Source organism: Pristiophorus japonicus, chromosome 8, assembly GCF_044704955.1.
Source record: "Pristiophorus japonicus isolate sPriJap1 chromosome 8, sPriJap1.hap1, whole genome shotgun sequence".
Classification (NCBI taxonomy): domain Eukaryota; kingdom Metazoa; phylum Chordata; class Chondrichthyes; family Pristiophoridae; genus Pristiophorus; species Pristiophorus japonicus.
In genome coordinates, this window is record NC_091984.1 from 77,040,526 (window position 1) to 77,184,704 (window position 144,179).

Below are 144,179 nucleotides of genomic sequence, written 5' to 3' on the forward strand. Positions count from 1 at the left end.
TGGCTTTGTGGTGCACTGGCCTGGCGTCTGGGGTGATGCGTATAACTACTTTTGTGCCCTTGAACATTCTGACACCGGGTTGAAACAGTGACCCGAATTTTTGTAGTACCTGTGAGCATGAGCTTCGCTCCACAGATGAAATGGCGTGCACATCCCCCCATTTCCAGTTTATCTTGGCTAGCCAGCTCCTTCCCAAAAGCGCAGGGCCATTTCCCTAACAATCCAAAGTGGCAGCCGGTTCTGTGACCCATTGTGTGTTACCACCACGTTTGCACTGCCTAGCACTGGAATTATCTCTTGGGTGTACATCCGTAGCTGTGTATTAATTCGTTCCAGTTTGGGCCTGCTAGCTCTGTGTGGCCATAGTTTCTCAAATTGTTGTGCACTCATGAGTGACTGGCTAGCTCCCGTGTCCAGCTCCATGTGCACTGGGATGCCATTCAATAAAACTTTCATCATCTTGGGTGGCGTTTTGGTGTATGAGCTGTGGACGTCAGCCACATGAACCCGCTGAACTTCAGCATCCATGGCTTTACCCCAGGTATTGTCCTGCACTGCAAGCCCCTCGCCTGATTCCTCTGTCTCATAGATTAGCCTCGCTACCGGCTGTTTGCAAACCCTAGCCAAATGTTCTCTGGCATTACAATTCCTACAGATGAGCTGCTGAAATTTGCAGCTTTTCGCAAAATGTCTGCCCCCGCATCTCCAGCATTGGCTGAGATCGTTGTTCACAAAAGGACTGTTAGCAGGTATTCCTCTCTGATTGTTCCCTTGGTTGTTTCTAAATACTCTGATGGTGGGTGTTAATGGTCCCCTTGAGGGCGTGAATTGCCGCTCCCCTTTCCATTGTCCCTGTCGGGGGCCCACCTTAGAGTCCGTTTCAGCTTGGGCAGTTACAAAATGCTTTTGTCTGACTGCTGCAGTTTCAAAATGCCTTGGCCTGACTGCGAGATCTTGAGCCGCGTTCATCACGTTAATTCCTTAGTCCATTGCCACGTTGGACCCAGGACTACTCGTGTAAATTAGCTTGGTCTCTGCTTCCCCTGCTATGAAAGTTTGAGCTATCAATGCTGCCCCTTCTAGAGTTAAGTCCTTGGTCTCTATGAGCTTCCTGAAGATCCCGGCATGGCTAATGCCCTCAATGAAAAAATCCCTTAACATCTCCCCCCTGCAGGCGTCTGAGAACTTACAGAGGCTGGCCAAGCGCCGCAAGTCTGCCACGAAGTCCGAGATGTTTTGTCCTTTCCGACGTCTGTGTGTGTAGAACCAGTGGCAGGCCATGTGTATGCTGCTCGCCGGTTTTAAGTGTTCGCTGATCAGCTGGCTGAGCGCTTCAAAAGACTTGTCGACCGGTTTGTGGGGTATGAGCAGGTCCTTCATCAGCGCATACGTTTTTGTCCCACAGCTTGTTAGTAGGTGCGCCCTCCGCTTGTCAGCCGCATCCTCTCCCAGCCAGTCCTTCGTGACAAAGGTCTGCTGGAGTCTCTCCACAAAATCTTCCCAGTCTTCACCCACACAGTAACGTTCCTCTGAGCTACCGGTGGCCATCTTCTGGGCTCAGTGATTCCTGTTTCCCGTCGGCAGGCGTTGAGTCCTTAACTCTTAAATATAATCACACGAGGCATGTACTGCAGACACAGTCACTCTGTGACCTTCACCTTTATTGCCTGGACCAAGGAGTGCTGGCCCTGCGAGGGACCTCCCCTTATATACCTGAATCTCCAGGTAAGGAGTGTCTCCCACAAGTACACCCCTTGTGGTCAAGGTGTGCATTTCTAGTAAGTATGTGCAGTATGTAGTGGTTACATGAGGGTTACAATTGTATAAGGGTTACAGTAGTATGCTGGTTATATACATGACAGATAGGGTCTCTTAGCACAGTTTGCTCTTTCAGGCTTGTGGCAATTGGTGCCCTCAGGTACCTGAGAGGTGGAGCCGATCAGGGACAGGGTATCGATACCGTTGCCGTTGCCCCCTTGAGATCGCTTGTTCTACAGCTCGTGTGTATTGGCTGCTTGTGGCCACACTCCATGGTGCACAACTCTTGTCCCAGTGATGCAGGCTACTACATTGGATAACTCGCTGGACCTGTGTGCCCCCGATGGGTGTCTGCCTGCTGCATTTACTGAATGCAGTTGAAATCCTACATCGCACAACGTTTCATTACTCATAGTAAATAAACTGTAGCTCCAATCATGAGACTTCTCTTTGCTTATTGCATATACACAACTCTGATCATCAATTGCACATTTTACATCTAACTCACAGTTGCTCTTACATTGACTGAAAATGTGGAACTGTCCCTTTAAGTGTGGTGGGTTGCAGGCCTCCTTTAAGAAAGCCTAGCCATCTTTACCCCAATCCTCTTCTCTGTTTGGTGCCTCATGTGCTCCATCAGCGCTGCACCTTGTGGTCTGGCCGCCGCCATCTTTTTCTTCAGCGCATCACCTCGCGTTTGGGCGCCATCTTTCCTCCATCCACGATGTCGACTGCTGTGATCCTCTTCTCCCCGGATTCTGCCACCGAAGCTGGGAAGTCGCCTTTGGATCTGATTTTCTTCCTCCGGAGTCCTGCCACTGGAGCCCGGAAGGTGTGTTTGGATCGTCTCCACACAGTCGTGCTGAGCAGTCTGTATCTCGGGTGCTGTGCTGGTCTGCTCTCTGGTGCCGGATCCACCCTCAGATAAAGGCTTGCTTTGTCTCTGAGCGCGGAGGACGTCGATCGCTGGAGGGGTGAAGTCTTCCCAACTCCAATGGATTTTCTCCATCCACCTTCTTCCGAGGAGTAGCGTTGGTCCATCACCTGCAACAATCCACAGGGATAACTTGTGCACCGCGCCATCATGGACTACCTTTACATCCGCACTACCAACGACTGGGATAAGTTCATCGGTGTAGGTGAGCAGCTTTGCCTGAACCGGGACAACTTGGATCGTTTGGCCTGATTGTCCCATCGCCTCTCAAAGGCTTCTTGATTCATTACTGACTGGCTCGCCCCCGTGTCCACTTCCATTAAGACTGGAACACCATTTACCATTTATCTTGACTTCCATCCTCAACGGGGAACACTTGGTGGTGCAGGCAAACATGCTGTATACCTCATCGTGGGGCTGAGCTGCCTCTCTGCCTGTTATTTCATAATTCACACTGGATTCATGGCCCTCTGCAGACTCTTCATCAACACAGTGAGTCATATTTCTTTTACACATTCTCTGGAGGTGGCCCTTTGTGCTGCAGCCTTTGCATACATAGTCTTTAAAGCGGCACTGGTGAGCCCTGTGATTCCCTCCGCAACGCCAGTATGGAGCTACTCGATTAGCCCCCCTCGGCGGACTCTGAGTTAAGGGACTCGGGGACCTGTTCTCTCTTCCCTGAGAAGATTCACATTCTACAGTCCAGCCCCTAACAGGCGCCACTCTGTGCACAGTACTTTCCAGGTTTGAGTCCTGAGGATGAGTCATCTGCCTAGAACTGCAGGTTGAGGTCATGAATGTTTGGCTCACGGAGATGGCCTTCTGCAGTGTGACTGTGGTATCTGCAGACAGTAGCTTATGAAGAAGGCCCTCATGGCCGATTCCAATGACAAAGATGTCCCGCAGCGCTTTGGTGAGGTAGTTGCCGAAATCACACGGTGCCGCCAGCCTCCTGAGGTCTGCAGCATATATTCGCGATTTCCTGGCCTTCGGGCCGTAGGTGTGTGTAGAACCAGTGTCTGGCTGTGAGGGTGCTCTCTTTGGGCTTGAGTTGCTCTTGGATTAGCATTACAAGCTCCTCGTACATCTTGGTTGTTGTCTTCGCTGGTGCCAGCAAGTCCCTGACGAGGCCATAGACAGTGGGCCCACAACTGGTTAGCAGGATAGCTCTGTGCTTATCAGCCAGTGTGGCCGGATTGTTGCCTGCCAGGTCGTTTGCTGTGAAGAAATGTTTTAGCCTCTCCACAAAGATGTCCCAATCATCACCATTGGCGAACTGCTGCAATGTACCAAGGGTAGCCATTTTCGCGTGAGAGTCCGTAATCTCATTGCCAATTGTTATGTCTTTAGATGCTCTGATAATGCCTCCATGAGGCAATGTGTTGTACTTGAACTGTAGTGACCTTAGTCCTTTATTGATAACTCCAGAGTGAGGGTCACACATGGTGGCCTGCCTTTTATACTAGGCCAGGCACACCTGTACAGGTAACCTGCAAGTCTCCCACTGCGGTGTCCTCTGGTGGCACATCTTGTGATAGTACAAGCAGTAACCATGTAGGATACATGACAGAGACGCTGCAGAATAAAATACAGAAAGCAGGACAATTGATTAAAGATGCCATAAGGCTGTCAGATGTATGGCAGGAACCCTTACAAGCCACTAGCCTGCGGGGATGGCTGTCAGACAAAATGACATGGCAATGGGCAAATAAAACTAGCTGGAAACAGCAACAGGTATCGGCCAATCTAACATGAGAAGCCAAAAAGACTCACTGCCTTATAATGGGCCTGATTGAGGAAGGACAACGGGCTGAATTAGAAAGGATAGCATTCTCTGGGAATGCCCCACGATGGGCGAAACTGTTTCAGTTTGACGAACGAAACCTAACACTCAGGCCAGATATGAAGCATACGCGATGTGATGAAGAGGGATGTAATAAGACCATGTTGTTGGCTAATGTTACTAACAGTCAGATATGGTGTGAGTTTGTGATCCTACCATAGCTATTCGGTAAAAACTTATGGAAGCTACAGTTTTACGGAAAATGGATAGACCCAAAGAATAAAACGCACGAAGGGATGGACTGTGTAAAGTGGCCATTCGGGCAAGTATGCCCGCTACATACACCAGTGGTGGAACCATGCAGCATGGAAGGCACAGCAGGGGCTTGTGAATGGCAGCTGCAACCCTTAACTGATACCATAATACATGAAATCGGACAAAACTACATATATATAACCAATACCCACACAGTATACTTGAATGCTGATCGATTGGAAACTCCAGTAAATGAGTGTCGGAAGGAAATATATGTCATCTTCAATGATAAAACGACCAAGTCCTACCAAATAGGACAATGGAAAAATATGACACAACACAGAAGCACCAGAGGACTATCCATACTACCCCCAGTAGTGGACTTGGGAAAGTTAAGGGCCTTTTTGAAAAAACACATTCAGGTGACCAAGTACCTAGAACTGATCTGAGTGACGGAGGGACTAAGTGACCTCATGGTTCATCACTGGCAGGACATTTTTAAGGGTTGGTCACCCAAGGCCTATGCGGTCCTCAAATTGATGTGGCACCCAATTGTGTTAATAATGGTAGTGGTGGGGATATGTATTGTAATCCAACTATATCTGATGTGTAAGATGCAAGGGATATACAACCGCATGGTTCTAGCCGAACAGCAAACAGCCTTGTTAATTATGTAACGTACGTGTAATAGGGAGGTGAATGACTTTGTAATGCGTTTGAGAAGCAACTAAGACCCCCGAGCTTATGCTCTGTATGTACAAAAACAAATATAAGTAGCTTGCCAATAATCCCAGGGAAATGGTCAGGGGTAGTATGTAAAGACTCCGTTAAAAGACAAAGAGATAACATAGAAACTGAAACCATAACAAAATAAGCATAGAATATAAATGGACACTAAAAGCAACTGTCCGGATTTACCATGTACTAATCAATCATCATGTATCAATCATCATGTATTAACTGTAACCTGTGCAATTACATAATAATTCATCTGAAATTGTATAAAGGAAGATGTCTCCGCCCACTTTTTGAGCATTCGTTTACGGAATAGCTCCACTGTCGACTCGTATTAAACTGCATTTACTTTAAGGCTAATCGGACTCCGAGCGGTGGTTTGAAGTTAACCTAATTATTGTGTTCCGAACACAGATGAGACTGCACACAGGGAGGTTAAAGTAACAGTGACCTCAGTCTTTGTTAAGACACTTCAGAGTGAGGAACAGGCCTTAGGAGCCGGCTTACATAAAGTGCTCCCAAGGGATGCTGGGATCCCTTGGGACTTCAGGGGATGCGCTCCCTGGTGGCGGAACATGGGAGTACATGCTTTATAGATACACAACATCACTCCCCTGCAAAGCCAAAGTGAAATCTATTTACAAGGTGAGGCGGTCGGGAGCATCTCTTTCCCTGGTGGACCGCCTCGGTACAAATGTCTGTTCTGGTGTGTTGGCTGTGCCCTCGCTGGGCTGGCGTGTTGTTGGCCCTGCAGGGCTGCTGGGTGAGCCTGGCCTTGCTGGGCTGTTGGACGTGATGGGTTCAATTTCCTGGTCCGGCGTGGTGTCGTTGATCCTTTGGCTGTGTGTTGTGGGCTCGAAAAAGGTGGTGTCTGCTGTGGGTTGTTCAGGGCAGTCTGTGAACCGCAGCCTCGTTTGGTCCAGGTGCTTTCTGCAAATTTGTCCATTGTCTAGTTTGACTACAAACACCCTACTCCCTTCTTTAGCTATTACCGTGCCCACGATCCACTTGGGACCATGTCCATAGTTTAGCACATACACAGGGTCATTCAGATCACTTTCCCGTGACAGTGACGCGACCATCATTTAAATTTTGTTGCTGCCGCCTGCTCTCCACCTGATCATGCAGGTTGGGGTGAACCAGCGAGAGTCTGGTTTTAAGTGTCCTTTTCAAGAGTAGCTCAGCCGGGGGCACCCCTGTGAGTGAGTGGGGTCTTGTGCGGTAGCTGAGCAGTACTCGGGACAGGCGGGTTTGGAGTGAGCCTTCTGTGAATCGTTTAAGGCTCTTTTTGATTGTTTGTACTGCCTGCCCATTGGAGGCTGGTTTAAACGGGGCCGAGGTGACATGTTTGATTCCATTGCGGGTCATGAATTCTTTAAATTCGGCACTGGTGAAACATGGCCCGTTGTCTCTGGCCAGTATGTCAGGCAGGTCGTGGGTGGAAAACATGGCCCTCAGGCTTTCAATGGTGGCGGTGGCAGTGCTTCCCGACATTATTTCACATTCAATCCAAGTTGAAAAAGCATCCACCACCACCAGGAACATTTTACCGAGAAACGGGCCCGCATAGTCGACATGGATCCTCGACCATGGTCTGGAGGGCCAGGACCACAAACTTAGTGGTGCCACTCTGGGCGCGTTGCTCAACTGAGCACACATGCGGCATTGCCGTACACAGGACTCTACGTCAGAGTCAATACTGGGCCACCACACGTGCGATCTGGCTATCGCTTTCATTATTACTATACCCGGGTGTGTGCTGTGATGATCCGAGATGAACGTCTCCCTGCCCTTTTTGGGTAGTACTAGGTGGTTACCCCACACAACAGGCAGTCTGCCTGAATGGACAGCTCGTTCTTTCGCCGCTGGAACGGCTTAATTAGCTCTTGCATTTCAACGGGGATGCTGGTCCAGCTCCCATGCAGTACACAGTTTTTTACTAGGGACAGCAGAGGATCTTGGCTGGTCCAAGTCCTAATCTGGCGGGCCGTGACAGGTGATTTATCATTTTCAAATGCTTCCATGACCATCAACAAGTCTGCGGGCTGCGCCACCATCAACAAGTTTGCAGGCTGCGCCATTTCCACCCCCGTGGTGGGCAATGGTAGCCGACTGAGAGCATCCGCACAGTTCTCAGTGCTTGGCCTATGGCGGATGGTATAGTTATATGCTGATAGCGTGAGTGCCCACCTTTGTATGTGGGCTGAGGCGTTAGTATTTATCCCCTTGTTTTCAACGAACAGGGATATGAGGGGCTTGTGATCGGTTTCCAGTTCAAATTTGAGGCCAAACAGGTACTGATGCATTTTCTTTACCCTGAACACACACGTTAATGCCTCTTCCTCAATCATCCTGTAGGTTCTCTCGGCTTCAAACAAGCTCCTGGAGGTCTAGGCGACAGGTTGCAACTTCCCCGCAACGTTAGCTTGTTGTAATACACACCCGACTCCGTACGACGACGCATCACATGCTCGCACAAGTCTTTTACAAGGGTTATACAATACAAGCAGCTTGTTGGAGCATAAAATGTTTCTGGCTTTCTCAAAAGCAATTACTTGGTTTTTTCCCCCATACTCAGTTCTCACCTTTTATGCATTAACACATGTAGGGACTCTAAGAGGGTGCTTAACCCCGGTAGGAAGTTACCAAAATAGTTGAGGAGTCCAAGGAATGACCGCAGCTCCGTGACGTTCTGTGGCCTCGACACGTTCCTGATAGCCTCTGTCTTGGCGTCTGTGGGCCAAATGCCGCTCACTTCAATCTTTCTCCCCAAAAACTCCACTTCTGTTGCCATGAAGACACATTTCGACCTCTTCAGCCCAAGCCCTACGTGATCCAATCGCTGGAGGACCTCCTCCAGGTTTTGTAGGTACTCGACGATGTCCCGACCTGTGACCAATATGTCATCCTGAAAAACCACCGTGCGTGGTACCGATTTGAGTAGGCTCTCGATGTTTCTCTGGAAGAGCGCTGTAGCCGAGCGAATTCAAAATGGGCATCTGTTGTAGATGAACAGTCCCTTGTGCGTGTTGATGCAGGTGAGGCCCTTCGAAGACTCCTCCAGCTCCTGCGTCATGTAGGCCGAAGTCAGGTCGAGCTTGGTGAATGTCTTGCCTCCTGTCAGCGTTGCAAATAGGTCGTCTGCCTTAGTAGCGGGTATTGGTCCTGTAGCGAGAAACGATTAATAGTTACTTTATAATCGTCGCAAATCCTGACCGTGCCATCACTTTTGAGTACTGGAACAATCGGGTTGGCCCACTCGCTGAATTCCACTGGGGAGATGATGCCCTCGCATTGCAGCCTGTCCAGCTCAATTTCCACACTCTCCCTCATCATGTGAGGTACCGCTCGCACCTTGTGGTGAATGGGTCGTGCCTCTGGTACCAAGTGGATCCGCACCTTCGCCCCGGAAAAGTTTCCAATGCCTGGCTCAAAAAAGGAAGGAAATTTGTGAAGAACCTGGGTACATGAGGCCTCATCGACATGTGATAGCGCTCGGATATCATCCCAGTTCCAGCGGATTTTGCCCAGCCAGCTCCTTCCAAGCAGTGTAGGGCCATCGCCCGGGACAATCCAGAGTGGCAGTTTGTGCAGCGTGCCCTCGTAGGTGACGTTGACCATGGCGCTGCCCAGGACAAAGATGAGCTCTTTGGTGTACGTTCTCAGTTTCGTGTGGATGGGGCTCAGGGCTGGTCTGAGTGCCTTGTTGCACCACAGTCTCTCAAACATCTTTTTACTCATGATGGATTGGCTAGCGCCAGTGTCCAGTTCCATGGCTACGGGTAAGCCATTCAATTTTACGTTTAGCATTATAGGTGGACATTTCATCGAAAATGTGTGCACCCAGTGTACTTCAGCATCTGCCTCCACTCTCTCAGGCTCGAAATTGCTTTGTTCCACCATGGACTGATCTTTCTCTGCTACGTGGTGGTTAGCAGGTTTTGCAGAGCTTGCAGCTTGTCTGCAAACTCATTGGAGGTGCCCCATTGTTCCACAGCTCTTGCAAACATATCCTTTAAAGCGACATGAATAGGCTGAATGGAAGCCTCCACAACGCCAACAAGGTGTGAATTGCCTTGCATTCATCCTTTGTTGCGGACTCTGAGTTATCTGGGTCACCTGAGGCTTGCTGGCAATTGCAGACTCATGGGTTCTGCCCTGTACATTTCTGCTCGCAAACACAGTTCCAGTTAATATATGAACATTGCTAGCACTTGTCTGCTGAGAGATTTGTTTGGTGTTATCACTGGTGGACATAAACGCCTGTGCTTTCGCAATGGCCTTACTGAGGGTCAGTGTCTCTACAGTCAAAAGTTTTTGTAGGATGGTCTTGTGGCCAATTTCCAGCACAAAAAAGTCTCTGTGCATCTGCTCCAGGTAGCCATCAAACTCACATTGTCCTGCAAGTCGCCTTAGCTCGGCGACGTAGCTCGCCACTTCCTGACCTTCAGATCGCTGACACGTGTAGAACCGATGCCTCGCCATCAGCACGCTCTCCCTTGGGTTAAGATGCTCCCAAACCAGTGTACACAGCTCCTCATATGACTTATCTGTGGGTTTCACCGGAGCCAGAAGATTCTTTATGAGTCTGTAGGTCGGTGCCCCGCAGACCATGAGGAGGACCGCTCTCCTTTTTGCAGCGCTTCCTTCTCCGCCCAGCTCGTTGGCTACAAAGTACTGGTCTAGCCATTTGACATAGGCTTCCGAGTCCTCACCCTCCGAGAACTTCTCCAGGATGCCCACAGTTTGCTGCATCTTTGCGTTGGATTCGTATACTCATTGCCAGTTATTGTGTTTCTAACACCGATGAGACTGCACACAGGGAGATTAAAGTAACAGTGACCTCAGTCTTTATTAAGACATTCTAGAGTGAGGAACAGGCCTTAGGGGCCGGCTTATATACATTGCTCCCAAGGGATACTGGTATCCCTTGGGACTTCAGGGGATGCGCTTCAGGGGTGGCGGAACATGGGACTGCATGCTTTACAGATACATGCGGATGACACTAAGTTGGGTTGCAGTGTGAGCTGCGAGGAGGATACTATGAGGCTGCAGAGTGACTTGGATAGGTTAGGTGAGTGGGCAAATGCATGGCAGATGAAGTATAATGTGGATAAATGTGAGGTTATCCACTTTGGTGGTAAAAACAGAGAGACAGACTATTATCTGAATGGTGACAGATTAGGAAAAGGGAAGGTGCAACGAGACCTGGGTGTCATGGTACATCAGTCATTGAAGATTGGCATGCAGGTACAGCAGGCAGTTAAGAAAGCAAATGGCATGTTGGCCTTCATAGCAAGGGGATTTGAGTACAGGGGCAGGGAGGTGTTACTACAGTTGTACAGGGCCTTGGTGAGGCCACACCTGGAGTATTGTGTACAGTTTTGGTCTCCTAACTTGAGGAAGGACATTCTTGCTATTGAGGGAGTGCAGCGAAGGTTCACCAGACTGATTCCCGGGATGGCGGGACCGACATATCAAGAAAGACTGGATCAACTGGGCTTATATTCACTGGAGTTCAGAAGAATGAGAGGGGATCTCATAGAAACGTTTAAATTTCTGACGGGTTTAGACAGGTTAGATGCAGGAAGAATGTTCCCAATGTTGGGGAAGTCCAGAAACAGGGGTCACGGTCTAAGGATAAGGGGTAAGCCATTTAGGACCAAGATGAGGAGAAACTTCTTCACCCAGAGAGTGGTGAACCTGTGGAATTCTCTACCACAGAAAGTTGTTGAGGCCGATTCACTAAATATATTCAAAAAGGAGTTAGATGTAGTCCTTACTACAAGGGGGATCAAGGAGTATGGCGAGAAAGCAGGAATGGGGTACTGAAGTTGCATGTTCAGCCATGAACTCATTGAATGGCGGTGCAGGCTCGAAGGGCCAATGGCCTACTCCTGCACCTATTTTCTGTTTCTATGTTTCTACATGACACTAATAGTCTCCATTTTTGAAATTGGGCGTTACCGCGAGTGATATGAAATGGGCAGTAGCGTTAAATCTCTCTGACCTTCTGTCGTAAAGTGTCGCCATCCTTAGCAACGGCATGGCAAAGCCCGATTCCTGCGATTCAGGAGGTCAAAGGTCATCATGACTCGCGCAGAAGAGGAGACAGATAGAGAGGGAGCTGAGAGGGAGTGAAGGCGTGTGTGGATGTGGTGTGGCTGCTTTGGGAGGAAGGAGGGAGAATTTCGAGCTTTAAGCAAATTGGGCAAAAAATATTAGCTGTTACCAGCCAGATATTTGCTCGAATTTGGTGCCTACAATGGAGGGAGAGGAGGAGGCATCTCAGCATGCTGTGGAGACTGACGCTGGCAAGAGCAGTGAGCTGGGAGAGGAGCACATTGGAGGGTGCAAAAGAGCGAGGAGGTTCTTGGATGAGGCAAATGCCTTCCTCCTGCAGGAGGTCAAGTTACACTGGGGTGATTTGACCCAGGGAGTATGTGGGAAGCCCAACCCAGAGGCCTACCAGAAGATATGGGCCGAGATAGCAGAGGTGGTCTCGTCGGCGGCCAATGAGGTGCTTGAGGGCAACCAATGCCGCAAACGATGGAATGACCTTGTCGGATCTGCAAGAGTAAGTATTACATTTATTTACATGTACTTATGTATTTCTATAATTTGATTTGTAAGAGTCATGAGTGACTATCAGCAGATGTGAGGTCTTTCACTTTTACCGGGAATGTTGTAGTCAAAGCCTGTGGTCACGATGTACGTCTTAATTAAAGAATGATAATTATTATAATAAACATGATTATATCTGTCAGTTATGTGTTGTATCAGTCTCTGTGACAGTACCTAGCAATGATATCATGCAATGATCTCATGCCATGTCGTCCTGTTATCTTTTACAGAAGAAGATGTCGACAATGTGGTCTGTGCAGAGGCGAACGGGTGGGGGGCCATCAGTTTCCAGTGACATCACAGTGATGGAGGAGCGGGTGCTCACACTCGTGGGGAAGCACCCCTGGATGGCCACGCAAGTATCTGCAGACCCTGAAGTGATGCGACGTGAATAAAGTATACACCATTGCATGATGTAAAGTCAATAAATTCCACACCCACTGATATCCGAACAATCATATATGATAGATGATTTCTAAAATTGTCCTATAAATAATGCTGACCTAATGAAAATCATTGCAATGCAGAATGTGTTGATGGTCATGAAATGTGATGTCTGTGATGATTTTGATAGTGGTGGTGCTTTTGCTGTGTGTAGCGCTGGACTCACCTTGTGACCCTAGCACCCCCTTCTCCTCTAATAACCTCATTTGTGTTTTGCAGCTCAGCCAACAGCACAGCCCCAGGCAAGACCACAGAGGCCAGAAGGTGGGGGCGCGGGGCCTGACTCTCCGGACGATCCCACATCTGGTGCTGAGGAGCTCCGATTCTCGCCCGTCAATCCGCTGGGTCTGTTCTCTATGGATGAGAGTGCGGACTTTGAGGAACCTGCATCGCCACGCTCCAGAAGCTATTCCACCTCAAGACCATTGAGTGTTCCTCCAGTCATTCCTGTCTCCAACCTGGAGGTACCGACCCCTAGCACCTCTCCACAGAGCACCCCATTTGTCCCCCGGACGGCGGCGACCCTGCGGAGGTTTTGTGGACGCGGCAGATCTGGTCCACGAGCGCCACATGAGAGCGGAGAGATGGTACAGTTGTCCAGGAGAATAACTGTAGACATTGGTGACCAGATCCTCGATGCATTGCGGGGCATATCCCGACAGCTGGCCATCATGACTGAGTATGTTCCGTGGATGGCGGAGGCCCTGGAGATGATAGCCAGGAACACTGCTGGCACAGGCCTCCCAGTGGTCCCGGAGCGTGGCAGTCCACCCCTAGGTTCTGCACCACCACTGCGAACAACAGATGCGAGGCAGGACAAAGATCCTGCTTCTGGATCCGAGAATGTTCTCCCCTCAACACCCTGCCCCTGCTCCCATATCTGTGCAACCACCGCCTCTGCCTTCATTGTTGAGTCCTTAACTCTTAAACATAATCACACAAGGCACGTACTGCAGACACAGTCATTCTGTGACCTTCACCTTTATTATCTGGCCCAAGGAGTGCTGGCCCTGTGAGGGACCTCCCCCTATATAGTTGAATCTCCAGGTAAGGAGTGTCTCCCACAAGTACACCCCCTGTGGTCAAGGTGTGCATTTCTCGTAAGTATGTACAGTATGTGGTGGTTACATGAGGGTTACAATTGTATAAGTGTTACAGTAGTATGCTGGTTACATATATGACATTCATCATCTCCAATGAGGCATTGCCTGAGAAGCTCTTCGGGCAGGCGGCATGGAGCGAGGAGGGGAAGGGGTAGAGGTGGGGAGAATGGGAGGGGGGAAGGAAAGTGAGGTGCATGTCCGCAGGTGATGGCTGTGTTATATCTCCATCTGGGTGTATGCAATTTGTTGTAATGTATGGGAGAAGGGGGCCACCCTTTGTATTCTGTGTTGCTGAACATGTTGACCATTTGATTGATGTCAATGGTCGGAAAAGTGGGGTATGGGCGGGGGTGGGGTGTTTTTGCCCGTGATACTTATGATTTCAGACCAATGATCGTATAAAATTTTTAAAATTTAACATAACCTTGTTGCGCATTGTCTCAGATAGCTGGACCGTTACACACTGGCGATTCCTTAACATGAAAAGGTTAAATAAAACTTTAACTTCAATCAACTTAAACTTTAACTGGCACCAAGGTGATGCCCATTATTGATGTCTGAGCTGCACACACACAGCAGTGTGTCAGCATTGTCACTCACAGCAACGTTCTTTAAAGTAAATTGTTCAGTTATGAGCTCCTGACATAAGAGTCTTGCAGCTATGTAGCCACCACGGGCCCTTTCCTGCGGTCTGGAGGGGGGCGTGGGCATGGTTGCACAGCCAGCCTGATTGTCTGGCCCTTGGTCAGCTTCCAGCCCCTCGTCCTCCTCTTCCTCTCTGTCCTGAGGTGGACTGTCAGTCCCTTCTGGCAATTCTTGTCCCCTCCTGATAGCCAGGTTGTGCAGCATGGAGCATACGACCACGAATTTAGCTACTTGCTCAGGGTTGAATTGTAGCTCCTCTCCTGAGTGCTGCAGGCATCTAAAGCGCTGCTTAAGCACAGTTATTGTTTTCTGGACCACATTGCGTGTGTTTCTGTGGCTCTGGTTGTATCGCTTCTCGGCCTCGGTTTGGGTGTCACACAAGTGGGTCATCAGCCAGGTGGCTAGGCCATATCGGTTGTCATCAAGCATCCAGCATCGTCCTTGTGGCTGACTCTTAAACATGTCAGAGACAGCGCTCTCACACAGGATGTGAGCCTCATCGAACTGCCATTATGATCTGGTTGTGGTCGACAACTAGTTGGACCTTCGGTGAATGAAATCCTTTTCTGTTATGAAAAAGCTCTGGGTCCTGAGAAGGTGGCCGCATGGCGATGTGAGTGCACTGTATTGCTCCCTGCACCCTGGGGAACCTAGCAATGTGGTAGAATGCTCCAGCCCTGTCAGTCTGAGCCTCCGTGGTCATGGGGAAGCTGATAAAGTCCATCCTTTGCGCGTACAGGGCCTCCGTGACCTGTCTAATGCAACGATGTGTGGCATGGTGAGACACAGGGGAAATCTCGACCGTGGAGGCCCGAAAGGAACCGGATGCCTAGAAAGACCGTGCCTCGGTGACCTTGACCTCGACCAGCACTGATGTCGTGATGGCAGGCTGCATATGTGGCCTGATGAGCTCGCATATTTCAGTGATCACCACCTTGTGGAAGCGCAGTCTCCGAAGGCAGGTGTGCTCGGACACGTCGAGGTAAGACCTCTTCTCCCTGTAAGTGCGGGGTGTGCATGGTCTGGACCTCCTACTCATACATCTTAAATTGGGCACATAATGATGTTCATTAGACATTGAGCCATTTGCAATCTGCAGCATCTGCGTATTAATCGATGCAGGCTGAGAAATGGCTAGCCACATTGCAATGAAAGTGTAATAACGATTGATCAGATGCAATAATTTCCTCACTAAAATACACCTACAGTAAACCCCAAAAGTCCAGAGTCTTAAAAGATGTCTGTTGAGATGGTCACTGTCATGTATCTTACATTATTATATATAACTGTATCCCAACATGCTATACATGACTGTAATAAGATATGACCTGTAACCACCAGCATACCTTACCACCAGGGATACACTTGCAAGAGACAGGTCTCAGGCAAGTGCAGCATTCCAGAGCTGTGAAATAAAGGTGCAGGTCCAGAGTGACCTTGACTTCACTACATGCCTCATGTGAATCTGTACTGAGGGGACAGGACTTTACAGTGGCGACGAGTTACGGGATTACAGAATCCACAGAATGGCGAACAACGGATCAGATGAAAAGTACAATGCTGGAGACAATTGGGAGGACTTTATAGAAAGGCTCCAGCAAAGCTTTGTAACCAAAGACTGGTTAGGAGACGACAAAGCAGACAAGAGAAGAGCCCATCTCTTGACCAGCTGTGGCTCGAAAACATACGTTTTAATGAAGGATCTGCTGGCACCCGAGAAACCAGCAAGCAAGTCGTTTGAAGAATTGAGCACACTGGTAAGAGACCACCTGAAGCCAGCGAGCAGCCTACACATGGCCAGACACAGGTTCTACAACTAGAGACGCTGTGTGGGCCAGAGCATACCCGACTTCGTGGCGGAACTTCGGAGGTTGGCTAGTTTATGTGAGTTCTCTGATGAACTGAGGAGAGAAATGCTGAGAGACTTTTTCACTGAAGGAATAGGCCATGCAGGCATATTCCGAAAGCTCATAGAGACCAAGAACCTGACCTTAGAGGCAGCAGCATTGGTTGCACAGACATTCTTGGCAGGGGAAGAAGAAACGAGGTTGATTTACAATGCAGGTATGACAACTAACGAAATATCGGAACAAGGAGTTCACAGCGTGAAACAAACTGCTACCCCCACACACAGACAAAACCGGGAGAACAGGCTCTCGACAGCAGGCAGTGGCGCCAGAAGCCATCAAGGGCCACAGGAACGGCCGGTCACACCTCATCAACCCATAATGCGAGCAATCAACTACAAACTGAGAGAAGCTCAAGAGAGATCAGCCAGACGCAGCTCATTCTTTGGAAACAATGGAAGCGGTCTGTGCTGGAGGTGTGGGGGTGGGCACTCGTGAAGAGGATGTCAATTTCAGCAGGCTGTTTGCAGGAACTGTGAATATACAGGGCATCTGGCCTGCATGTGCAAAAAAACAGCAGTTCGGCTGGTATATGAATTGGGTGGGTCGGAAAGTGGACCAGAAGACGGTGGGGACAGTACTCGGGACACCGATGTAGAGCGGGTCAACACGATCAATGGCCGCTGCTCCTACAACAAGGCGCCTCCTGTAATGATGAGGGTCCTACTCAACGGGATACTTGTCAAAATGGAGCTGGATACGGGAGCGAGTCAATCTCTCATGGGCGCTCAACAATTTGAACAACTGTGGCCGCATAAAAGAGACAGACCAAAACTCACAAGGGTCGACACCAAACTAAGGACCTATACCAAAGAAATCGTACCAGTCCTCGGCAGCGCAATGCTCTCTGTCACACACAAAGGGACAGTGAACCGACTTCCCCTGTGGATTGTTCCCGGAGATCCCCAGCACTGCCGGGGAGAAGCTGACTGGCAAAACTAAACTGGAAATGGGATGATGTTCATGCCGTGTCATTAGAGGAACGGACCTCCTGCTCAACAGTTATAAAGCAATTTGAACATCTCTTTCAGCCAGCTGTGGGCACTTTCAAAGGGGCCAAAGTCAAAATCTACATCACACAGGATGCTAGACTGATCCATCACAAGGCCAGAGCTGTACCCTATGTGATGAGGGAAAAGATTGAACACGAACTAGACAGGCTTCTGCGGGAAGGCATTATATCACCTGTGGAATTTAGCGACTGGGCAAGTCCCATCGTCTCAGTTATGAAGCCTGATGGATCCGTACGAATCTGTGGGGACTATAAATCTACCATAAACAGAGTCTCCCTACAGGACCAGTACCCGCTGCCCAGAGCGGAGGACTTATTTGCCACATTGGCTTCTCAAAACTAGACCTCTGCGTATATGACGCAAGAATTGACCGAGGAATCCAAGCTACTCACCACCATCAACACAGATCGAGGCCTTTTCTTGTACAATCGATGCCCATTCGGCATCAGGTCGGCAGCTGCCATATTCCAGCGCAACATGGAGAGTCTGCTCAAGTCCATCCCGGGGACGGTTGTATGTCAAGACGACAAACTTATCACTGGCAGGGACACCGACTCCCATCTCCGTAATTTGGAGGAAGTACTAAGGCGGTTGGATCGGGTAGGCCTACGAGTCAAGAAATCCAAGTGCCTGTTTCTCGCACCCGAGGTTTAATTTTTGGGCAGAAGGATTGCCACTGATGGAATCCGCCCAACAGAGTCCAAACCAGAAGCAATTCGCCTGGCACCCAGGCCCCGGAATGTCTCAGAACTGCGCGCCATTCTTGGGCTACTCAATTACTTTGGGAACTTTATGTAGAACTTAAGCATGCTGCTGGAGCCTCTCCACGTGCTACTCAGGAAGGGGTGCGATTGGTTTTGGGGGGTCGCCCAGGAACGTGCCTTCAATAAGGCACGCAACCTTCTGTGTTCCAACAGTGTTTTGACTTTCTTTGATCCAGGTAAAAAGCTAGTTCTCACATGCGATGCGTCAGCGTATGGGGTGGGGTGCGTTTTACAACATGTCAATAGTGCGGGCAAATTACAACCCATAGCTTATGCCTCCAGGTCACTTTTGCGGGCGGAGCGCGGATACAGAATGGTAGAGAAGGAGGCGCTCGCGTGCGTGTACGGTGTCAAAAAGATGCACCAATACCTTTTCGGGGCCAAGTTCACGTTAGAAACCGACCACAAGCCCCTCACGTCCCTCCTATCCGAGAGCAAGGCAATAAACGCCAACGCCTCGGCGCGAATTCAACGGTGGGCACTCATGCTGGCGTCCTATGACTATACCATAAGGCACAGACCAGGCACAGACAACTGTGCCGACGCACTCAGCAGGCTACCCCTGGCGACCACGGAAGGGTCTGATGAACAGGACTGTGAGATAGTCATGGCAATCAATGCCTTTGAGTCCACAGGTTCGCCCATGATGGCTCGCCAAATCAGAGCCTGGTCGGCCAACGATCCCACGTTATCCTTAGTAAAAAGATGTGTCCTAACCGGTGACTGGGCAGAGGCTTGCGATGCCTGCCCCGAGGAATTCAAACCCTTTCACAGGCGCATGCATGAGCTATCACTACAAGCGGACTGCCTGGTGTGGGGCAGCCGAGTAGTTATGCCTCTGCGAGGCAGAGAGGCATTTGCCCGGGAGCTCCACCGCGAGCACCCGGGGATCGTTCTCATGAAGGCCATAGCCAGATCCCACGGCTGATGGCCTGGTATTGACGTGGTCTTGGAGCTCTGTGTCCGACGGTGCACCATTTGTGCCCAACTCAACAATGCCCCCAGGGAGGCTCCCCTGAGCCCCTGGCCATGGCCTACCAAACCGTGGTCGCGGTGCACGTAGACTATGCGGGCCCATTCATGGGCAAAATGTTCCTCGTAGTTGTAGATGCATTTTCAAAGTGGATCGAATGCACCATTTTAAACTCGAGCACAACCTCCACCACTGTGGAGAGCCTCGCAACCATGTTTGCAATGCACGGAATTCCTGACATATTGGTCAGTGACAATGGTCCGTGCTTCACCACCGCAGAATTCCAAGATTTTATAATTGACCACGGCATAAATCACGTCAAGACGGCACCGTTCAAGCCGGCCTCCAACGGCCAGGCGGAGAGAGCAGTGCAAATCATTAAACAAGGCATGCTTAAAATCCAAGGTACCACGCTGCAGGGTCGCCTGTCACGACTGCTGCTGGCATACAGATCTCGTGCGCATTCATTGATCAGGATTCCCCCCGCTGTTGATGAAAAGGACTTTAAAAACAAGGCTCTCATTAATCCTCCCAGACATGCACAAAATCGTTGAGGCAAAGCGCCGTAAGCTGACTGAGTACCATGACAGAAATTCGAGGGGGAGATGGAATGAGATAGGGGACAAAGTGTTTGTATTAAACTATGGCAGGGGTCCCAAATGGCTTGCAGGGACAGTAACGGGCAAGGAAGGAAACAGGCTACTGGTAGTACAAATGGACAATGGCAAAACCTGCCGGAGGCATGTAGACCAAGTCAAAAGCAGATTTACCAACAACACTGCGGAACCAGAGGCAGACTACAATGTGGAACTCGCACCACACCTGGTGGACAGACAGAGGGAACAACCTGAGGAAAGGGCAATCCCAACAGACAGCCCAGGCGAGATACCAGCAACCACACCCAAAGAAAAACAGGCACCAAGGCAACAACTGAACCACAACTCAGACGCCCCACGCGAGAGCGTAGACCACCTGAGAGACTGAACCTATAAAGACAATAAGACCTTGGGGAGGGTGATGTCATGTATCTTACATTATTATATATAACTGTATCCTAACATGCTATCCATGACCTGTAATAAAATATGACCTGTAAGCACCAGCATACCTTACCACCAGGGATGCACTTGCAAAAGACAGGTATATAAGGACAGGTCTCAGGCAAGTGCAGCATTCCAGAGCTGTGAAATAAAGGTGCAGGTCCAGAGTGACCTTGACTTCACTACATGCCTCATGTGAATCTGTACTGAGGAGACAGGACTTTACAGTCACTTCACCTGAGAAGAACTCCAGAGTCAATCCAAACTCCCCCATAAATTGAAAGCAGCCTTTTAAATGAAGCGACCTGCAATTTTAAAAATGGCACCCACACCGCTGTAGAATAGTTCTACTTTTTCTGAGCGGTGTTTTGGGTGAGCGATATTGTGGGCGAGATGTGTGCGTGATGGTGAAAGTGACACTGGCCGATCTCCTGGGCGTTAGTTTCGGCAAATGTGCTCTTTACGACAAAAAAAAGTGGGTGATTGGCATTATTGAATCTCGGCGTTAATTACGTGCGGAAAGTAATGCTGGGCGATATTATGGGCATTGGTTTAGCCCATTCTGATGATTCCGCTCAAAATAAGTGGGTGGGCGGGATTATTTTCTCCCATCGTTACATGGGGAATATAACGCTCGGCAATAAGTGGCCGAAAAATGGCTATCAGTTTCCATTTTGTGGCTGAAAGGGCGATATCTGGACGTTACACCTCATTTCAGCAGTAAAATAGACATTAATTGGGCGTTATGCATGCAAAAAAACTGTAAAATCTAGCCCTTGGTCTTTATTGCAAAGGGGATGAAGTATAAAAGCAACGCAATCTTGCTACAGTTCGACAGGGTATTGGTGAGGCCACACCTAGAATACTGCGTACAGTTTTGGTTTCTGTTTTATATGCAGACGATAGATATACTCTCTGTGTAGTCACTGCATAGTTGCATTAGATGGAGACTTGTTACCTGATGTACTGTCAATAAGGTTTACACTGTGTATATACTATGCTGGCACCACTAAAGGGTGCAAGAGGTGGAGACCATGTTTTCCTGCCCCTGTGGCAGAGGCTGTCCACCAGAGGACACTGCAGTGGGAGACCTGAGGGTCACCTGCATAGGTGTGCAGGGCCCAGTATAAAAGGCTGCCCACCATGCTTATGCCTCACTCTGGAGTTACGAATAAAGGACCAAGATCACTACAGTTTGAGTACAACACTTGCCTCGTGAAGTCATTCATAAATGCATTACAGGCATAACAGTTTCCATGTTTAAGAAAGGATATAATTGCTTTGGAGGCAGTTCAGAGAAGGTTCACTAGGTTGATTCCGGAGATGAGGGGATTGACTTATGTGGAAAGGTTGAGAAGGTTGGGCCTCTACTCATTGGAATTCAGAAGAATGAGAGGTGATCTTATCAAACATATATTATGAGGGGCTTGACAATGTAGATGCAGAGAGCATGTTTCCACTGATGGGGAGACTAGAACTAAGGGGCATAATCTTAGAATAAGGCACCGCCCATTTAAAACTGAGATGAGGAGGAATTTCTTCTCTCAGAGGGTTGTAAATCTGTGGAATTCGCTGCCTCAGAGAGCTGTGGAAGCTGGGTCATTGAATAATTTAAGACAGAGATAGACAGTTTCTTAACTGATAAAGGAATAAGGGGTTATGGAGAGCAAGCAGGGAAGTGGACCTGAGTCCATGATCGGATCAGTCATGATCGTATTAAATGGCGGGGCAGGCTCGAGAGGCCATATGGCCTACTCCTGCTCCTATTTCTTACGTACTTATGTAGGATGTCCTGAAGTCATGAAAGGCGCTATGTAAATGCAAGTACTTTCTTTAATACATAATGTGGGTCAGGGAACAAAATAATCTGAAAGGGAAAAGAAAGAAAGAATGGTTGTCATCAGACTTTTCATCCATTTTCTTTCTGAAAAAGACATTCGTTCTTAAAATAAATTTAGGGCAAAACATGTTGTTCCTTTGGTCGTAGGGGACCTTCAGGGTATTTTTTTTAATGGAGTGATTATTCCCACAGTGTTCTGAGTCCCTCTGCGTATGCATCCCCATTTGGTAGTGCACGTGTGAATCATAGAATCATAGAAATTTACAGCACTGAAGGAGGTCATTTCGGCCCATCGTATCCATGCCGACCAACCAAGTGCTATCCAGCCTACTTTCCAGCTCTTGGTTCGTCGCCCTGTAGGTTATGGCACTTCAAGTGCATATCCAAGTACTTTTTAAATGTGGTGAGGGTTTCTGCCTCTACCATCCTTTCAGGCAGGACTCCCACCACTCTTTGGGTGAAAACATTTCCCCTCAAACCTCCTACCAATTACTTTAAATCTATGCCCCTTGGTTGTTCCCCCTGCTAAGGGAAATGAGTCCTTCCTATCCACTCTATCTAGGCCCCTCATAATTTTATATAACTCAATATGTGCACTCAATCCAGGTCTAAAGGGGGGAAGGGGTGGAGGGGGGTTGAGAGCAAGAACGTGATTCAGATGGGAAGATGGATCACGTTCTCTGGATCATGTTCTTTCACTCCTACCCAATGTTCCTCCTAATTTCTGTTTGGGTGCGTGGTCCCTTTAACAGGGTGCACGGCCCATTCAAACTTTTGCACATGCGCAAAAACTCCCATTTGAAAAGCTGGTCCCGGGCTGCGTGGGGCATGCAGACTACGGCGTGGTCACGCAGCTTAGCGGGGAAATTGCGCCACCCCCTTTACGCCTTCACCGCGTTCTCCCTCTCCTCCCCCACCCAAATCGCAGCGGTTCAAGAAGGCAGCTCACGGCCACCCTCAAGGTCAACTAGGGATGGGCAAAATTGAGTGTTGTTCCTACCAACATGCACGACATTACATTTATGTGTTATTTGCTGGACTCAACTATTTCATTTTCCACCCTCAATGAACATGAGCTCATTCAAAACCCTGCTGCATGTATCCTGACACACAGCAAGTCCCATTTACCCATCACCCCTGTGTTCGTTGACCTACATTTGCTCATGGTCCACCTACACGTAATTTTAAAATGCTCATCCCCACGTTGAAAGCTCTCCATAGCCTCACCCCTTCCTATCTGAACTCGACAGTGTGAGCGCTCTGAGTTCTCCTAAGCTGGGAGGGTGAGCCCTGTCTGTTCTCTGAAAGCAGCAGTGTTAGCACTGTGAGCTTGGGAGACTGGCTATCACAATGATTTGATCAAATTATACATTGCATAGATCTTGATTACTCTCCAGCAGGCAGAATCAAATGACACATTCCAGACAAACTGTTGTATGTGTCTTGTCCTCCAAGCTGATCAGAAATCTGGTGTTACAAATAGACACAATTTTTTAATTGTAGAAAATAGCAACTATATTTTGAGATATGAAGAACTATGCCTCATTCCTGTAAGAATTGCTAAGGGATACAATAAAGCATTGCCTTTTTGAGAATTACAAATATAAAAAAAAAATAAACAATGAGTAAAAGCTTGTGAACATTTTTGAGGTGATCATGCCTTTGTTATTCGGTCTGCTATTGTCACTCCACCACACATTTCGGTTTAAAATGCACTTTATTTTGATACATGTCACCAATACAAAAAGCAATTGCAGCTCCATATGGTTGCCTTGCAGCCTTTGCTGATCATTAATGTTGCTCCCAATATTTACTCAATGCTAACAGCTCTGTTGTACCTTCACAACAAAATCTTTTGCAAACTAATTTTTCATGGAAGACGCAAATCATTGAATGATGCAGCAAAGAAGGAGGCCATTTGCTCCATCGTGCCTATACCGGCCCTTTGAAAGAACTATCCAATTCGTGCCCTGCCCTTTCCCCATAGCCCTGCCCAAAAAATTCCGCAAAGAGAAACAAAAATTGCAAACAAGAGCTATGGATAAAATGTAAAGCACGAAATAAATTGCTAGCAGACTTTAGTCAAGAGCAGTGGAACTATTTTAAATAAAACTATAAATCAAATGCCCCCCCCTAAAAGGGGCACTAGAACCGACAAATTATTAAACTTTGGTTTCAAGAGCAGCACAGCTGGAGCCTGACTGGTGCCCTGGGCCAGTTGGTGCTGGGAATGCAGGTGGCCGGGACACAGTTAGTGAGACACCGAGGGCCCGGGACATAATTAGTGAGACACCGAGGGCCCGGGCCAGCACTGGCTGACTGACAGCCCGAGGAGCCGGAGCCGGGACAGCCAGGGACTCGCCCACCACACGGAAGGCTCCGGCTGATCTCGCTGCCGGAGAGGGTTGACACGGGCCGCCTCCCGCTCAGCCCCGGGGACCGAGGGAAAGGCCAGAGCCGCGGGCCCGGTCCGGTCCAGCCCAGCTTCCTGCTCTCGCTTTATCGGTAATATTCCTGTCGCACCGTAACCCGCCCGAGATGTGCAGCCGGCCTGTGACCCGAGAGCTGCACCCAGGGCAGCAAAACAATCAGAGGGGGCAATACAAGGCTGCAAATGCACAGATGGTCCTTCAGTATCTCCAAAGAGGAAAGGCGGGTTAACCTTTCAGGAATAGATCCTTCTTCAAAGGAAAAGAAAGAACTTGCATTTATATAGAGTCTGATACGACCTCGGGACGTCCCAAAGTGCTTTACAACCAAAAGAAGTACTTTTGAAAAGTCGTCGCTGTTCTTCAGAACGGAAAATTGAAAGATAAGGAAGTTCCTAAATGGTGTTGAACACACGCCAAAAGGAAAGATCAATAATAGGCATAACAATTAAAAAGAGGAAGTTACTAGTTTGGATATTCTGCCAAATGCAAAACAGGAAATTCGTACATGATATAAAAGCTCACTCAGTGAGGTGATCAGTTAAAGGTAACGGGAGAAGCCCCCACAAGGAAACGGTCTGAAAAACCATGAACTTGTAGAAGATTTGAAATTCAAACAACAAATGTCAGAAATGCGCAGTAAATTCATACCCAGAACAACAAACCCAGGACCCCCCCCTTTGCTTTGACAAAGGGTTTACACCCGACACCCCATTGCATGTCTGCTCTTGATTAATCCCACATTTCCAGCAGCCCCGATTCAATGAAATGAGGGAGGGGGGGAAGGAGAGATGGTCGAAGTTTTAAAGTTACATAGAATGACACTGAATGTACAGCACAGAAACAGGCCGTTTGGCCCAACCAGTCCATGCCTGTGTTTGTGTTCAACTCGAGCCTCCTCCCATCCTTTCTCATCCAACTATCACCATAACCCTCAATTCCCTTCTCATATGCTTATCTAACCTCCCCTTAAATGCATCTATGATATTTGCCTCAACTACTCCCTGTGGTCGCAAGTTCCACATTCTCACCACTCTCTGGTTAAAGAGGTTTCTTCTGAATTCCCTAACTTGATATCTTGATGATTATCTTTAGTTTTGCTCTTAAATGTTCAGATGAGAGAGATATAAAAGGTGCCAAGGAGGAAGATGAGATACTGCTCCTGAAGCTTTTTTGAAAAGATGCAGGAGGTCAAAGATGGAATGACCAGAGTGTGAGAGGGAGTTAAATTATTGAATGACTGGGCAGTCAGAGTTATAGTTGTGGACAGAGCTGAGGTGTTCAGCACAGTGGTCACCCAAACTGACTGCCCAGTTCTAGATGATAATCAATTACACAATTCCGCATGTTTAGTTAATTTCCAGAGATGATCATTGTGTCATTGCACATTCTAAGACACAAATCAAGCAGATCTGTAGCTTCAGACATTAAAAAAAAATCTTGTTTGCCCTTCCTATTTTCATGAGTAACTAATGCAAGGATACAGTTTCATATGCACTGACTGCCTTGATGTGCAATGTTGATTAGTTGACAATCAGTACTAGCAGACTGTTTGACTGTAAGGAGCATCACAGAAAAGCTGAATCTGCCTGTGCTCAGTGCTCACACGTGCTCATTTTCCAACAGAGACCACTGAATATCAATCAGGAACACTAGCTGACATTTTGTTTTCCTTCCTCCCTAATTTAGGAGGTGTTTGTGAGGCCTTTGCAGTCAGTAAGATCCGAAATGAGCTTTGGATGTCTGATAGTTTACATCATAGGATCCGAGGGGGCCTGTGAGGTCATTAGATTTCTGGGGCTAGGTATAGCACAAGCCCATTAACAAGAATTCTCTATTTGTATTTGATGATTTATTAGTACATTGTTTCTAGTGCAACGGCTTTCTGCAATTTTAGCATTTTTTTCTATAGCTTGTTGATGTCTTTTAGAAGTTAGTAAAGGTAGTCCCTGTGACTGTGTCTATATCTGCAAGGGTTTTCAGTTCGGAAAGGTTTGAAAACTCCTGGTATATGTTGATGGTAAGAATGTAGGATTGTAGTCATTACCAAGAGAACTCATCAAATGTAGAACACTGTCGGGACCTTCTGGGCCTTAAATTCCCCCAAAAATTCAGAATACTAAGGTACCTTTAAATTGATAGGGTGATGTTGGCAGTATGCATTCGGTACTCTGTATCCAGCACCTAACAGTGTACTGTCTCGGAGCTCTAGCATCAATATATCCGAGCCTTTGCAGTCATAGCTGTGTGATCCCAATGCAGCTGTCAGCTCTTATTTATTGCCTTATTTTATCACTTTTGTATACAATAGGGGGAAATATACATTTATTTTGCTTTATAGCTCCAGGGAGTATTAACATTTTTTTTCATAAGGTTTTGTTTTTAGTCAGCAGAAATGAGGGCAGGATATTGGCTTCGGGATGCAAGAAGGCATCTGTTAACCTGGCGAAACTGCAGTTATCTGCAAAACATCTCGACACTCCCAGGAAGAACTCAGATGTGGAGAAATGATAAAATAAAAAGCCAGAGGTTAACGACAAGCAGCGGACATGGCTGTTTAAGTAGAGATTCTCAAGTTCGGCGAGCCTGCATTCAACACAATGTGGAATTGATACCATGCACCAGACATCATTCAACCTTCAGAACCGATGTGCACAATGCAGGACTTGCATCAAAAAGACTACCCGCAATCAAAGTAAACACACACTCAAGCCTGTTAATCAGAGGCTTTTCTCACTACAGCAGATGTATGACTGCTTGTGTTTTGTCAAAGAAACCTGTGACTGAAGAAGTTGCTGACCTATCTAGAGACTTCCACACATCTTCTCGGGTCTTAGCCTTGCCAATCCCTCTGCTTTTGATTCTACTGAAACCCCTGAAAAAACTTATTGCGATGATTCTCGGCAGGTAAAGTGCTGGATCTCTAAATGTTTGAGTAGATATAGTGAATTTCTAACACTAGTGGAGAATAGTACAGGTATCATTTGTAATGCCAGCCTTAGTACTGCACTCCAGCATCAGTGACTTGGATTTTGCTTTCCAAACTCCAAAGGGAACTATCAGCAAGTTGGAGATATTGTCGTCATGAAACTCTCCTCTGTTTTGTATAATGGCTAAATAAGAGACAAACGATGAGCATTAAACTGCACTTTTTACAATGTATTTTTTACAATGGTGCATTTCGAGATTCTTAATATAGCTCCAATTGGAAACTTCACAGGTTATTTTCAGCAAAATTGCATGTGTGGTCTGAGAAGCGGGGTTATTTGCAGAAGATGAAACTACACAGAGTTTAGCTGCAGTAATGAAGATAAATAAAGTAACAGAGGGAACACAAATCTAGAAGATGTATTGTTGCTATACAAGGTGTTGGTCAGGTCCCTTCTGGACTGCTGTGTGCTGTTTAACAATCCGTCATAGGAAGGATATGACAGCACTTGGGATGGTACAGAGGCAGATAACATTATGAGTATCAGAAATTTAAGTTATGAGCAACATTTAAGGAAGTTGGGCTTATTTGTTTTTAAGAGAGGAGGAGACTTTGAGGTGATTTAATTGACATTTTCAAAATGATTGATGGTAATTGGCAAAATTGATCGACTGGTGAAGAATTGAAATACCGATAAACAAATTCAAAATGAGGAATTTAGGAAGAAGAAACAACTCAGGAGGATCTTTTTTAAATCAGTGTATAATAGAGTTCTGGAAGAAGTTATCAAGAAATTCCATTGAAGTATAATTGGATTTCAGAAATAGTTGGATGTCTTTCTGTAAAGGGGAAGGATCAAGGGATATGGTGACAAAGTGGGTGCTGTAATTGGAAGAAATGTGATTGTTTGGGCTTAATGGTGTTTTCCTATCCTAAAAATTCTATGTCTCAATACAGACATCATAGCACCTGGAATCATGGGGTATGGATTGTGAGTCTCACTTGTATTTTTAATTGTAAAGTCTGTTTTTTTGTATTACATAAATGTGCAGTATAATTTGCATTATAAACATGGGAATAATTTGATATGGGAAAATAATTACCAACTTCAGAAGTTAAAGCTAACTCACTCTTCAGGTTAGTATTATACATTCCTAATATATCTTTCATATGTTATAATGTCCTTCAGTAATTTTTCACATGGTAGAAGTTTCAATGAGCTGCAACATTGCAACTGTATTACAGAATTGCCTTAGTTCTTCACTCCCTGATCTACTTGAGGTTCTGCTTACTTTTTCAATCTGGTTTCATAAAAATGAGATGGCAATGAAAGGGAAAGGAATATATTATTTCAACAGAAATGTATTGTCCGTTCAGTTTGAGTAAGTTGGTTTTGAGTGCACCATTATTCAGCGGACACAAAGCTGTCACTGTCAAACAACAGTAGGACTTTCAGCCCCTTGAGCCTGTTCTACCATTCAATTAGATCAAGGCTGATCTGCACCATAACTCCATTTACCTGCCTTTGCTCCATACCCCTTGATACCCTAACCCAACAAAAGTCAATTGATCTCAGTCTTGAAATTTTCAATTGACCCAACATCCACAGCATTTTGAAGGAGTTCCAGATTTCCAATACCCTTTGTGTGAAAAAATACTTCCTGATTTCATTCCTAAATGGCCTAGCTGTAATTTTCAGATTAGGCCCCTGGTTCTTGATTACCCCACCAGAGGAAATAGTGTCTCTGTATCTACCCAATCAATTCTCTTCATTGTTTTAAATACCTCAAGGGCGAATACGAACCCAGTTTTTGCAACCAGTCTTCACAATCTAGTCCTTTAAACCGTAGTATCATTCTGGTGAATGTACCCTTTCCAAGGGCTATATATCTTTCCTGAGGTTTGATTCCCAAAACTGAATGCAATACTCCAGATGGGGTATGTATAACGGAAGCATCACATCCTCACTTTTGAATTCCAATCCTCGTGCGATAAAGGCAACATACATTAGCCTATTTGATTATGTTCTGTACCTGTGTACTAGCTTTTAGTCACATGTGCATATGGACACCAAAATCCATTTGTTCTTCCACAGCTTCTAGTCTCTCACCATTAAGAAAATATTATGATTTGTCTTTCTCAGATCCAAAGTGGATGAAATTACACGACCCATTCAACTCGATCTGCCGTAGTTTTGCCCACTCACTTAGTTTGTCCCTTTGTAATTTCCTGCTTTCAACTACAGAACTTACTGTACTTCCAACTTAGTGCCATCTGCAAACTTGGATATAAAACTATATTCCTTCATTCAAGTGATTAATAAAAATGGTGAAAAGTTGAGACCACAGTACACATCACTGGGAAACACCATTTGTCACATCCCGTCCTACTCTCTATCTCCCACCTCCCAACAAATGATCACCCCATGTCACAAGATTATCTTCAATTCCGTCCACTTTCATTTTTGTTAATAAATGTGTTGTGGAACCTACTTCTAAAAGTCCTTAAAGATAGCATCCGTTGACACTCCGCTATCCACCATGCTAGTGACCTATTCAAAAATGTAACTAGATTAATCAGACATGACCTACCCTTCACAAATCCATGTTTTGGTCAGCTCATTCTTGTCCAAGTGCTCAGTCACTCGGTCTCTGATGATAGATTCCAGTAATTTCTGCACAACTGATGTTACACTGACTGGCCTGTAGTTACTTGGTTTTGCCCTCTTTCCCTTCATAATGAATGGTGTGATATTTGCAATTTTTCAATCCAGAGATAAAATTCAGGAAGTTTGGAAAATTATGACTAAAGTAATGAGACCTGGGTGTCATGGTACATCAGTCATTGAAGGTAGGCATGCAGGTACAGCAGGCAGTAAAGAAAGCAAATGGCATGCTGGCCTTCATAGCGAGGGGATTTGAGTATAGGAGCAGGGAGGTCTTACTGCAGTTGTACAGGACCTTGGTGAGGCCACACCTTGAGTATTGTGTGCAGTTTTGGTCTCCTAATCTGAGGAAGGACATTCTTGCTATTGAGGGAGTGCAGCGAAGGTTCACTGGACTGATTCCTGGGATGGCAGGACTGACATATGAAGAAAGACTGGATCGACTAGGCTTATATTCCCTGGAATTTAGAAGAATGAGAGGGGATCTCATAGAAACATATAAAATTTTGACAGGATTGGACAGGTTAGATGCAGGAAGAATGTTCCTGATGTTCGGGAAGTCCAGAACCAAGGGTCACAGTCTAAGGATAAGGGGTAAGCCATTTAGGACCGAGATGAGGAGAAACTTCTTCACTCAGAGAATTGTGAAACTGGAATTCTCTACCGCAGAAAGTTGTTGAGGACAGTTCGTTAGATATATTCAAAAGGGAGTTAGATGTGGCCCTTACGACTAAAGGGATCAAGGGGTATGGAGAGAAAGCAGAAATGGGGTACTGAAGTTGCATGATCAGCCATGATCATATTGAATGGCCTGAAGGGCCGAATGGCCTACTCCTACACCTACACCTATTTTCTATGTTTCTAAGGTCAGAGCATGTGGAGTCATAGGATAGGTAGTGGAATGAATAGCAAGCTGGCTACGAAACTGAAAACAGAGTAGGGCTTATGCATAGCTACTCAGACTGGGAGAAAGTGAGAAGTGGTGTTCTAAATGATCAGTGCTGGGATCACAATTTACATTAACGATTTGGACTCGGGAATCGGCAGGGGGTATAGTTAATACAAAGGAACAATGCAATAAAGTGTAAGAAGACATTAATAAACTTGCAGACTGGGAATTTAATTGGCACATGAATTTCAATCTAGGTAAGTGTGAGGTAATGCATTTTGATAGGAAGAATAAGAAGGTCATATACTGCTTAGATAATGAGAGTCTAAATGAGATAGTGGAGCAAAGGGATCTAAGTTCCTCCCCTTGACTTATTTTTAGGTTCCCTGGTACCACCACTGGGAAAAGGGATAGAAAGCAACCATTTAACAAGTCTGACATCTCCTTATTGTACATGATAGTTTTTAATAGGCCCACATTCCCTTTTGCCACTCTCTTTCTCTCAATATATTTATAAAAATATTTCCTGTTTGCTTTGTTACCCTTTGCAAGTTTTTTTCATATTCCTTTTTGCATCTCTTATTACTATCTTCGTATTTTTATAGCTCTCCCAGTCTGCTGAATTTTCAGGAGTCCCATGGTTATGTGGTCTTATGCAGAATGGGTGTGAGTACAAGATGATGCATTGTCCATTGCAATATTTGTACAGGCCCAGAGTAAATTGTTCTTCCTAATTAGTTGAAGAGCAAATCATTTTATGTGCACAGCAAAGGAACTTAACCAAGCTCCACATATTAGAGAAATTACCATTTTAAACAAAACTGCCCTTGCAAATCTTCACACACTGCAAGATGTCAAATGAACAGGAACATTTTGCAGGGGGCATAAGTGACCCCTCCCTCCCAAATTTAGATAATGGTAAATTGTTTTAAAAGATTACTAGATTCCCTCTTTCTGGAGACTCACCATTTCAGATATCCTTTTTCTACAGGGAGCCACTCAGCTGATGTTAGTGACAGACACATGGTAGGAAATCCTGAACATCAAGACTCTCTGATTCCGGATAACGTGGGGATTTTATGGCGGTCTGTTGTGTATTTCTATGCACCCAGCCGGTGCTGAATTTTCCAGACTTCGGCAACCCCTCAGTCCCCCTCAGATCGAGGACCAAAGAACACCTCCAAATCTACATTTCCCGATGGAACCCCTCACTGACATTCCTACAACTTATATAAGCTAAAATGATGGTAATGGAGTCAATGAGCAGGATACTTTTTCAAAGTCACATTTGATGGACAGTACAGTATTTTATATTGATCTCTCTCTCACTCTCACACTCCTCTTTTGATACAAAAGTCCTAAGTGAATACAGTTATAACAAAGTAAATCCTTGAGATAATAGGAGTCTCCTGAAAGAGACAAAAGGGAAAACTGAATGCTGGAAAGGATCCTTAATGTTGCATAATTTTAAAAAATTGCCTTTAGTATTTGGATTGGAATTTTATTGTGATTTAAATAAGACTTACAGAATATTTTTGTTTCCATTTCCTTAAGAGGTATTGTGCTTGCTTGGTATATATTTATATTTATTTTGCTACAAAATTAGCCTTGCACTTTATTTTATCATTGAAGAATTATATAATTCCCACTCTGTCCTATTAGCTTTAGGTTGGACTTTGTTAGTTAATTTTATTCTTGTTTCAGGCTATTGGGATGTGAGAAACCCTTTCCCTAGAAGTTTGAGTTCAAAGATAAAACTGCAGAGCAGAGACTAAAGCGAGTGGAAGGTCAACTGCTGAAGCATAATTTAGATGACTGCTTAAGTCTAGAAAAAAGCTTCAAAACTGAAACAATCAGCACTGACCTGATCTACAATGTCCATAAGTGTGGAAAATCCCATAAAATTATTTCAGGTTGTAATGTACTTACTTTGTGTGCTTTCAGGAGTATACGGAAATGGTGGCAGTCTCTTCCCCATGATAAACAGGAGCTATTTAAAGGCACTTTGATAAAGAACAAGTGGAGAATTTTATTAGCCATATGCAGTCTGTCAGGTTTGATTGCATTATATTTCTGGACCCACTTGGACAAGAGTCCAATCACAGGACGCAGTCGCCTACTGATGTTCAGCAAACGACAGTTCCTGCAACTAGCTGAATTTGAGTACCAATCGGTAAGCATGCATTCTGTACACAAGGTTTTAATTTGTCACCAAGCCCCTGTGGCTGACAACACAGACTTTATCCTAGGTGATTAATTTTGTAACTTATTTTGTAAAAGAAAATGCAGTTTTGCATTCCACTTAACTTTAGTGGTCCCTCCCAAATCCATCCCACAACACAACATCCAAATAATATATTATAATTGGCACATGGGCTGTGCATTCCATTGAAACATTCTACATAAACATTCCTGCGGAGATTCTCATGTTAAAATGTTCACAGGCAGCTATGGCTCTTTATCATTTCTCTGTGACGCCAGTAGGTGGTGCTCCAATAGGATTGCAAGTGTTAATCTGATACTGAGTTGTAATGCAGAAATATTGGGCCATAATTTGCGTCCCCTGCGGGCACTAACGAGATTCTCATGCGCCTGTAAGGGCCATGCAAGTTCCGGGTTTTCGCGCGAAACACGCATGCACAAAAACATAGAACTTGTGATCACATGCATCCCTGGGAAAAGGGCACCCGCGAGCGGAGAGTTGGGCTATTTACCCAACTTCTGCCCAGTGAATGCCCCTGAAACTCTTATGTCTGATAAAAGCAGGCATAAGTCCTGCTTTTACCAGTGTAAGAGTTTTAAAAAACTCATTTATACATTAAAAAACTTGTACAATAAGGTAAGTTTATTTTCAGCCCCATTAAAATATTTAAAATTATTTTTCAAAAAAATAAAGTTTTTGTTTTAAGTGTTTAATTAAATGGCATTTTAATTAATTTTAAATATGTAATGTTTTTTAAAATGTATTTGATGTGTAGATATATTTTTGGGGTATTCCCATTCATGCTTATGGGGTTTCTGTACATACAGAATCCTCATGAGCATGAATAGGGATTTCTTTCTTTTATTGGTTGGGCTGACCCATGTGATCCCAGAGGCACTTGTGAACCGCCTGCACCCCTGAGATACGTGGGCCTCTACCTGCGGGTACCCGGAGAGGCCCAGGACCGCGAATCTTCATACCTCCTGGACCACCATATACGTGGACATTTTATTTGCGGATCAGAGGCATTGCCCGGCGGGAAGCCTCCGACCATAAATTAGGGGACATCATTGCAGGTCTCCCACCACTAGTGACGTGGTGGTGCAAGTGGCCAGACCTGCCCACTATTTTGTTTCCAACTCCCTTTTATTTGTACACGAGCTTTTTATATATTTCCTTCTTCCCCTTTTAATTTTTTTTGCACCCTCAATATATTTGTTTCCAGCTCTTTATATGCTCCCACTCCTGGCTTCCTGTGGCAGATAGAAATCCAGCACCCTCCGTATCCTCTGCTGTTTCTTATCCAGCAGCACTGTCACTCCCCCATGGTTCTTGGGGATGTTTTACGCTTTGCTGACTGGGTATACTGCTGGATTCTTCTGGCCTTTTCAGGCAGCCTCCGTATCGTCTGATGCTTTCTTCTACAGCATATGACTCCCTGTGGCCACTTCAGGCCTCACTGACTCAACATGCTTTGCCTCGCATTCCTGTCTCGCAGCCTCACAATCTTCCTGCAGCATAGATATAAACTACCTTTTGCATTTCAGCTCCCTAAATCACATGCTGCATGATCTTTTCAATCTCTCTGAATAAATAAATACAATATTCAGCTGTACATACAAGATACACTTCGGCCAACACTTGCATTCATAATCTAATCAGCCTTCCTTATAACTTAAAAACTTTGTGTCATCCTGAAATTTAGATACTGTGCCTCCATATATTCTGGGTTTCTTATAGTCCACTTCACAGTTAGGTATGCTCCCTATTTTTGAATCAAAACAAATTTTTGATGCTGTAAGTAGATGTAATGGAGCAAATTGCTGAATTTCATACTATAAGATGAGGGCAGGCATAGAACCAGGATCTTTGTTTACAGTGCCCTGCTTGGTGTCTCGGTGTCAGATAAGCCACTGTCTTGTGTTTCTGATTCTGAAGCCGCTTTTACACGTGTTAAACCTGCTCCTGTGTAGGGAGAGAAACTCTGTGCACACCGTCTCAGTAGTGTTTCAATCGGGCGCTGAGCTGTGTGGACAAGGAAGATCCCAGGTTCTGTGTTAGCTGGGCTGGAGATCAGGGCCTTACAACTCTCACCTGTGTTAGGGAGGGGAAAAGTTGTGTAACAGGGAGAATGGACTGCTCCAAGTGCAAAGATAGCAATAAGCAGCCTTCACCCAATAGCAGACTCACAGACCTGTATTTTTGCTGGTCTATTTTTACAAATGTCCCCTCTTCCCAAAACAATCGCTCCCTTACAGTCCAATCTCTCCACAATGTGAGTACATTACTTCAGGTAAAGGTGCAGCCATGTGGCTCAGCAAATTTACCCAGTGAATAGCTGACCTATGTGGATAAGGAAGATCCTAGGTGTGATCAGAGTTAGCTGAGGTGGTGATGGGAACCCTACGGCTGTGTTAGGGAAGGGAAAGTTGTCCAAATTTTTGCTCCTGTTTGTTATCCATTGACCCCCCATCACACTTGCTTGCTGAACATTTCTGCAATGGTATCGGATAAGAACAGGATGGAGAAGTTGATGGTGACAACTCCGTGCATTTGGGGAGGGCTAACAAGGCAAGGGAATATACAATAAATGGTAGGACACTGAGAAGCGTAGAGGAACAGAGGGACCTTGGAGTGCATGCCTACAGATCCCTGACGGTAGCAGGCCAGGTAGATAAGGTGGTTAAGAAGGCATATGGGATACTTGCATTTATTAGCCAAGGCATAGAATATAAGAGCAGGGAGGTTATGCTTGAACGGTATAAAACACTTGTTAGGCCACAGCTGGAGTACCGCATGCAGTTCTAGTCACCGTATTACAAGAAATATGTGATTGCACGAGAGAGGGTACAGAGGAGATTTACAAGGATGTTGCCTGGACTGGAAAATTTTAGCAATGAGGAAAAACTGGATAGGCAGGGGTTGTTTTCTTTGGAGCAGAGGAGGCTGAGGAGACACCTAATTGAGGTGTATAAAATTATGAGGGGCCTAGATAGACTGAACAGGATGCACAAGATAAAAGTTCACGGGGTTGGAGGTAATATGTTAGCATGGATAGAGGATTGGCTAACTAACAGAAAACAGAGAGTCGGGATAAATGGTTCATTCTCTAGTTGGCAACTAGTAAGTAGTGGGATGCTGCAGGGATCAGTGCTGGGACCCCAACTATTTACAATCTATATTAACGACTTGGAAGAAGGGGCTGAGTGAAACATAAGAACATAAGAAATAGGAACAGGAGTAGGCCATACGGCCCCTCGAGCCTGCTCCACCATTCAATAAGATCATGGCTGGTCTGATCATGTAATCAGCTCCACTTCCCTGCCCACTCCCCATAATCCCTTATCATTTAAGAAACTGTCTATTTCTGTCTTAAATTTATTCAATGTTCCATCTTCCACAGCTCTCTGAGGCAGCGAATTTCCCAGATTTACAACCCTCTGAGAGAAGAAATTTCTCCTTATCTCTGTTTTAAATGGGCGGCCCCTTATTCTAAGATCATGTCCTCTAATTCTAGTCTCCCCCATCAGTGGAAACATCCTCTCTGCATCCACCTTGTCAAGCCCCTCATAATCTTATACATTTCTATAAGATCACCTCTCATTCTTCTGAATTCCAATGAGTAGAGGCCCAACCTTCTCAACCTTTCCACATAAGTCAACCCCCTCAACCCCGAAATCAACCTAGTGAACTTTCTCTGAACTGCCTCCAAAGCAAGTATATCCTTTCGTAAATATGGAAATCAAAACTGCACACAGTATTCTTGGTGTGTCCTCACCAATACCCCCTATAACTGTCACAAGACTTCCCTGCTTTTATACTCCATCCCCTTGCAATAAAGGTCAAGATTCCATTGGCCTTCTTGATCACTTGCTGTACCGACATACTATCCTTTTGTGTTTCATGCACAAGCACCCCCAGGTCCCGCTGTATTGCAGCACCTTGCAATCTTTCTCCATTTAAATAATAACTTGCTCTTTGAATTTTTTTCTGCCAAAGTGCATGACCTCACACTTTCCAACATTATACTCCATCTGCCAAATTTTTGCCCACTCACTTAGACAGTCTATATCCTTTTACAGACTTTTCGTGTCCTCCACACACATTGCTTTTCCTCCCATCTTTGTATCGTCAGCAAACTTGGCTATGTTACATTCAGTCCCTTCTTCCAAGTCATTAATATAGATTGTAAATAGTTGGGGTCCCAGCACTGATCCCTGCGGCACCCCATTAGTTAGTTACTGGTTGCCAACCAGAGAATAAACCATTTATCCCAACTCTCTGTTTTCTGTTAGTTAACCAATCCTCTATCCATGCTAATATATTATCCCCAACCCCATGAACTTTTATCTTGTGCAGTAACCTTTTATGTGGCACTTTGTCAAATACACCACATCCACTGGTTCCCCTTTATCCACCCTGTTCGTTACATCCTTAAAGAACTCCAGCAAATCTGTCAAACATGACTTCCCTTTCATAAATCCATGCTGACTGCCTGTCCAAATTTTGCTTTAATCTATAATGTAGCCAAGTTTGCTAACGATACAAAGATGGGAGGAAAAGCAATGTGTGAGGAGGACACAAAACATCTGCAAAAGGACATAGACAGGCTAAGTGAGTGGTTAAAAATTTGGCAGATGGAGTATAATGTTGCAAAGTGTGAGGTCATGCACTTTGGCAGAAAAAAAATCAAAGAGCAAGTTATTATTTAACTGGAGAAAGATTGCAACGTGCTGCAGTACAGCGGGACCTGGGGGTGCTTGTGCATGAAACACAAAAGGATAGTATGCAGGTATAGCAAGTGATCAGGAAGGCCAATGGAATCTTGGCCTTTATTGCAAAGAGGATGGGGTATAAAAGCAGGGAAGTCTTGCTACAGCTATATAGGGTATTGGTGAGGCCACACCTGGAATACTGCGTACAGCTTTGGTTTCCATATTTATGAAAGGATATAGTTGTTTTGGAGGCAGTTCAGAGAAGGTTCACTAGGTTGATTCCGGGGATGAGGGGGTTGACTTATGCGGAAAGGTTGAATAGATGGGCCTCTACTTATTGGAATTCAGAAGAATGTGAGGTGATCTTATTGAAACGTATAAGTTTATGAGGGGGCTTGACAAGGTGGATGCAGAGAGGATGTTTCCACTAATGGGGGAGACTGGAACTAGAGGGCATGATCTTAGAATAAGGGGCCGCCCATTTAAAACTGAGATGAGGTGAAATTTCTTCTCTCAGAGGGTTGTAAATCTGTGGAATTCGCTGCTTCAGAGAGCTGTGGAAGCTGGGACATTGAATAAATTTAAGACAGAAATAGACAGTTTCTTAAACAATAAGGGGATAAGGGATTATGGGGAGCGGGCAGGGAAGTGAGCTGAGTCCATGATCAGATCAGCCATGATATTGAATGATGGAGCAGGCTTGAGGGGCCGTATGGCCTACTCCTGTTCCTATTTCTTATCTTATGACCTATATCCTTAGCAGAGAGGTCAGTAACCAGGGGGCATAGATTTAATGTAATTGGTAGGATGTTTAGAGTGGCTTTGAGAAGAATTATTTTTACCTAGAGGGTGGTGGTGGTCTGGAACTCACTGCCTGAAAAGGTGGTAGAGGCAGAAACCCTCATAGTATTTAAAAAAATACCTGGATATGCACTTGAGGTGCCACAACCTACAAGCCTCCGGACCAAGAGCTGGAAAGTGGGATTCGGCTGGATAGCTCTTTGTCGGCCGGCACAGACACAATGGGCCGAATGGCCTCCTTCTGTGCTATGAATTTCTATGATTCCGATATCTCAGTACTGATCTCATATATATTGTGAACAGCAATGGTCCTTACTCTCTGCCAGTGAACCTCATTGTTTATATCCCTCCAGTCCAGAATCTATTGATTGACCATTATTTTCCTATGCTGCACCTTATCAGATGACTTTGAAAATCCATAAGCATTTCCTTGATTAATACATTGCATTCTTTCCTCAAAGATCTCTGTTAAATTTGTAGTACATGACCTTCGTTTTACAGATCCATGCTAGCTCTCTTTAATTAACCTGTGTTATCTAAGTGAGTATTAATTTTATCCTGTATTATGACCTCTGGAAGCTTACCTTCTATCAATGTTAGGGTGACTGGTCTATTGTTACTTTTCCCCTTTCCTCTTGCACAATTCCATATCTAATGATGTTTGAAAAATATTGGTCAGTGTGTCTGCTGTTTTCTCTCTGATTTCCCTTAGCATTCTAGGCCCTCTGCCTTTTCCACTTTGAACTCCTTCCTTATGTATTGTAATCCTATCTACTTGCTCCACCTACTGTCGCTGTAGCTTTTCATTCTCATTGTCACTGTCTTCTGTGAAAACTGAGTCGACGTACTCATTTAGTACCTCCTCCATTTCTTCATACTTCTTGAGAAGATGAATTTTCTTCTCTTTAACATTCCTACCCTTTCTTCAAATATTCTTTTTTTATGTGTTCAAAAACTTTAAATAGTTTAAACGGTTTCACTTTCCTCTATATCCACCTTTTTGTCTACTCTATCCTTCCTGAATATGTTTTTTAAACCAGGAATATTTTGCTCGCAGTCCTGCCCTAGTCTCAGCCATAACTCTGTTAATGCTATTATATCATACCCCCCACATCACAACTTGTGCCTATGTTCACCACTATTATTCAGAATACTTTGTGCATTTATGTACATAACAATCAAACCTGTCTCTGTCATAAATTAAATTAATGAGAACAAAATATAATTTAAAAAATGACTTGCTTATAGATTGACAAAAGCTACAGCCTCCAGGGCATTCAGGTTTTTGATAAATGGAAATGAGCTGATTTATGTGCTGTTTCTACAGTTGGATCAATTGCTGCTTAATTTACATTCCTCTCAACATTTTCATTCAACTTAATCACTAAGATTATTTTACTATTCATGCAGCACAATATGCAATTATAAAAATGCATTCTCAGCTTCCTCATATCCATTTATGCACTGTTTTAAAAATGTCTTCAGAAATCCATGTTAAAGCTTTTAGAAAGGTTCAACAATTGTACATTCCTGTCTGGAGTAAAAATAAAACGGGGAAGGTGGCTCAACCGTGGTTAACAAGTGAAATTAAGGATAGTGTTAAATCCAAGGAAGAGCAGCAAACCTGAGGACTGGGAGGAATTTAAAATTCAGCAGAGGAGGACAAAGGGTTTAATTAGGAGGGGAAAAATAGAGTACGAGAAGAAGCTTGCTGGGAACACAAAAACTGACTGCAAAAGCTTCGATAGATATGTGAAGAGAAAAAGATAAGTGAAGGCAAATGTAGGTCCCTTGCAGTCAGATTCAGGTGAATTTATAATGGGGAACAAAAAAATGGCAAACCAGTGGAACAGATACTTTGGTTCTGTCTTCACGAAGGAAGATACAAATAACCTTCCTTAAATACAAGGGGACCGAGGGTCTAGTGAGAAGGAGGAACTGAAGGAAATCCTTATTAGGCGGGAAATTGTGTTAGGGAAATTGATGGGATTGAAGGCTGATAAATCTCCGTGGCCTTATAGTCTGCATCCCAGAGTACTTAAGGAAGTGGCCCTAGAAATAGTGGATGCATTGGTGATCATTTTCCAACAGTCTATCGACTCTGGATCAGTTCCTATGGACTGGAAGGTAGCTAATGTAACACCACTTTTTAAAAAAGGAGGGAGAGAGAAAACGGGTAATTATAGATCGGTGAGCCTGACATCAGTAGTGGGGAAAATGTTGGAATCAATTATTAAATATGAAATAGCAGCGCATTTGGAAAGCAGTGGCAGGATCGGTCCAAGTCAGCATGGATTTATGAAAGGGAAATCATGCTTGACAAATCTTCTAGAATTTTTTGAGGATGTAACTAGTAGAGTGGACAAGGGAGAACCAGTGGATGTGGTGTATTTGGACTTTCAAAAGGCTTTTGACAAGGTCCCACACAAGAGATTGGTGTGCAAAATTAAAGCACATGGTATTGTGGGCAATGTATTGACGTGGATAAAGAAATGGTTGGCAGACAGGAAGCAGAGAGTCGGGATAAACGGGTCCTTTTCAGAATGGCAGGCAGTGTCTAGAGGGGTGCCGCAGGGTTCAGTGCTGGGACCCCAGCTATTTACAATATACATTAATGATTTAGATGAAGGAATTGAGAGTAATATCTCTAAGTTTGCAGATGACACTAAGCTGGGTGGCGGTGTGAGCTGTGAGGAGGATGAAAGAGGCTGCAGGGTGACTTGGACAGATGGGCAAATGCATGGCAGATGCAGTATAATGTGGATAAATGTGAGGTTATCCACTTTGGTGGCAAAAACATGAAGGCAGTATATTATCTGAATGGCGGCAGATTAGGAAAAGGGGAGGTGCAACGAGACCTGGGTGTCATGGTATATCAGTCATTGAAATTTGGCATGCAGGTACAGCAGGCGGTGAAGAAGGCAAATGGTATGATGGCCTTCTAAGCTAGGGGATTTGAGTATAGGAACAGGGAGGTCTTACTGCAATTGTACAGAGCCTTGGTGAGGCCTCACCTGGAATATTGTGTTTAGTTTTGGTCTTCTAATCTGAGGAAGGACGTTCTTGCTATTGAGGGAGTGCAGCGAAGGTTCACCAGACTGATTCCCGGGATGGCAGGACTGACATATGAGGAGAGACTGGATCGACTGGGCCTGTATTCACTGGAGTTTAGAAGGATGAGAGGGGATCTCATAGAAACATATAAAATTCTGACGGGACTGAACAGGTTAGATGCAGGAAGAATGTTCCCAATGTTGGGGAAGTCCAGAACCAGGGGACACAATCTAAGGATAAGGGGTATGCCATTTAGGACTGAGATAAGGAGAAATTTCTTCACTCAGAGTTGTTAACCTGTGAAATTCCCTACTGCAGAGAGTTGTTGATGCCAGTTCATTGGATATATTCAAGAGAGAGTTAGATATGGCCCTTACGGCTAAAGGGATCAAGGGGTATGGAGAGAAAGCAGGAAAGCGGTACTGAGGTGAATGATCAGCAATGATCTTATTGAATGGTGGTGCAGGCTTGCAGGGCCGGATGGCCTACTCCTGCACTTATTTTCTATGTTTCTATGTTCAGTGAGTTAACTTTGATCTGGGTTTCCTTTGTTGTTCAGCAGCAAAGGGGTATCGTTTCCTCTGCTCATTCAATTTACTAAATAGATGCGACCATAAAGTAGTGTCTCGGACTTCATATTTGCATCTACTTTTTGCTAAAATGAGCAAACGGAGAAAAAATATACACCAAAGTTAATAACGTAATTGTTCCCATATTTCATTTCAGTATATATTTTATCCTATTTTTAATTAAGAAACCTAGCTGCAGGCACAAGACTCACAGTCGAGGACACCACCAAGATTGAAAAAGGAAAAATGAAATAAGTGACGAAGTAGTGGTTAGGTGATGCCAAGCTTGGCTTTTAAAAGTCCGTAGGACAAAGAGAAGACCGAGGGAGGTAAGGAGTTTCCAGTTTTGAGGTTGTATGAAAGAATGAGTTAGAGTAGATGATTGTGTAAATAGTGGCAATGCAAGGAGAAGGAAAAAGAAAGAAATACATTAATTTATATAGCACCTTTCACAGCCATTGGCCATTGGCGCTTTACAATCAATTAAGTACCTTTTGAAGTGTAGTCACTTCTGTCATGTAGGAAACACGACAGCCAATTTGCGTACAGCAAGCTTCCACAAACAGCAATGTGATAATGACCAGATAATCTGTTTTTAGTGATTTTGATTGTCAGGACAACGGAGATAACTGCCCTGCTCCTCTTCGAAATAGTGCCGAGATCATTTACGTCCACCTGAGAGAGTACAGGGTCTCGCTTTAACGTCTCATCCGAAAGACGGCACCTCCAACAGTGCAGCACTGAAGTGTCAGCCTAGATTTCAGTGCTCAAGTCTTTGGAGGGGGACTTGAACCCACAACCTTGTGACTCAGAGTCGAGTGTGCTACCCACAAAGCCACTAGCTGACACTCAAAGGAAGAGTGTATTTGGAGCTTACAAGGAACAAGAGAGGAATGTTCAGAGGTAGCAACGACCATAATAGAGTATTATGGTAACAGAGAGAAGGTCAGAAAGCTCGTGATGGGGAGAGAGAGAAATTGAAGGCTAGAATTGATAGCACAATTGTTTTTCAGGTATCTAAATGGTATATTAAAAAAATAAGCCAAAGTTATATTGGACATAGAATTTGATATTCATCAATAAAAACAGAAAGTACTGGAAATACTCAGCATGTCAGGCAGCATCTGTGGAGAGAGAAATAGAAAGGTAATTGACCTGAAAAGTCAACCCTGTTTCTCTCACCACCGATGCTGCAAGACCTGCTGAGCATTTCCAGCAGTTTCTGTTTTTATTTCAGATTTGCAGCATCCGCAGTATTTTGCTTTCGATATTCTTAAAATTTGATGCAAAATCAGTTGGCATTAGTCAGCTGTTGACTCTTAAAGGTATTTTATTATTGGCTAAACATTGAACCCTTAAATTACAATACCTCACACTTCTGGCAATATTTTTAGTTGGATTTTAGTTGTCATCGAGGCAGAAAAAGCTTTGGAACTGGGTGTGGGCATTTCCCTGTTTTCTCTATATCGTAATGCTGGTGGGCAGCGAGGCTGAAATATGCAATTCAGTGCTCCAACGTGTTGTGCAACCTTGCTACTAGAAAAAGACTTTTACAAGTTGACAAATTCATGAATTAGTGGTGTGCCACTGTCATTTTTTCTAAACATTCATGGAATATAGATTTTTGCAAAGGTTCCTTTACCGAGACTAGGAAACTGGAAATACATATTTTTAACAGAATTAGTTAAGTCTCCAATAGCCCTACTGTAAACATTCATTGAACCTACAGACGCTCTGGGGGAAAAATGGGTTGAATTTCCCAGTTCTCTCTTCCCACACGCCAAGTTTGCCTGAATTATGCTTGACCTTAGATGAGGTCCTTACTACTAGGGGGATCAAGGGGTATGGCGAGAAAGCAGGAATGGGGTACTGAAGTTGAATGTTCAGCCATGAACTCATTGAATGGCGGTGCAGGCTAGAAGGGCCGAATGGCCTACTCCTGCACCTATTTTCTATGTCTATGTCTATGACCCCATATTGGGTTGGGCGATTTTTCAGGCGTCCCTGGCAGCCACCTAAAACTGGTGTTGGGCTCCTGCATTTATTTTTATGAGGGGCCTAGCACCTGTTTTAGGACACTTCTGGGAAACTGGGCTGTCCTGAGCGGACTGCCAGCTGAACCAGCTCTGGAAAAGTGACTAACGCTGCAGCTCGCTCAAATTATTCTAATGAAGCCTGAGGCCAAATTTTAGGTGCGCCTCGGGCCTCCCGGTTGGGGCATCCGCTCCTTGTGCGCTATCAATTATGCACCCGAAACTAGGCCAGAGCCAATTTTTACCCCTCTATGTGCAGTTCATTTCAACTATGATAAATTGAGATCAGAGTGGAGCACTGCTCTATGTTGTAGTCTGCAGTCCCTGTCTTCACCCTTGGTTACAATCTATCTAACACTGGATTGAATTGTGCACTATGCGATAAGCAAACAGGTTTGGATTAGCAGCTTTATCATTCACAGAGCTGCAAGTATAGGATTTTTCATCTTCCTACATTTTATCCAAATGCTGCATTTTGATTCCTTTCGGAACAAATATAGTTGATTATTGTATTATGCAAAATACAGCATGGAGTAAAACTACTAAGGACAGTTGTCAGGAGCAGCTTCCAGCAAGTCAGTTATATAATACAGACACGAGAAATAGGTTTTAAGGTCCTAGCGATGATTTTTTTAAATGTTAGAATGGATTATGGCCTCAAACTCCTGGAACAGATTGAGAGGATAGCAGCCAGTTGCACAATCTGTAGCCTTTGTCATTTGGAAGTATATGTCAGCAGAAAATGCACCAATTTTTCAACACCATCAAATGGCAATGATTATTCTTTGCAATCCTGAAAACTGTATAGCGATTAAGTACAGTTTTAAATCTATTTTCCATTCATTTAATGAAAAGCCACAAATTCAGAAAATATTTCTGTTTAAGGCATTGTTTAAATACAAGAATTTATTTCCTATATACTGTAGGTAAAACCAGGCCTCTTAGCAGCACCACACTTATGATTATATATTGCACACCAGAAATAATTTGCCGCATAATGGAGTGATGACCCCTAAGATCACAAATAATAGCTTTTCAGACTGTCAGGCTGGGAATGGAACACAAATGGATTTAACTCAGCACAAAGCATAAGTAAAATGTAGAGCATGATTTTTTACATTTCATTCAGTTGAAGTTGGAAGAAAATTTAACAAAAATGTAATGGTGACAACAAAACCATTTAGTAACTTGAGAAATGACCTTTAAAACTATGCTTAATAACATTCAACAATTAGGAAATTCATAGAATCATAGAAATTTACAGCACGGAAGGAGGCCATTTTGGCCCATCGTGTTCGCACCGGCCGACCAAGAGCTATCCAGCCTAATCCCACTTTCTAGCTCCTGATCCGTAGACCTTTAGGTTATGGCACTTTAAGTGCACATCAAATTCTATTCTCTTTGTTTATACTAATTGGTATTGCAAAGATAATAGAGATATAAAACAATCAGAAAGTAATTGGGCTAGAAATTCGACTCTGTAGCGCCTGTTTTTTCGGTGCTATGGGTGCTGTTTTGTGCTGATAATGAACTCCACCTTGGTGAGGGGCGGTAGGGCAGGCGTTAGGAGCATGCGCCGAAAGTATGTTAAGTGAGCAGATCGTAATGTCAATCATCTTGCAATGCTGATTTTATGCCAGCGCTGCCATTTCATCCCCCAAGCTGGAGCTAATGCCTTGTCTTTACCTCATGCAGCTGAACATGCAAGGACTTCCCACCAGCGATACTAAAAGGGATCAGCAACTTCTCTCGGGTTAGTTGCTGATTAATTTCTGCTGGCTGTGTAAATTTGTGGAAGTGTTTGGAGCTTTCAAGAGTTGTTTAAAGTTAGTGAGGTGACAGGGAGTGAAACATAGAAACATAGAAAATAGGTGCAGGAGTAGTCCATTCGGCCCTTCAAGCCTGCACCACCATTCAATAAGATCATGGCTAATCTTGCAACTTCAGTATCCCGATCCTGCTTTCTCTCCATACCCCTTGATCCCTTTAGCCGTAAGGGTCACATCTAACTCCCTTTTGAATATATCTAACGAACTGGCCTCAACAACTTTCTGTGTGGTGCTGCAAGTGGAGACGGCCTTGCTTCTGATGATGGGTCAAATGGCCTCCTTCTGTGCCATGGCTAGACCACTTGCTCCCAGTCTTGGGTGCTGTAGTTGTCAACCCCCTTGACTTGCAACATGACAGCAAAGAAGAGGACAAGGTGCTCACAGAGGGAGGAGGCGGGGGAGAAGGGCTCTCAGCAGGAGGCCTTACCCATCTAGGGTCATCCGAGATCAATTCTCTTACCTCAACCTGAACCGGGAGCAATGTGTGAGGCAGCAGCGCTTTACAAAGGAGGTGCTCACAGAACTCTGCTACCTCATGCAGCCAGACCTGCAGCCTCACACTAGGGCAAGAAATGTGCTGCCACTGACTGTGAAGGTGACTGTGCCCTGAATTTCCTCGTGTCTGAATCCTTCCAGGCTGGAGCAGACATCCATGTAACATCTCCCAGTTCGCCGTCCACAGCTGCAAAAGTGAGCTGACAGACGCTCTTTATGCCAGGAGAGGGGAATTCATTGTCTTCTCTCTGACCAGAGAGAATCAGACGGAGCGTGCACATGACTTTGCCAGGATAGCGGGCTTCCCCATGATGCTGGGCGATATCGAATGCAAGCATGTGGCTTTGCGGGCACCGCATTTACATACTGAGATGTACTGTAGCCGCAACTGGCAGAGTGGCAGTGATGGGAGGACGAATGCTGTCATCCTGAGGGAGGACAGCAGGTTTGTGCTTCACCGAGCCACTACCACTCCCCTCAACAATCCTAATAATCTGTTGGAGGGCAGATTGCTGGACTGCTGTGACACCCTGCAAGCCCCTTTCCACACTGCTAAACCCAGCCACAATGGCAGCAGTATGAGCTTGCGTGAGAGCAGCCTGAGCTTCCACTGCAGCACTCAGACATTGGATGGCTTCTGCTTGTGCAGCAGTGGAAGCTGCGACTTCAGACATCAGATGCTGCATTGTGGTTGGGTTCACAAGTGCGTTAATGGAGTTGCCCATTTCTTCCACGCTGGAAGAATGGGCTCCAAGCTCTGCACAAAGCCCTGAGCAAGGTTGATGCCGGACTCCTCCATGCTCCTTGACATTGCACTCAGGCTTTCTGGCAGGTCTGCCAATGCACCAAACATTTTGTTGTGCATACCCATTAGTGTTCTTCTGAACGCTGCCCCATTGAAGTCCTGATCTGAATCCTCTGCAGCACAATTCGTATGCGACCTCGTCCTTCGGGGAATTGGCACCCGTACTACCCTTTCCCCCTGCCATGCCTGCAGGCCACTCGTGCCCAGTGTCTCACCATGTGCAGATACAGCCTCTAACCTCTCCTCTAAACTACATGTAGTGTCAGTATCTGAGCTGGTGGCTGCAAGTGTGAAATCGAGTGACTGAGCTGTGTCTTCATTAACAGTGCCTTAGTGCTCTTCTATTTCCTGAAAGTCCACCAGTGTCTGGCTAGGTGGCAGTTCTTAGCTATATGAGGGGGGGGAAAGCAAGAGGTGCATGCTTACACCATATGCAGAGATTGTGACGTGAGCGAAGTGGGATGTGAGAAGAAAGATTACGTATGAGGATATCGGCATCTTGTATTCTTTCAGCGCCGCTGCTGGCCATGGGCTCAGTGATGGCCCTCCCAATAATGGTCAGCACTGTCGTCTCCAGCGGGGTCAGGTTATGCAGATGCACCTGGCCCCTGCTAGTTAGATCATGCTGGTGCCGGTTGTGAGCCACCTTTTCCTGGAAGAGAACGGGAAGTGAGTGTGGTGCAATGTGTTTGAGTGATTTGCCTGTCATGGTTGAATAGCTGACAGTGTGCACAAGCTGTGAGATGTGGGTGTGAGGCTTGCAGTGGTAAGGTGAGGGTGAGGTGAAGTGTATGAATGTGAAGTATGAGTCATGTTTGGTAGAGATTGTTGGTAGGTGAGTGATGGAGTGTGGTGCGTTGAGCAGTGTGTGAGGCTAGTGGTGCAGATGGTGAGATATGTCATTTGAAGATGAATTCACTGATTTTGTCCACTCATGTGAGGTCATTAAACTTTTTTCTGCACTGCGTCCAGGCCCTTGGGGCTATTCTGCTGGCATTCAACGCAATGGCTATCTGCTCCAATTTGATTTTATGCATTTTCCTGGGAGAGTCCCCTGTGTTTTTAGGACCTCTCTCCTCTTGTTCACCTCGTGCAACAAGGCCTCCAGTGCTGCATCGAAGAACTTTGGAGCACGCTCTCTCCCCTGTTATGAAATCACACTTTTTTGCTGTTCTTGCTCTCTTCCCCAGCCAGTTGAATGACCTGCTGCAGGCAGAATGCACCTCCCCAGTAAGAGGTATGGACTGCCTTTAACAAGTGAAGGCTAGTTTTAATTAATGCTAGCCTCGTATGTTCAGCCATTTAGCAGTGCGTTCAGTGCTGAGTTGAATGCCACAATCATGTTAATCAGGCAGCACCAAGTTCGCGTGCTACCTGCATTACTTTGAAGGGGCGTGGGTTGATCATGCATCGCAATCCCCATATCTATTTTCGGGAGCCAACAAATTTTTAGCCCATTGTTTTTAACATAGGAGGAATTGGCTGATTTTAATTAAACTAAGTGATGTCAATATTCTTCCTTCACAAATCAATAATTTTGCAAACTATCTTCACAGAGAAATATATACAGCTACTGTAATCAAATCATGATAGGATTTTGAAGAAATATCGGTGAATTCTGAAACATCTGACTATAATACTGTTCTCTTGTACAGCAACATATAGATTAGACATTTTGCTTAAAGCCACTCTGCGATAGGCAGAAGCATTGTTTTTTTTATCAGAGCTGTGGTTAGAGTGTGCTGTCAGTGAGTACAGTTAGATGTAAGGGGTATCTTAACATTGTACAGGTTGAATGAACCTCCCTTATCCAGAACTCCCCTATCCGGCACCATTCCTGGCTGCCGGGGAGCACATGCGCAGAACTCCAACATGAACAAATTGAAGTCCTTCCTCGCTGCCGACTCCTGCAATTGCTGGCCTGATCCTGTGATCCCCCCCCCCCCCCCCCCATGATCTCTCTGCCGCACTCCCAGCCTTAAGCCAGCCAGTCCCAATATTCCCTTGCTCAGTACCTTGCCCTATACCATCCAATTTAACGTGACCACCCCTCATCCGGAAAAATCCCTTATCCAGAACAAGCCAGGTCCCGAGGGTTCCGGATAATGGAGGTTCAACCTGTACTGTATTTTATTGCTTGCTGTGCTGACTGCTTGCACAAAGAACATTAACGTACATTTTTGTAGTGCTCATTTTGTTCCTTGAGATGTCTCAGAATGTTTTGCAAGACTGTGAATAAAAGTGGGTGGTGAAAAAAAGGGAGGCGGTCAGTAGCACAATTGAAGGGAGGGTTCTGTAGGGAACTTTTGAAAGCAGGGAGGGAGAAAACGAATCTGAGGTATTGAGGGAGGGAGTCCCTGAGGGCAGGGGTACAGTGGCTGAATGAGTAGCCACTGGACTGATGGTATTGCTCAGGTTAGACGACATGGATTTCCTCCTTACTTGGGTAGCTGATTGGAGTACCAGAGTTGAAGAATGTAACTTTGATAAACTCCATTGACCTTCATTTCTGAACGTAACTATGCTGCTGGATGAAGGAAATTGGAGGGAGAATCATTCCTGGGATAGTCTTTCACACCTTACAGTGCCTGACTTATAGTGGCATTGATGGAGCCCGGGGAGCAAGACAGCCTCAGTTGTGGGATGGCCTGGGAGATCAAACAGGTCTGAGGAGAAAAACAAAAGGATTTTCTGTCACTTAACAATACTGCTTGATTATTGTCTAACTTTTTTTCTAAATGAATTGTTCAATGCTAAATGATGGATACTGAAACCATATTTGTTTCTCATTATTTCCTTCCTGCCCTTAGGTGCTGGAGAGCTACAAGGATAAATTTTTGCCTGCGACTGACCCAGTCTATCAGACCATTCATTTTGTTTTCAACCAGTTGGTGGAAAAAAACAATGATATCCCAGGAGTCTCTGAGACTAAGTGGAATATTAACATTGTTGAAGATCCAGAGATAAATGCCTTTGTCTTGCCAGTAAGTAACAAATCTTGAAAAAACTTCAGGCTAAAGATGTAAACATTTAATATGCTACATTAGCAGTTTTATTGAGGATCTTTACTGTATTATCAGAATTCTGATATATAATTCTGTTATGAATTCTGTTTTACAATGGAAAAATAATTCCCATATTATACTCTCTTGCGGCTTACTTGATAGTATTCTGCAGTTAATATATCATTAGAATGTTTAATCAGTGAAATGTCTCTAACACTTCAGCTTTTGTTAACAATGCTCAACTTAATCAGTTTCACGTTCCAATTCATTCAGAATCCCGACAAATCTATACTTGATGCTGCTTTATACACTCAAGCAAGACAAGAATAAGTGCCAATTAGAATTTCTTACTAAAATATAGCTGAGAATGTTACTTAATCAAGGCCTCCAGCTGACGTTAATAATTGTGAATTTTAGCAGAGTTACCATGAGCCATGTACAAATGAAGGGCGTGGAGGACTCCAGCGCACAGGGCCCCATCACTGGGACGGGGCACAGTTTCATATTACTGAGTTCCCAATCTCAACTGTGCTGGGCTTCTAAGTGCATCATGTGCACCACCCACGGTGGGCGGGGGGAAAAGGTCACAGGAAAGATAAATTCCCTGGATTACAAACTAATTTACTGCTGAAAATAGGTTTTACTACTTCAGTATGTTCTTTAGATCAGATTTACAGGGTTGAGCAAAATTCTTTCTCAAATTAAATATAATTACAGTATTACAATCAACATCTGGTTACACATAGAAAATATACCTCAAAGTCTGAAGTAGTATTTAAATTCTGCAAAACTAACCTACATGTGAAATTAATTGCTCACTTGGAACAGGTCAGTTTCCCACTTCCTATACTGTAGAATATGATTGGCTGGGAGAATTGGGAATTAAAATATATAACATTTAAAAATGGAACAGCTAGTGATTGTACTGCCAAAATCATTTAACCAACATGCACATTCCAAAAGGCATTCAGTACTCAAAAGGGTTAATCTGCGCCATTTCATTTCAGTGATGTGTGCCAGTGGCAAAACACTTGATTTGGGTGGGTTTTTTTGCTTATGATTGTGTATCTTCACCATCACGATGACAACCTAACCATATTTACTAAATGGAATGGACAGTGTATGTGACCCATAGTGATCTCAAACTGACTCCTCATTGGTGGGATTGAGAGTGCACTGGCCTAAAAATGTTTTGACTAAAGAAAGAAAATATTTTAAAAACATTTTTTATTAAAAGATGAAGATTATCCACCATTTGAAATAAATGTATCTGTACATTATACGCAATATATGTGGTTGCACTGTTAACTGGATGGGGCAGGTTTGATGATCTTTGCTTGTCCTTCTGTTGGTATGTTTGTACTGTATATGTATGTTAATTTTACAGAATTTAAATGCTATTTTCAATGGCCAGCAGAGGAGTCTGCGGGGTTCCAAAGGAAGGAAGCCTTTGTAGTCGTTGATTGTGCATAAGTCCCATCAGCATTAAGAATAATATTTAACAAAAAAATTGTTTTTTTGGCAGCTGCCTTCTTCCTCCCACTGCAGCAGGCCCCCAGTTCAATTTCCTGGCAGAGGCCCAGAAGCCTACTGCTCCCATTCAAGTTACCTCTGAGCTGGTTAAAAGACAGTGATTAGGAGGGCATCTCTGTGGCAAACAGATGTCCTGTGCTGTAGTTGATGTGTCTCTTTGGAAAATTCAGCCCAATAGTTTTTCCTTCAATCTACCAAATAACTGTGCAGCAAGTATAAGTGATATTATATAGAAGTGGACTATGCTTCAAGTCAGTAACACATCTTGGCTTTCAGATGATGTCATAACCTACAAAATTTCAACTGTGCACCCCAAAATGTGCTTTCTCGAAATGCACTCCACCATTTGTTACTTTGTGGAGCAGTTCACTTCCCCTTTCCCCTTTCCCATCCTCCCACCCACCAACCATGTCCCATAAGATTTGGTTGTCAGTTGTGGACATCGTACAGTGATGGGCAGCACGTTACCATGAAAGAATTGAATGATTTGAACCATCATAATGGTTAGTTAATTTCATCTCCAGCTGCAAAAAAAGTAAACCCTCTGTAGATTATAATGTAACACTGTATAACTTTTTATTTTCAAAACAACCTTGACAAAGACAAAATTTAATGTATTACTGTTAGTTAAAATATTGAGAGGCTCGTTCAACATTAGGTTAATTTGTCAGCTAATTTAGTGGCTGAACAGAGTTGATTGATGAAGTGTGCCATTCTAATAGTATTGGTTTTCTTTTGTCACAGAACGGGCAGGTGTTTGTTTTGACTGGGCTGTTCAAAGCAGTGGCAGACACTGATCAACTGGCATGCATTCTAGGTCATGAAATGGCTCATTGCCTCCTTGCACATGGGGTGAGTGCAATTTCACTGCTCTTGGTGGTTTGGAAAGGGAAACGTTTAGGAGTTACAATCATAAAACATTCACAAATTAACTAAGGCTTTAGACATGTGAGAATCACTGTTGGAAGGGGACAACTTGTATATCCTAATGAAATAATACTAAGACCTGAAAAAATGTATTGGTCAGGTATGATTTGGGCTCATTCAGTATTCAAATCTGGTACCACCGGAAAGGCAGTTGGTAATTATTGCAGGTAGAGGCTTAGGGGGAGAAATTCGGGAGTGCACCCTTTGGGGCGCTAACTTTTAAAAGTTGGAGAAATTAGCGGCAGGCGCTAATGTTTTCTAACTTAAAAAATTCGACGTTTGCGCTCCAGTAAGTAAGTGGAGCGCTATTTGCCCAACTCATGCCCAGTGAACATAAGAAATATGAGCAGGAGTAGGCCACTTGGCCCCTCGAGCCTGCACCGCCATTCAATAAGATCATGGTGGATCTGATCTTGGGTTCAGCACCACTTCCCTGCCCACTCCCCATAACCTTTCACTCCCTTATCGCTCAAAAATCTATCTATCGCCACCTTAAATATATTCAATGACTCAGCCTCCACAGCTCTGTGAGGCAGAGAATTCCACAGACTTACAACCCTCTGAGAGAAGAAATTCCTCCTCATCTAAGTTTTAAATGGGCGACCCCTTATTCTGAAACTATGCCCCCTAGTTCCAGATTCCCCAATGAGGGGAAACATCCTCTCTGCATCTACCTTGTCGAGCCCCCTCAGTATCTTATATGTTTCAATAAGATCACCTCTCATTCTTCTAAACTCCAATGAGTATAGGCCCAACCTACTCACCCTTTCCTCATAAGTCAACCCCTTCATAAGAACATAAGAAATAGGAACAGGAGTAGGCTATACGGCCTCTCAAGTCTGCTCCGCCATTCAATAGATCATGGCTGATCTGATCATAGACTCAGCTCTACTACCCCGCCCGCTCCCCATAACCCCTTATCCCCTTATCGTTTAAGAAACTGTCTATTTCAGTCTTAAATTTATTCAATGTCCCAGCTTCCACAGTTCTCTGAGGCAGCGAATTCCACAGATTTACAACCCTCTGAGAGAAGAAATTTCTCCTCATCTCTATTTTAAGTGGGCGGCCCCTTATTCTAAGATCATGCCCTCTAGTTCTAGTCTCCCCCATCAGTGGAAACATCCTCTCTGCTTCCACCTTGTCAAGCCCCCTCATAATCTTATAAGTTTCGATAAGATCACCTCATTCTTATGAATTCCAATGAGTAGAGGCCAACCTACTCAACCTTTCCTCATAAGTCAACCCCCTCATCCCTGGAATCAACCTAGTGAGCCTTCTCTGAACTGCCTCCAAAGCAAGTATATCCTTTCGTAAACATGGAAACCAAAACTGACGCAGTATTCCAGGTGTGGCCTCACCAATAACTTACATAGCTGTAGTAAAACTTCCCTGCTTTTATACTCCATCCCCTTTGCAATAAAGGCCAAGATACCATTGGCCTTCCTGATCACTTGCTGTACCCGCATACTAACTTTTTGTGTTTCATGCACAAGGACCCCCAGGTCCCGCTGTACTGGAGCATTTTGCAATTTCTCTCCATTTATATCCTGTTGCAAATTTTTTGTGTCCTCTTTGCAACTTGCTTTCCCACCCATCATCAGCAAACTTGGCTACATTACACTCGGTCCCTTCTTCCAAGTCATTAATATAAATTATAAATAGTTGAGGCCTCAGCACCGATCACTGTGGCATGCCACTAGTTACCATTTGCAACCGGAAAATGACCCATTTATCCTGACTCTCTGTTTTCTGTCAGTTAGCCAATCCGCTATCTATGCTAATATATTACCCTCATCCCTGTGAGCTTTTATCTTGTGCAGTAACCTTTTATGTGACACCTTATCGAATGCCTCTGGAAATCCAAATACATCACATCCACTGGTTCCCCCTTATCCACCCTGCTCGTAAAATCCTCAAAGAACTCCAGCAAATTTGTCAAAGATGATTTCTCTTTCATAAAACCATGCTGACTCTGCTTGACTGCATTATGCTTTTCTAAATGTCCTGTTACTGCTTCCTTAATAATGGACTATAGCATTTTCCCAACGACAGATGTTAGGCCAACTGGTCTATAGTTTCTGCTTTCTGTCTGCCTCCTTTTTTATATAGGAGCGTTACATTTGCGGTTTTCCAATCTGCTGGGACCGCCCCAGAAACCAGGGAATTTTGATAGATTACAACCAATGCATCCACCATCTCTGCAGCCACTTTTAAGACACTAGGATGGAAGCTAGTAGGTCTAGGGGGCTTGTCCACCTTTAGTCCCATTATTTTACCGAGTACTTTTTCTTTAGTGATAGTGATTGTTTTAAGTTCATCCCTCTCTATAGCCCTTTTAAATTTTTACTCCTGGTGAAAGCAGGCACATAGCCTACTTTTACCAGCGTAAGAGTTTTAGAACATATAAAAATTAAATTTAAATACGCATTTTTATAGTTAAAAACCCTGTCCATTAAGGTAAGTTTATTCTTAACACAATTAAAACATGTGAAAAGAAATTCCAAAAAATATATTTTTTTCTAAAACATTTAATTTCAATTAATTTTTAATATATGAGGTGTTTTATTTATTATGCTGTGTTTGGGTGTTTTAGGGTGTTTTCTCATTGATAGTAATGGGAACTCGTACAAACGGAATTCCCATTTTTATCAATGACAATACTGCATCGTGGTTGATTGTCCAGGTCCACGTGACTCCAGCTTGGACTTACCTACCTGAAAGGCATCTCCCGATGCACTGCGCAGCGAATCTAGGCCTTCGACTGGGATCTTACGTTCCTCTGAGACCACCAGGTACTTTCGTTGATTTTTTCTGGGTTGGAGGCGTTCGTACGAAGGAAACCTCCGACTTCAATTTTAGGCCCATTGTGTTCTGACCTCTGTTTTCGGCTTCTTTGTTCTGTTGGACATACTGTCCAATTTGGCCCTGAGTTGCACTTCCAATGCCATAACCTCTCCATCACCAAGCCAGCCTACTTCCACCTCTGTAACACCATCCATCTCCGCCCCTGCCTCAGCTCCTCTGCTGCTGAAACTCTTACCTCTAGACTTCACTATTCCAATGCTTTCCTGCCCGGCCCCTCACATTGCATGCTCTACAAACTTGAGCTCATCCAAAACTCTGCTGCCTGTATCCTAATTCGTACCAAGTCCAGTTCACCCATCACCCCAAGTTTACTGACCTACATTGGCTCCCGATCCGGCAATGCTTTGATTTTAAAATTCTCATTCTTGTTTTCAAATTCCTCCATGGTCTCACTCCTCCCTATCTCGGCACCCTCCGAGATCTCTGCACTCCTCCCAATTCTGCCCTCTTGCGCATTCCCGATTTTCATCACTCCACCATTGGTAGCTGTGTCTTTAGCTGCCTAAGTCTTAAGCTCTGGCATTCCCTCCCTAAACTTCTCTGCCTCCCCACCTCTCTTTCCTTTAAGACGCTCCTTAAACCTACATCTTCGATCAAGCTTTTGGGTCACCTGTCCAAATATCTCTTTATGTAGCTCAGTGTCAAATTTTGCTTGATAACACTCCCATGAAGTACCTTGGGACACTTTCCTATGTTAAAGGCACTATATAAATGGAAGTTATTGTTGTAAGTTTAAGAATGAAATACAAAAATAAAAATATACAATGGGGAAAAAAATTTGTTGCATTTGCGCCTCCTGTTAGCGCCCCCCGGGAGGCAAATGTCTTACTGCCCTGGGCTCGACGCTGGCAACGCCTCCTGCCATATTCAGCGGGTGTTTAGTGGCGGCACTACGGTGTTACACCATGATCTCCTGCGCCCGGAGATCATGACGTCATCGTCGTGCGCATCGCCCCGGTAGCATTCCCTAAATTGGGTTTCACCCCCTGCAGCTGCGCCGGGCGGTAACAGCGACTGCTTCAGGGGACGCATACCGGGTGGCCAGCCGCTACCCAGGCGAAAATTAAAGGGGAGGTGGCCGACTGCAGAGAAAAAAATGTGATCTTTCCGTTGCTGCTCTGGTCGCGGTTTCTTCGCGGGGTCGGTGTCGCGATCGCTCAGCCCGGCACTCTGCTTGATTGCAATATCATCTGTCTACTAGAGGTTTTATAGGTATGTTGGGTTTAGTTTTTGACTGGGAAACAATTTCACTTGAAGACCTTGATACAGCAATATCCTAGACCCTGGAATGAAGACAAGTACAATAAAATTAACATCAATTTAATTTAATCTTTGATGGGTTATGGGGTTTATTTACATCAGACAGGAACCGGTTGGTGTTAGTAGACAGTGCAATGAGGTAATGAAAATCTGGATAATTGGAGTAGGGATAACGAGGTTCCATTACACATGTGTAGGTCTGGCAGGATTGTAATGATGTTTGCATGAGTATAATTTGTTTTCAATGAAATGTATAACCACTAACTTACCAGGATACTGGTCATGTTGATTTCTAGGCAGAACATGCAAGTATTATTCAGCTCCTAGATTTTGTGTCCCTCGTTTTCTTGACACTTACTTGGGCTGTGTTCCCTCGGGACAGTCTTGCTCTTCTGGGTCAATGGATCCAAAGCAAACTGATTCAGGTGAGAAATATTTCCCCCTCTTCTGTGCATTTATCTTTCTAGATCAGTTTTGAAGTTAGTAAATGGTAGTGAGTAGTAGTAATCTGACAATGAACAAAAATGACACTGCACTGATGAAAATCATGGTTTGATGAATACGTGGTGTGTCTTTTTTTCTCTTTTTTTTTTTTACATTCCCATCTCACTGCATGGCATTGACTCGTGCTGGGCTCTGATTCCAGTAGTTGCTGAGGAATATCCTCACTCAGAGGGTTGTGAATCTTTGGAATTACCTGCCCCAGCGGGCTGTGGATGCTGAGTCTCTGAATATATTCAAGGCTGAGATTGATAGATTTTTGGAGTCTAGTGGAGTCAAGAGATATGGAGATCGGGTGGGAAAGTGGAGTTGAGATTGATGATCAGCCATAATCTTATTGAATGGCGGAGCAGGCTCGAGGGGCTGTATGGACTACCCCTGCTCCTATTTCTTATGTTTTTATGTAGTTCTCCAGCACCTCATGTACCTGATGTAAAAAAATGAGCGTGAGCAGATTTTTAGCAATCAGGAGAACCCCTTGCTGATTTATTTTTTTCCTTTCCTGGTGTAGGGTTATTGAGGTCAGCTGTAACGCCCCTGCTGCTCTTCGCGCTGGCATAAGCTAACTCAGCACAAACCTGCGATCAGACTGGAGCCTTCCAGTTCTATCTGGTTGATTAGTTTGCTGGGTGATGCATTTCCTCACTGTCATTTGGGGAACGCTGTGTCTTTCAAAAAAGTATTACGGAAGAGTTAAGTGTTTCAATAAAATTAGCTCTCAGCATATTCTCTGACTAGCCATGCTGGTATAAAATTGACATATTATGCTAAGGCTTCTTTTAATGTTTTCAAGGGTAGGAATGCTGCAAAGCATATTTTCTATCACGGTATGCAGTTATTGTAATTTTTGTATAGTAAGGAACTTAATGTGACTTTTTAAACAGTTTAGTAATGTGTTTAAATGCAATTCATGTTCTCCCTAAGACCGCTCCCTGATTGTGTAGACGGCTCTGCCTCTCCCCAGTCTAACGGCTCCTTGGCCACACTGCCACTTCAACCCCACATGTTGGACTTGCCTTGTTCTTGGGAATGATTCCAACTTTTGCCCTGCTGGCCGACCTAGAACTTGTCTTAGTTCTGCCACTGGCCCTTTGAAAATAATTCTGTATCCAAATGTTTGCATTTAAACTTTCAATTATTTTGAGGTAAGTTTTACTTTTAATGTCCTCTCTACTTTTAAATTTAAAATGAAACTTACTGAAAATAATAATTTCAAATGGCCTCTGCACTCCTAAAATGTAACCATTATTATTTCTGCCTTGCCACTGTTAAATAAGGGGTCATATTGGAAGTCATCGTGCTCAGGAGAAAGTGGATGAAATGGTCAAGGCAATGGGTACTGACAGTTTTGTTTCACTGACCTAGTTAACTGCAGTATCCTAGTTACCACATTGTGTGTCATGATTTAATTGGTGCATTGGCACTCGGGGGTCAGTTCTTTAATGTGCGTGAAAAATTCAGGTGTAGTATTGTTATTTCTGATTTTTACATAATATTTCCTGCTGGGTAACACTTTTGTAATTTAATGTTTTGTTCCCTGCTTTTATCTGATATTTGACACTGAACTAGAGTGGTCATCATCACAGGCAGTCCCTCGGAATCGAGGAAGACTAGAGTGGTAGCAGCAGTGTGAAACCCTGGTTATATGAACGAGGATGTGTTTTGATTGAAAGTAGCCTTGTGTAAAAGTGGCATCATTGCTGGTACTTGCATTGCTCCAGAGCCCACAGCCATCGTATAATGTTTTATTTTACATGCACCTAGCTCCTTGTAAAAGTGAAGCACCTCTTTAAATGAAATTTGGAACGCCACATGTTATGGCTAGCTGTTACTTTCACTTTGAACAAGGAGATTTGCAATTTTTGACTTCTTGTGAGATATTGACTCTGGGCTATGAAATTATAAAGTTCACACAGCTGAAAGTATCTTTTAAAACTAGAATTGGAACATACTCAGTAAGATCAGAGGGGGCGCAAAATAATTATGTTGCATTGATTACCTACTTTGTTAATATAGATCAAACTTGAAGAATCGGTCAGTATTATGAATCCCTGTTAACAATAATAAATTTATTTCCTGCAGTACATGTTTGATAGACCATACAGCCGGAAACTAGAGATTGAGGCTGATGAAATTGGACTGCGACTTGCTGCTAAGGTAATTTGTGCCTTCCAGATTTCTGAACCTTAGTTTGTAGTCATATTGAACAGTACAAAGGTTCATTTGTGACTCAGTTGGTAGCAAGACACTTGACCACAAAAACTGGAACTTCAGATCTTTCACTACCTTTGCTAACTGAGCCATTGAGACATGGTGAAAAATAGGCTTTTTAATTGTGTATTGTCAGCTGTGGCTCAGTGGGTAGCACACTTGTCTCTGAGTCAGAAGTTTGTGGGTTCAATTCCCACTCCAGGGACTTGAGCACTTAAATCTAGGCTGGCAATCCAGTGCACTACTGAGGGAGTGCTGTTGGAGGTGCCGTCTTTCGGATAGGACGTTAAACCAAGGTGGACATAAAAGATAGCATGGTTATCCCCGATGTCCTGGCCAATATTTATCCCTCAACCAACATAACAGTAAACAGATTATCTGGTCATTATCACATTGCTGTTTGTGAGATCTTGCAGTTTGTGAGATTGCAAATTAGCTGCCCCGTTTCCCACATTACAAGTGACTACACTCCAATAGTACTTCATTGGCTGTAAAGCATTTTGAGACGTCCGATGGTCGTCAAAGGCGCTATATAAATCCAAGTCTTTCTTTATTGAAAAACGGAGTGCCTGCTGCCAACAACTGGAGGCTGCGCAGAAGTATACTGCGCATTAATCTGGAACCAGAAGCATGATGTTTCAATTTTTTTTTTACACAAGCCCACTCCCTCCCCAGCATTTTTAAAGGAGCCCACTCCCTCCCCGGCAATTTTCCCCAGACTCTGCTCCCTACCCGGCATTTTTAAAAGAGACTGCTTCCCCCTTTCCCCCAAACAATTTTCCCCAAAGCCCGCTCCCTCGCCAGCAATTTTCCCCAAAGCCCGCTCCCTCGCCAGCAATTTTCCCCAAAGCCCGCTCCCTCGCCAGCAATTTTCCCCAAAGCCCACTCCCTCGCCAACAATTTTCCCCAAAGCCCGCTCCCTCGCCAGCAATTTTCCCAGAGCCCGTTCCCTCCCCAGCAATTTTCCCAGAGCCTGCTCCCTCCCCAGCAATTTTCCCCAGAGCCCACTCCCTCCCCAGCAATTTTCCCAGAGCCCGCTCCCTCCCCAGCAATTTTCCCAGAGCCTGCTCCCTCCCCAGCAATTTTCCCAGAGCCCGCTCCCTCCCCAGCAATTTTCTCCAAAGCCCGCTCCCTCCCCAGCAATTTTCCCCAAAGCTCGCTCCCTCCTCAGCAATTTTCCCCAAAGCTCGCTCCCTCCCCAGCAATTTTCCCCAAAGCTCGCTCCTTCCCCAGCAATTTTCCCCAAAGCTCGCTCCCTCCCCAGCAATTTTCCCCAAAGCCCGCTCCCTCCCCAGCAATTTTCCCAAAGCCCGCTCCCCCCCCCAGCAATTTTCCCCAGAGCTCGCTTCCTCGCCAGCAATTTTCCCCAGAGCCCGCTCCCTCGCCAGCAATTTTCCCCAGAGCTCGCTCCCTCGCCAGCAATTTTCCCCAGAGCCCGCTCCCTTGCCAGCAATTTTCCCCAAAGCCCGCTCCCTCGCCAGCAATTTTCCCCAGAGCTCGCTCCCTCGCCAGCAATTTTCCCCAGAGCCCGTTCCCTCCCTGGCTTTAAAAAAAATGTAACGAGCCCGTTCCCCTAACTAGCTGGAAGCGCGCATGTGCAGTACGCTTCTATGCAGCTTCAGGTTCATTGGCAACAGTCGCGTCCATTGAAATGTAATTACTGTTCTCAATTTTCTCACTGTTACAGAGGAATCAGACTCCTAGGAGTGGACTGATGCTAAGGCTAACATCTATATTTATGACTCTAATGTTTACCCTTTTTTGTTGAGTAAGGATACAAAGATTCCTAATTCATAGAAATGAAAAGAAAACTTGTCAGTGTTAGAAATCTGAGATAAAAAACGCAAATGTTAGAAATATATAGAAAGTCAAGTCAGTACCCGAAAGAGAAAGATAGACTAACATTTCAGGTGGAATATCGTTCCATTGAACATGTGGAGGCTGCTGATTGGTAGGTTTTTAAAAAATTCTGTCTTAAAATATCACCAATGGCACTGACTAGTGCTGAGGTGCATCGTGCCAGATGCTTTCACCCAATTAGCCATCCTTCATTTGTGACCTTAACTGGCGAATATCTTCAGGCTGTTCATTAATGGGCCACACATGAGAATCTGATCATGTCATTATCCAGTGGACAGGTGACATTTTCAGCAACAGTCACTAGATAACAATCAGGAGTAATAACTATGGCTGATTTCAACCCTCTACCCCCACCCCGCATTGCTGACTTGCTACCAACTGGCTGAGATCAGATAACTTAGCACAGATCGGCGATTGAAACTGGAATTTCAGACCCTTCACTACCTTTGCTAACTGGGAGAGCTTAAAAATCTTTTCATTGCAAATAATTTCATTTTTTGTGGAACTACCGAGCATAAGATCTTTGTCTGGCTTTATCTTGGACTATTTCTTTAAAATACATTCTGAACTAAATATTTAAATGTCTGCACTGTGGGCACCAAGCATCTTTCCATTTTTTATCTGCACATAATCTTGTCAATGTGTATAAATCTATTTCACAGGTACAGGCCCACATTATACCTCTGGGACTTCAACGTACTTTGCCACTCCATTATTTTTAGCATTTTGCTAAGTGTTATTTGTATACCTGAGATATTGCAGCTGCTATCACTCTCAATTATACATACAATGTGATCCACCAACAGTGAATTATTTCAGATTTCATTAGAAAAGGACTAATAATGGTAAATAAACTGTAATTTAAAAAACAACCGTGAAAAACACTTACAAAGCAACCAGCCAGATTGTCATTACCTTCAGAAAAGATGCTTCCTTTTATAAAAATAATTGAAAGCTAACAAATCAAATGTATTTTGTGATTAAACAAAGGTATGTATTAATGACAAACTTTATTGTTTGACGAGTCTTTCTCATGAATCTAGGCATGCGTGGATGTGAGAGCAAGCAGTGTATATTGGCAGCAACTGGAACTGGTGAAAATAGTTTCTGGAGCATCTCAAATTCCTGAATGGTTTTCTACACATCCGTCAAATGAACGTCGAGTTGAACACCTGGATAAATTAATTCCTGAGGTAAACAAGAACCTGCATTCCTCAAGAGAATTGTAGAGCTAGGCGCTTAATCCATTAAATGTGATTTTTAAATTTTATTTTATTGACGCAGCTGTGACCTCTCTTGAAGTGTTTTGATGGATAACTATACTGTGTAGTTTGTTTTCTTTTGTTATTAATTTGGATGAAGTTTAGATGACATTATTAAGACTTAATTGGGTTTTATCAGTTTAACCCAAAAATCAGAAAGCTTTCAGATTCACATGATAATCTCTATCTCTACTCTGTTGCTTGATCTTAACTTCTTGAAGTTGAGATTATGATGGTAATTTTCAACCTTATCACCTGGCACACTAAGCTGGTGGAGCTGCAAATAATGGGATGAAAATCAGGCGTGTTCTGTAATGGCATACGATACACTCCAAAGCATTACCGCTCAGGCAAAGAAGCTGAAAATTACCCTCTTTATGTCTTCATATGTAATATATGCTAGTCAATCTCCTGTAGACTCGGCATTGAAATAAATGTAAGGGCATGAAGTTGCGGTACTTATCCACTAGTTATTCACTTAACATGGCAGGAAAAGTTGGGGCTGGTGCATTCAGGTATAAGTGAATTTTTAGGATGTGATCAGTCATAATTACTGCCACACAACCTCTCTGGCTCTGAACATTTAATGTTACAAGTGTGGAGTCTCATTCCTTCAGAATTTAATTAGTGTTTGAGATTTAAAAAAATTTAAATTAAAATAAATTTTCTTTTACTTTTTCTCTGTCTCCTTTATCTCTCTCTCTTCATCCCATCTTTCTTTCCCAATCTTTATTTTGCTTCCTGTACATGATTTAAATCTAATTTATAATTCCTGGCTTATACTTCCTCGTTTAGAATCTGCGGTCGCGAAATTCAATCCTGTAGCGCCAGTAGTTTGGGGCGTTTTATTTTTTAAAATGGCACGTGCCTCGCTTTTCCCACTTCCGGCAGTGCCTGCGTGCCATCTGATGAGGGTGACAAGGTGGGTGCGCTGGCAGGATGCAGAGTCAGCAGATCGTGGCGTCAGACAGCATGCAGCGCTGATTTGACACACAACCTGCCATTTTCGACATTGCCATTTCATTCAGTTCCCTCTCCTAAACACACACATCTGAACGTGCGTTCAGCTGTATGAGGGACCTCCCACCAGTGCTGCATAAAGGGATACATCCAACTTGCAGGTAAGTTGCTTTTTGTTTTTGTACTGGCTTTTGCAGTTTGCAGGGCTACTAGGTTGCTCCAGTTGCAGTCCCCCTCGTGCTGCAGTATGACAGGGAGATGGAGCAGAGGCAACAAAGAAGACAAACTGCTCGCAGAGGGGGGGAGGAGGGCTCTCAGCAGGAGGCCTTACCCACCTAGGGTCTTCAGGGAGCACTTCTCCGACTTGCGCCTGAGCCAGGAGCAGTGTGTTCGGTGGCTCTGCTTCACCAAGGAGGTGGTCACAGAACTCTGCTACCCCTTGGAACCAGACATGCAGCCTCAGAGCAGGTTGACAACAGCATTGTCAGTGACCCTCAGTGTGACCGTGGCCCGAAAACTTTTCACCAGCAGATCCTTCCAGGCTGGAACAGGTGACATAGCAAAAGTTTGCTGTCTACCACTGCATCTGTGAGGTCACAGAGGCTGTATACTAGGAGAGGGGACTTCATTGTCTTCTCCCTAATCAGAGAGACGCAGGAGGAGTGCGCATGTGGCTTTGCCAGGATATCGGGCCTTCCCCATGGTGCAGGGTACCATATACTGCACATACATGGCTTTGTGGGGGATGAATCTCAGTGGTGAGATGTACATTAACTGTAAAGGGTACCACTCTCTTAATATGCAGTTGGTGTGTGACCATGCCCAACACATTATGCTGCTGTATTCTCACTATCCTGGCAGCAGTCATGATGCTTTCATCCTGTGCCAATCCGCTGTGCCACCACATCGAACCTGAGGGTGGCTGCTTGACCACAAGGGTTCCACACCTGGCTGATGATTGCCCTCCACATCTCCACCGCTCGTGCCCGGCACTCATATAATGAGAGCCATGCTGCCTCGAGGAACACCATCGAGTAGACCCATCGGGGTGCTGAAACAACCGTTCCGCTGCCTTGACCATTGGGCAGGAGTCCTCCAATATTCACCGGAGTGAGTGTCTCAATTCATGGTGGTCTGCTGCATCTTCCATAATTTGGCCATCATGAGGGTACATCCCGTACCACCTCAGGTTCCGGGAGCACCTCAGGAGGAAGAGGAGGTGGAAGAGGAAAAGGAGGACGAGTGCTGTCTATGAGCGCATCATCAGACTAGTTCCTCTGAATGAAACTCCAAACCCCATTGCTCAACACTTCTCCATCTTACCATTCCTCTGTCACGGAACAGCACAGCGTCCTCTTGGTCACAATGCTGAAATGAAAGCCACCACAAAACAAACGTTCCAAACCACATTTATAAATCAGTCAATCTAATACTACATAACAAAGTCAATCACCCTTGTGCATTCTCTTAGTGCCTGTCTTCCGTGTGCCTTTTCCTGTCCTAATGCTGCTACAAAGTGCTACCCCAGTGGATGCAGCATGGGTGGTGAAAGGCTGCTGACTTTCAGTGGGGAAGACTGCAAATGGTCTTGGAGGATGACCTCGAGCAGCTCTTCGTGGAGAAATCCTGGCTGAAGACTACACCCCCTCGGCATGGGTGGCAGTAGTCTGGGCTGGCTGGTTGACAGGCAACCGCAAGGGCAGTGGCAGAGTGGCAGTGGTAGAAGTATGAATACTGTCATCCTGAGAGAGGACAGCAGGTTCGTGCTCCACGGAGCCACTGCCACTCCCCCCGGTGTGGCACCTCAGCAATCATAGTAATCTATTGGAGGACAGATTGTTGGACTGTTGTGATACCCTGCAAACCCCTTTCCACACTGGTAAATGGCAGAAGTCTGAGGTTCCACTGCAGCGCTTCTGCTTGTGCTGCAATGGAAGCCGAGACATTACCCATCAGGCTCTGCATCATGGTTGGGTCCACAAGTGCTCTAATGGAGTTTCCCATCACTTCCATCCTGGAAATCATGGGCTCCAAACATTGCACAAAGCCTTGTGCAAGGTGGGAGCTAGATTCTTCCATGCTCCTCGACAGTGACAACAGGATCTCTGGCACACCTGCCACTGTACCAAACATTTCTCTGTGCATTTTTTTAATTCGTTATTGGGATGTGGGCATTGCTGGCAAGGCCAGCATTTATTGTCCATCCCTAATTGCCCTTGAGAAGGTGATGGTGAGCTGCCTTCTTGAACTGCTGCAGTCCGTCTGTTGAAGGTACTCCCATAGTGCTGTTAGGGAGGGAGTCACAGAACTTTTACCCAGCGACAATGAAGGAAGGGCAATATATTTCCAAGTCAAGATGGCGTGTGACTTGGAAGGGAACTTGGAGGTGACGATGTTCCCATGCGCCTGCTGCTCATGTCCTTCTAGGTTGTGGAGCTTGCAGGTTTATGAGGTGCTGTCGAAGAAGCCTTGGTGAGTTGCTGCATTGCATCTTGTAGATTGTACAGACTGCAGCCACAGTGCGCTGGTGGTGGAGGGAGTGAATGTTTAAGGTAGTGGATGGGGTGCCCATCAAGTGGGCTGCTTTGTCCTGAACGGTGTCGAGCTTCTTGAGTGTTGTTGGAACTTCACTCATCCAGGGAAGTGGAGAGTATTCCATCACACTCCTGCCTTGTGCCTTGTAGATGGTGGAAAGGCTTTGGGGAGTCAGGAGGTGAGACACTCGCCACAGAATACCCAACCTCTGACCTGCTCTTGTAGCCACAGTATGTACATGGATCTTCCAGTTAAGTTTCTGGTCAATGGTGACCCCCCAGGATGTTGATGGTGGGGGATTCGGCGATGGGAATGCCGTTGAATGTCATGGGTGGTGTTTAGACTCTCGGTTGTTCAAGATAGTCATTGCCTGGCACTTGTGTGGCATGAATGTTACTTTCCACTTATCACCCAAAGCCTGAACGCCATCCAGGTCTTGTTGCAAGCGGGCACGGACTGCTTTTTTATCTAAGGATTTGTGAATGGAACTGAACATCAGCGAACATCCCCACTTCTGATCTTGTAATGGAGCAGCTGAAGATGGTTGGGCCTAGGACACTGCCTTGAGGAACTCCTGCAGCGCTGTCCTGGAACTGAGATGATTGACCTCCAACAACCACAACCATCTTCCTTTGTGTTAGGTTTGACACCAGCCAGTGGAGAGTTTTTCCCCTGAGTCCCATTGACTTAATTTTACTAGGGCTCCTTGATGCCACACTCAGTCAAATGCTGTCTTGATGTCAAGGGCAGTCACTCTCACCTCACCTCTGCAATTCAGCTCTTTTGTTCATGTTTGGACCAAGATTGTAATGAGGTTTGGAGCCGAGTGGTCCTGGCGGAGCGGGATCTGAGCATCAGTGAGCAGGTTATTGGTGAATAAGTGCCGCTTGATAACACTGTCGACGACACCTTCCATCACTTTGCTGATGCTTGAGAGTAGACTGATTGAATGGTAATTGGCAGGATTGGATTTGTCCTGCTTTTTGTGGACAGGACATACCTGGGCAGTATTCCACATTGTCAGCTAGATGTCAGTGTTATAGCTGTACGGGAACAGCTTGGCTAGAGACATAGCTAGTTCTGGAGCACAAATCTTCAGCATGACTGCCGGGATGTTGTCAGAGCCCTTAGCCTTTGCTGCATACAGTACGCTCAGCCATTTCTTGATCTCTCGTGAAGTGAATCGAATTGGCTGAAGACTGGCTTCTGTGATGGTGGTGATCTCAGGAGGAGGCCCAGATGGATCATCCACTCGGCACTTCTGGCTGAAGATGGTTGAAAATGCTTCAGCCTTGTCTTTTGCATTTGCGTGCTGGGCTCCGCCATCATTGAGGATGGGAATAATGGAGCCTCCACCTCCCGTTAATTGTTCAATTGTCCACCACCATTCACAACTGGATGTGGCAGGACTGCAGAGCTTTGATCTGATCCATTTTTTGTGGAATCACTTAGCTCTGTCTATAGCGTGTTGCTTCCGCTGTTTAGCATGCATGTAGTCCTGTGTTACAGCTTCCCCAGTTTGGTACCTCATTTTTAGGTATACCTGGTGCTGCTCCTGGCAGGCATGCTCTTCTGCATTCCTCATTGAACCAGGGTTGGTCAGTAATGGTAGAGTGTGGGATATGCTGGGCTATGAGGTTACAGATTGTGGTGGAATATAATTCTGCTGCTGCTGATGGCCCACAGCGCCTCATGGATGGCCAGATTTGAGCTGCTGGATCTGTTCTGAATCTATCCCATTTAACACGGTAGTGCCACACAACACAATGGATGGTGTCCTCAGTGTGAAGACAGGACTTCAATGTGGTGGTCACTCCTACCAATGCTGTAATGGACAGATGCATCTGCGACAGGTAGATTGGCGAGGACGAGGTTAAATAGGTTTTTCCCCTCGTGTTGGTTCTCTAACCACCTGCTGCAGCCCTTCAGCACTCGGCGCAGGATGAGCACTTCACATAACTGAGCTGCCCTGCGATGCCTCTAGTTATTTGACTATGAACTAAACTATGAACTATTTGAAATAAACTTAAAACTAGAAGACTAAAACACTCACTGGCTACTCACCAATCAGCTGTTTCTCTTGAGCCGATGTCAAACTTTTGATTTTTGCCTCTTGTAACACAAAGCACTACAAATAATGTGAACAAAAAGCTGTAACTCCTTCCCCCCTCTTCTCCGAATTCCCACTCTTTCCAAATTCCCAAATAAATCACTCTGTTTAAGTCCACTCTCTTTAAGCTCTGTGCAGACCACTCTGAGCAGGCTGTAAGATATGCTTTTGTGAGCATTGCTGCGTCGGGCTGTTGCTTGACTAGTCTGTGGGATAGCTCTCTCAATTTTGGCACAAGTTACCTGATGTTAGCGAAGTGGAGTTTGCAGGATCGACTGGGCTGGCTGTGCCTTTGTCATGTCCGAAACCGGCTCCTAGTTCGATGCCGGGTGGTCCACCCAGTTTTATTATTATTGTTTTTCGTGGCGGTTTTGTAAAACTGAATAGCATGCTAGGTCATTTCAGAGAGCAGTTAAGAGTCAACCACATTGCTGTGGGTCTGGAGTCACATATAGGCCAGATCAGGTAAGGATGGCAGATTTCCTTCCCTAAAGGACATTAGTGAACCAAATTGCTTTTTACGACAATCTGTAACCATTACTGATAATAGCTTTTTATTCCAGATTTATTTAATTAACTGAATTTGAATTCCCCAGCTGCCGTGGTGGGATTTGAACTCATGCCTCACAATCATAGGTTCACTATGCTATTAGTCCAGGAACATTTGAGGATATAATGAGCATGGTAGATAGAGGTGTACCGATGGATGTGGTGTATTTAGATTTCGAAAAGGCATTCGATAAGGTGCCACACAAAAGGTTACTGCAGAAGATAAAGGTACGCGGAGTTAGAGGAAATGTATTAACATGGATCGAGAATTGGCTGGCTAACAGAAAGCAAAGAGTCGGGATAAATGGGTCCTTTTCGGTTTGGAAATCGGTGATTAGTGGTGTGCCACAGGGATCGGTGCTGGGACCACAACTGTTTACAATATACATAAATGACCTGGAAGAGGGGACAGAGTGTAGTGTAACAAAATTTGCAGATGACACAAAGATTAGTGGGAAATCGGGTTGTGTAGAAGACACAGAGAGGCTACAAAGAGATTTCGCTAGGTTAAGCGAATGGGCTAAGGTTTGGCAGATGGAATACAATGTCGGAAAGTGTGAGGTCATCCACCTTGGGAAAAAAACACAGTAAAAGAGAATATTATTTGAATGGGGAGAAATTACAACATGCTGCGGTGCAGAGGGACCTGGGGGTCCTTGTGCATGAATCCCAAAAAGTTAGTTTGCAGGTGCAGCAGGTAATCAGGAAGGCGAATGGAATGTTGGCCTTCATTGCGAAAGGGATGGAGTACAAAAGCAGGGAGGTCCTGCTGCAACTGTACAGGGTATTGGTGAGGCCGCACCTGGAGTACTGCGTGCAGTTTTGGTCACCTTACTTAAGGAAGGATATACTTGCTTTGGAGGGGGTACAGAGACGATTCACTAGGCTGATTCCGGAGATGATAATAGATTGAGTAGACTGGGTCTTTACTCGTTGGTGTTCAGAAGGATGAGGGGTGATCTTATAGAAACATTTAAAATAATGAAAGGGATAGACAAGATAGAGGCAGAGAGTTTGCTTCCACTGGTCGGGGAGACTAGAATTTGGGGGCACAGTCTCAAAATACGGGGGAGCCAATTTAAAACCGAATTGAGAAGGAATTTCTTCTCCCAGAGGGTTGTGAATCTGTGGAATTCTCTGCCCAAGGAAGCAGTTGAGGCTAGCTCATTGAATGTATTCAAATCACAGATAGATTTTTAACCAATAAGGGAATTAAGGGTTATGGGGAGCGGGCGGGTACGTGGAGCTGAGTCCACGGCCAGATCAGCCATGATCTTTTTGAATGGCGGAGCAGGCTCGAGGGGCTAGATGGCCTACTCCTGTTCCTAATTCTTATGTTCTTATAACCACAATGCTACCGTACCCTTCTTCTGTAGGCTGCCCCATTGAAGTGCTCATCTGAGTTCTTTGCAGCAGAACTCGTATGCGACCTCACCCTCCTGGCAACTGCTCTAGCCTTTCCCCTGCCCTGGCTGCAGGCCACTTGTGCCCGAAACTCATCACATGAAGATCCCGCCTCTATACTACCCTCTAAAGTATGCATAGTGCCAGTTTCTGAGCTGGTGCCTGCGAGTGTAAGATCGTGTGACGGTTCTTCTCCATCACTCTCCACTTGCTCTTCCTGCACTGGCTGGGCAGGTTGGAGTTCTTGGGTATCTGAAAAGAGAAAGATACTAGATAGGATTGTGGTGAAGGGTTGGCGGACAAGATGTACATATTTACACCATCAGCAGCTTGTAAGTGAGAAGAGATTGTGGGATGAGGGGTAAGTGGGATGTGAGAAGGAGAACTAGCTATGAGGATACCGTCATCAATGGTTACAGCCTCGCTGATTGCCATGGCCTCCATGACAGCCCCTCTAATAATATCAAGCACGGTCTCCTCCAGCTGGGTAAGGTTATGCAGGCTTCCCTGTCCCCACTGGTTAGCTGCTGCTGTCTGCAGTTGTGAGCCACCTTGCCCTGCAAGAGCTAGGGAAGTGCGTCAGTGGGTGTGGTACAATGTGTTTGGGTGATGTGCCTGTCGTGATTGAATGGCTGGCAGTGTGCAAGTTGTGAGATGTGAGTGAGAGGCTTGCAGCTGTGATAAGTGTGTGAGGGTGAGGTGAACCTATGAATGTGAGGTATGAATCGTGATTGATAAAGATTGTTGTTAGGTGAGTGTTGGAGGTGTGGTGCATTGAGCAGTCTGTGAGGCTAGGGGTGCATTTGGTGGGATATGGCTTTTGAAAACGCATTCACTCACCACGACCACTCGTGAGGTCATTAAACTTCTTTTGGCACTGGATCCATGTCATCGGGGCAAGACTGCTGTCACTGACTGCTTCAGCTATCTGCTCCCACTACCTTCTGACTGCAAGTCTGGAGAGCCTTCTGGACCCTTGCGGGTAGAGGACCTGTTTCCTCCCTGCACTAAGATCTCCAGAGCTGCATCAGAAAACCTTGATACTCTTTCTCTGCCCTGTTGAGCCACTACTAAGTGCCAGTTGCCTTGACGAGCACTTCCAGCAGCTGCTGAATTCAGAATGCACCTCACCTTTAAGAGGTGCAGACTGCCTTTAAAAGTGGAGGCTAGCTTTAAATAGAGCTAGCCTCGCACGAACTTCGGCTCCCTGCTGAGCACTCAGCGGGCTGCCTGCATTCATTTCAAAGGGCGCGGGCCGACCGCACATTTTCAGGCCTAATTGAATTTTTAGTCGTGCATGTCTCAGTGCGAAATCTTCAATCTGATTAGTTGAAGAGCCTCGCTGTATCTTGCCTGCTCACAGACGCCACACATCCCCTGTAGATGGTGCCGCGCTGAATGAGATGCCTGATGACAGCAAGTCTACACTCATCAGCCCGCGAAAACTCTGTGAGCAGCTGTCAGCGTAATGAATAGTGAGCGCCGTTCCTTCACCGCTGACCGCAAAATTCAAACCCAAGTGCTGCCTTTAGGTGAAGCAGGATTCCAGGGCAGGGGATAATTGGACCAGGGCACACTGATGTCATTCAGTCCAAATTTTAAAGTCATACATTCTGTCCTTATTTTTATAGAATATTTTGAATTTATGTAATTTATAGTTAAATAGCAAAACATACAGCAGTTTGGGAAGCAGAAAGGTAGAGTTGCTTGCAGCATCGGGGTTTGTCTGCAGTACATGCTGAGGAGCTGGGAAATGCAAACCTGAGGTGCTACCATGCCACGACTGGCAGGAGTGCAGCAAGTTTAAATAGACAGTTTCCATTTTAACTGTGGATTTGGAATTAATAATGGAAAAAGAAGTGTAAGCAGACATATAAGAGTTTTGAAAATCTGGCCAATAATAAAGCAGAAATACTGGTATTGCACAGTAAGTCAAATCAGAATCTAAAATAGAAAGACCGGCTATTCCAGGAGTAACCCTTCATCAGAATCAACACTGTCAGATTGGGGAATCATGTAAGACTGACAGGACACATCAGCCCAAGAAAACATAATTTTGTGATTTTTGGCCATTTTTCCACAGAAAGGATTTGGAAATAAGTTACATTGAAGTGGTGTGTTTTAAATGACAGTGGGTTTGCACAAATTTAGAATGCTCCTTAATCCTCGGAGGCAAAGAGGAGTTTACATGTTATTGAGCCAAGCGTCCAGTAAACATCCACACTTAGGGCCCAAGTTTCCACATGATTTGCGCCTGATTTTTAGGAGCAACTGGTGGAGAACGGACTATCTTAGAAATCGCAATTCTCCACATTTTTTTTTCTGCAGTTCTAGTCAGTTAGAACAGTTTCACTTTGGAACAGAATTTTTTCTTCAAAAGGGGGCGTGTCCGGCCACTGACGCCTGATTTCAAAGTTTCCACAGTGAAAACGTACTCCAAACTAACTTAGAATGGAGCAAGTGAAGATTTTTGTAGAACTGAAAAAACCTTGTCTACACATTAAAAAATCAGGCGCAGGTTACAAATTAGGCGTCCAGAACGAGGTGGGGGGGGGGGGGGGATGGGGAAGGGAAGTCATTAAATTCTATAATAAATCCTTATTTATACTTGTACAAATATTATACAAATAAATCCAACCTGAATAAAAATTTATAAGCAAAGAAAAGATTAAATAAACCATCTTGCTACCTGTGTGAAAGTGCTTCAGGCACGGAGAATGCTGCAGGAAGCCTCACAAGTTGAGGCAGCCGTTCCCGCGGGGGGGGGGGAGGAGGAAGCTGTTCGTTCCCGCGGGGGGGGGGGGGGAGGAAGCTGTTCGTTCCCGCGGGGGGGGGGGGGGAGGAAGCTGTTCGTTCCCGCGGGGGGGGGGGGGGAGGAAGCTGTTCGTTCCCGCGGGGGGGGGGGGGGAGGAAGCTGTTCGTTCCCGCGGGGGGGGAGGAGAGGAGGAAGCTGTTCGTTCCCGCGGGGGGGGGGGAGGAGGAAGCTGTTCGTTCCCGCGGGGGGGGGGGGAGGAGGAAGCTGTTCGTTCCCGCGGGGGGGGGGGGGGGAGGAAGCTGTTCGTTCCCGCGGGGGGGGAGGAGGAAGCCGTTCGTTCCCGCGGGGGGGGAGGAGAGGAGGAAGCTGTTCGTTCCCGCGGGGGGGGGGGAGGAGGAAGCTGTTCGTTCCCGCGGGGGGGGGGGGGGGAGGAAGCCGTTCGTTCCCGCGGGGGGGGGGGGAGGAGGAAGCTGTTCGTTCCCGCAGGGGGGGGGGGGAGGAAGCCGTTCGTTCCCGCGGGGGGGGAGGGGGAGGAAGCCGTTCGTTCCCGCGGGGGGGGGGGAGGAGGAAGCTGTTCGTTCCCGCGGGGGGGGGGGAGGAGGAAGCTGTTCGTTCCCGCGGGGGGGGGGGGGGAGGAGGAAGCCGTTCGTTCCCGCGGGGGGGGGGGAGGAGGAGGAAGCTGTTCGTTCCCGCGGGGGGGGGGGAGGAAGCCGTTCGTTCCCGCGGGGGGGGGGGAGGAGGAAGCTGTTCGTTCCCGCGGGGGGGGGGGGGAGGAGGAAGCTGTTCGTTCCCGCGGGGGGGGGGGAGGAGGAAGCTGTTCGTTCCCGCGGGTGGGGGGGGGGAGGAGGAAGCCGTTCGTTCCCGCGGGGGGGGGGGGAGGAAGCCGTTCCAGACGGTCGGCGGGGGGGGGAAGGAGATCGTGAGAAGGCTGCAGGAAGCCTCACAAGTTCAGCAGCCATTCCCCGACGGCAGGCGGGGGGGAGGCCGTCGGGAAACGACTGCCTCAACTTTCTGAGGCTTCCTGCAGCCTTCTCACTGCTGCAAGAAGCCTCAGTGCTGATCATGGAAGGGCAATGTGTTTTTATTAAAAAATGTTCAAAAATTAAACAGCTACAAAGAACTACAAAAATGGCCGAGTGCCAATGTTTCCTTCACACTGAGCATGTGCGAACGCTCCAACGCGCACGCGCAGGGTTGCCGGCAGGAAAAAAACTAATTTAAATAGTACCCGCCCCCTCCCACTTACAAAATCGGCGCAAGTGGTAGGCTCCGCCCCCCCTGGGAGCTGCGCCAAGCAGACATGGAGCTGCAGGGTGCTCCAGAATCGCGCGTTTTTTTTCCGGCGCCGTTTTCGGCGCGAAAAACGGGCGCCCAGCTCGGAGGGGTGCCCGTTTTTTATCGTGTGGAAACTTGGGGCCACATTGTTGTTTAGATGATTCTAATTAATTTGAGCCCAGCATAGGGTGGCCAGACTTTGTTGGGGAGGGCAGGTTTTATTGCCGGGTCTCTGAACATAGAAGAAATCAGATAGATAGCCCCTCCCATTATGTGTGATCAACAATAACAAAACAAAAAATAAAACGTGTTCAAAATCAATCAGTTATTGAGTCTGTTGAGAGGGTAGATGCTATGCTGGCCTTGGCTTAGCTAGTTGGCCAGCATTCAGAAAAAAAGACTGTCCAAGAAAATTTATATTTTTAAAGCTCGCTATGAGTGTCAAACTGGTGTATGATTATTACTTTCCTTGTTTGTGACGAGGAAAAATAAATTAGTTGGATTAAAATGAGGGCAAAAGAATATGATATCAATTTAATTACGGTCCCCAGGTTACACTACTGACACATTATATATTGGCCAATATGGGCGCACCCCTGGACATAATATGTGGAGATCGTTTATATTGTGTATGTAGGCACTCTGTTTATGACTCCACGAGGCAGGGGTATGGCACTTGAACTATACAGACTGTAATACTTTATTGCAGCTCCTAGAGTGAGGACACCAAGAGGTGAGCTCCCTTTTATATTGAGTTACCTGCAGTGTACAGGTGACTCTTAGGTCTCCAGCAGCAGCACCCTCTGGTGTACAGGTATGGCATATACAGGGTAAAGATACATTCAGGTCTAGTGTTACAGTACATCATTACATCATTGGCATGCATACATAACAACACCCCCCCCCTAAACCTTTCCCAAGTCCTTATTGCCATGACCTGGGGTGGTGATCAGTAGTGGGCTGTGGGAGGTTGTGGTGAGGGTTGTGTGGGTGCCAGGTGTGATCCCTGTGCTTGAGGCTGGCCTCATCCATTTCCCCTCCCTCACACACAGACCATGTGGGTGTCACTGTTGGAGGATTCCTCAATGATGGAGCCAGTGCAATGGGTAGGGTACATACACTGTAGAATGGATAGGTGATGGTGTGTGGTAGTGGGGTTTGGTGGTGGGCAGGGCCACAGGACTGTGTGGGTTCCTTGTCCTCCATTGGTGGTGGAAGTCTGGTCATCCCAGGGTCTGCCAAGAAAGCTGGAGGGTACTGGCCTCTTGCTCCCGGTGCTGGCCCTGGTGGCCAGGGGATGTAGGGCTGGTCTGGGACAGGTTGCCAGTGGTGGTGGCTGTGTGCTGCCCATTGACCACTGTCCCTGCAGTGGGTCTGCTCCCACTGGGTGTGTGTGACCCCTTCCTGGGGCATCACATTTGTCCCAAAAGCCTAGGCTATATGGTCAGGTAGCCCGCAGAGCCTGGGTGTCTCCCACGGGGGGATACCTCTCGCATTTACATTGTACCTGTAGAACCCGGTGTCCTTTAACAGTCTACTTTCTACATGCATGACACATTGGCTCCGATCACAAATAGTCGATTCTACACTGTTATCTCTCTTTTTCATTATCACATTTAACACTTACAACACTTTCTTTTATATCAGTGTCTCCATACAGGATTACATTTACCATATTAAAATTTCTAGCACCATCATTTAACAGTACAAACTTGTTGCTAACATCACTTTCACAAGCATTTATTACATTTCTTTCATTAGTTAATCCAGCATCACAATTTAACGTTACATTTGCATACCTGCATTCGCTTACTGTACTTTTCACTTTAATATCCTTGGCATCGCTGTGCCTAGAGTGAAACTGTCCCTTTAATTTCTTTGGGTTACCGGTCTCCTTTAAGGGAGCCTTCCAATCCGGTTCGCCGCTCGATGCCACGTGTCGCTCCGCCAATGCTGTCCCTCGTGGTCTAGTCGCGGCCATTTTGATTTTTGGTTCTTCGCCTCATGGTGCGGCAGCCATCTTTTCGCTCTCCTCGAGGTAGGTTGTGGTGATCTTTTTCTTCTCAGGTTTGGCCACAGACGTCGGGAATCCACCTTTTTCACTGATCTTCTTCCCTCGGAGTCCTGCTACGGCCAGGAAGGTAAGGTCTGGACTTTCGGGCTGGTTGATCTCGCCACGGTGTTGTGCAGTCGTCGCCGTGCAGTAAAGCTGGACGGTAGGATTTCTAGGTGCAGCGATGGACCCAAGTTCGGGGCTGCATGGGATGTCGATTGCTGGGGCCCGGAGACCGTCCTTGCTTCGACCGATTTGGACCTGCTTGATCCAACTTCTTCCCAGCAGCGTTGGACCATCACTGGCAACAATCCACAAGGGGAGCTTGTTCATCGCGCCGCCCTGGGAGACCTGGACGTCCACGCAGCCAACGACTGGGATGGTGCCTTTGGTGTCGGTGAGCAGCTTTGCCTGGATAGGAGACAGCTTTGGTCGTTTGGCGGGATTGTTCCAAAGTTTTTCGAAGGTCATCTGGCTCATCAAAGACTGGCTCCCCCCTGTGTCGATCTCCATCGAAACTGGAACTCCGTTGATGTCCACTTCCATCTTCCACGGAGAACTCCCGGTGGAGCAGGTATAAATTCCGTACTCTTCTTCCAGGGGTTGAGCAGCTTCGTCTTCATCAGTGTCAGAGCCCAGGTGATCGGCCAACTCTTCAGTGACACGGTGAGTTAAGCATTTTCTACACATTCTCTGAAGTTGACATTTCGCGTTGCAGCCTTTGCAGGTATAGTCTTTGTATCGGCACTGGTGGGCCCTGTGGTTTCCTCCACAGCGCCAGCACGGGGCTAGCCGGTTGGCCCCATGTGGCGGACTCAGGTTTGTGGGACTCGGGGCAGCATTTCTGCCTTTGAAAGTCGCCATTCTGTTCACTGCGCTCGTCGGTTTAGAGTCCTGGGTGTGGGTCATCATTTGTTTGGAGTCGCAGACCGAAATCATGAAGACCTGGCTCACTTTGATTGCCTTCTGCAGGGTGACTGCGATGTCCGCAGAGAGCAGTTTATGGAGGAGGCCCTCGTGGCCGATTCCAATAACGAAAATGTCCCTTAGTGCTTCGGCGAGGTGGTCGCCAAAATCACACAGTGCAGCCAACCTTCGTAAATCTGCAGCATACTTAACAATTTCTTGGCCTTCGGGTCACCGGTGAGTGTAAAACCGGTGTCTGGCTGTGAGGATGCTCTCTTTGGGTTTCAGTTGTTCTTGTATTAAAGTTAGGAGCTCCTCATAACTCTTGGTTGTTGTCTTCGCTGGGGCTAGTAGGTCCCCGACGAAGCTGTGGACGGGGGGCCCACACTGCTGAGCAGGATGGCCCTGTCCCCATCCAGGTCGTTGGCGATGAAGAAGTGTTCGAGCCTTTCTACGAAGGCGTCCCAATCTTCCCCATCGGTGAATTGTTGGAAGTTGCTGAGATTTGGCATGTTGTGCGTGGAATTCGTAACCTCGTCGCCAGTTATTGTGTATGTAGACACTCTGTTAATGACTCCACGAGGCAGGGGTATGGCACTTGAATTGTACAGATTGTAGTCCTTTATTGCAGCTTCTAGAGTGAGGACACCAAGAGGTGAGCTCCCTTGTATATTGGGTTACCTGCAGTGTACAGGTGACCCTTAGGTCTCCAGCAGCAGCACCCTCTGGTGTACAGGTGAGGTATATACAGGGTGAAGATATATTCAGGTCTAGTGTTACAGTACATCATTACACCATTGGCATGCATACATAACAGTTTACAAGTATGACTAGTATTGAGGGGCTACCTAAGGCAAACGCAAAGGGCAGCTGCCTGGGATACTGCTTTGTGCTGGTGATAAAAGTGACTTAAAATAGTTAAAATAATCAGCTCCAAATGCAGCAGTGGCATGCGGAATGGAGTTTAGCAGCCTACCGGCACTGCAGGTCGGGAGTATAAAGAGCTGGAGCGCAGGCCCCTGCAACATTGTGGGTCACCCCGACCTGCAGGTCGGAAGTATAAAGAGCTGGAGCATGCCACTACAGCTTCCAGCGCGAGTCGTCCCAAGTGTGCGACGACTTTGAGGCGGGCGACTGGGTGACGTCATCAAGGCCCAGGTCGCCAGTTAGAGCCTGGTCTGGAACATCAACGGGGCCCAGGCACAGTGGAGGAGCAGGAAGGTCGTAGCGGAAGTGCGGCAAATGAGGGTACGGGGCCCACAAGGGCCGAGGGCCCAGGGGCAGCACGAGCCAACCCACACTACGATTTGTGTGCGCACTAGGTCTGTGCAGCAGAGCAGGTCTCCAGTCGTCCTAGTTAACCCTTGCCACTGGATAAAGGCCTAACTCTGTCAAGCCCGTGTGGTGGCTGATGTGCAGTGGTCACCACACGTTAAAAAAATCCACGCACAGGCATCTTCCACCCCTGGAGTTCAGGACTGGAATATCTGGTCCTTCATTGAAACAACTATGAACTCATCCCTTTTGGTGTGGAAGCAAGTCATCCTCATTCGAGGAACCGCCTATGATGATGATGATGATGATGAATGATTTTAGGTGTTTACTGCGTTAACAGTGCTTGGGTAGTACATTGCGAACTGGAATGGAGGAGGTACAGCTGCTGAACCACACACAAAGGCTCAGGGAAAGCCAGAGAGAAAACTCACCCCTCACTTTCAGTTGTGTAGATAGACAGGAGTGTTTGGCAAGCAGATCTGCCTCATGCCCTGTGCAGGATGAAATTGCCGTATGTGCTTTACCTGCTCAAGGCAGAGACATTGGATACACTTTGCACCTTGGAACCAGAGAGAGCCATTCATTGAGCTGCCTCAGCTAGGTGACGAATGGAGTGACAGGAGACGCTCATGACAGGACCCATTGGCAGCACTGCGATATTGTCCCAAGCTGTAACTGGTGGTGGGGGGGGAGGTGTTGTGACCCGGCTGTAAGAGCAGCAGTTTAGGACTGTCACATAGTGCAGAATACATGGAACTGTCAGAAGTACCCAGGCTCAGAGATGTCACGTCTCTTGGGAAGGTTTCAGTGCACCCTATGGACTCCGGAAGGATCGGTGGAGAGCCCAGAGTGAGTAAGCTGCAGGGTTCACACATGAGTGACCTCCCCTGGTGGAGGGAGATGTGTTGCCTTTCACTGTTTTTACTATAGAAGGGACTTGGAAATGAGTTACATTTAAGTAGTGTGTTTTAAAATAATTTGGGTTGGCACAATTTTAAAATCCTCCTTGCAGCCTTTGCTGCAGGCACTGTGAGAAAATGGAGTTTTGATATTAATGAGCTCGGCAGTGAAGATGTGTTCCACAATGACTGAGCACTATAGGTAATTTGTTGTCTTGTTTTAGACTTCTACAAACACCCATAGCTATTATCATTGGGATGACCTTATTCATTTAAACTCAGCATGGAATGTCTGAATCCACTCCCGGGGTGGGGAGGCGGGAGGGAGGCTGAAATTCTGTTGACAGAACTGTGGGTGATTAATTGAACAGGAAAGAATTCCGACTGAGACTCCCCAACTCCCTTTCTTGGTGAGAAGAAACAAAAAGATAAAAACGCTTATTTAAGGTTAGTTAGATGGTGAGATCTGCTGAAAAAAAGGTCAGTAAGGTCCAGGCAGACTTCCTTCAAGGACAAAGCCAGGCTTGGCTTAGAAAATTGGCCAGGTTTCAGAGAAAAATACTGCCCAAGCAAATAGATTTTTTTTTCCTTTCCCGCTAAAGGAACAGTGTTTTATATTTTCTTGTTCATGAGAAGGTAATATAAATTAGTTGGATTATGGTAAGATTTGATTCCAGTAGTTATTCATTTGTTTCTTGTCTGTAAAATACAGCAGCTTAATGATTTTTATCTGGGCTCGTCTCACTAATAGTGTCATCAAACCGTCTACCGAAACATTATTAGAAGTGTGACTGAGGGCAAATGTAAAAAACGCTATCCAATTCAGGTTACCAGAGGGTTTTACTGTGACAACCCCGGGTTATTATATATAGTTTGATAATAGGCAATGCGAATACAATGCTAAACACAAGATGTGGTGATCGCTTGTGGGAGTGATCAGTGCCTTTCAATCCAAATGAATATCTAAGACAGATCAAAATTTTGTAAAATGTATTGTAAGTGATAGGGAGAAGGGAGCAGCCATAGTGATAATTGTAAACCTTTAGGTATATTGAGGTAAATTTAAATGGCCTACTATCAGACTCTTGAGGCAAGTGTTAAATATAGGATAAAGTGGAGCATGGCTAAAAATAGCACATAAAAGTAGCACATTACACATCCTCTGAATTAAAAATAAGTGCTTATTCCACCCCTACATCTAGATAAGTGAGCATCTTTACTTTGTATTCAAAAATAGTGACACACAAATCCTTTGATTCTAAAAGCTACATTTCTAATAAGTGAAAGAATGTGCTTTTTGCAGACAATGAGGGAGAAATTCAATTTGTGACCAAAACAGGCGCAAAGTTGGTCCCATCACTCTGCGCATCAGTCGATCCTGGCCTGGGGCCCAAGCCAACTTTAGTGTCACCGACAAGCTGCAGGTGCCAAACATGAGCTCTACACTCTACAGTCAGAGAGGCCTGGAAATCGGCGACATCTACACTGAGCCAGCTGGGAGATCGAGTCTAGCGTTGGGATTGCATATTTAAGGAGCCTAACACTTGTTTCAGATGGGCAACTTGGATGACTGAAAGTTGCCTGAGTCAATGTGGCGTCCGGCACACTTCTGTTGCAGTTTGGGCATAGCAGCTCGCGATGCGAGTAAGGAGGTCTTACTCTGATTTTATACCAGGAAAATGGACCTGGTGTTCCGGCCAACATTTATTCTTCAGATTATCTGATCATTATCTTATTGTTTGTGGGACCTTGCTACATGCCAGTTGACTGGCACGTTGCAACAGTGCACTTCAAAAGTACTTCATTGAATCTGAAGTGCTTTGGGAGGTCCTCAGGTGGTGAAAGGTGCTATATAGAAGCAAGTTTTTTCCTTGCTTCTTTCTGTAGGCAGAGAGTTGTTAAGATATGGGATGCCCTACCAGAAAGCAGTATAAGAAGAACAAGTTATAATAGCTTTTATAAGAGAAGTGGATAAATATTTGAAAAAAAAAAATTTAAAAGGTTAGGGGGAAAGGAGCTAAGTGAATAGCTGAGAGAGCTGGAATAGGTGCAATGGTCAGTGTCAGAATAGCTTCCTATTGTGCTGTAAAATTCTATGGCCCCGATATTGGTGGCCTTACCACTCAATGCCACCGACTGCCGCCGAGTTTTGCCTCCGGTCTCCCCTCTGTGCCAGTTTCCACTCGGGCTGCAGCGGGCGGGAGGGGAGTACCGCTTGCGGCCAAGTAGTGCAAGTATCCTCCTGCCCGCCGAGCTGCCAGATTAGTGCGGGGGGGGGGAGAGAGTCGGCGCCAGCAGGGAGAAGGAGCGCTGCGTGGAGGCAGGTCTAACCCCGACGATAAGTATGAAGACCTGCAAGAAAAGGTTTTACAGCGTCTTACCTGGATGGGGTCCCCTGAAGGTGTTCCAGTGTTTGTTTATTTTTTTGGTAATGGTTTTTATTTTCAGCTCCTCCACCCTCCCTGGGTCCGACTCCATCCTCGGCAGCACTTGGGTGGCAAGTGCATTTGCCGCCGAGATTGAGAGCTGCCGCCCAGATTGATGGTGTAAGCCGTTATTTTGCCGGCGGGTGGTACAGCCACCTCTTTTAGAGGGATTTTCCTGGCAAAGTACCGCCCCGGTCTCTTACATAGAAACATAAAAAATATAGAAACATAGAAAATAGGTGCAGGAGTAGGCCATTCGGCCCTTCAAGCCTGCACCACCATTCAATAAGATTATGGCTGAGTTTGACAGCCATCGGTGGCACTTGGGCGGGCCTTGACCGTCACCAAGTTCGGGCCCTATAAATCTACAACCAGACTAAAGGACAAACTTGCAGTAAGAGAGTTGGAGACAAACGCAGCTATAGAGATGCCAAGAGAATATATGCAAGAGCTGTACAGCGATAACAAATAAAAGACCCAACAGAAACACACAGGTAATGACACAGAAAGAAGAGACCAAGCAACAATTATAAGAGCTATCCAATTTTTATTTCTATATTTTGAGATTAATTGAGATCAATTAATTAAGTTTAAGCTTTCCTCAATATAAATTTTATTGCAACGGCCAGCCATTGTATCTGGATAATTGTCGGCACAGAATGCTTCTAGCACTCATTTTCAGAGTTTGAACACTGAGTCCAGCAGTAACAGCAAATACATTTTTATTGTAACAGTATTTAGTTTTCTCTAATGTTCCATGAGCAGTTGTTAAACGTAATATATTTTGATCATGAATACAATTTTTGAAAGCCTTCGATGCTGTATTCCTTCAAACAGTTTCCTTTTTTGACCCTGAGGCAAGTCTTCAGTGTGAAATGAGAAATGCAAAGTGAAGCATCTAAATCTTTGGCAAGTCGTGACTGTTATGATTCTAGCTTGTTCTCGATACATTTTCTCATGCCCAACAAAAGTCAATTTCTACAGACAAGCCTTTGCTACCTGCAAACCAAAACATAACTTTGTGTGCAGAATAATCTGGGATAATAATCTGGGATAACAATCATAGGCAGTCCCTCGGAATCGAGGAAGACTTGCTTCCACTCTTAAAATGAGTCCTTGGTGGCTGAACAGTCCAATACAAGAGCCACAGTCCCTGTCACAGGTGGGACAGATAGTCGTTGGGGGGAAAGGGTGGGTGGGACAGGATTGCCGCACGCTCTTTCCGCTGCCTGCGCTTGATTTTTGCATGCTCTCGGCGATGAGACTCGAGGTGCTCAGCGCCCTCCCGGATGGACTTCCTCCACTTAGGGCGATCTTTGGCCAGGGACTCCCAGGTGTCAGTGGAGATGTTGCACTTTTTCAGGGAGTCCCTGTAACGTTTCCTCTGCCCACCTTTGGCTCGTTTGCTGTGAAGGAGTTCCGAGTAGAGCGCTTGCTTTGGGAGTCTCGTGTCTGGCATGTGAACGATGTGGCCTGCCCAGCGGAGCTGATCAAGTGTGGTCAGTGCTTCAATGCTGGGGATGTTGGCCTGGTCGAGGATGCTAATAATGTTGGTGCGTCTGTCCTCCCAGGGGATTTGTAGGATCTTGCGGAGACATCGTTGATGGTATTGTACAAGGTCCATGTCTCTGAGCCATACAGGAGGGTGGATATTACTACAGTCCTGTGGACCATGAGCTTGGTGGTAGATTTGAGGGCCTGGTCTTCAAACACTCGTTTCCTCAGGTGGCCGAAGTCTGCTGGCGCACTGGAGGTGGTGTTCAATCTCATCGTCAATGTCTGCTCTTGTTGATAAGAAACTCCCAAGGTATGGAAAATGGTCCACGTTGTCCAGGACCGCGCTGTGGATCTTGATGACTGGGAGGCAGGCTGGTAGAGGACCTTTGTCTTAATGATGATTAGCATAAGGCCCATGCTTTCGTACGCCTCAGTAAATACGTTGACTATGTTGTGGAATTCAGCCTCTGTATGTGCACAGACGCAGGCATCGTCCGCGTACGGGCCTTTCACCCTCCAGTGGCGATCGGATAACAAGCTGCAGGGTGAATAATTAACCTTTTTTTTAACCATTAAGGTATACTTTATAAATAGTATGGAATGTCTCCATAATCAACTGATCCCTCCAACTGATAATAAATACCACAGGGACAGACTTAGGCTGAAAACTACGATTCGAGTTGATTTAAAATTAAGAAACAACTTTTGAAACAATAGATTTTAGATAGATTATAAAAGTTAATTTAAGTTGAGTTTCTCTTTGAAAACAATAAAAGTTCTGGAAACTTTTGCAATTCTCTACTACTTCAAGCAACTTGGACTACACGTATTGATCCCAAAATTATGGATTGGGAAGGCCAATTGACACATCTTAATTCATCTATCCAGAAAGACCCTAACTATCACTCCCTTGTAGCATCCATTGTTTGTTACATGATTCCAGAGTTTTTGCCTCCCACATTATTTAAGCTTAGTCGACTTGTTGATCACTCTTTGTGTGAAGAAGGATTTCCTGATATTCTGAAAAGGGCCCTTTTAAACCAATGTCCATGTGTTCTGTTGCTGCATTTTAAAGTAATACTCCAGGTTAAATTTTATGATACTCTAAAACAATCTACTATACTTCTATAAGATCATCTCTCAGTCACCTCCTTTCCTGGTTGAAAAGCCCAAGTTTTTCCAATTCTGCTCTCCTGAGCATCCCTGATTGTAATTGCTCAACCATTGGTGGCCGTGCCTTCTGTTGCCTAGGCCCCAAGCTTCTGGTACTCCCTGCCTAAATTTCTCCGCCTCGCTTACCTCTCTTTCGTCCTTCAAGACGCTCCTTAAAAGATACCTCTTTGACCAAGCTTTTGGTCAATTGCGTTAATTTCTGCTTTTGATCTCATAATACTCCTGTGAAGCGCCTTGGGACGTTAAAGACAAGTTGGTGTTCTTACGTGAGAAATTAATCCCACATCATAACTTCATTATGACTACAAGCAAATTATAACTTAAATGGAGAAAAATTGCAAAGTGCTGCAGTACAGAGGGACCTGGGGGTCCTTGTGCATGAAACACAAAAAGTTAGTATGCAGGTACAATAAGTAATCAAGAAGGCAAATGGAATGTTGGCCTTTATTGCAAAGGGATAGAGTATAAAAGCAGAGAAGTCCTGTTACAATTGTACAGGGTATTGGTGAGGCCACACCTAGAGTACTGCGTACAGTTTTGGTCTCCATATTAAGGAAGGATATACTTGCATTGGAGGTTGTTCAGAGAAGGTTCACTGGGTTGATTCCGGAGATGAGGGGGTTGACTTATGAAGATAGGTTGAGTAGTTTGGGCCTATACTCATTGGAGTTCAGAAGAATGAGAGGTGATCTTATTGAAACATATAAGATAATGAGGGGGCTCGACAAGGTGGATGTAGGGACGGATGCAGAAACTAAAACTAGGGGACATAGTCTCAGAATAAGGGGCCGCCCATTTAAAACTGAGATGAGGAGGAATTTTTTCTCTGAGGGTTGTAAATCTGTAGAATTCTCTGCCCCAGAGAGCAGTGGAGACTGGGTCATTGAATATATTTAAGGCGGAGTTGGACAGATTTTTGAGTGATAAGGGAATAAAAGGATATGGGGAGTGGGCAGGGAAGTGGAGCTGAGTCCATGATCAGATCAGCCATGATCTTATTAAATGGCGCAGGAGGCTTGAGGGGCCAAATGGCCGCCTCCTGCTCCTATTTCTTATGTTCTTATGTCCATGTAGTGGTACAACGAGCAAGGAGCTAGAAAGCTTCGTGCTCCTACCATGAGTTATATCCTCTTCATTTCCTTTGATATTAAGCTGATACAAAGGAAGATCAAAAAAAGTATCCTTCATAATTAATCAAAATTACCAATCAAAGTGGAGTTCAAAGGCACAAACCTTCCAGGTTTACTGATTTAATTTTTAATACTTCTACAACAAACCCACTCTCCCACAATGCATGACACCTGCCCACCCTTGGAGAATAGCCACTGCTAATATTGGTTTGTCTACGAAAGTAGCTAAGCAATCCTTATAATCATATACAACTAACTTCCTTTGATAGAGGCATTTACATATGGGCCAGGGCTCCAATCCTCACAGAGACATTCTAGAAAAATAACAAGACATTGAACTTGTTAAAAATTTGTTTCAATATATATATTTTGAAAATTCTTGAGATCAGAAACTACACAAAATTGATGAGGCTGTGAGAGATGTACTGGTGGCTCTTGATCTGCAGAATAATGTGCTATTGTGGCACAACTGAAGCGCACCATGCATTTTTGGGAGTCTAAACACCCAGTTGCAGCATCCTGCTGTCTTGAGTGGCATCATTACCAACATGTGAAAAATAACATTTGACAACAGCAACCTTTCAGTTTTCACACTTCCCTTTCTCCACTGAACTAAGCAAGAAAAAGACTCTTGGAAGTTCGAAGTGTACAGACAGTATGATTTAACCACACTGCTGTGATCATGTTCCAGGCACCGTAAATCACTGTCAGCATAATTAGGACACAATTATTTCTACTGATTTCCATAATAATATGGTATCTTATTGATAGATTGACATCCATAGAAAAGATTTTTTTTGGTGCGTATCTAATTTGCATTTGTTTAGTTGGTTCCTAGCCAACACATTTAATGGCTTGTCTGATTTCACTGAGAAATCCATTTGTTTGCTTGAAGGTTTTGATGGGAAGAAAACAGATGTTGAGGGGGGTGCGGGGGGGGGGGGGGGGCGGAGGAAGTTAAATTAGGTCTTGTTATTTTTCTAAAATGTCTTGGTGAGGATTGGAGCCCTTTCCCAAACACAAATACCCCCCACTCCCCCAAAAAATAAATTCTGCTTCAATTAAATTACGAAGAGTTTTGATAGAGTGAATAAGGAAAGTCTTTTCCTCTGGCTTGGGAGTCATTGATGAGGGGTAACTAAGTTCAAATTGTCATTACGAGAGTAAGGACAAAGCTTATGGCAAATTTCTTCATGCAGCCGGTTATAGGAGCGTAGAATGTTTTGCCACAGGAAGTCGTTGAGGCAGCTTAAGGGACAAGTAGTTAAATATTTAAAGCAGAGTATGGGGAGAGAGCAAGGCAGCGGTATTAGTTTTCAACTGATTTAACAAAGAGCTGACACTATAGCTGAATGGTTCCCTTCTGTGATGTGCACTTATATGGTCCTAGACGAGGCACATGCAATGCCATGGCTGTAGTAGACGCTCGATGCACAGGGGTCTCTCTGCAATCATACCAGGAACCTCTACATTAGACACATGTGTATTGCTGTTGAAATTCCCATTCACTGCGTGGATCTCCTCCAGACCTGAGCTATGAAGTGCTTTGGGATTCCTGAAGTTGTCAAAGGCACTTTATAAATTCAAGTTATTTTTTTTCTTTCATTTGCCTTTGTTAAAGTCCCTTACACAATGACCTGGATTAAGCAGTTGATGATGACTAAACCTGACACATGATACTGGGGTTGGGTGTCTAGAACATCAAGGTGGCTGACAGGACACAAGCTTGTCCTATGTTGATATTCTATCATCTTGAAGGAAGCTGTCTGTTAGATAACTGATGAAGCTTTGAAACTTGGGACAACTGCTGGAAAACATTACTTAGATGCCTGGTATGAGGACACAGATTCATCCCAGGCTACAGAGAGGCAAACAGCTGCTGCTAAAACTTGTGCAACCAACTTTTTGATGGGTGTAGTTTGTGTCCATGCTGTGCTCAGGAGGATGATGGTGCTGTGCTCATATTTTATGATGAGTCGCGCTGCTCGTGAGGACTATGTGATGCCTGCTGTCCACCTAACAAGAGGTCAAATCTGTGCTTGTGTGTTGTCTGACAACCGATTAGCATATATCCTCCTTGAAAAGGTAAAATGAGGGGGCGGGGGTGGCCTTTGGGTTTGAGGTCGAACCAGCGTTTTATAAAGGTTCATCATAACTTCCTTGCTTTTGTACTCTATGCCTCTATTTATGAAGCCCAGGATTCCGTATGCTTTTTTAACCACTTTCTCAACCTGCCCTGCCACCTTTAACGATTTGTGCACATATACCCCCAGGTCTCTCTGTTCATGCACCCCCCCTTGTACCCTTTAGGTTACAGAAGAACATAAGAAATAAGAGCAGGAGTAGGCCATCGAGCCTGCTCCGCCATTCAATAAGATCATGGCTGATCTGATCTTGGCTTCAACTCCACTTCCCTGCCCGCTCCCCAAAACCCTTGACTCCCTTATCATTCAAAAATCTGTCCATCTCCACCTTAAATATATTCAATGACCCAGCCTCCACAGCTCTCTGGGGTAGAGAATTCCAAAGATTCACGACCCTCTGAGAGAAGAAATTCCTCCTCATTTCTGTTTTAAATGGGTGACCCCTTATTCTAAAACTATGCCCCCTAGTTCTAGATTCCCCCATGAGGGGAAACATCCTCTCACCATCTACCCTGTCAAGCGCGCTCAGAATCTTGTACGTTTCAATAAGATCACCTCTCATTCTTCTAAACTCCAATGAGTATCAGCCCAACCTGCTCAACCTTTCTTCATAAGACAACCCCTTCATCTCAGGAATCAACCCTGTGAACCTTCTCTGAACTGCCTCCAATGCAAGTATATCCCTCCTTAAATAAGGAGACCAGAACTGTACGCAGTACTCCAGGTGTGGTTTCACCAACGCCCTGTACAGGTGTAGCAGGATTTCCCTACTTTTATACTCCATTCCCCTTGCAATAAAGGCTAGCATTCCATTTGCCTTCATGATTACTTGCTGTACCTGCATGCTAACTTTTTGTGTTTCATGTACAAGGACCATCAGATCCCTCTGTACCTCAGCATTTTGTAATCTCTCCTCATTTAAATAACAATTTTCTTTTTTATTTTTCCTACCAAAGTGGATAGTGTCATATGTTCCCACATTATACTCCATCTGCCAAATATTTGGCCAGTATCTATATCCCATTGCAGTTTCTTTGCATCCTCCTCACAACTTGCTTTCCCACCTATCTTTGTATCATCAGCAAATTTGGCTACATTACACTTGGTTCCTTTATCCAGGTCATTAATATAGATTGTAAATAGTTGAGGCCCCAGCACTGATCCCTGTGGAACCCCACTAATTACAGATTGCCAACCTGAAAATGACCCATTTATATTGCCTCTCCTTGTTCTCCCTACCAAAATGTATCACTTCGCACTTTTCTGCGTTAAATTCATCTGTCACATGCCCACCCATTTCGCCAGCATGTCTATATCCTCTTGAAGTCTATCACTCTCCTCACTGTTCACTATACTACAAGTAGTATAACAGCAGCTGATAAATCAATCACAACAACATGCTAATGGAAAGAGACAGGCTGGGTGGAGAGAGTCCCATCACTACTCTTAAGACATCCCAAAATTTTTAGTCAATGTGACAGGAAAACTGTACAAGTGGTGGATTTAAACAAGTTTGTACAGCCTTTTATTCATTTTCTACAATCCCTGGGAAATGTGTCCACATCTGTACAGATCACCTCTTGTACAGGTTTTCTGCCACAGTGGCTCTGAATATACTCCAGGGTGAGGCCCTGAAATTAATTGCTTTATCCTTGACAACTTGGCTGAAAGGGCAAGTAGCAACAGGATACTGGGCTAGGAATTGGATTGTAGGTTACGGGGATAGGCATAGACTGATCTGATCAAATAATCCACAGAAAACTTTTAATATTTTTAAGAGTCTATATTGAGTCCTTGTATTTTTGAACAAATTTATAAAGAAACACCATTTGATTGTTGGGAAGGGAGAACAGCTGCATGTCACAGTGATCTACAAGTGACACACTGACAATGTTCAACAATTATTGTGTTAATTTGTGGGTTTAAAAAAAATCAGTTTTTGTTAAACTCTTAAAAAGGAATGGATTTCCCACCTCTATTTATTATAAATTACGTTTTGTTTTCCCTCATATCTCCTCATGTAGTGCAATGAACACATTAAGGTGGCAATTTTGTGTGAAAGTAAGTGGTCTGATCACTTGATAAAGCCAGGGCGCTTATTCAAACTTAAATGTACTTTATCTCTCCTGGGAAAGAAAAGGTGAATAAGTTAGAAGAGAGTAAAAATTATAAAAAGCAGAGAGAAAAGTTCTTTAGTCAAAGTAGGAATCCCTCCAGAACATGCTTTCAATAGCTATGAATACGACTTCTCATGGATGCAGGACCAACTCAAGGAGTGTTATAACTGACATACTGCATTTTAATTTTTTTTTGCAGGCTATCAAACTACGAGAAAACTGTAGTTGCCCTATTTTACCATCTGTAGATCCACGATTGGTCTTCAAGCACAGTGTGCAAGAGATGTTGAAGCTTTCAAAGACGTGGGAAGAAGCAATTAACACAGATTCTGGAACTAAGCAACTACCTCAGTACCATGAGCCTCGTCCAGTCATAATGGAGAGAATACCTGCAGTGGTTAGCGTTCAGGCACTCCAAAATACACCAAACTCTCAGAAATAAATGTACTTCATTTGTATTCCATATCGTGGCATGAAAATCAGCATTTTGTGTTCCTTTTTTAACTGTGACAATGAAAAGTAGAACGTTCTGGGTTGATTCTATGATTGTGGCCCCAAAGCAAATATTCCATCTGCTCCTGAATTTCCAGGAGACATCTGGTTGTTTTCTAATTGTTCCGTTAATCAGGTATGGTTCCGTTTTGTTCCGGATTGCAGCCAAACATAGTAGGAAATCTGCTTCACTTGGAAAAAATATACCTTGAATGGAACATTTTTGATGGCAGGCGTGGATGGAATATCAGCTTTGGCGTGGTGTTCCTTGAAATCCCTGTTGTTCATTATGTGGCATAATTCAACATAAAAGTGTCGAATAAAGTATGCAAAAGTAATAACTATGAGAAATATATGATATAAGGTTTAAGTAGGATATGTGAATGAAGTGGTACAGTAATGCAATATGTCGGAGCACCAGTGGAAGGGAGTAATGCAGGAGATCTCCCAGTCCACACTTTCCTTCACCTCATAATACCTGGATTCGGGGTAGTATTGGCAGAGACAGGGAAGAAAGTTTGGCTGGGAATGACGTACAAGAAACAGAAAATATCTTAATTGTGGGGTAGGAGGAAATTTAGTTAGAAGAAAAAAAATCAAACAAACCCTGCATCTAGATAAGACCTGTATGACAGTTAAGATCACCAAGGTCTTAGTGAGTCTGGTAATGTTTCATTTAGAGCTATCCTCCTTAACATATCAAATCCTGGTGCATATAAAGAAAAGCTGACTAATCTGCATGTAAAATTTGAATTTGCAGTGTCATTTTTAAAATTCTAGAATTTAATTATTTTTTAAAATACAAAATATTCTATTATATTTCCTCTCCTGTTTCTATGCTAGTACATAACATGAAGATTTTTTTGTTAGTGGAGCAGCAACTTCTGCAACTTTCAGAAGATGCCTGAGAAGCTCTCACTTCTACGTAAGTGCAGGCTTCAGTGTGAGATTGAGAACAGAGACAGTTCCTACACTCAGCAGTGAACTTTCACTGGGCTCTAAAAATGTAACAGAAAATGGGTTTTCTGTTGGCTGTTTGCGTATCAATTGCAATGCAGTTGCAGACTTTCCTGTACATATTTAAAAGATAAATATTTTTATGAACTATCAGTCTATGCTGTTGCTTAAATAAAAGGTGTGCAGCATTGGGCAGGCCCTGTACAGGCACACAAGTTTTAGGAATGCTTTACTGCTTATTTTCATTGCTAATTAAGCTGTAAAATCACTAACATTTTAGTTGATTTGCAGACCATACGTGATTAATCCGCATTCAGGCATTTTTTTTGTCAGGCTATTGCCTGCCCCATGACGCATTTGCATTATGCTTTTATAAAGAACAAGTTATAATGTTGCCCAAAAAAATCCTGCTGCTAAAATGGTAAGTTTCCTATGAATTATTTCATTAAAAAGTTGTTTTATTTGTTCTCATTTCTAGTTTTAAACATGAAAGTATTCTCATGTTATGGAAATGTGTGGTAGTATTTAATTGGGATTGGAGACCAGAATGTAAACCTGAAAAGTTTAGTTAAATCAAGGAAAACTGGAGGCATATCATTGAAGACAGCTGGCAAGGACCAATGTATAGAGGGAATATTTCTCATGTTCCCTTACTGCTGTCAAGTTACAAGGTAGTGGGAGTAAGAAATGGAAGTGCACTTCTGAAGTGGTACTGACCCATGCTGGACTGTGGAAGGGACATTGATTGGGTTATTTTTCATCCTCCTCCACAGCCTTTTTTTCCCCCTTCCCGCTGAAAGTTTTGGATTCATGCTGGGACATGGTCCCACAAATAGTGGCAGCTCTTTTGGAACATTCTGGGTAGCAATTGTAACCAGGTTTTTGTGTGGAACTGGGTGTTTGATGATGCAAAATAAACTTTTTTTACTACTTTGCTGAACTATCTGAGTTTATTTTAAAGTTAAGAGTCACTAGAAGGAAAACTATAACAGGAGTAAATACCTGACTTTATTTATTTATTTATTTATATATTTCACCCTAGCTGCCTCAACAACTGGCTTCTTCACGGCATCTAGTCTATACGTCTTAGCACCAAGGCAGATTTGCCCCAGGTCCTGCATTTTGTTCGTAGACAACAATAATAATACAATTGTAATGCAGATGGTCCACAACAATAATATAAATAAAACCATCCTATTAGTATGCATATGGCACAGCGAAAATATGATAAATACAACTAAAACTACAGCAGAATAATAATAAATACAGGCCAGAGTATTGATATAATACAGGCAGGGCTATCACTCGAGACTCAGGCTATCCCAATCTCCCTATTACAACCTTAGCCTCCCACTCACTCCCACATAGACACAAGAGCTGAATTCCAGAGGTGAGGCGCGAGTGACTGCCCTTGACATCAAGGCAGCATTTGACCGAATGTGGCACCAAAGAGCCCGAGTAAAACAAAGTCAATGGGGACCAGAGAGAAAACTCTCCAATGCCTGGAGTCATATCTGTCACAAAGGAAGCTGGTTGTGGTTGTGCTTACAAGATTTGAATGAGTAAGCTACTGTTCTTTTATTCTACCATTCTATATTAAGATAGCAGATGCATTAAAATCAAGTTGCAAACTTAATTGTACTTGTCATTTGTTTCTGTGCCTGCAGCTAGGTATATGTGCCATTTAGTTTTGAAAGCTGTTAGTGAAAGCTCACTGCCAAGTGAGAAGATATGACGTAAGACTGGACAATAAATACATTTTTAATTGATTTGGGGTTTTTAATGCCTATTCACTCTCTGTTATATTTATCTGCATTTCCCTCCACAATTTCTGTTGCTCGCAAACAAGGCCCTTGGCATCCGTGACCTTATTGTGGATGATTGCATTGACATTGTGGCTTTGACTGAAACTTTGTTCACAACTATCAACACTTTGCCCCTTACAGAAGCCTCCTCATCTAACTAAACTTTCCATCACTTACCCCGCCTAAACCGCCACAGTGACAGTGTGGCCACTGTGTCACACTTTGGTCTCTTTCCCTAAAAAATACTTTTTTCTCTTTCCCCTACTCCGCTGTCAACATCTATGAGCACCTCACCTTGTTCCACCCCTTTATTCTCCTTTAAAATCCTCATTGTCTACCACCCCTCACCCTCAATTTTTTTCTGAGGTTTCCTTCCTCCTTTCCTCCATCAGCCTCAGCACTGAGTGTCTCCTCATTCCTCAATGATTTCAATTGTAATCTGATCCCTCCTTGCCCTCTCTCTGAATTCACTGCCCTCTTATCCTTCCTAAATCACTCCGTCCATATAAACTCTTCTACCCATATTCACGTCCAACCCCTCAATCTTGCAGTCTTCTATGGCATAGTCTCAATGACAAGACCATCTCTGACCATTTCCTTGAATCCCTCACCACCCACAATTCCCTACTCTTTTCCAACCACACTTTCTTCTGTCTGCCCTGCATAAAGTCAAATCACTTAATACTGTTCTTTCAACATCCCAATGGGCTAGCATTTTCCCCTACTGTTGCCATGATACTTCTACAGCCAATGCATTGCTCAGCCTCTCTCTCGACCTTTGATGCCCTCGTCCCTAGCAATAACTTTATTCTATCCCATCCTGGCCCTTATTTATAAAAGTCTACCGGCCAATGGATTTTGAATTGCATCACTGGACTGGACCGTTACTGCAAGAAGAAACTTTCATCAGTCTGGGCTGAATTTTAAACTAGGTCCTAGAGGTGAAAGGCCAGTGTTTAATCCACTGCTCGACCCAGTTCACAACATTCTGATACGTAGATATGTTGCAGGGTGTTACAGCAGTCCAACAGTCTGTATTCCAGAAGATTAGTAGGATTGCTGAAGCGCTGCCTCTGGGGAGTGGCACTGGCTCAATGGAGGATGACCCTGCTATCCTTTCTCAGGATGACAGCATCCATCCTACTCCGCCAGTGCCCTTGCTGTTGCCTGTCAGCCAGCCAGCCCAGACTGCTGCTGCCCCTGCCAAGGTGGTGCAGTCTAAAGCCGGGCCTACTAGGCCTGGAACTCCTCGAGGTCATCCTGCAAGGTCATCGGCAGTCTCCCCCACTGAACATCAGCCTTCCACCAGCCATGTTGCAGCCACGGGGGTTAGCACTGTGTCGGAATACTAGGATAGGCAAAGGCACACGCAAGACAGGCACTAAGGGCATGCACAGGGGTGATTATTTTTGTTGTAATATTGGATGGATGTATGGATGGAGTTTGGTTTGTGGTGGATTTTATTTCAGCATTGTGGCCAAGATGATGCTGTGATGGTCAGTAACAGAGGGAAGGTAGGTTGTGGGACTAATGTTGAAAGGGGAAATCAGGTTATGTTGAATAGTATCTCTGATTCGATCCTGGATATCCTGGCCAGAAAGGGGTTGTCTGGATTGTCTCCTTCCTTCTGCTTCCGCTTCCTGCTCCTCCTTATCCTGCTCCTGAGCTGGTGTCCGTGTCTCTGGTGGCAAGGGCTGTGCCCTTATGATGGACAGGTTGTGGAGCATGCAGCAGACCATGACGAATTGCGTCATGTGCTGTGGTGAGTACTGTAGGGCTCCTCCAGGGTGGTCCAGACACCGGAAGCATTCTTTTAGGATGACGATGGTCTTCTCTATGATATTTTGTGTGGCAGCATAGCTCCCGTACGCTTGCTGCCCACGTGGTTGGCTTGCGGAGAAGAGTCATGAGCCAAGTGGTCAAGCCCAGCAGCCACCCTCTGGTTTTTCTTGCTGGCTCAAAGACAGAGGGAACAGTGGACTAACGCAGAATAAAAGCATCAGGATACTGGGCATTCATCATCATGATGTGCTGAGCATGGTCGCACACCAACTGCATATTCAGTGAGTGGTAATCTTTGCGGTTTCGGTACATCTGAGCATTTCTGTACGGTGCCCGCAAAGTTACGTGCGTGCAGTTGATGAAGCCCTGTACCACGGGGAAGTCTACTATCCTGGCAAAGTCGTGTGCACACTCCGTCTGCTTCCCTCTGATCAGAGAGAACGCAATGAAGTTCCCTCTTCTGGCATAAAGAGCTACTGTCATCTCTCATGCAGCAGTCGATGGTGAACTGCGAGATGTTACAGATGTCGCACATTCCAGCCCTGGAAGGATTCCGACATGAGGAAATTTAGGGCCATGGTCACCTTCACAGCCATTGGCAGCCCTGTCCTTTTCCTGGACATTGGCTGCAGGTCTGGTTGCAAGAGGTGGCAGAGTTCTGTGAGCACATTTTTCGTAAATCGCAGACACCTCAGACTCTGTTCCTGGCTCAGGTTAAGGTAAGATAATTGCTCTCAGTAGATCCTAGTTGGGTCAGGCCTCCTGTTAAAAGCTCTTTTCCCCCTCCTCCTCTGCCCTTTGTGAACAGCTTGTTCTCTTTGCTGCCTCTGATCCAGCTCCCTGTCATGCTGCAGGCCAAGGGGAATAAAAACTAGAGTACCCTTGACTGTGAGCAATTGGTCTGACCAGAACCCTTGAATTCAGAAGCAAGGCCTTCTCCACTTGCAGCACCATTCCCTGTTGCCTCACTAATATTAAACAACTCCAGAAAGCTCCAAACAGTTCCACAAACTTACACAGAGCCAGTAGAAATCAAAAGACACGTTACCTGAAAGTTGGGGATGGTCCGTTTAAATTGTGCTGGTGGGGGGGGTCCTTCCTGCTGCTGAACGCATATTCAGCTGTGCAAGGTTAAGAGAGGGCATTAGCTCCAGCGATTCAAATCAGCATTGCACGCTGATTGACGTCACGATCTGCCTACCTGCCAGACTACATCTGCCTACTTACCCGTTTACTGCGCACGCTCTTAACGGCCAGCTTCCTGCCCTCACCAAGATGCTGTCTGACGCGGCCTGCACCAGATGTCTGCACGCGCAACTCGGAAGTCATTTTGGTCCAAATTTGGCATCCGTAGCGCCCAAACAACGGGCACTACAGAACAGAATTTCTCGGCCCAACTGTTTTTCTTAGCTGCCTATTTTACCTTATCATAGTATATGAAGTTTATGTTCATTAGAAGAGTGGTGCCTGAAAAGCCTAAAAGTGAGGAACCACACATTGTGTACAGTAAAATAACACCACAGGTCTAATATGATAGAAAACATGTGTATACTTTTGAAATTAAAAGAAATATTCACATTTTAAGTACTACTGCAAATTGATTCAATATAAATACTTGTGCCATTCTATGTACTGACTGGAGGTATGAGATTTACAATTTAATTAACACAACACCACTATTTATGGAAGAATAGAAGTACCAGTAATTCCCAGAAAATTAAGTTGTCTTTATTATCATTGATTATTAATATTAGATATCAAATAATTTCTCAATATATTATTGTCTGTGATGTAAAGTCTGACTGAAGAAGTGCTTCTTTCCGTAGTTTAATTTATTTATGTGACATTTAGCCCTGTGATTGGTATGCTGCTCCAATTGAAACCAAATTAGACTTGAATTAAAAATTAAAGCAGTTAATGTATTATCACCAAGTTGAGAAATGGAACAGATGGAAAAGTCTCATCTTCCCTCCCCGTGTTCAAGAAAGCTCATGAAATAGGGACTAACGTCTGCCTTTTGCAGAAGGTTGAATTTCCCCTCCTCTGGGTGAGGCAATGCAATTATCAACATGGGGACAAAATGTGTAGCTTATTCGCATACCAATTAGGTACTGTGGAACATGCGTGCCTGGTTCCAGCTGTTGACACCCCTGCAGGGGACAATGTGACAGATCCAATAGAGATCAATGACAGAGTCTGCAAGTTTTATGCATGTCTGAAACCAGACCTTTGAATGAAGCATATGAAAGCGTTTATGCTGTAGGGAACTTTTGGAGTTTAAGAGAATTAAAAGTCAACCTAATCTGCCTTCAGCGCAAGCACTTGAATTGGATTTTCAGACCAGGGAATTCTTCAAAGTATTTTTCGTCATCTTCCTTTAACTGAGAGAGTATATGCTAAAGCTAATCTGCTCAAAGGCTGGAGACAAAGATTGCTGAGTTAGGGCTATGGCTTATTGGCATCATTTTTGGAGTTCTAGGCTGGAGGTTGTGGAAGTGATATAACCAATAAGGGAATTAATGGTTACGGGGAGCAGGCGGGTAAGTGGAGCTGAGTCCACGGCCAGATCAGCCATGATCTTGTTGAATGGCGGAGCAGGCTCGAGGGGCTAGATGGCCTACTCCTGTTCCTAATTCTTATGTTCTTATGTAACTGAAGAATTAACAGTTTGTTGCGAGAGTAAAGTTGTCCTTAGAAGGAAGACTTGTTTGAGTATCAGCTTCTAAAGAACTGCAGCATTTATCCTATGTGTGGTAATTATATCTGCCTTGAACCTGGCCTTATTGTTCTGTGGACTAATTATAAGGTCCATAACATTGGTGCTGTTTTGGATTGCAGAGTGAGAGAAAAATTCCCTCCTTCACATTTTGTTGAAATGTTTGATTTTCAGTAGAAGTCAGTGGGGGAATTTTAACTTTGGGCAATGGTGTAAAATTTGTGCTATCGGATCAGCCTCCGTTATACATCTCTCCTGATTCTCCTTTCCATTGAAGTCAAGAAGAAGTATAATGGCGGCTAATTTGCTGTTGCCCATTTTATACCATCGCCTAAGGATAAAATGACCCCAGTATTTTCTAACAACACCACAGCCTTAAATAAACTATGAATCCTAGGTGACTTAATTCAGAACCAGTTTTGATAACATTTTCTCTGATATCTTGCAGCATAAAGATGTTATGACGTGGTTTATTTAAGGATACATCATCATCATAAGCAGTCCCTTGGAATCGAGGAAGACTTGCTTCCACTCTAAACATGAGTCCTTAGGTGGCTGAACAGTCCAATATGAGAACCACAGTCCCTGTCACAGGTGGGGCAGATAGTCGTTGAGGGAAGGGTGGGATTGGTTTGCCGCACGCTCTTTCTGCTGTCTGCGCTTGATTTCTGCATGCTCTTGGCGATGAGACTCGAGGTGCTCGGCGCCCTCCCGGATGCACTTCTTCCACTTTGGGCAGTCTTTGGCCAGGGACTCCCAGGTATCAGTGGGGTTGTTGGCCTGGTCGAGGACGCGAACGTTGGTGCGTCTGTCCTCCCAGGGGATTTGCAGGATCTTGCGGAGACATTGTTGGTGGTATTTCTCCAGCGACTTGAGGTGTCTACTGTACATTGTCCATGTCTCTGAGCCATACAGGAGTGTGGGTATTACTACAGGCCTGCAGACCATAAGCTTGGTGGCAGATTTGAGGGCCTGGTCTTCAAACACACTTTTCCTCAGGCGGCCGAAGGCTGCACTGATGCACTGGAGGCGGTGTTGAATCTTGTCATCAAGGATACAAGTTATTAACTGGCTATCTAGTTTGAAAGATCTTCAATTACTGCCTCAATGCTGTTTGCAAGTCTATTTGTTCCTATTGAATTAAGGTGCAGACTTTCTCTGCTGCACCTGTCCTTTTTGTTCCAGAAATATTCCTACTTATTTATGAAGGTAGCATTGTTGTTTTGCCAGCCATTTATTTATATTAATTTTATTATTGAACTCTCCTTTCCCAAACAGTGGAGTATACCAGCGAACACTACTTCGCAATCCCTATCTTTGAGTTTTGAAACAAACCTGTGTATGTTCCTTTTAATGCCTCTGCACTATTTCTATCCCCAATGTGGATTGCTATCATGGAGCCTGGTCCTGATAACTTTTCCTTGATGTGTATTGCACTAGCTCCAGGTAAAAAGCTCACTATCCCTTGGGTCTTATCTTTTTGGCACACATGGCTATTTTTTTGAACAAAGGATCCCCTGCAATCACAGTTTCATTATGGCCGACAGATTGTATCTTTATATAAGCTGTTTCCTCTGGTCTTCTAGATGCTTTTCTTCCAAGACCTTGTTATCTTCCACGTCACAGGGCAGTGCTTGGAATCTAATTGTTATTGAGATATTATGGGTATCTTTGCGGGCTTTCTAACCATGCCTGCTTCTTTCCTCAAACTCAGTCCATCCAATATCCCCATTACCTTGGTTTCCCTTTACACTGGTCACTATATTTTCATAACTCTCTTCCTTAGTGTTGTGTCTTTAATAGTCTTATGAATGACTCCACGAGGTCTAGTATTGTACTTGAGCTGTTGTGACCTTAGTCCCATTTATTGTAACTCCAGAGTAAGGCACAAGCATGGTGGGCAGCCTTTGAAATTGGGCCCTGCATACCTATGCAGGTGACCCTCAGGTCTCACACCACAGTGCCCACTGGTGGCACACCTTATGTGACTATACAGTTAGTATACATGGTCTACATATATGACATCACTTCCCCCCCAAGTCTTTAATGCAGATTGACTCGTACATTGACGGTAACCTGGGCTTTGCTCTTGCTGGTTGACCATTGGAGGGTCGCTTCCAGTTCAGAACCAGGGGTCACAGTCTAAGGATAAGGGATAAGCCATTTAGGACCGAGATAAGGAGAAACTTCTTCACCCAGAGAGTGGTGAACCTGTGGAATTCTCTACCACAGGAAGTAGTTGAGGCCAATTCACTAAATATATTCAAAAGGGAGTTAGATGAAGTCCTTACTACTCGGGGGATCAAGGGGTATGGCGTGAAAGCAGGAAGTGGGTACTGAAGTTTCATGTTCAGCCATGAACTCGTTGAATGGCGGTGCAGGCTAGAAGGGCTGAATGGCCTGCTCCTGCACCTATTTTCTATGTTTCTATGTTTCTATGCTTCTAGCTTGGGTGGGTTGGTAGTGAGATTTGTTGCCAGTGGAGGTCCCAGTGGTTTCTGGTTGTGAGTCCATGACTACTCCATTCTCACCCCCCCAACCCCACACAGAGATCATGTTAATGGCCCGTTACATGCAAGTTGCATTCAAGTTCGTCACATGGGTTTTACATTTACATCTTGGTACATTTGTTTGGTGGATTACAGTTGTGTTTCTTTTTGTGTGGTACATTTACACGATCAGTACAGGTATATCAGTACAGGTACACAAGGACAGTCGAGTTCCAGCATGGCCGGATGAGATCCGGGTCGTCTGTTGGCAGCGCAGCGCCCCATGCTAGTGGGTCTGTGGGCAAGGTGAGCTCATTTTGTTCGAGTTGCCGGAGCTCAGGGCTCTTGCCGTTACTCCTAGTGTCGGGCAGCCCAAAAACAGCTGATGTGTTTGTGACCTCCCTGTCCTTTTCGTTTGCACAGTGTCGCTGCTGCTCCCTGGGAAGCGGTCTGAGCGAGTGAGCGTTTCGTCTAAGTGACGATGGGGCTGCCTCGTCTTGTCGAGCAGTTTGCAGGGGACTGCTGACTCGCTTTCCTTGAGGGCACCATTGTGAGCACTCTCTAGTTTGGGATCCTGGCTGGTCCGGTCCCGTTCAGAGGAGTTGTTGCGGGTGACCCTTCGCTCTTGGGCATTGCCGTGGTGGCGAGTGGGTTTGTGGGCTGCACCCAGGTGGTGGGCAACAGTAGTCGACTACGAGTATAGGCGCAGTTTACAGTTTCTGGCCCGTGGCGGTTCATGCCATCGGGTGCCTGCAATGTTAAACCGATCTGAGGCAGGGTATCGCTACCAATGCCTCTGCTCTCCGGGGATCATTTACTCTGTGGCTTGTCTACTTCTGTCAGCTGTGGGGACACTTTATGATACATCGTTCTGGTCCTGGGGATGCAGGCTACAGCATTGGGTAGCTCGCTGGTCCTGTATATGACCGTTAGGTGTTCGACCGCTATATTGCAATTTGCACCTGACATCGCTCAACAACATTTTGCTCGTTACAGCTGGACTTTTACATTGGTTACCAATTTCAAGCAGTTCATTCAAAAATGGCGGGTTGCTGGCCTCCTTTAAAATGGCCTTACTACTTTTACCCCAATCGTCTTCCTTGCGTGGAACCATGTGTCGTTGCTCCATTAGCGCTGCACCTCGTGGTTTGGACGCCATCTTTTCCCTGTCCATGATGTCGACTGCCGCGATCTTCGTTCCCAGGGATTCTGCCACTGAAGCTGGGAAGGTGCGTATGGGTTGTCTCGGCTGGATCATCGCCACGCAGTCGTGATGAGCGGTCTGTGCCTCGGGGGCTGCGCGGATCTGCTCTCCGGTGCCTGGTCCAACCGAAGGTGGGGGCTTGCTCTGCCTCTGAGCACGAGGGACATCGCTCACTGGAGGGATGAAGTCTTCCCAGTTCCAATGAATCTTCCCCATCCATCTTCTTCCAAGTAGCGTTGGTCCATCACCTGAAACAATCCACAATGGTAAATTGTACACCGCACCATCATGGGATACACTTACATCCGCACTACCAACAACTGATGTCAGTTCCTTGGTGTAGGTGCACAGCTTTGCCCGAACTGGGACCAGCTTGGGTCATTCAGCTTGATCGTTCCATAGCCTCTCAAAGACTTCCTGGCTCATTACTGACTGACTCGCCTCCGTGTCCACTTCCATGAAGACTGGAACGCCATTTATCTCGACCTCCATCATCACTGGAGGACAATCTGTGGTGCAGGGATATACTCCATACACTTCGTCCTGGAATTGAGCTGCCTCTCCAGCCATCTCCTCGCAATCCGCGCTGGGTTCACAGCCATCTGCTGACTCCTCTTCCACGTGGTGAATCACAGCTCCTTTGCACATTCGCTGGAGGTGGCTCTTAGTGCTGCAGCCTTTGCACACATAGTCTCTGAACCAACACTGATGAGCCCTGTGAGTATCCATAATAAGGTGGATGAATAAACTGTGCAAATAGATGTTAACAGATATGATGTGATTGGGATTACAGAGACGTGGCTCCAGGATGATCAGGGCTGGGAACTCAACATCCAAGGGTATTCAACATTCAGGAAGGATAGAATAAAAGGAAAAGGAGTTGGGGTAACATTGCTGGTTAAAGAGGAGATTAATGCAATAGTTAGGAAGGACATTAGCTTGGATGATGTGGAATCTATATGTGTAGAGCTGCAGAACACCAAAGGGCAAAAAACGTTAGTGGGAGTTGTGTACAGACCTCCAAACAGTAGTAGTGATGTTGGGGAGGGCATCAAACAGGAAACTAGGGGTGCATGCAATAAAGGTGCAGCAGTTATCATGGGTGACTTTAATATGCATATAGATTGGGCTAACCAAACTGGAAGCAATACGGTGGAGAAGCAATACTTGCTTGCACCAGAGAAAACAGCTGATAGCCTTCTGCAGAGTGACGGTGGTTTCGGCAGACAGTAGCCTGTGAAGAAGGGCCTCATGACCGAAGCCAATTACGAAGACATCCCACAACGCATCGGCTAGGGATGTGCCGAATTCACACGGCCCTGCCAGCCTCCTGAGGTCGGCAGCGTACTTCACGATTTCCTGGCCCTCGGGGCGGTGGTGTGTATAAAATCGATGTCTGGCCTTGAGGAATCCCTCCTTCGGTTTGTTGGTCCCGAATTAGCACTTTCAGCTCCTTGTATGACTTGGTCGTTGTTTTCTCTGGTGCAAGCAAGTCCCTGACGAGACCATAGACTGCGGGCCCACAACTGGTCAACAGGAAAAAGCTCTGCGCTTATCTGCCAGCGTGGCCGGATCATCGCCTACTAGGTCGTTTGCTATGAAATATTGGTCGAGCGCTCCATAAAGGCTTCCCAATCTTCACCCTCTGAGAACTTTTCTAATGCTCCAATGTTTGTCATTTTTGTGTGAAAGTTCGTAATCTCGTCGCCAGTTGTTGTGTATTTAATACTCTTATGAAAATCGCCACGAGGTCTAGTATTGTAATAGAGCTGTTGTGACCTTAGTCCCATTTATTGTAACTCCCGAGTGAGGCACAAGTATGGTGGGCAGCCTTTTATACTGGGCCCTGCACACCTATGCAGGTGACCCTCAGGTCTCACATAGCAGTGCCCTCTGGTGGCACACCTTATGTGACTATACAGTTCGTATACATGGTCTACATACATAACACTTAGTTATATTAGTCTCCAGCCCAACTTCTACGTAAGGTCTACTGTTTGCCTGCCCATCTCACGGACACTTCAGGTTGCCTTCAGAACCACTGCAGACCCTTCAGTCCGTGGAGGACCAGGGCTCAAGCCTGACCATCAAGTCTCTTCAGACATTTTTTGCTTGGGTGCCTAATTGTGAGATGAAGAGTAAACTGAAGTAAGAGGCCAGGAACTACCTCACATGCCTCATGCACACACTGGGCCTCTGCCTACACCAGACATAAACCAAGTGACATGAATTTGGGGAATCCCAGGAATATCTGGGGCAGTATTACTGGAGCAGAGAGCTGACATAATGGGTCTTCTTCATTGCACCTGGTAACTGAAGGTTCCCCAGGTAAACAAAGAAGAAAGTCCATGTCAAAAGGCTTTCAAAAGGCTTTTGACAAGGACCCACCCAAGATATTGGTGTGCAAAATTAAAGCACATGGTATTGGGGGTAATGTATTGATGTGGATAGAGAACTGGTTGGCAGACAGGAAGCAGAGAGTCGGGATAAATAGGTCCTTTTCAGAATGGCAGGCAGTGACTAGTGGGGTGCCGCAGGGTTCAGTGCTGGGACCCCAGCTATTTACAATATACCTCAATGATTTAGATGAAGGAATTGAGTGTAATATCTCCAAGTTTGCAGATGACACTAAGCTGGGTGGCGGTGTAAGCTGTGAGGAGGATGCTAAGAGGCTGCAAGGTGAATTGGACAGATTAGGTGAGTGGGCCAATACATGGCAGATGCAATATACTGTGGATAAATGTGAGGTTATCCACTTTGGGGGCAAAAACATGAAGGCAAAATATTATCTGAATGGCGGCAGATTAGGAAAAGAGGAGGTGCAACGAGACCTGGGTGTCATGGTACATCAGTCGTTGAAAGTTGGCATGCAGGTACAGAATGCGGTGAAGAAAGCAAATGGCATGTTGGCCTTCATAGCTAGGGGATTTGAGTATAGGAGCAGGGATGTCTTACTGCAGTTGTACAGGGCCTTGGTGAGGCTTCACCTGGAATATTGTGTTCAGTTTTGGTATCCTAATCTGAGGAAGGATGTTCTTGCTATTGAGGGAGTGCAGCGAAGGTTCACCAGTCTTATTCCCGGGATGGCAGGACTGACATATGAAGAGAAACTGGATCGATTGGGCCTGTATTCACTGGAGTTTAGAAGAATGAGAGGGGATCTCATAGAAACATATATAAAATACTGACGGGACTGGACAGGTAGATGCAGGAAGAATGTTCCTGATGTTGGGGATGTCCAGAACCAGGGGACACAGTCTAAGGATAAGCGGTAAGCCATTTAGGACCGAGATGAGGAGAAACTTCTTCACTCAGAGAGTTGTTAACCTGTGGAATTCTCTATCGCAGAGAGTTGTTGATGCCAGTTCATTGGATATATTCAAGAGGGAGTTAGATATGGCCCTTACGGCTAAAGGGATCAAGGGGTATGGAGAGAAAGCAGGAAAGGGGTACTGAAGGAATGATCAGCCATGATCTTATTGAATGGTGGTGCAGGCTCAAAGGGCCAAATGGCCTACTCCTGCACCTATTTTCTATGTTTCTATGTTTCTAAGTGGGGCAAAGATTGGATTTTGTTAGGAAGAATAGGGAGGTCACTTATTACTTGGCGGGTGCGAGTCGAGGTGGGGTAGTGGAGTACAAACACACAAATCACTAAAAGTAGTGACACAGGTTAGCAAGGCCATAAAAAAAAGTAAATCTAGCACTCGGCTTTATTTCTAGAGGTATAGAATTGAAAAGTAGGGAAGTTATGCTAAACACTTATTGAACCTTGGTTAGACCACACTTGGAGTACTGCGTACAGTTCTGGTCGCCATATTATAAAAAGGATATAGATGCACTGGAGAAGGTGCAGAGACGATTTACAAGGATGATACCAGAAATGCAAGGGTATACATATCGGGAATGGATGAACAGGCTGGGTATATTTTCTCTTGAAAAACGATGGCTGAAGGGTGACCTAATAGAGGTCTTTAAAATTATGAAAGATTTTGATAGAGTGGATACAGAGAGAATGTTTCCACTTGTCGGGAAGAGCATAACTAGAGGCCATCAATATACGATAATCACCAAGAAATCCAATAGGGAATTCAGCATAAAATTCTTTATCCAAAGAGTGGTGAGAATGTGGAACTCGCTACCAAAGGGAGTGGTTGAAGTGAATAGTACAGATGCATTTAAGCGGAGGCTAGACAAGCATATGAGGAAAAGGGGAATAGAGGGTTCTGCGGATAGATTTAGATGAGGAAGGACAGGAGGAGGCTCGAGTTGAGAGTAAACTCCGGCATGGACTGGTTGAGCCAAATGGCCTGTTTCTGTGCCGTATATCCTATGTAATGTAATCCTATGTAATTATATAATAGGGAAATGTATTAACAGTAAAAGTTCACATAGTTAATGTGATCTCCTAGACTGGTTTTGTTCACCTGAGGGAGTCGGAGAGGAATTTTCCAGAATTTGTTTCCCTCGATTAGCATTATTTTTTTTCACCTCTCCCAGGAGATTACATGGCTGCAGCGTAGGGATGTAGGAAGTGTCTATCTGAAAAGATTTTGTTACTGTGGCTGCCAGCTAGGTAGCACTGCAATTGCTCTAGAATTCCAAAGCAGTGCCTCACTTGTCACCTAGATATATATATTTCTCAGAGGCAGGAAAAAAGGAAGACTTGGATTTATATAGCGCCTTTCACAACCATCGAATGTCTCAAAGTGCTTTATGGCGAATGAAGTACTTTTGGAGTGTAGTCACTGTTGTAGTATGGGAAACACAGCAGCCAATTTGCGCACAGCAAGCTCCCACAAACAACAATGTGATAATGGCCAGATAATCTGTTTTTGTTATGTTGATTGAGGGATAAATAATGGCCAGGACACCGGGGATAACTCCCCTGCTCTTCTTCGAAATAGTGCCATGGGATCTTTTATGTCCACTTGAGAGAGCAGGCAGCGCCTCGGTTTAACGTCTCATGCAAAAGACAGCACTTTTGACAGTGCAGCATTCCCTCAGCACTGCACTGGAGTATCAGCCTAGATTTATGTGCTCAAGTTCCTGGAGTGGGACTTGAACCCACAACCTTCTAACTCAGAGGTGAGTGTACTACCCACTGAGCTACAACTGACACAGTAAGATAATAAGGAGTTGAAAAATTAATAGCAGTTCAAATAAAACATTTGTAAGAATACCAGAATTGGACCAGCTTCAGTTAATTTGCAAAATGTGCAATTTCCTGCCCTTTGAAAAATGATGAGCACAAACACAGGAACAAAATACAGAAAATATTCTGAATCTCAACATCTTTTGCAGAATTTATGGTCTCCAGGATGGTGGGCAGCTGGGTGACTGAATAGCCTAGCCTGGCTGTCACCAAGTAACAAAGTTAAGTAATTTTCAAGTATTCAAATGTGACAGATTAGTTCTGCTGTGTGCCCACATTCATAGAAACATTGAAACATAGAAATTTACAGCGCAGAAGGAGGCCATTCCGGCCCATCGTGTCCACGCCGGCCGACAAAGAGCCACACGGCCCTTGGTCAGCAGTCCTGAAGGTTACATATAAACCTATGAACAATGACAGAAAGGCAAAGAGCACCCAGCCCAACTAATCCGCTTCACCACAACTGTGACACCCCTTATACTAAAACATTCTGCACTCCATCCCAACCGGAGTCATGTGCTCTCCTGCGAGAGGCAAAAACCAGATAAAATCCCAGGCCAATTTAGGGAGAAAAAATCTGGGAAAATTCCTCTCCGACCCATCCAGGTGCTTGAAACTAGTTCAGGAGATCACCCTGGCCGTATTCTATTCCCTGCAGTACTTACCATTATATCTGCTCCGTCCAACAAAAGGTCATCCAGTCTAATCCCAATTACCAGCTCTAGGTCCGTAACCCTGCAGGTTTCTGCACTTTAAGAGCCCATCCAACCATCTCTTAAACGTGGTGAGGGTTTCTGCATCCACCATTCTTCCAGGCAACAAGTTCCAGATCCCCACAACCCTCTGCGTAAAGAAGCCCTCCCTCAAATCCCCTCTAAACCTTCCACCAACCACCTTAAAACTATGCCCCCTCATAATAGACCCCTCCACCAATGGAAATAGACCCTTACTATCCACTATATCCAGGCCTCTCAGTATTTTGTACACCTCAATGAGGTCTCCTCTCAAACTCCTCTGTTCCAATGAAAACAAGCCCAGCCTGTCCAATCTGTCCTCATAACTAAGATTCTCCATTCCAGGCAGCATCCTAGTAAATCTCCTCTGCACCCTCTCTAGTGCAATCACGTCCTTCCTATAATATGGCAACCAGAATTGCATGCAGTACTCCAGCTGAGGCCTAACCAAAGTATTATACAATTTAAGCATAACCTCCCTGCTCTTATATTCTATGCCTCGGCCAATAAAGGCAAGCATTCCGTATGCCTTCTTAACCACCTTATCCAGCTAGCCTGCTACTTTCAGGGATCTGTGGACAAGTACTCCAAGGTCCTTTTGTTCATCTACACTATTAAGTGGCCAACCGCTTAATATGTATACCCTTTCTCTATTAGCCCTCCCAAAGTGAATCACCTCACACTTCTCTGAATTAAATTCCATTTGCCACTGCTCTGCCCACCTGACCAGTAGATTGATATCCTCCTGCAGCCCATGACTTTCCTCTTCATTATCAACCACACAGTCAATTTTAATGTCGTCTGCAAACTTCTTAATCATACTCCCTATATTCAAATCTAAATCGTTGATATATACTACAAAAATCAAAGGTCCCTGACAATTTAGTGTGGGGGGCATAGTTAGAGGGGGATTTACGCTGGTGGGGTGGTGAATTAACTCTATGTCAAGCTTGGTTTAAAATGGGCTGCCGATTCACTATTAGCCTGTTTCACACTACTGGCGTAGACTAATTTCACCCCCGGGATTTCTAAGTAGTTTAGCAAGACTCCCATGGTGACCTGCAGTCAGTGGAATTAGGTTTCAATATTGGAAATATACACATTTAAGGTCTATAAACCTGACACCTAAAGAAGACTGACTGTCATTTCTAGTGTTAGGATGGTGACTCTGAATTAATTTTTAAGTGATCTAAGTTTATAATACTTAACATAATGTGATACCCATGTAAATTGCCTAGGGGATAACGATGTCAGGTTAAATATGCTGTGTTGGCACAATGGGAAAATTATTAAAAAGCTTCAGATTTTCAAATATGTTCTCCAATCATTCCTAGATTTTGGGATAAAATTTATGAGTGCTGCATTCTGTGTTACTCTTGGGATATTGAATGGCCCAACTAGTTATATGGAATGAAGTATGAAGTTATATTAGAATTGACTGGGTTACTTCCACATCAGTCAGTTCATTACATGTAGTTGGAGAGTCAACAGGGCATTAATTTGACCTTTCTCAGTGGATAGGTAGCTGCATTTTAAAATGCTGTCCATCACTGCAAAGTAACTTAAGTAGCTAATATAAAATATGGAAAGTATTTCTCTTTCCAACATAAATTATCCATGATGTACTTTTCAACAGATTTATACCTATTCTCCATCCTTTTTTGGGGGTTTAACAGAGCAGTCTGGCCACAATGCAGATATCTGGATATTCACACTTCTAATTGAGTTGAGGACCAGAGCTTTGGTATTTTAATATATATTTTTAAAAAATCAATAAGCAATTAAAACTGCGATATATAGTCATGAATACATTATAGAATGGTTGTCTTACGTATTACAGTTAAAAGCTAAGAATGAATTTCACATGTATAAAACAGTAAAGCATGTGAAATATAACAATGCGCTTTATTTTAATGTCCTCAGTTTGGCTTGGATATTTCCTTACTATATTTTATGAACTAGTCTTCAACATATAGCCCATTTAGTTGCTTCCCATTACCCTCTTGATCTTCATTTAATTTTTTTTTAAATCACTCACTCAAAATCTCTCAAAAAATGCATAATGTTATGTCTTTCTTCAAAGCTTATGGCAGCCAATACTGACTCCTCAAGCACACGACCATATTAATTCAGGTCATGTCACACATGCTATTGAACAGATCCTACTTTGATGTGTGGGAGCAGAATCCAAACTACAGTATTCCATGTTCAAATAATATGTAGTACAGGAAACATTTTCACACAAGTCTTTTCTTTGTAGTGGTATGGCTATTCAATATTTTAGGCAATTTTGTTAAATTAGGGACCCACCATTGCTATAATTCAGGGAACAAAATCTGTAGCAAGGTATCATGGAGAGCATGGAAAAACTCGATAAATGAATACCATTCGCATGCATTCATTAGATTGATACTGTGTAAAATAAATGTCTCTCCATTCTCCAACTCCTTAGATGAGTGTGAAAAAAAAGAAAAAGGAAAGCAGACCTGTCTGACAATTAGAAAGCACCTTTTAGCTTGATATGTAAATGGTGTTCGGTTTCTACCTAGTAATTTTATCGTGAATTGGCATTCAGTTGACCTTTCTCCATTCAGTCGCTGCTTTTCTTGTGACGCAGCCACCATTCCATGTGATAATTACATTTCTATCTCTCTCAACAAAACTGATCCATACTGAATATCACAAGATATTTTGGAGCTCTTTATTCCTTCATGGAATCTGGAGTTTGTAGGATTTCCTTTCATATATCAACAAAAATTTTTATTGAGAAATCTGGATGCAGGGCCAAGGCCCATAGTACAGGGCAACTCCAAAGTTTAAAGAAGTAGCATAAAAGTTAGGCTTCATTAGTAAGTAGCGGTTCAACATAACGTAAGAACATAAGAAATAGAGCAGGAGTAGGCCATTTGGCTCCTCGAGCCTACTCCGCCATTCAATAAGATCATGGCTGACCTGATCTTGGTCTCAACTCCACTTCCCTGCCGGCTCTCCATAACCCTTGACTCCCTTATCATTCAAAAATCTATCTATTTCCACCTTAAATATATTCAAAGACCCAGCCTCCACAACTCTCTGGGGTAGAGAATTCCAAAGATTCACGACCCTCTGAGAGAAGAAATTCCTTCTCATTTCAGTTTTAAATGGGTGACTCCTTATTCTGAAACTATGCTCCCTAGTTCTAGATTCCCCCACGAGGGGAAACATCCTCTCTACATCTACTCTGTCAAGCCCCCTCAGAATCTTAGACGTTTCAATAAGATCACCTCTCATTCTTCTAAACTCCAATGAGTATAGGCCCAACCTGCTCAACCTGTCTTCATAAGACAACCCCTTCATCTCAGGAATCAACCTCGTGAACCTTCTCTGAACTGCCTCCAATGCAAGTATATCCCTCCTTAAATAAGGAGACCAGAACTGTACGCAGTACTCCAGATGTGGTCTCACCAACGCCCTGTACAGGTGCAGCAGGACTTCCCTACTTTTATACTCCATTCCCCTTGTAATAAAGGCCAGCATTCCATTTGCCTTCATGGTTACTTGCTGTACCTGCATGCTAACTTTTTGTGTTTCATGTACAAGGACCCCCAGATCCTTCTGTACCTCAGCATTTTGTAATCTCTCCCCATTTAAATAATAATTTGTTTTTTTATTTTTCTTACCAAAGTGGATAACCTCACATTTTCCCATGTTATGTGCTCAATTTTCCCCAAAGCATTTTTTTGGCGTACTTGAAGAGTTATGCCCAATTTTTTGGGGCCTAAGTTCGCCAACAAAAATATTCTAAGATTCCCTGTTGGATTTCTTCATTTTGGCGTGGCGTAACCTGACCTTTAGTTTTGGGGGTGGAGCCTTGATCTGCGGCAAAAGGATTGGGTTGTCATGGTAACCAGGGACACAATGCGAGCTGAGGCTGCAAAGTGAAGCATACAGCCAGCTCCCAACACATTAAAAGAATTAAAAAACACATAGCAGCAACTTACCTCCAACCCCACCTGAAGGGCTTGCCGGTCCGGTCCCATTCTCGGACCCCATTCTCCCGGTCTGGTCCCATTCTCATTTTCGCTCGCTCTCTCTCACTTTCTCTCTCTTTCTCTCTCTCTGACAGCCCCTACGGGCATGGTTGGAGGTAAGTTGCTGCTATGTATTTTTCAATTCTTTTAGTGTGTCCGGGCGTGTGCTGCGCCGATTTCCTTAGCTCTTCACAAGATTTTTCTGGAGAGGCCACATACGCTGGCCTAAGCAGAACTGGAGTAACTCTCAGCTGGCCAAACTTCCCTAATTGGCGTAGATGGCTGGTTACGTCCCCTTTGGCTGGAAAAAAAACTGACCTAAAAAATCGTAACAAACTGAATTACGTTGGTGCAAATTGATCGGGGAAACTGTGGTTTTTTCAACTTAGGCCAAAAAGACCAACCTACTCCAAAAAAAATGGCGCAAATCACTGGGGAAAATTGAGCCCATTACTCCATCTGCCAAATTTTTGCCAATTCACTTAGCCTGTCTATGTCCCTTTGCAGATTCCTTGCATCCTCCTCACAACTTGCTTTCCCACCTATCTTTGTATCATCAGAAAATTTGGCTACTTTACATTTGGTTCCTTCATCCAAGTCATTAATATAGATTGTAAATAGTTGAGGCCCCTGTACTGATCCCTGTGGCACCCCACTAGTTACAGTTTGCCAACCTGAAAATGACCCATTTATCCTGACTCTCTTTCCTGTTAGTTAGCCAATCCTCTATCTATGCTAATATATTACCACCAACCTGGTGAGTTCTTATCCAGTTCAGTAACCTTTTATGTGGCACCTTATTGAATGCCTTCTGGAAATCCAAATACACGATATCTACTGGTTCCCCTTTATCCACCCGACTCATTACATTCTCCACGAACTCCAGCAAATTTGTCAAACATAATTTCCCTTTCATAAAACCATGCTGACTCTGCTTGACTGTATTATGATTTTCTAAATGTCCTGCTCATACTTCCTTAATAATGGACTCCAGAATTTTTCTAATGACAGATGTTAGGCTAACTGGTCTATAGTTTCCGCTTTTTGTCTCCCTCCTTTCTTAAATAGGGGCGTTACATTTGTGGTTTTCCAATCCGCTGGGACCTCTCCAGAATCCAGGGAATTTTGATAGATTACAACCAATGTACCCACTATTTCTGCAGCCACTTCTTTTAAGATCCTAGGATGCAGGCCATCAGGTCCAGGGGACTTGTCCAACTATAGAACATAAGCACATAAGAAACAGTCCCATTAGTTTGCCTAGTACTTTTTCTCTAGTGATATTGATTGCTTTAATTCTCCCCTGCCGCAATAGCCCCTTGATTATCAATTATTGGGATGCCTTTAGTGTCTTCTAGCTTGAAGACTGATACAAAATATTTGTTCAAAATATCTGCCATTTCCCTGTTTCCCATTATTAATTCCCCAATTTCATCCTCTAAGGGACTTACATTAGCTACTCTCTTCCTTTTTATATACCTGTAGAAGCTCTTACTCTCTGTTTTTATATTTCTTGCTAGTTTATAAACTATCTTCTCTCTCTTTATTATTGTTTTAGTTGTCTTTTGCTGGTTTCCAAAAAATTCCCAATCCTCTGGTCTTTCACTATTTTTTGCAACATTGTATGCCTTTGTTTTCAATTTGCTACCATCCTTTACTTCCTTAGTTAGCCAAGGATGGTTCATCCTTCTCTTAGAGTCTTTCCTTCTCACTGGAATATATTGTTACTGAGAGTTATGACATATCTCCTTAAATGTTTGCCATAACTCATCTGCCGTCTTACCCTTGAATCTATTTTCCCAGTTCACTTTAGCCAACTCATAAGAACATAAGAACATACGAAATAGGAGCAGGAGTAGGCCATACGTCCGCTCGAACCTGCTCCGCCATTTAATACGATCATGGCTGATCCGATTGTGGACTCAGATCCACTTCCCTGCCCGATCCCGATAACCCCTGAATTCCTTATCGATTAAGAAACTGTCTATTTCTGTCTTGAATTTATTCAATGTCCCAGCTCCCATAGCTCTCTGAGGCAGCAAATTCCACATATTTACAACCCTCTGAGAGAAGAAATTCCTCCTCATCTCAGTTTTAAATGGCCGGCCCCTTATTCTAAGATCATGCCCTCTAGTTATAGTCTCCCTTATCAGTGGAAACATCCTCTCTGCATCCACCTTGTCAAACCCCCTCATAATCTTACACGTTTTGATAAGATCACCTCTCATTCTTCTGAATTCCAATGAGTAGAGGCCCAACCTCCTCAACCGTTCCTCATAAGTCAACCCGCTCATCTCTGGAATCAACCTAGTGAACCTTCTCTGAACTGTCTCCAAAGCAAGTATATCCTTTCGTAAATATGGAAACCAAAACTGCACGCAGTATTCCAGGTGTGGCCTCACCAATACCCTGTATAACTGCAGCAAGACTTCCCTGCTTTTATACTTCATCCCCTTTGCAATAAAGGCCAAACTTCCATTGGCCTTCCTGATCACTTGCTATACCTGCACACTAAACTTTAGTGTTTCATGCACAAGTATCTCCAGGTCCCGCTGTACTGCAGCACCTTGCAATTTTTCTCCATTTAAATAAGAACTTGCTCTTTGATTTTTTCTGCCAAAGTGCATGACCTCACACTTTCCAACATTATACTGCATCTGCCAAATATTTGCCCACTCACTTAGCCTGTCTCTGTCCTTTTGCAGATTTTTTGTGTCCTCCTCACACATTGCTTTTCCTCCCATCTTTGTATCATCAGCAAACTTGGCTACGCTATACTCAGTCCTTTCTTCCAAGTCATTAATATAGATTGTAAATAGTTGGGGTCCCAGCGCTGATCCCTGCAGCACCCCACTAGTTACTGATTGCCAACCTGAGAATGAACCATGTATCCCAACTCTCTGTTTTCTGTTAGTTAACCAATCCTCTATCCATGCTAATATATTACCCCCAACCCCATGAACTTTTATCTTGTGCAATAACCTTTTATGTGGCACCTTGTCAAATGCCTTCTGGAAGTCTAAATACACCACATCTAGTGGTTCCCCTTTATCCACCCTGTTCGTTACATCCTCAAAGAATTCCAGCAAATTTGTCAAACATGACTTCCCCTTCATAAATCCATGCTGACTCTGCCTGACCGAATTTTGCTTTTCCAAATGTCCTGCTACTGCTTCTTCAATAATGGACTCCAACATTTTCCCAACTACAGATGTTATGCTAACTGTTGTGTACCTGTAAAGCATGCACTCCCATGTTCTGCCACCAGGGAGCTCATCCTCTGAAGTCCCAATGGATCCCAGCATCATTTGGGAGCATTGTATATAAGCCAGCCCCTAAGACCTGTTCCTCACTCTGGAGTGTCTTATTAAAGACTGAGGTCACTGTTATTTTAACCTCCCTGTGCGCAGCCTCATCTGTGTTAGTAACACAATAACTAGCGACGAGAATACGAATCCAACGCAAAGATGCAGCAAACTGTGGGCATCCTGGAGAAGTTCTCGGAGGGTGAGGACTGGGAAGCCTACGTTGAACGGCTAGACCAGTACTTTGTAGCCACCGAGCTGGACGGAGAAGGAAGCGCTGCAAAAAAGAGAGCGGTCCTCCTCACAGTCTGCGGAGTACCGACCTACAGCCTCATGAAGAATCTTTTGCCTTCGATGAAACCCACAGATAAGTCGTGATAGAGAATTCAAACAGGCTGCATTTAGTCAGGCTGTGAAAATTCACAGACGCCAAGTCAGAGATGCTACGTGAGTGGGAGCATGTTGCATTAAGTCATCAATCAACTTGACATTTTAGGACCTTTGGGTAGCGAACCAATTAAAAGGTTAAAAGACTATTAATTGAGCCAATAAGGTCAAAGAAGGCGAGTTCTTTTCTGTAAATTGATCCAGGTATAAGTACAGCCATTTTGACCATGTGGTCTCAGAAGGACAAAGACCTGGCTTAAAGCCAAGAGCTTCTTACTGCTGCCAAAAATAAAGTGACATTAAAACTACAATCGGAGTTTGTATTTCATTGGAAATTAAGAGATCTAACAATTTTGGCGTCACGAACACGATCGCTGAGGGAAGAAACTGAATTTTGGACATCGGACCTACATACTGAGGTAAGGACCCCTCTTTATAAAAGTCCTCGGTCAAAAGTCTAAATTCGCCTTTCCTTCTACGCGATTCCGAAAGCCTCCCGTTTGCGAACCCTCCGGTTGGTAGTCGGCTCGAGGTCCCATAGGCGTCTAAACTTCAGCGGTGTGTTAGTTAATTAATCACCGACCCACTGATCGGCTAGAAAGCCTACGACTCGAGACCCTAGTAAAGAAATCAGTATTATGGCAGCAGGAGATAAGAGCAAAGAATTGCCTACAACTGTTAAAGGTGGGCAAGCACCACCTGAAGTTTCGCTAGATGAAATTCTCGAACAGTTGAAAGAATACATAGAGCAACAATTCAACTTATCTAAAACCTGTAGTAAGATCGAACAAAAGTACGGAACCTCCAAAGGACAATGGTCCTTGGATGAGATTAAAAGGGTCTGGGGAAAAACGACCCATATGAAAAATAAAGAGCGAACTAGATGGTCCCTAGCCGTTATGGGACAGATTCGAAAGCGGAATGAAATTATAATGCGTTCCCAACATGATAGGGACCTGACCAGTACAAAGGACCAATTGCAAGCTGTTTGTGCACAGCTGCGACAGAAAAAACTTGAACTTGAAAAGCTGGAAGTGGAAGTTAAAGATCTTAAAGGTGAAATTAAAGAATGGAAAAAATCATTAGGTCAAGAGACAGTAATAGGAAAAGGAAAATGTATCGGTCAATTCCCAGAGTACCCATGTTTGGATAAATTAAAAGCGCAAACCCGAAGACACGACCGAGGAATAGATACGAATTCTGAATCTTCCGACGCTACAGGGTCGGAGGATGAAGAATTAGGGATGCACTTTGCCCCGTTTAAAAAAAGACGAGTTGCAGTCAAATCAGAAGAGACCAAAAAACGAGGTAAAGGGTGTACGAAAAATACTTAGTTCATGATCCGGCAGACCCAATTGATAAATGGTCCAAGGAATTGCCCAATCCAAAGAAAGGGGGAGTGAAAATGTGGGACCAATTGGACCGCTTAAGAAATATATATCAACTTAATCCCTGGGACAGAGTGCAAATTTTGACCATAATGGTGCCAAAAACACAGGGAAGAAAATTGCACGACAAGGTAGAAGAAGCTTTGGGGCAGGATGAGCAAGAATTAAACGCAGGATGGGAGGTGATTAAACACTGGCTGCAAGCCTTCAGTCCAGCTAAGACAGTCTGGGGAAAAATTGCAGCCAGCCAACAGAAAGGAACAGAGGAGATCCTGGAGTATGACGAGTGGTTTAGATGCACGTGGCTAGAACATTCGGGTATGAATAATACGGATGAGAAAATGGATGAACAAGTGTTTGGACCCCTGAAAGCAGCTTTCATGGCAGGTCTAAAGCCAGAACTGTCCAAAATGCTGAAGGTAGTGTTACCGGACTGGGAAGGTGGAGGAACTACCTTTGCAGCATTGGTGGATCGATGTAACCAATTAGATCGGGATATGGGAGCTAAAGTCCGAGCTGTACAGGTTATGGGATGGAAATCCCAGGATTCCAATAAACAGTCATTAGGAAAATTACCCGGAAAATGTCATTATTGTGGGAAAGAAGATCACTGGGCCAAGACATGCAGGGCAAAACAGAAAGGCGTGGCTGGGGAAGAGGACGCAGCCAGGGATACAATTCAGCCAACAAACCAGGCTTGTCACAAGATAACAACCTCATAGAAGCATTTAAGCGACTGACAATACAACAACAGAAGGAGTTACTTGGGATAGCAAAAAACGATTAGAGCCCACCCTGGTCCACCTCCTCACACTAATACAACAGAGGGGAGATGGGCTATATATAACTGTGAGGGTGGGCGATAAGGATGTGGACTGTCTTTTAGACACAGGGGCGGAATTAACATGCTTACCCCTACAATATGGAGACTTTTTGTCATTGGATGGTAGGGCATGTACAGCCTATGGAGTTGGGGGCCATAAAATGGAAATTAAAAGGACAACACCGGTACTTATACGGCTGGGTCCACATGAACTAACCACGCCGGTCTGGATAGGCCCAGTAGATCAACCCCTTTTGGGAATGGACGTTCTAATCCAAGTAGATTCATCGTTGCATTTCGAGGATGGTCGGGTGACATGGTCAATTAGAACTTTGAAGAAAGAAGAATTGAAGGAACACCCGATATGGGCTAAAGATAAGAACGATTGTGGCCTACTCCAGATGGAGCCTGCATCATTTACCGGGACCAAGCCTCCATGCACTAAACAGTAACCCATCAGTCCAACTGCCATCGTGGGAATCTTACCGGTTATTCAGCAATTGGAGAAACAAGGGGTGGTTATTAAAACGCATAGCTCCTCCAATAGTCCCGTGTGCCCGGTACAGAAAGCTAATGAGACTTGGCGTTTGACTGTCGATTATAGGAAAGCTAACCAGTGTATTGATCAAAAAGCTCCTTTGGTCGCAGATCCCTCCACCATTTTTAATGCCCTCAAACCGGAACATAAATATTTCTCGGTTATAGATATGGCCAACGGATTTTGGTCAGTGCCTCTGGCACCGGAGGTTCGACAGTGGTTTGCTTTCACGGTTCAAGGACAACAGTATACTTGGACCCGGTTACCGCAGGGTTTCCACAACAGCCCTACGGTATTCCACATGGCTTTACAAAGCCATTTGCGAGAATTACTTCCCCTGTCATCCACATTCATCCAATATGTAGACGATATCCTGCTCGTTTCAAACACGGAAGACCAGCATGAACAAGATTTACGAGCTTTGCTGGACCACCTTTGGCTGAAAGGACATAAAGCCAGCATTGACAAAGCACAAATATCCCAAGAAGCGGTTGTATACCTGGGACAAAAGATTTCACAAGGAAAGAGAGAACTTACCCAGGATAGAACTCATTCGGGCTGCTAAAAAACCCACCACTATTCAGGAACTAAGGTCTTTTTTGGGATTGTGTAACTTTAACAGAAATTGGATTGACTCCTTCACACAGCTTGCTCAGCCATTGAATGATATCTTAAAGGGGAAACGTGCCTCTAAAGAAGCCATCACCCTCACTAAGGAACAGCAAGAGGCCTTCCTGAGTTTGAAAAAGGCTTTGTGTTCGGCACCGGCTCTGGGAATCCCCGACAGTGGTGAGCCATTTACCCTGTTTGTCCATGAGAAAGAAGGATATATGACAGCTATACTGACACAAGAACATGGGGATCGGCAAAGACCTATTGGCTATTAGTCGGCAAAACTGGATGCGGTAGCTCTCGGATGGGGAAGTTGCCTAAGGGCTATGGAAGCTACATGTCGAGCGGTAATGATCACTGCGGGTCTAGTCCTCGACCAAAAGCTGATTGTCAAGTGTCCCCACACCGTACATGCTTTGCTGTCTTTGAATAGAATGTCTCAGGTGACGGCAGCAAGATGGACCCGCTGGACAGCAGTTTTGGAAGCTCCTAATCTTCATATCGTCCGGGCCAGCCCGGTTAATCCCGCAACTATGCTCCCGATGTCAGAATCGAGGGAGCAAGAGGGGAGAGAATGTGAAGAGCATGACTGCGTGGAGATTTTAAAAGAAACAGAAGAAGCAGCCTTAGCAGCAGAGGAGCCTCTGCACAACCCAGACCTCATCCTGTTTACAGATGGTTCCTCCTTTGTTGACAATGGTACCAGAAAAGCAGGATGGGCAGTTACAACCTTATATGAGGTAGTGGCAAAAGGAACATCAGCACAACAGGCCGAGTTACGGGCCCTGTCAGAAGCATGTCGAATAGCAGAAGGACAGACAGCTAATGTCGACACAGATTCACGTTATGCTTTTGGAGTCGTTCACGACTTTGGTCTGTTATGGCGGAAAAGAGGATTCCTCACTGCTGCTGGTACACCTATCCGAAATGGAAAAGAAGTCCGAGACTTACTGGAGGCCATACAATTACCTCAGGAAGTGTCCATCCTGAAGTGTAAGGCCCATACCAAGGAAAATACCACAGAAGCACAGGGAAATGCCCTAGCCGACCAGGCAGCTAAAGATGCCGCCTCACAGGGCGTTCCTCCAGAAGAACCAACACAGATGTGCAGATTGAAAGCACTCAGGACTCTGACACGAGACCTTCAAACAATGAAAGGCGAGTGCTCCTGAGAGGAAAAATGGACATGGATTGAGGCAGGAATTAAGCTATGTGAAGATGGTGTCTGGAGACAAAGAGTTACCGACAAGCCAGTCGCGCCACAAGCGCTTATGCCTTTTTTAGCCCAACAGATCCACTCGTGGGCCACTTGGCCTCACAACAGATGACGGCATGGTTCAAGAAAAGCTGGTCAGGGATTTAAAAAACATGCCCAGCTGGTAACAGACCGCTGTGTGGTCTGCCAGAAAAATAATTCTGAACCATCATGGTAATGCCCCAACTGAGGCCCCCTGCCCCTGTCGGACCATTCCAGCATCTGCAGGTTGATTATATATCTCTTCCTTCATGCCAAGGATACACTAACATTCTTGTCATGGTCGACAGATTCTCTAGATGGGTAGAAGCTGTCCCAACTAAAAGAGCCACAGCCAATCACACTGCAAAGGTCTTGTGTAAGGATTACATTCCCCGATGGGGAGTCCCGAGAAGCACACTTCACAGGTGCTGTCTGCCAAGAAGTCTGTAGGTTACTGAACATTACGTGGGATTTACACTGTCCTTATCATCCACAATCATCAGGACAAGTAGAACGAATGAATCGAACTCTGAAACAACGGCTTGCCAAATATCACCAAAAAGGAACACCATGGCCCCAGGCACTACCAATAGTGTTATGTAGCATTAGGGCAACCCCGAACAGAACTACAGGTCTAAGCCCATTTGAAATTATAACAGGAAGACCCATGTCGCTGCCAGGAACTATCGATTTACGGAAAGCTGATGTTCACTTAATGAGTGACACTTTGTTATCATACTGTCAGAACTTAACCAATGCTATTAGTTCTGTTTCCTGACAGGTCTCGGCAGCTTGGGGTAATCCACCCGAAGGAGGACACGACATCATCCCGGGGGTCTGGGTGTATGTGAAAAAGTTGCATAAAGAACCTTTGGGTGCCAAGTGGGAGGGACCTTATGAAGTGTTATTGACCACCCAGGCAGCTGTTAAAGTCCAAGGAAAGAAAGCCTGGATCCACGCTTCACCCGTTAAACGAGCACCCGTAACTGAAGCTGAAATCTAATAAGGACAATTACTTTTTGCCAAAATGTATAAATTTACTGTATTACTGATTGTAGGTATTCTAGGCATTTGCCTACTTCTTACTAGCCGACCCTCTGCACCAAAGGGAAATAGTAGGGTAGCAAGGGAATTACATGTAAATACCTTTTTATATATGTCATACATTTGTGCCAAACAAGGTAACATTTCCAGTTGTTGGGTGTGTGCGCATATTCCTATTCACCCAAAGGGAGGGATTCCCTTGAGGCCAGTTCCCTTGAATATCTTGGAAATGGCTGAGTGGATAATTAATCAAAACAAAACAGGCAATCCGTTTCAGGATACGGAAAACTGGGCACGTAAATGGAAGTCAGCAGGTTACAATCTGACTACCTTTGAAGGGGGATACCAACCGTGCTACAATAATTCCAAACGGCCCCCATTTTTTGTTATCACTAATACAACGGGAATAGGAAGACCGGGGGAAATCGGTCTGTCTGATTAGAAACATCAAAGGAGGCCAAAATATGGAGTATAGTAACTGCTCCCGGAATTATAATATAATCAAGCCACGGAACCGTCCAAACTGGGCCGATGTGGGAATTCTTAATGTAACGGGGATTCTGAATAAAACAGATGGAAAAGCCTGGACAGGCTCCGGAGTGTTGCTGACAAAGAAACAGCTAACATTCATTGCCTATAATGGCACCTATTGGGTGTGTGGCCACAAGGCCTACCCTTGGCTGCCCCAGAATTGGACGGGATCCTGCTATTTAGCCTACATTGTACCTTATATGTATCATATAAAGTCACTGTCGGAACATTTACACCGTCCTAAGAGAGCTATCACAGAAACAGAGAGGTTCTTTGCCATTCTGATCCCCAGGTATGGGACCGCCAGACTGGCAAGGGAATCCATTAACATGGCATCCGTTGTGGAACGGGAAGCCATTGATACCTCAGAGGCCCTAGTTAAAATCAATGCAGAAATAGTAGCAATCCGCACAGTAGCCCTACAGAATAGACTGGCCCTTGATTACATCCTGGCTGAAAATGGAGGTACTTGCACCCTAATCGGAACTGAGTGTTGCACATATATCCTAAATAGCTCCGAAGAAATTACCCACTTAGCAGAGCATATCCAAAAGGAGGTAGAAAAACTTAAGCAACCCCCATCATTCACTTTGTGGAGTGGAGCCACTGAATGGCTAGGTTCATTGGTGGAAGGTTTAATTCTATTTGTTGTAATTGTTTTATTTTTATATTGTTTGTTTATGTTGATTAAATGTTGTTGCGACCAGGCAGCTGTAGCTGCTGTCCCACATGTGAGACACCTTGCAGGTCCCAGCAGACCATCTGTACGTGGCACAGGGGTATGTTATGCTTAAGGGAAGGTTGTTTACTGGATGAATTAAGATATTGATTTGGATTAAATTTGAATAAGGTTAATTAACCTACTAAAACCAGACTTCCATTGTGGCCACGATGGAACTCGGGTTGGTGTAAATTTGTGTGGAAGCTACTAGTCCGGACATGTGGCGAAACACATCAACAAATTTTAGAAGGAAACTCTATTAACATATATGAAATTATTTTGTAGAATGTTTAACCAGTGATACCTAATGTTTTATGATTCAGTTTGTGAAAGAATCAAAGGGGGGATTGATAGAGAATTCAAACAGGCTACATTTAGACAGGCTGCGAAAATTCACAGACACCAAGTCAGAGATGCTACGTGAGTGGGAGCATGTTGCATTAAGTCATCAATCAACTTGACATTTTAGGACCTTTGTGTAGCGAGCCAATTAAAAGGTTAAAAGACTATTAATTGAGCCAATAAGGTCAAAGAAGGCGAGTTCTTTTCTGTAAATTGATCCAGGTATAAGTACAGCCATTTTGACCATGTGGTCTCAGAAGGACAAAGACCTGGCTTAAAGCCAAGAGCTTCTTACTGCTGCCAAAAATAAAGTGACATTAAAACTACAATCGGAGTTCGTATTTCATTGGAAATTAAGAGATCTAACAAGTCATATGAAGAGCTGTGTACACTGGTTCAGGAGCATCTTAACCTGAGGGAGAGCATGCTGATGGCAAGGTATCAGTTCGACACGTGCCAGCGATCTGAAGGTCAGGAAGTGGCGAGCTATGTCGCCGAGCTAAGGCGACTTGCAGGACAATGTGAGTTTGATAGCTACCTGGATCAAATGCTCAGAGACTTTTTTGTACTGGGCATTGACCACGAGACCATCCTCCGAAAACTTTTGACTGTAGAGATACCGACCCTCAGTAAGGCCATTGCGATAGCATAGGTGTTTATGTCCACCAGTGATAACACCAAACAAATCTCTCAGCACACAAGTGCTAGCAATGTTCATAAATTAACTGGAACTGTGTTTGTGAGCAGAAATGTACAGGGCAGAATCCACGAGTCTCCATCTGCCAACAGCCCTCAGGTGACCCAGATGACTCAGAGACCCAACAAAGGATGACTGCAAGGCAATTCACACCTTGTTGATGTTGTGGAGGCTTCCATTCAGCCTATTCATGTCACTTCAACGGGTATGTTTGCAAGAGCTGTGGAACAATGGGGCACCTCCAACGAGATTGAAAATGAGCTGCAAGCTCTGCAAAACCTGCTAACCACCACATCGCAGAGGAAGATCGGTTCATGGTGGATCAAAGCAATTTCGAGCCTCAGAGAGATGAGGCAGATGCTGAAATACATGGGGTGCACACATTTTCGACGAAATGTCCACCTGTAATGCTAAGCGTAATATTGAATGGCTCACCCATAGCCATGGAATTGGACACTGGCACTAGCCAATCCATCATGAGTAAAAAGATGTTTAACAGACTGTGGTGCAACAAGGCATTCAAACCAGCCCTGAGCCTCATCCACACGAAACTGAGAACATACACCAAAGAGCTTATCACTGTCCTGGGCAACGCCATGGTCAAGGTCACCTACGAGGGCACAGTGCATGAACTGCCACTCTGGATTGTCCCGTGCGGTGGCCCCACACTACTTGGAAGGAGCTGGCTGGGCAAAATCTGCTGGAACTGGGATGACATCCGAGCACTATCACTTGTCGATGAGGCCTCATGTACCCAGGTTCTTAACAAATTTCCTTCCTTTTTTGAGCCAGGCATTGGAAACTTTTCCAGGGCGAAGGTGCGGATCCACTTGGTCCCAGAGGCACGACCCATTCACCACAAGGCGCGAGTGGTACCTCACATGATGAGGGAGAGAGTGGAAATCGAGCTGAACAGGCTACAAAGCGAGGGCATCATCTCCCCAGTGGAATTCAGCGAGTGGGCCAGCCCGATTGTTCCAGTACTCAAAAGTGATGGCATGGTCAGGATTTGCGGTGATTATAAAGTAACTATTAATCGTTTCTTGGTACAGGACCAATACCTACTACCTAAGGCAGATGACCTATTTGCGACGCTGGCAGGAGGCAAGACATTCACCAAGCTCGACCTGACTTCGGCCTACATGACGCAGGAGCTGGAGGAGTCTTCGAAGGGCCTCATCTGCATCAACACACACAAGGGACTGTTCATCTACAACAGATGCCCATTTGGAATTCGGTCAGCTGCAGTGATCTTCCAGAGAAACATGGAGAGCCTACTTAAGTCGGTACCACACATGGTGGTCTTTCAGGACGACATATTGGTCACAGGTCGGGACACTGCCGAGCACCTACAAAACCTGGGGGAGGTCCTCCAGCGACTGGATCGCATAGGGCTGCGGCTGAAGAGGTCGAAATGCGTCTTCCTGGCAACAGAAGTGGAGTTTTTGGGGAGAAAGATCACGGTGGACGGCATTCAGCCCACAGACATCAAGACAGAGGCTATCAGGAATGTGCCCAGGCCACAGAACCTCACGGAGTTACGGTCGTTCCTGGGACTCCTCAACTATTTTGATAACTTCCTACTAGGGTTAAGCACCCTCTTAGAGCCCTTACATGTGTTATTGCGCAAAAGTGAGAACTGGATATGGGGGGAAAAAACCAAGTAATTGCTTTTGAGAAAGCCAGAAACATTTTATGCTCCAACAAGCTGCTTATATTGTATAACCCGTGTAAAAGACTTGTGCTCGCATGTGACGCGTCATCGTATAGAGTCGGGTGTGTATTACAACAAGCTAACATTGCGGGGAAGTTGCAACCTGCCGCCTATGCTTCCAGGAGCTTGTCTAAGGCCGAGAGGGCCTACAGCATGATTGAGAAAGAGGCATTAGCGTGTGTGTTCGGGGTAAAGAAAATGCATCAGTACCTGTTTGGCCTCAAATTTGAGCTGGAAACCGATCACAAGCCCTTCACATCCCTGTTCACTGAAAACAAGGGGATAAATACTAATGCCTCAGCCCGCATACAATGGTGGGCACTCGCGCTATCAGCGTATAAGTATACCATGCGCCACAGACCAGGTACTGAGAAGTGTGCGGATGCTCTCAATCGGCTACCATTGCTCACCACGGGATGGAAATGGCACAGCCTGCAAACTTGTTGATGGTGGCGCAGCCCGCAGTCTTGTTGATGGTCATGGAAGCGTTTGAAAATGATAAATCACCTGTTACGGCCCGCCAGATTAGAACTTGGACCAGCCGAGATCCTCTGCTGTCCCTAGTAAAAAACTGTTTACTGCATGGGAGCTGGGCCAGCATCCCCGTTGAAATGCAAGAGCTAATCAAGCTGTTCCAGTGGCAAAAGGATGAGCTGTCCATTCAGGCAGACTGCCTGTTGTGGGGTAACCGCGTAGCGCTACCAAAAAAGGGCAGGGAGACATTTATCTCAGATCTCCACATCACACACCCAGGTATAGTAATGATGAAAGCGATAGCCAGATCCCACGTGTGGTGGCCCGGTATCAACTCTGACTTAGAGTCCTGTGTACGGCAATGCAGCATGTGAGCTCAGTTGAGCAATGTGCCCAGAGAGGCACCACTAACTTTGTGGTCCTGGCCCTCCAGACCATGGTCGAGGATCCATGTCGACTATGCTGACCCGTTTCTCGGTAAAATGTTCCTGGTGGTGGTGGATGCTTTTTCAAAATGGATTGAATGTGAAATAATGTCGGGAAGCACCGCCACCATTGAAAGCCTGAGGGCCATGTTTGCCACCCACGGCCTGCCTGACATACTAGTCAGTGACAACGGGCCATGTTACATCAGTGCCAAATTTAAAGAATTCATGGCCCGCAATGGGATCAAACATGTCACCTCAGCCCCGTTTAAACCAGCCTCCAATGGGCAGGCAGAGCGGGCAGTAAAAACCATCAAACAGAGCCTTAAACAAGTCACAGAAGGCTCACTCCAAACCCACCTGTCCCGAGTACTGCTCAGCTACCGCACGAGACCCCACTCGCTCACAGGGTGCCCGCAGCTTAGCTACTCATGAAAAGGACACTTAAAACCAGACTCTCGCTGGTTCACCCCAACCTGCATGATCAGGTAGAGAGCAGGTGGCAGCAACAAAATGTAAATGATGGTCGCGCCACTGTGTCACGGGAAATTGATCTGAATGACCCTGTGTATGTGCTAAACTATGGACATGGTCCCAAGTGGATCGCGGGCACGGTGATAGCTAAAGAAGGGAATAGGGTGTTTGTAGTCAAACTAGACAATGGACAAATTTGCAGAAAGCACCTGGACCAAACGAGGCTGCGGTTCACAAACTGCCCTGGACAACCCACAGCAGACACTGCCTTTTTCGAGCCCACAACACCCACCGAAAGGATCAACGACACAACGCCGGACCAGGAAATCGAACCCATCACACCCAACAGCCCAGCAAGGCCAGGCTCACCTAGCAGCCCTGCAGGGCCAACAACACGCCAACCCAGCGAGGGCACAGTCAACACACCAGAACAGACATTTGTACCGAGGCGGTCCACCAGGGAAAGAAAGGCTCCCGACCGCCTCACCTTGTAAATAGTTTTCACTTTGACTTTGGTGGGGAGTGATGTTGTGTATCTGTAAAGCATGCACTCCCATGTTCCGCAACCAGGGAGTGCATCCCCTGAAGTCCCAAGAGATCCCAGCATCCCTTGGGAGCACTGTATATAAGCCGGCCCCTAAGGCCTGTTCCTCTCTCTGGAGTGTCTTATTAAAGACTGAGGTCACTGTTACTTTAACCTCCCTGTGTGCAGTCTCATCTGTGTTAGGAACACAATACTAACTCTGCCTTCATACCTTTGTAATTGCCTTTATTTAAATTCAGGACACTAGTTTGAGACCTAGCTTTCTCACCCTTAAACTAAATTTGAAATTCTATTATCTATAATCACTCTTCCCAAGAAGATCCTTTACTGTGAGATCATTAACTAATCCATTCCCATTACACAATACCAGATCTAAAATAGTCTGCTCCCTGGTTGGTTCCACAACCTATTGTTCTAAGAAACCATCCTGAATACACTCTATGAACTCTTCCTCAGGCTCCCGTTGCCAATTTGATTTGTCCAATCAATATGAAGATTAAAGTTACCCATGATTATTGCTGTACCTTTCTTGCAAACCTCCATTACTTCTTTATTTATACTCTGTCCAACAGTGTAGCTACTGTTAGGGGGCCTATAGACCACTCGTACCAGTGACTTCTTCCCCTTATTATTTCTTATCTCTACCCAAACTGATTCTATATCTTGATCTTCTGAGCCAATTTCATTTCTAACTGCTTTATTAACAGAGCTACTCCACCTCCTTTTCCTTTCTGCTTATTCTTCCAAAATGTCAAATACCCCTGAATATTCAGTTCCCAGCCTTGGTCACCTTGCAACCATGTCTCTGTAATGGCAATCAGATTATACCCATTTATTTCTATTTGTGTCGTCAACTCATCTATCTTGTTACGAATGCTGCATGCATTCAGATAAAGAGCTTTTAAATTTGTCTTTTTACCATTTTTCCCTACTCTAATCCCACTTTCTGATGCACTCTTGTTTATACGCTCTGTCCCTTCCTGTCACACTCTGGTTATCTTTACCCCTATCGCTACGCTACACTATTGACTTCTCTTTTTTTTACTTTTTAAATTTCTGCTCACCTGATCCCTCCTCCCTACTATTTAGTTTAAAGCCCTATCTGTAGCCCTAATTATTTAATTTGCCAGTACATTGGTCCTAGCTGGATGGGATGATGACAAGCTTAGGCTTTAAAACTCTGTAGTTGTAGGAGCAAGACTTGCAGGTGAGGAGTTCTGCTGTTTTGAGGCCCAGCAAAAGAATGAATTCAAGAAGGATTGATTTTAATACAGTGAGAATTCAGGGAGCAGGAAGGCCATATAGAGCATTCTGTATTTGGAACATTGTCATTTACACATTATCATCATCATCATCATCATAGGCAGTCCCTCGGAATCGAGATAGACGTGCTTCCACTCTTAGCATGAGTTCTTAGGTGGCTGTACCGTCCAATACGAGAACCTCAGTCTCTGTCACAGGTGGGGCAGACAGTGGTTAAAGGAAAGGGTGGGTGGGAAGTCTGGTTTGCCACACACTCCTTCCACTGCCTGCGCTTGATTTCTGCATGCTCTCGTCGTCAATGCCTGCTCTTGTTGATAGGAAGCTCCAGAGATAAGAGAAGTGGTCCACGTTGTCCAGGGCCACGCCGTGGATCTTGATGTCTGGGGGGCAGTGCTGTGCGACGAGGACAGGCTTACTGATATTTAGCGTAAGGCCTATGCTTTCATATGCCTCAGTAAATACGTTGACTATGTCCTGGAGTTCAGCCTTTGTGTGTGCATGTCCACGTACACATACAATACATAGGAAACACAACTTCCATGCTACAAGCACTGAAGTAATATTGCACTAGTATCCTGGTGCTCCTTGGTCCAACATCTTTAGAGAAATTTCTACAATTTACCTGAGAGATCTTGACAATTGCATTTGTTGCAAAAAATAAACATTTGGTTGGGTGATCCTTCAACTTGATAAACATTAGAAATGAATAAGAATGACACCCCTTCTCCAAAAAAAGAAATGCTTGAAATCCACTGAATCAAGTTTCAAAGCCTGAACTACTTTAGTGTTTAACCAAAGCAGGATTTCATCCTTAAAATTGAGTCAGACTTTAGGGGTGCTAAATTCGATAGCCCCCGAAAGCGCCCACAGGTATCACGACGTGCGATTAACCCTCGCCCATTGATTGCGATGCTGACAGCATGCCAACTTCATACTACCTGATCTTCAAATACCATATCCTACTAACTGCACTACTAGCCTCTGCCACTGCTCAAATCACCACACCCCCATCACTTACCTACCAATAATCTCTATCAATCAGACCTCATACCTCACATTCATACACCGCCTCAACCTTACTTACATCACATTGCTGCAAGGCTCAAACCCATGTCTCAAAGCTTGCACACTATTCAACCACAACAGCCCACATCACCCAAACAGACTCTCGCTGCTGCACATCCCTCCCTCTGGCAGGACAAGGTGGCACACAACAGGAGGCAGCAGGAGCTAACCAGAGGGGGACAGGCACGCCTGCATGGCCTAACCCCCATGGAAGGAATGGTGCTGGAGATTATTGGGACGGCCATGCTGAGCTCATGGCCAGCAGCGGGGCTGAATCAATTGAAGATAACAATATCCTCATTCCCAATCTTCCTTCTCACATCTCACTTCCTCCTCATCACACAATCTCTTCTGACCTACAAACTGCAGATGGTGTAAGCCTGCACCTCTTACTTCCCCCCACTCTGCTCAACACAACCTTACCCTTGTGCCTTTCTCCTTTCAGATACCCAAGAAGCGCAATCTGGCCAGGCAGTGGAGGGACAGCAAGAAGACAGTGATGATGAAGATGCACCATCAGCTGAATTCACACTTGCAGCCACCAGCTCAGTTACTGATATTGCGTGTAATTTAAAGGATAGCATAAAGGTGGCATCTGCACGCGGTGAGACACCGGGCCTGAGTGCTCTGCAGCCAGGGCAGGGGGCAAGGATAGCGAAATTGTCAGCTCCCCGCAGGGTGAGATTACACATGGGTTCCTTTGCAGAGGACTCAGATTATCACTTAGATGGGACAGCCTACAGAAGAAGGCTGATGGGTATGCACAATGAAAATCATGGTGTGTGAGGCTTTGTACAGAGCTTGGAGCCCATCCTTTACAGCATGGAAACGTTGGCCAACTCCATTAGCACACTTGTGGACTGAACGATGATGCAATGTCTGATGGCCAAAGTCTCAGCTTTCATTGCTGCACAAGCAGCTGCCACCCAACACTATAGTGCGACCATGCAAGCTTAAATGATGCCATTGTGGCTTTGCATTACAGTGTTCAAAGGGGCTTGCAGGGTGTCACAGCAGTCCAGCAATCTGTCTTCCAACAGATTACTAGGAATGCTGAGGCGCAGCCCCCGGGGAGTGGCAGTGGCTCCGTGGAGCATTAACCTGCTGTCCTCTCATGATGGCAGCATTTGTCCTCCCACCACTGCCACTCCGCCAGTGCCCTTGCTATTGCGGTCAGCCAGCCAGCCCGGACTGCTGCCACCCATGTTGAGATGGTGCAGTCCGAAGCTAGGCCTTCTAGGCCCGAGCTGCTCGAGGTCGTCCTGCAAGGCCATATGCAGTCTCCTCCACTGAAAGTCAGCAGCCTTCCACCAGCAATGCTGCAGCCACTGGGGTAGCACTGTACAGGAGCACTTGGACAGGCAAAGGCACATGAAAGACAGGCACAAAGGGAATGCAACAGAGTTATTAGTTGAGATCTCTATGCAATATGGCATGATTTCATTTATAAATTTGGTTTGGATTGTTTATTTTGTGGTGCCTTTTATTTTTGCATTGTCTGGCCAAGCAAACACTGTGATGGTCAGTGACAGAGGGTAGGTAAGGTGTGGGACTGTTGGTGAATGGGAAATTGGGGTTGCATTTACTGGTATCACACTCAGATGAGTTTTTCACGATAGTCCGGGCAGAAAGGGGCTGTCTATGTTGCCTCCTCCTTTCCTGTTCCTGCTCCTCCTCTTCCTGCTCCTCAGCTGCTTGCTGTATAGCTGGTGGCAAGGACTGGGCCCTCATTATGGTGAGGTTATGCAGCATGAAGCAGACCACCACAAATCTTGATATCCGCTCTGCCGATTACTGCAGGGCTCCTCCAGAGCGGTCCAGGCAGCAGAAGCATTGTTTTAGCTCTATCACATTTCATATGGCAGCATGGCTCTCATTGTATGCATGCTGTGCATGTGTGCGTGGGTTGTACACCGGAGTCATGAGCCATGTCATCAGCGGATAGCCCTCATCACCCAGTCGACTGTTGTGTATGTATAACATAAGTATATACCGTGTACACTCAATGTACAGTTACATAAGACTACTGGATGTATCTTCACACTGTATACACTATGCTTGTACCACCAGAGGGTGCAACTGGTGGAGACCTAGTGGTCACCTGTACCAGACAGGTAACCAGGTATAAAAGGGAGCTCACCATGCTGTACCCTCATTCAGGAGTTGTAATAAATAGACTAAGGTCACCACAGTTCAAGTACAATACCTTGCCTCGTGGAGTCATTACTAGAGTGCTTATAGACTTAATAACTGGTGACGAGATTACGAATTTCCACGCGAAAATGGCTAACCTTGGCACGTTTCAACAATTCGCCGATGGGGACGTTTGGGAGGCCTTTGTGGAAAGAATCGACCACTTCATTCATTGAAAATGACCTGGCGGGAGACAACCCGACCTCGCTGGTTGATAAGTGCAGAGCCATCCTGCTCAACAGTTGTGGGCCCACTGTCTATGGCCTCATCAGGGACTTGCTAGCCCCAGAGAAGACAACACCCAAAACATATGAGGAGCTCGTAACGATGATACAGGAACAACTCAAACCTAAAGAGAGCATCCTCACAGCCAGACACCGGTTCTACACCCACCAGCGGCCCGTAGGCCAAGAAATCGCAAAATATGCTGCAGACCTCAGACGATTGGCTGCACCGTATGATTTTGGCGACCACCTCACTGGAGCACTACGGGACATCTCCGTTATTGGAATCGGCCACGAGGGCCTTCTCCACAAGCTGCTCTCTGCGGACACCACAGTCACCCTGCAGAAGGCAATTAACATGAGCCAGGCGTTCATGATCTCGGCCTGCGATTCCAAGTGGATGACTCACCCCCGGGACTCTAACCCGGCAAGTACTGTGAACTGACTGGTGCCTTTTAGAGGCAGGGCTGCTGCAAGCAGTCTCTCTCAGGATAGAGAACAGAACCCTGAGTCCCGCAACCCTGAGTCCGCCACATGGGGCCAACCGGCTAATCCCATGCAGGCGCTGTGGAGGAAATCACAGGGCCCACCAGTGCCGCTACAAAGACTATACTTGCAAAGACTGCAACACGAAGGGCCACCTCTAGCGAATGTGCAAGAGAAATTTTACTCACCGAGTCGATGAAGAGTTGGCCGATCATGTGGACTCCAGCGATGATGAAGAGAGAGTCCATGAGGCAGCTCAGCCCCACGATGAGGTGTACAGAGTGTTTACCTGCACCACCAAGAGCTCCCCATTGAAAATGCAAGTCGAAATCAATGGTGTTCCAGTCACGATGGAGGTGGACACAGGGGCAAGCCAGTCACTGATGAATCAGGTGGCCTTTAAGAAACTCTGGGACAATCCAGTCGAACGACCTAAAATGATCCCTATCCAAGTGAAGCTGCTCACCTACACAAACGACACCATCCCAGTCGTTGGCAGCGTGGATGTCCAGGTGTCCTATGACGGTGCGATGCACAAGTTACCTTTGTGGATCGTTGCTGGGGATGGTCCAATGCTATTAGGAAGAAGATGGCTGAAAAAGATCTGTTGGAGCTGGGAAAATCTCCAACCTCCAGCGATCGACGTCCTCTGCGGCCCCGAAGTTGGATCCAGCACAGCACCTGAAAAACCAGCCGCTCAACTCGACTGTGTGGAGGGGACATAGATCACTCAACCCAACGGCGAGATGATCCAGCCAAAACGACCCGACTTCACCTTCCAGGCTCCAGTGGCAAGACTCCGGAAGAAGAAAATTGGCGCAGGAGGCAACTTCCCTGCTTCCATGGCAGGGCCTGGGGAGAAAAGGATCACCGCAGCATACCTTGTGGAGAGAAAGAAAATGGCGCCCGCACCACGAGGTGAAGCGCCTGAAGTAAAGATGGCGGCGGCCAGACCACGAGGGGCAGCGTTGATGGAGCAACACGTGATGCCGAGCAGCGACCCGGATTGGGGTAAAGATTGCAAGGCCCTCTTAAAGGTGACCGGCAACCCATCACAGTTAAAGGGACAGTTCCACTCTTTATACAGCGATGCCGGTGATACATATGTAAAAGATGTTACTGACAATTTCAAGTTTATAAATGTAACTAACCATGATACGTCGGGCGATTGCAGTCGGAACCAATGTATTGTGAGAGTAAACAAAGTGATGATGTGCGGTACTGGGATTTACATGCATGCCGACAAAACCAAGGGCAACCTCCCGTCGGAAGCACCCAGAGCCAGCAGGCTACCTGACCATGTAACCTGCGCCTCCGGGACCAAAGTGATGCCCCAGGGAGTTGTGGTCACACACATGGTCTATGTATGGGGTGGGGGGGGGGGGAATGGGTGTATATAGCCATGGACACACATGGATCACACCCAGAACCCACTCAACCCCCATTGCAACCTCAAACCGTCCACTGCTGACCATTTTCCAATGTTGTGGCAATAAGGACTTGGGGGTCAACAGGGAGAGAGCCTAGCCAAAGCATAGACAAGGTACAAGGGCTTTGGGCACTCAAGTCTAGGGCCAGAGGACACAATGCAAAGGTCAGTGGCACAAGACTTAGGGGAGAGTGATGTTGTGTATGTATTACATAAGTATGCTCCTTGTACACTCAATGTACAGTTACATAAGACTACTGGATGTACCTTCACACTGTATACACTATGCTTGTACCACCAGAGGGTGCAACTGGTGGAGACCTAGGGGTCACCTGTACATGACAGGTAACCAGGTATAAAAGGGAGCTCACCATTCTGTACCCTCACTCAGGAGTTGTAATAAATGGACTAAGGTCACCACAGTTCAAGTACAATACCTTAGCTCGTGGAGTCATTACTAGAGTGCTTATAGACTTAATATAGACACCCTTTAGTTTCCCATGGTGGCTGAAATTCAACGAGCACAGCGGACTGCTGCCAGGATACCGGCCATTGACTTGCATGATTTGTTGCCTATGGTCGCTGGACACTGAGAGAGTGGAATCCCTGTCGGTTCCAGTATATGGCAGAGTTGATATGCGGCACCTGCAGAGTAACGTGCGTGCAGGCAATGGCACCCTGCACCGTGGGGCAACTTGCAATGCTTGTGAAGCCACATTCTCGTTCTGCCTGCTGGTCTCTGGCAAGAGAGAATGAAATGTAATCAGCTGTCTTTGAATAGAAAGTCTCAGTGACCTCCCTCACACAACAGTGGATGGCAAACTGCAAGGTGTTATAAATATCTCCTGCTCCAGCCTGGAAGGAGCCAGGTGCATAAAAGTTCATTGCCACGGTTACCTTCATAGCTACTGGCAATGCGATCCTTGCCCTGCTCTGCGATTGCAGTTGTGGCAGCAGCAGGTGTCAGATTTCAGTGAGAGCATCCTTACTGAAGCGCAGACGTCTCACACACTGTTCCACACTGAGGTTCAAGTAGGAGTATTGCTCCCAGAACACCCTGGCTGGATATGGTCTCCTGCTGAATGCTCTTCCAACAGCTTGTCCTGCCCAGCGTGGTCTCTGTTCATTCTCCAAGTCATGCTGTATTCCAAGGAGAAAGCCTACGAGTGCACCCATGTCTGGAAGTGCTTTGAGCAGAAGCCTTAAAGTGAGCAAAAAGTCCTTCAGCACCTGCCACACCACTCCCTGTAGACTTTCGCAACTTGAAACGGCTAAAGAAAGCAACACCCACTTGTAGAATCCTAGCAACAGCAAGTAGAAATCAATCAGCAACTAACCTGTAAGTAGTTGATGTGCCCTTTAAATAACAGTGCGGGAAGGGGGTCCTGCCTGCTGCTGAACGTGTGTTCAGCTGTACGAGATTAAGAGAGGGCATTGGCTGGAGTGTTGAGCTCCAAAATGGCACCGATGGCGTTAAATTAGCGTTACACGCTGATTGACATCATGATCTGCCTATTCTGCATACTTCTGGAGGACGTTCACTGCACACCAATATGGCATCCAATGCAATTCACCTTACAAACGGCACCCATAGTGTCCAAACAACAGATGGTACTGATCCAAATTTTATGCCCTAGAAGTCTGGTGACCTTTGTTTCCTTGGAATGCTTGGGAAATGGTTTTATAGTTTGTGTTTTCAGTATTGTGGCTGAGGTAACTGTCATAACTGTTTCAGTAACTTTACGTTGATGGGCAGTATATCAGATGGACAGTTTATTTCTGTGCATATATCAAGGTCAGACTATTCTCAACAGGATATTTTTATGAGGAAAAAGGAAATGATTTGCAAATACATTTGAAATGAACTGAGCTATTTTTAACAATGAGAGAAAACATTCAGTTTCCCTCCACAAAATTGATAAGGGTTACCAAAAATAAAAGATATGTTGTGATACAATTTGCTTAATTTATTTATCAAAATTGCTTGACTAGTGGGTACAGCTGAGATGCTACATCACGTCTATAATGTTCCCTGGAAGACAGCACTGGGTGATTTCATGCAGCACAAAGTACATAGATACAGTTGAATGACTATTTACCTGGTAGTAAAGTACTTGTAACTGTTATGATAATGCACCTGTTTTAATAGATTGTAGTGACACTGGAAGCTGATATGAACCTTTAATCAGTTTGAAAGAAAACAGCCGAGTACGGTACGAAAGGAGGTTACTACAACCAAGTTTAATTTGTTGCAGCCTACAGGTATCTTATGCAAATAAGTAAGATCATTTTGCACTGAAGATCTTGCACTATTTAAGCTCATCAGTGTCATCATCAATTCATCATCAATAGTTCGCCCAAACCCAGTGAATTGAAACAATACTTTACTTAACCCACGTGATACTTTTAATAAAGACGAAGAAGGCTGGAATGGGTTGTGAATCATAATCCTGAACTGTCCAATATTAAGTACAAGCACTGAGGGAGCAATGAGACCCTCAACCAGCATAAACAGCTGATTTGTTCATTCTACAAACACTCTGCTTCCACCTCAAGCAACAACATTCTACCCGAATAACAAAAAGGACTTGTCATTTTGTAGTATTCCAACCAAATTCGGGCCTCAAGTATCGCTGTGGGCATGCACTGTTCCTGAATGTGGAAACCGTAGCCATTTATGTAATGGTAGCCTCCAAAGTCTTCGATCTTACAAAGGCCTTTGACACTGTCAACCATGAGGATCTATGGAGCGTCCTCCTCTGTTTCAAATGCCCCCAAAAGTTCGTCATCATCCTCCGCCTGCTCCACGACGACATGCAGACCGTGATCCTTACCAACGGATCCATTACAGATCCAATCCACATCCGGACCAGGGTCAAACAGGGTTGCATCATCGCCCCAACCCTCTTCTCAATCTTTCTCGCTGCCATGCTCCACCTCACCGTCGACAAGCTACCCGCTGGAGTGGAACTAAACTACAGAACTAGTGGGAAGCTGTTCAACCTTCGCCGTCTCCAGGCCAGGTCCAAGACCACTCCAACCTCTGTCGTCGAGCTACAGTACGCGGTCGACGCCTGCGTCTGCGCACATACAGAGGCTGAACTCCAGGACATGGTTGACGTATTTACTGAGGCGTACGAAAGCATGGGCCTTACGCTAAACATCAGCAAGCCAAAGGTCCTCCACCAGCCTGTCCTCACTGCACAGCACTGTCCCCCAGTCATCAAGATCCACGGCGTGGCCCTGGACAATGTGGACCACTTCCCACATCTCGGGAGCCTCCTATCAACAAGAACAGGCATTGACGACGAGATCCAACACCGCCTCCAGTGTGCCAGTGCAGCCTTCGGCCGCCTGAGGAAAAGAGTGTTTGAAGACCAGGCCCTCAAAACTGTCACCAAGCTCATGGTCTACAGGGCCATAGTAATACCCACCCACCTGTATGGCTCAGAAACATGGACCATGTACAATAGACACCTCAAGTTGCTGGACAAATACCACCAACGATGACGATGTCTCCGCACGATCCTATAAATCCCCTGGGAGGACAGACACACCAACATTAGCGTCCTCGACCAGGCCAACATCCCCAGCATCGAAGCACTGACCACACTTGATCAGTTCTGCTGGACAGGCCACATAGTTCGCATGTCAGACATGAGACTCCCAAAGCAAGCGCTCTACTCAGAACTCCTTCATGGCAAACGAGCCAAAGGTGGGCAGCGGAAACGTTACAAGGAAACCCTCAAAGCCTCCCTGATAAAGTGCAACATCCCCACTGACACCTGGGAGACCCTGGTCAAAGACCACCCTAAGTGGAGGAAGCGCATCTGGGAAGGCGCTGAGCACCTTGAGTTTTGTCGCCAAGAGCATGCAGAAATCAAGCGCAGGCAGCGGAAAGAGCGTGCGGAAAACCAGTCCCACCCACCCCTTCCCTCAATGACTATCTGTCCCACCTGTGACAGAGACTGTGGTTCTCGTATTGGACTGTATAGCCACCTAAGAACTCATGTTAAGAGTGGAAGCAAGTCTTCCTCGATTCCGAGGGACTGCCTATGATGATGATGGTAGTCTTCCACCAGGCCACCATGTACTATGGTGAACCAGCAGCCAGTGTCTTGCAACTTTCTGACTTGCATCCCATTCACTATTAATCGGGGAAGATGAAGTGTCAACCTATCTACATCGGTGGTCATGACATAACTGACCATCTCATACCTTATGAGCTCACACATCCTCCTGGATTGCAGCACAGTGACCAGCAGTAGTTCACCGTGTGGCTTGCCTCACCACATTGTCTTCTCCAACCTCACCAGATCTGAGCTGAGCAGCTGATTGCTGAGCGGTTCATCCATGGGAAAGCATGAGACATCTGGCCTCCCACCCATGCAACGGCTCATCTGTGCTCACTGGGCTATAAACTGATCAGCCTGTGTACCTAATAGCTTGAGAGTTTTACTGGTACAATCAAGCATCAAAAAATGCTGCTGCTTTCTCTTGAGTCCACTATTCTGAACACAATCGATTGTTTTGCAATTGATTGCTTTCTGGAAACTGGCTTTTTAAATTTTAAATCCCCTCCAAGGCCTTTATGTCTACGCAGATGTCACTGGCACCCAAATGAAACAAAGTGTGTCATTTGGCATATTTCCCCTATTTTCATGGTACCATAATACATCCATCCACAAATCCACTGCTATTTATGATGGGGCAAAAAATTCTGGGGACTTGGCTAAATGGGCTCCTCCCCCCCCCCCCCCCAAATATCATCTTCCACCAATCTCTTTTGTGGCCACAGACCTGGGGAATTTTGACCTATTGTTACCGAGTTTTAACACTGTTAAATTGATAGCTTGGTGGATGCAATACTGAGCCATGTAGACTCGGAACGTTCTGGATTTGATTCCTGGACTATGGTGAGTTAGCTATTCTTAGCTAGGCTTTATTATTGGCCTCAATGTCCCCATGCTTTGGAGGGGAAAAGAAATTAGCCAGGGTCTCTGCTGCTAATTACTCCCCAATGAGCTCTACTGGAAGGTGAAGTCTATGTGGGTATTCGGTAAGGACAGGATCATCTGAAAAAAGACAAGAACAACTGCACACGTGTGGGGATTTGCATGCTGGCAATACTGAACAGGGACAATTCTAAATGCTTTGTAAATCTAACTATTATTTATTAGCTTCGTTTGTTGCCTTGTTCTTTATGAGGTTCATTGCAAAACATGGTGAGAAATTGGAGAACTGGAGAAGAATTGCTCAGTGCTGGTTTGAATGTATTTATTATCCGGGTGCTCATATGCCTAAATCCCAGTTCCCACACAAGTGTAATTGTGATTAACTCAGGGTTGCATTTACACCATCATCAGTCTTTGTAAATCCACTAGTGCAATTTTTTGCACTTAAGAAAATAACAGATATAAATCAGAATGATGTAGTGAAGATTCAAGCCAAGCAAATGTTGATGAATTTGTTTCTTTGTTCAGTGATTAAAGGCAAGCCCCCGCACCTTATGGCTAATTTATATACTGGCAGAAAAGGTTCTGCAATGTGTTGTAACAGCTCTGGAATTTAAAATGCGAGTTGGATTTCAGAACACCAATAGCAACACAAAAACTGCAACCTTGTGCACATGCAATACATACATTTAATTTTTGAGCCACAGACTTTTGCTGATGGCTGGAAATGTAGTGGTCAGGAACGAAAAATAATCAAACAGGCTAATGGAATGTTAATCTTTATAACTACAGGGCTAGAATATAAAGTGGAGGATGTTTTGCTACAGCTATAGAAAGCCCTGGTTAGACCACATCTGGAGTACTGTGCTCAGTTCTGGCCACCGCACCAGGATATATTGGCCTTGGAAGGAATACAGCGATGATTCACGAGAATGTTCCCAGGGCTTCAAGGCTTAAATGAGGAGAGATTGCATAAACTAGGCTTATATTTCCTGGAATATAGAAGGTTAGGGGTGATTTGATTTAGGCTTTTAGGGTTTTAAAATGAATTGAGAGGGTCGATCGAGAGACATTTTTTTTCACTGGAGGAGGAGTCTAGGACAAGGAGAAATAACTTTAAAATCAGAACCAGGCCATTCAGAAGAGAATTTAGGAAACACTTCTTCATGCAAAGGGTGGACGAAGTGTGGAACTCTCTCCCACAAGAAACAGTAGATGCTAGCTCAATTAATAATTTTAAACCCGAGATTGATAGATTTTTTCTAGTCATGGGTATTAAAGGACACGGAGCCAAGGCGGGTGGATGGTGTTACAAATCAGATCAGCTATGATCTCATTGAATGGCGGAACAGACTCTCGGGGCTGAATGGCCTGTTCTTCTTCCTACGGTCCTATAATGGCTACCAATGTGAAAACTGTCTTGCTGGCTTTTGTGAGCAGGCTGAGCGCTCAGATTGCCAGTGGCCAGAAAATGGTGGCCTGTCCTTGTTCAAACACCAGATGCTGCTGTTCATGTTGCCAATGGTGACACTGCAGCTCCAGTAACTTGGGGGAAACACCCCTCTTGAGATGCCACTGTGTGCTGCCAAAGACACTGTTGTCCTGTTGCTGCTGATGAAGTCTACAATGTCACCAGCAGCAATGCCATAATATAAATGGGATAATACATTCAGGAGCCACAGCAGTAACATGATGTGGTAAAGTCAGGTCATGTGTAGATTAAATTATGGTCTTTCATGCCGTTGTTTGCCTCTGTAGATACAGGGAATTACCTTTCTGCCGTGTTGATTGAAATGCTCTTGCTATATCAGTTAGCTCTGATGGTTGTTTTTTACATTCACTTTAATATGTGGAAAAACAGCTTCTGCCTAAAGCAAACTTTATCTCAGTCATGCCTACTGGCCTGGAGTAATTCCATTCAAATATATATTAATAGGTTTAATCAAGCAAAACAGTCATTGCACACTTTCCAGCAGATCTGTTCCATGGAGCATGTTCTAAAGTGCGGTTTAATGAACAAATCTTTAATTAAGAAAACAGAAGTACAACAATGTAGGGTGGGACATTTGCTTTTGTTAATCTTCCAAGGATTTGGATGTTGTGATTAATGCTCAACCTAATAGCTTTGTTACATTTCTGAATGCAACACCGGATTCAACAGTTATATACAGGTTAGGCAGTGACAATCATTGCAGTCCATTTATATATGTCTTTGCATGATGGATCTGAGTTTTTATAGAGCTCTGAATTTTCAAGTTATTTAAATGAGCAAAGAAGAGAACTGATATATATTAGAAGTGACTGCAGATCTAGCATGCTGAGACTGTGTTGTGTGAAAAACAAGTACAGTTCAGAACGGAATTTTGATTCTTCCTCGATAACTTCTGCCTAAGATAAATTATATAATCACTATATTCACTGTAGAATGATTTTAAAAGCTCTTGGTTTGATGTAGGCAAGGAACATGCTGTTAAAGCTGCCCTTGGGAAATGCTGTCCATATAAATTTGTCATGTGACATTGTATTGAGTATCTCATTAAACAATGTACTTGTCAAAGATGAACTGCATCCACATGCATAAGCCATCACATTGTAAATCATGAGTGTATTGTTTATTGCTGTATGAGCAGACTAATCAAACAACTGACAAGATTTTTATGAATCAGTTTCATATAGTTTCTAATTGATAATAGTAACGGTATATTTTGTTTTGTCTCGAGAGGTGTCAACCTTGGCTCAGTGGTAGCATTTTTGCTACTGAGTCTGAAGGTTGTGGGTCAAGCCCCAGACCAGGACTTGAGGACATAGGCCTAGAAATTGGCACCTTGTGCTTCATTTAAATAAAGGAACGCAGGCTGGGTATTCCCAGCAGCCCTCAGGTAGATCTGACGAAGGCGGGAGGCGATCGGAAGGGAGGGGAGCAATCGGGAGAGGGAGATCACAAGGGAGAAGACGATTGGGAGGGGACCGAGTGGGAACCGGCATTGTTCTTTGGCACTGCAGTGGAGCTGCGAAGAACACTCCTGCACCTCACAGCTCCACATTTAGGTAACTGTTTTTCGACAAACTTACCTTTTTGGTCGCGGCCTCCAACAGTCCCTTTAAGGGATCAGTAAGATTAGTGGTGTGCACTTTACATTCTGCCTTTAAGGACCATTGGTTCGGCCGTCTGTTGACAATGTTGTCCTGAACACATGTACACCATACAAGGCTGCATATTCAAGACTGCTGAGTGGGAGAAGGAGTTGGGGGGTTATAGTGCATGAGTCATTGAAGGTCTATGGCCGGTGGCACAAGGCTATTGCAAAAGCAAATAACTTCTTAAGATGCATGGCATAGCAATTAAATATAAAGCAAGAAATACTATTCTTTCTCTGTATGAGACCTTGATCATGGCTCATTTAGAATATTGCGTTGACTGTTGGTCCCCTCACATAATGCAGATTGTCTAGAAAAGATTCAGAGGAGGGCCACTAGATTGATCGCTAATTTGAAGCCCCTCAGTTATCACAATCAGCTTAGACAGCTGAAGCTTTTTAATTTAGAAAAGTGTAGACCATACGGAAATTTGATTGAGGGTTTTGAAATAATAAAAGGATTAGACTCAGTACAATTGTATATGTTAGTCATGCTAGATAGGTTATGGATGATATGGGGGACACACAAATAAGTTATGTAAGCATAGGACTAGGCTAGATGCTAGAAGATATTTCTTTTTACAGAGAGTTGTTGGAACAAATTGCTGGCATGTGCAGTGAGTGTGGAATCGCTACAAACATTCACAAGAGAGGTGGGATGAATTCCTGCAACATTTCCTTGGTCTTTTGTCTTTTGCAGGAGATTCTGTGCCTGAAGGGAGTGGGGTGAGGCTGGGAGTAATGATTTGCAGAAGGTACACTATGTTAAGACAGGCTTGATGGACCAGCTGGTCTTTACCTATTGTTTGTGATATTATTGCTTGTACAGTGTATAATGTATTATCTAATGTTGATACATCTGTCAACTTATCCATGTGAGCTAACATCCATGTGAGCTACACATTGTTTTCTGTTGCATTGTAAATATATAACAGGATAATAAGAGAAATCAGGAGCGAGGTTTCTTCACTGGTTATATAAGCACACTATAGAAAAATCTCAAATATTATTTTTGCTGAATTAGATTATGTGCCAATTAGACACTCATGAATGACTTGTGTTAACATATTAGAATCATAGAATGATACAGCACAGAAGGAGGCCATTTGGCCCATCATGTCTGTGCCGACTCATTGAAAGACCTATCCAATTAGTCCCATTCCTCTGCTCTTTCCCCATAGTCCTGCAATATTTTCCCCTTTAAGTATTTATCCAATTCCCATTTGAATGTTACTATTGAATCTGCTTCCACCACCCTGGCACTGCATTCCAGATCACAATAGCTTGCTGCTTAAACAATGTTTTCCTCATGTCGCCTCTGGTTATTTTGCCAATCACTATAAATCTGTGACCACTGGTTACTGATCTTACTGCCACTGGAAACAGTTTCTCCTTATTTACTCTATCAAAACCCTGCACAATTTTGAACACGTCTATCAAATCTCCCCTAAACCTTTTCTGCTATAATGAGAATAACCCCAGTTTCGCTAGACTCTCCACGTAACTGAAGTCTTTCACCCCTGGCACCATTTTAATAAATCTCCTCTACAGCCTCTCTAAGGCCTTAACATTCTTCTGAAAGTGTGATGTCCTGAACATGCCACAATACTTCAGCTGGCGCCTAACAAATGTTTCGCATAAGCCTTCTGCCATCTTTAAATCTTGTGTACGTGCACCCCGAGGTCCCTCTGTTCCTTTCAACCCCTTTAAAATTGCACCTTTTAGTTCATATTGCCTCTCTTCATTCTTCCTGCCAAAATGTATCACTTCACACTTCTCTGTGATAAATATAATTTGCCACGTGTCTGCCCATTTCTGAAGGGGATTGACAGTGTGGATGCTGAGAGGTTGTTTCCCCTGGGCTGGAGTGTCTAGAACCAAGGGGCATAGTCTCAGGATAAGGGATAGGCTATTGAAGACAGAGATGAGGAGGAATTTCTTCACTCAGAGAGTTGTGAATCTTTGGAATTCTCTGCCCCAGAGGGCTGTGGATGCTGAGTCTCTGAATATATTCAAGGCTGAGATAGATAGGTTTTTGGAGTCATGGAGAATCACGGGATATGGAGATTGGGCGGGAAGGTGGAATTAAGGTTGATGATCAGCCATGATCTTATTGAATGGCGGAGCAGGCTTGAGGGACCATATGGTCTACTCCTGCTCCTATTTCTTATGTTCTTATGTTCACAAGTCTGTCTCTGTCCTCCTGAAGTCTGTTACGATCCTCCTCGCTATTTACTATATTTGCAAATTTCGTGTCATCTGCAAACTTTGAAATTATGCCCTGTATACACAAGTCCAGGTCATTAATATATATCAAAAAGAGTTTGTTTTTGGCATCAGTCGAAACAGCAACAATTACGCTTAGACCGCAGAGATCTGTAGCGTTGCCCATCTGTGACTGCACTGTACAGCTTCATTCCAAATGTCAGAGAGTTCCACTGGATTGGTACTAATCTGATATAAGCAGGTTAGCCAAGAACGGCCTGCGGCTGTTTTGAATCTGGAGCAGGCCCTTCCTGACCTCAATTCCAATCTTCAGTGCACAGTTTATGGTACTTTTGTCTCTGAGATGGGCAACATAACCAAGGAGTGCCCAGCACTGACGAATAATGATAACTTCAATCTTCTCAAATCTGGTTCTCGTTGTTATATCTGCAGAATCCAACCTTCTAATTCCCACATTCACCTCTGACAGTGCATACGAACTCCTAGTATATTGATATATTGCTTAGACAATGTCCATGTTTCAGATCCATACAAAAGTATTGGAAGGACATAGATCTGTTAGACCTATACTTTCGTAGGCATTTGGCAAACAAGGCAGAAGAAGGAATCAGAACTAATAACCTTCAGCATGCATATAAATCCAAGCAATCAGTCCGACCCAAAACGAAAAACACACGGATAAACAAGGCCATGGCAGAACATGTTCAACTCAAGGAAACCTTGCAAAGGTGGAAA

At 45.1% G+C, this 144,179-nt stretch overlaps 1 protein-coding gene across 2 annotated transcripts; it reads left to right on the forward strand.

The window, feature by feature from the left end:
* Window positions 1-24,055: 24,055 nt before the first annotated feature.
* On the forward strand, window positions 24,056-92,248 carry oma1 (OMA1 zinc metallopeptidase). Of its 2 annotated transcripts, none has more exons than XM_070886946.1 (9): window positions 24,056-24,794; window positions 26,634-27,154; window positions 32,675-32,903; window positions 50,045-50,218; window positions 52,517-52,624; window positions 57,121-57,249; window positions 59,408-59,482; window positions 62,440-62,589; window positions 90,066-92,248. In XM_070886946.1, the coding sequence occupies exons 2-9, from the start codon at window positions 26,643-26,645 to the stop codon at window positions 90,306-90,308; spliced, it is 1,620 nt and encodes a 539-aa protein (XP_070743047.1). In that variant the 5' UTR covers window positions 24,056-24,794; window positions 26,634-26,642; the 3' UTR covers window positions 90,309-92,248. The 2 variants fall into 2 exon arrangements, with proteins under 2 accessions (XP_070743047.1, XP_070743046.1); XM_070886945.1 differs by having other exon boundaries at window positions 24,056-24,323.
* The last annotated feature ends 51,931 nt before the right edge of the window (window positions 92,249-144,179 follow it).

Coding starts and splice junctions, on each gene's coding strand:
- oma1 (XM_070886946.1), top strand. CDS start 26,643: ATGAGGGCAGGATATTGGCTTCGGGATGCAAGAAGGCATCTGTTAACC. Junction 32,904..50,044: donor CTGAATTTGAGTACCAATCG/GTAAGCATGCAT, acceptor TCCTGCCCTTAG/GTGCTGGAGAGCTACAAGGA. Junction 52,625..57,120: donor ATTGCCTCCTTGCACATGGG/GTGAGTGCAATT, acceptor GTTGATTTCTAG/GCAGAACATGCAAGTATTAT.